Consider the following 113,790-nt stretch of genomic DNA (forward strand, 5'->3'; position numbering starts at 1 on the left):
TGGGCCTCTCATTGGGCGCGCATTCAGCTATAGTAGCGGCCTACGGCATTGGCATCGAGTCAGCTGACTCCTACAGCTTCTTGACGGAGCCTGTCCTGTATGGGGACCTCATCACCTTCATCCAGCCCAAGGTGGGTAGGTGAGCAGGCCCCTGCGGGCCCCTCATTGGGCCTCTCTGGAGTTCGCCGACACCACAGAACCAACACTATACCCTAGTGAGATTTGCCTGGCCCCGTGGATTCCCCCCAGACCTCACTGAGGTTCAGTGGGCCTCAAGGGGATCACACTAGACCTCCCCAGGGTTCACAGTGCCTCACAGGGTCCCCCTAGCCCTCTCAGGGTCATACTAACCCTCAGAGGGTCATACTGGGTCTCACAGGGTCTGCCTGGTGCTCACAGGGTCCCATTGGCCCTCAGAGGGTCCCACTGGCCCTCAGTGGATCCCACTAGCCCTCACAGGGTCCCACTGGCCCTCAGGGGGGTCCCACTGGACCTCCCCATGGCACGTCTGTGGAGGCCCTTCATCCTCCTGGGCTCCCCAGGACTGAGGAGCAGCTCTGTGGCCTCAGCCCTGGGCCAGCTGCCCAGGGAGGGGCAGAAGGCCCTGATGCCACTCCCCCACAGGTGGGCCTCCCGCAGCAGGCAGTCCAGCGCTGTGCGGCCCAGCTGGCCTCGGCCCTGGAGCACATTCACTCCCGCGGCCTGGTGTACCGGGATATCAAGCCGGAGAACGTGCTGGTGTGTGACCCAGCCTGCCGGCAGGTCAAGCTCACCGACTTTGGCCACACAAGGCCCCGGGGGACTCTGCTGCGCCTGGCAGGGCCACCCATCCCCTACACGGCCCCTGAGCTCTGCTGCCCCCCGCCCCTCCCCGAGGGCCTGCCCATCCAACCTGCCCTGGACGCTTGGGCGCTGGGGGTCCTGCTCTTCTGCCTCCTCACTGGCTACTTCCCCTGGGACCAGCCCCTGGCTGAGGCCGACCCCTTCTACGAGGACTTCCTCATGTGGCAGGCGTCCCGCCAACCCGAGGACCGTCCTCAGCCCTGGTTCGGCCTGACGCCTGTGGCAGACAGTCTCCTGTGGGGGCTGCTGGACCCTCACCCCCGGAAGAGGTGCTCTGTGAGCTCCATTCGGGGCTACCTAGGGCGTCCCTGGAGGCAGCGGAAGGAGGAAGCTGAAGAGGGGGAGGAGGGGGGCAAGGAGGAGGATGGAGAGTTGGGGGGACAGCCCGAGCCCACCTTGGCTGTGGAGACTCAGGAAGGGAACTGGGTGGGCCCTACCTCCTGAGGTCACCTCTGCCTTCTTGAGGGGGCTTTTTGGCTCCTCCTTTGCCCATTTTCTCCTTTATACCTTCCTTACTTCCCACAAGGGCATCCTGTGTCCCTCCCATGGCCTGGGGGGTGGGGGTCGGGCAGAGACCACTGCATGTCTCTTCTGCATCCTTGTCCTCCCCAGGGCTTTGGCACCTGCTGTTCGTCCCCTTGCCTGCAGTCTTGTGGCTCCCTCCTTTGCCTCCCGCACACCATGGATGCCTCCACGTCACCTGCTCTGTGAGGCCTGCCCTCAGCATGCATGAGGCCCCAAGCAAGTCCCCACTGCCCTCATGCTCCCGGTGCTAACCCCCCCCCCGCCCCCCGCCACCCGCGTGATGCTCCTCCCTTTCCAGCTGTCCTGGTAGGCCCCTATGGATCCTCCATGCACCCTGCTGTTGGGGTAGGGACCTGGTCTGTCCTGTGATGTGCCTTCCTGTAGCTGGAGCAGTCCTGACCCAAGGGAAGGAAGGGGCCAGGAAACATTTGCTCAATAAATGAACCCATCTGGTTTTGTGCTGCTGCCTCTGTGTCCCTGTCTGGCCTCCCTGGTGGGTTTCTTTCTCCTCAGCCTGTGTCTTCCGCCCACATGCCTGGCCGTCGCCCTCGTGATAATGTGCCCTCTCTTCTCTCACCCAACTTCATCTGGTACTTGGGCCTCCATGATGCAGCTGGTCTGCCAGCTTGGGGAAGAGGAGGACAGTGTACATGGGTGGACACTGGACAGCGTGCCGTCAGGAAGAGAGATGGAGCACGTGGCAGAAAATGGTCCCATGGTGTGGCCACACTGCATGCCAGAAGCTGGCCGCGGGGTGTTTGTGAGCATGTGCTGCTGGTTGTCAGGACGGTGTGAGCTCGTTTCCACATGGACCAGTGTGTGGGCAGAGGCACTGAGCATCAACGCTGTCCATGCATAGCAGCTTCGGCTGGACTGGAGTGTGAATTTCTACACTTTTGTGTGTCCATGAGTGTCTGAGCCCATGAGTATGCAGGAGTAAGGGTGCGTGGGGGAGAGATGGTGAAGGTGTGACTGTGTCTCACTGTGTGGATGACATGATTGTGTGTGTCTGAGTGTTGTGTGTAAGGGGACAGCATGGAAGTTTGCGGGCACCTTGCTCTGTGTGTGTGGACGTCAGGCCCGTGTTTGTGCGTCCAGGAGACCGTGAGTATGTGTGTGTAGCAGAAGGAGGAATGTCACCCAGGCGCCGCTGCCAGTCACCAGCTGGGCCCGTCTCTCCTTCACACCTTCCCCCCTCACCCTGGCCCCTTCTTGGCAGCTGCCCTGTTTGCAAACACTCTGTCTTCCTCTCCTCGCCTTCTTTGGCCACCAGCCCAGAGCAAGGCTACAACTCAGAGCTGGATCAAGTGTCACTCTCTCCCAGGCCCCTACCACCCCCTACAGTGCCCCTGCCGTGGCCTCCTGAGTGTTGCCTGGACTGGGGAGGGGGGGTGTTAACAGCATCTGTGCAGTGACCCCAAAGACCTTTGAATCTAGTTTCAATCCAGAGGACTAGGGACACTGGCCCCTGTCCTGGGCAATCCAGGTGAGCTTCCTGGAGTAGGGGGTCATTGTAGAGAACAATATAGGGAGGTAAGTGTGGGGAACATGATCAGAACTCCTGCCATCTTATCTGTGAATCTGAAATAGCCTGAGCCATAGGGCCAAGAATGTGTCCCCAAAAAGCTGGAGGCCGCCAGGGCAGGGTAGAGCTGAAAAGAGGGAAGTGTAGATGGGCAGGGGCAGGCAGGGGCAGAGGAGTCTGCAGAGGGTGTTAACTGGTGGCAGCAGCTGAGGATTAACTGGGAGGTGATAATGACCCAGTGAGGGGCCCCAGGGCAGCCAACAAAAGTTCCCAGGCAGGGCCTGAAGGGGGCAGGAGCAGTGCTAATTAAGTATTCATTACTTAATTAAAACTTAATACTAATCATAATACTTAACACCAACAAAGCACTTTGCTCCTTGAGCAGCCCCCCTGGCACACACATCTGCTCACTTCCTAGGATCCTCCTCATTTCATGGGTGGGGGCTGTGGGGGCCACAGGTGCTGCTTGGGCAGCCAAGGTAGTGCCTGATCTCCTACTGCGGGGTAGGGGCAGGAGCAGAGCTGGGATTCAAACCCAGATTGGGTCCTGCCCAGGCTCCATGCTATTTAACTTCAGGGTGTCCCACTGCCATCCATGGCCGAAGGGGTCTCACACGGGGGGTGGGGGTGCATGTGAGGGGATGCATATTAGTATACCCATGCGTGTGAGTGTGCAAGGCTGAGCGTGTGTGTGCATGAGGGGCTGTAAGGTGGCCATCCCCCCCCCCCCCCCGGGAAGACACAGGTGTTGGGGAAGGTAAACCAGGGAGACAAAAGAGGGGGATCTCAGAAGCCTCCAGACCCACTTAGGCATGCTAGTGAGGACATGGAGAGGCTGGGACCCTCCTTGTGCAGCACTGGGGGGCTGAGAATGAAATAAATGGTGCAGCCACCATGGGAGACAGGCTGGCGTTCTGTCAGAACGTTAGACACAGAATCACCACGTAGCCCAGCAATTCCGCTCCCAGGTTTGTGCCCACGAGCAGTGGAAGCAAGCATCCACAGATATTCATAGTGACATTACTCACAATAACCAACACATGGAGACAACCCAAATGTCCATCAGCAGCTGAGCAGGGAAACACAAGGCGGTCCATCCAGACTCTGGAATACTACTGGGCCACGGAAAGGAAGGAAACACTGACACATGGCACATGGCAAGTGGGCCTCCCAAACACCATGGGATGAGAGAGAAGCCAGTGGTGGAGGATGATCCATTGTAGGACTCCATTTTGGAAATATCCAGAACAGGCAAATCTACAGAGAAGGAAAGGCTACTGGCTGCTGGGGGTGGGGCTGTCGGGGAGAGCTGAGGAATGGCTGCTAAGGGGCCTGGCTTTCCTTCTTGGGTGTGGTGATGGTGGTAGAATTGCTCTAAAATTAGATTGTGGTGAGTGTTGCACAACTCTGTCAATATATTAAAAACCACTGAATTGTACATGGGAGAAGGGTGAATTTCATGGCATGTGGATTTCATCTCAATGAGGCTAAAAAGCCACAAAACAGACATTTCCAAGGTTCTCATGCCTTGATCAGTTTCTTTCCTTCTCTGGGCCTCTGAATTCCCAACCAGGAGAAAAGAGAAAACCCTGTCCTCCTTCTAATAGCTCTGAATTAATCACAAACCAAGCCCTAGATGCAAGACCCACTCCTTACTCCTCCCTCCGTTTTACAGAAAAGACCACTGAGGCCCCAGTGGGGAGGAACCTACTTTCTGAAGACCTGCAAGTCTAAAGATAGAAGAGTCTGAGTTCAAATGCAGCTCTGGCCTGATTCCAAAGTCTTTGCTTTTCTCCCCAGCCCAGTACCTCTAAAATGTACCTGGGCTGGTGGTCACCAAGGAAGCTCCGCTCCCCCAGCTGGGGAACCCCGAACTTGCAAGCAGTACCATATGGGGTTTCTTGTTCCCAAAAAAGTTTTTCCTTCATCTCTCCCTTTCTGCCATTTGTTATTGAATGCCATGCCCTGGCCTGGATCTAGAGCATAGAGCCTCTCACTGAGAGACCCTCACAGGGGATGAGGCCGGGCATCCAGCCACCAGAACTCACATCAGGGAAACGACATTTCATGAGCCTGGGCTCCAGGCACCCAGAACATGCTTCTATCCCATCGACTTCATGTAGAAAACACAGAATCAAAAATCACGAAGAGCGTCAGGACCTGTTAGGGCAGAGTGTTAAACTAACCCAGCTGCACCCACCCTGCCATCCTGCTTGCAGCGGGGAAGGAGCTTGCCCTGGGCCAGAGGGGGCCAGCCTGGCAAGGCCTCTACAAACAAGCAGTTCTGTGCTAGTACATAGATAAAGCAAATGGCTTGAGCAGCACTTCTCAGACGTGAACAGCAGCCAACCGTAAATCACCTGCTGCCTCGTTAAAACGCAGGTTTTGATGCTATGGGTCTGAGGCAGTGCTGGTGAGGCAGGGGTCGCAGTTGCTGGTACAAAGGACATAGAGTACTGCCCTGGCATCCTAGCAAAACTCTCATTAACGCTAACCATTTGTCCGCTGGATATTTTGGGGTTTTCTACATGGACAGTTGTATCACCCACAGGAAAAGACAGATCTGTGTCTTTCTTTCCACCCTTCCTGTGATTGAGGAAGTCCCCCCTTCCCCTACTCTGCTAGGAAGGTATGCGTGTGTGCACGCACGAGCATGTGTCAACCGTGGACGGGTGTTTAATTTTGTCAACTGTTTTTTCTGCTAGGCCTCTGCAGCTACTGTTCTGGGCTTGTTGCAAGCTGGCAGGCACAGGAGAGGGCTCAGCTGTCCCTCGGGAGGTATCTGGGTCAGGGCCAGCAGTAGGTGGGGGCTGGCCACCACCCTGGCCCTGGGCCCTGGGGCCAGATGTTTGGGCTTAGCTGCCTGGCCAAGCAGGGATAGAGTGACCGGATAATTAAGCACCGCTTCTTTGGGGCTGGCAGAAGGCAGCAGAGGGTGGAGGGACCTGGGGCCAGGGTGCCCAACAGCCATCCCCCCTCAACTCTGGCTCATAGATAGGGGTCTAGAGCCTAAACCCCCAGTGGGGCCCTCTGGGGGAGAACCAGAGTTGGGGTGCATCTGCTCCCAACTGCAAATGGGAAAGTAGAACTTTGGCCTACAGGTTGGTGTGCTGTCCTCTGAGCCCCTGACTGCCTAGGAGGGCAAGGGGCAGGCAGGCAGGGGCCCCCTCAGCCCTCCCCGTTTACCAGTCAGCAGTTTTTTTAAGTCTGGGGCTTAGTAAGACCCAGGGAACAGGATTCTGTGCGTGTTCCTTTGCCTGTTGGCGGAGGCAGACAGTCCATCTATCAGGACCCCCAGACATTATCCCTCCCTGCCCCCAACAAGTAACTGGACCCTGCTGGCCTTTGCAGGACTGCGGGGGCGCCAGCTCCATGACCTTCCAGGACCTCTGAGCCAGGCTTCAGACTGAGGAGAGGAGGAGGAGGGAACGGTCTCCTGTCTGAGGCCACAGTAATCGAAATTGGAGCTGGGGGCCTTCTAAGACGGCCCCCAGTTTACAGGCAGAGATCCAGAGAGGGGAAGGGGCCCACTCAAGGTCACTCAGAGAGGAGCCGTCATGGGAGTCTTAATGTAGAACCTCAGGGCAAGATCATATGCCTCATATTATTCTGGGTTTGAGTTCCCATGCTGCTGTGTGACCTTAGGCAAGGAACTTTCCCTCTCTGAGCTTCAAGGTCTTTTCTGAAATGGGAATCAAGTGCCCCCCTCAAAGGGCTGTAGAGAGGATGAGTGTTACCGTGTTAAGAGGCCACACTGGGTCAGGTGCAGGGAAGCAGTCAATAAGTGATCATGAATATTCTTGTTAACTGAGCACATGATCTGCTGAGCTCTGTCCTTCCCACACTATCTCATCTAATCCTCACAACTATCACCACCCCAGAGGCAGGCACTATTACTATCCCCATATACCTGGGGGGAGACTGAGGTTCAGGGAAAAGAAACAAACCACCAGAGTCCCACCGCCTGGACATGGTCTGGAGTCCAGGATAGTCTGACTTCTGAGCAAGATCACAGGGTACTGATCATGGCTCCACTACATGTTCCCTGGGTGACCTGGGACCTCAGTGTCCTGATCTGTAAAATGGAAATAAATACATAACAGCTATCACAGAACGAGCACTTATTGACAGCCAGGGTCTGTGCTAAGCTCTCTTACATGTGTATTAATTTATCAGTTAATCGGCACAGCGAACCGTGAAGTTTGTTCTTATGATCCCCTTTCAAGGCTGGAAAAACTCAGACCAAGCAGTTAAGTAACTGGCTCAGGTTCATGCCCGGCTCCAAAGCTCACCCCTTCTCTGCTGAGCTGTGGTAACAGTACCCTTCTCAGCAGGTGTTCATGAAGATAAAGTGACGTTGTGCACATAAAGCCTTTAAAACAGACCCTGACCCAGAAGTACCCCAAAACTCTTAGTCATTATTATTATTGTCACGTACTCATTCATTCAAAAGGTATTTATGGAGTGTGCACTCTGTGTCAGGCTCTGTTCTAAGAGCTGGGCAAATACCTGTGAACCAGGCAAAGACTTTTGCCATCACAGGGCTGCATAAATTCCTATGGTGGCATCATCTTCATTACCACCAACTCTATCATGGTCTTCATCACCATGATCATCACCACCATGCCTATGACCATGATTACCTTCATCATCAGCACTTCCATTGTCATCATCACCACTACCATCATAGTCAACATTACTTCCCTCACCAACATCATTGTCACCACTGTCATTACCATCATCACCATTATCATTGCCATTATTAAACTCACCATCATCATTCTCACAGCCATAACCACTATGACCATCATGATCATCACCCATATCACCAACACCATCACCATAAACATCATTGCCTTGCATGATGCCTGTGGTATTCACAAACCAAGATCAATCTTGTGACTCCATCTCTCTGGAGTTCCCCTAAATCCCCACAAATGTCATTGATATCTTGTTTTTAATTAGATACTTTGGTTTTAATTTTTTGGTTGGCTGTGTCTTAGCCCCTCAAATCCCATATAGGGTCACACATCTCCCCTCAGAGGCCTTTCTTCCTCTTCTGGGGTGGTGGTGGTTGGTGCAAATGTGTTAGGGGGCCAGGCCCTCTCAGCCAGTCTCTTTACAACCTCACCCAGTTGCCCTAGGCCCCGGGTGGCCTCCACCAGCTGGGTCAGCCCCAGTCCCAGGGCTTGGCGCTGTTGCTGCTCCTGCTCCAGGACCTGGGTAAGCCTCTGCAGCTGGCCACCCATGTCCCTCACAGCAGCCACCAGCTCTACCAGGGCAGGTGGCTCACAAGCCATGACCCTTAAAGGTGGTGTTGGAACCACACATGGGCCAAGGGGGTCTGGGCTCTGACCAGGGTTTGACCTTGGGGTGAGGTCGTCAGGAGGAGGTTGATCCGAGGGGTGGGCCATAGAAGATAGGTGGAGGTCAGAGGTCACTGTAGGGTCAGAGGCTGAGTGTGGGGTTTGGGGGGGGGGTGGGGTTGGTCTGGGGCTCTGTCTTCTTGGTGGTTTGAAGTCCTCAGTAGACAGTGTGTCCATGCTTAGAGCTGGAGAAGGCCTGGAGCGGCTGGACTCTGAGGTTAGAAAAGGTGCCAGGCTTGACATCTGGGATGTAGAAAGGTGAAGCGCCCCTGTGGAGGTCAACCAGGGGTGGAAGCTAGGCTTGACTGTTGGTGCTGGAGTGGGAGAGAAGAGTTCTGTTCCCAAGGAAGTTAGAGTGGACTTGATAGTGATCATAGGGGTTGAGGTAGGGTCAGCCGTCATGGCAGGGTGAGTAGAGGTGATAGAATGAGGGGTTGTAGCAGGGTAAGGGATTGTGAGAGGGTGAGGTGTTGTGGCCAGTTGAGCGGCGGTGGACTGAGGGGTTGTGGTGGGTTGAAGGGTTGTGGTGGGTTGTGGGGTTGTGGTGGGTTGAGGAGATGTGGTGGGTTGTGAGGTTGTGGTGGGTTGAGGAGATGTGGTGGGTTGTGGGATTGTGGTGGGTTGAGGAGATGTGGGTTGTGGGGTTATGGTAGGTTGAGGAAATATGGTGAATTGTGGGGTTGTGGTGGGTTGAGGGGGTGTAATAGAGTGAGGGGTCCTGGTGGAGTGAGGGATGGTAGTGTATTGAGAGGTGGAGGGGTGAGATTTCAAGGTAGAGTGAAGGGTGCCAGTGGGGTAGAGGCTTGTGGAGGGGTCTGGGGATCTGGAATGATCTGGAACTGTGTTGGGGTATGGAGCTGTGTCCAGGTTTGGGGTTTTGTCAGATTCTGGAGTCAGTTCTGAGGTAGTAAAAAGGTGGGTCACCACTGCTGGCACAGAGGGGCCAGAGGTCGATTCTTTGGGCAAGGTGGGTAGTGGGGTGGGTGAGAGATCTGGTGTCAGTGCTGGAATCACAGCGGCATCAGGGGTGGACAAAGTGAGACCAGGGGTTATTGAGGTAAGGTCAGAGTTCATCCGGGAGGCCAGGTCTGGTCTGGGTGACAAAGTGTCAGGAGGGTCAGAGGTCACCTTCCGTGTTGAAGCTGCCTGGGGAATGAGCGTTGGTACAGAGTCGGAGGTCACCGGTGGGTCGGGGGGCTCTGGGGAGGCTGAGGGAGCTGAGGAAGGAGCAGGGGGCGCTGTCCTGGCTGCTGTGGGACGCTGTGGCCGACGCTCTGGCCACAGTCTCCACAGTTTCCTCAGGGAACCTGGAGGAGGATGAGAGACAGATGTCGGAGGTCAGCTTGCCCCGCCTACCCCCACGGCCCGCCACGCCCTTCCAGGGAGGAAGCGACCAACAGGAGGCCGTAGAGCCTCATGACGCCACGGGTCGCCGGGAGACTTCGCCCCGCCCCAGCGCCCCACCTCCTCGCCTCCTATGATGTCTCCAGGCGCCACCTGGCGTTGTCCACTGAGGGCCAGGGAGGTGAGTGGTACTGCCAATGGCTGGAGGGGGTGCAAACGTGGGGGTGAGGGGGGAGTAGTGGAAGCGTGCGGGAAGATGCGGGAGTGTGAGGGACATAGAGGCTTACCTGGGGATGCAGGAGGGGCTGAGGGCAGGGGGGATGCGGGGGAGATGGAGGGATGAGGGGGATGCCAGAAGGTGCAGAGGCATGAGGGGGTTTAGGGAGGAGGGTTCTAAGCCTAATCTCAGGAGTCAAGATTTTTACGTCACATTTTTAAACAAAATTATTGCAAAAGATCCACTGTGAACAAAAAAGTAAAAAATTTACCCAAGACAGGATCTGAGTGGGCCAGGACTAGGGAAAGTCAAGTGCGGGAGATGGGATCTTGCCTTTAGTTATATTAAATGCTTGAGATTTAGTTCATTGTGAATGTTCTGCATTAATTTTTATTTTTTTAAAAATTTATTTATTCATGATAGACACAGAGAGAGAGAGAGAAAGAGAGAGAGAGAGAGAATGAGAGAGGCAGAGACACAGGAGGAGGGAGAAGCAGGCTCCATACCGGGAGCCTGTCACGGGAGTGATCCCGGGACTCCAGGATCACGCCCTGGGCCAAAGGCAGGTGCCAAACCACTGAGCCACCCAGGGATCCCCCTAATTTTTATTTTTAAAAGTATAAAGATATTATTATTTACCTTGATAACTGAATGTTTTGGCAGCCCCTTACATTTAGGGCCTGAGTAGAGTAAGAAGGCTCAACCCCTCCCTAGCCCAGCTTCTAGGTAAATGGGAATTTTATTCCTTTTTGTAGATAAGGGAAGCCAGGCCAGGCCAAGACAGTAGATAACTTGCCATAGGTCGCACAGAGAGAGTTTGAAAATTGTGGGGAGAAGGCCCGAAGCAAAGTCCTTTGCATTCAGTGTCTAGACCACTAAGTATCACTTTCTCAGTGATGGATATGATACACATGGCCACTGAGTACTTGAAATGTGGCTACTCCAACTAAGGAAATGAATGTTTCATCTTTCAAATTTTTGATTTATTTAGATTTTTAAGAAAAGATTTTATTTATTTGAGAGAGCAAGCAAGAGAGAGAACAAGCAGGAGGAGGGGCAGAGGGAGAAGCAGGCTCCCCATTGAGCAGGGAGCACTACCTAGGGCTCAGGGGCGCAATCCCAGGACCCTGGGATCATGACCTGAGCTGAAGGCAGACACTTAACTCACTGAGCCACTTAGGCACTCCTAGATTTTTTTTTTTTTTTTGAGAGAACAAGGGAGCAAGAGAGAGAGCATGAATGGGGGGAGGAGCAGAGGGAGAGGGAGAAACAGGGAGCCTGGAGGTTGGGCTCGATCTGATCCCCAGAGTCTCTGGGGTCATTACCTGAGCTGAAAGCAGACACTTAAGTGACTAAGCCACCCAGGTATTAGAATGTTTTATTCATTTAAAGTAAAAAAGCAACCTGTGAGGGGCCCCTGGGTGGCTCAGTGGTTGAGCATCTGCCTTTGGCTCCAGGGCATGATCCCGGGATCCTGGGATCGAGTACCACATCAGGCTTCCCGCAAGGAGCCTGCTCCTCCCTCTGCCTATGTCTCTGCCTCTCTGTGTCTCTCATGAATAAATAAAATATTGAGGAAAAAAAAGCCACCTGTGTTGATAACTACCACATTGAATAGTACAGCTCCAAAGAATTGAGGTTTTCTTCATAGGATTTTTGATGTGCATCCTGTTCTTGTCATTTGTTTATAGCATTGGAGAAGTGGTTCAGTTAAGGGCTTGGCCTCCAGCCAGGCTGCCTGGGCTTAAACCTCAGTTCTGTCACTTCCTAACGGGGTGACCATCAACAAGTTATTTAACTACCTTGAATCTCAGTTTGTGGATGACCAATGTGCCTCGCTTGCAGAGCTGTCATTATTCAGGGAGCTCCTGTGTGTACAGAGCACTTAGCACAGTGCCTAGCATGTAATAGGCATTTTTGTGATTAAAATTGTCATAATCATTGATGTCTGTACCTCAATTTCTCTCAACTAAGAAATGGGCATAATTTAGCACCTACATCATAGGGTTCTGTAGATGTTATGAAAGTTAAAGGGGTAACATGTAAAGTGCTCAGAATAGTACCCAACACATGGTATATTGCTCAGTAAATATTAACTGGTTTAGTTATTATTTTAAGAATCTCATCTTGCTTAGATATTGTAGGGGTTTACCTGCCTAGAGCACTATTTTTAATTTTTCAGACCCAAGGTGCAAAGACCTAAGCTAATCATGCTTTTCTGTACATTGTCAACAGTTCTATAATGTCTCTTTTTTCTTTTTCCTCCCTGATCTCCATCCCTCTCACTTCCTCCCACAGCCACCTCCATTAATGTATTTAACATATGTCCTTAAAGATTTGTATGTCCTTATACAATACCTTATACAATATAGAAAGCATATATGTATATATGTTAATATATTAAGTACATGTGTATTTTTGTTTGTGTTTTTTAGTTTCTGCAAATCACTGGAAATTTCACTGTCTTCCTCCATATTATTTTGTTTATAGCGACCCATGTTGCAGTCTGTAAGGCTAGTCATTGCTTTAGCTACTGCATCATGTGTACCCACTGCATTTCTCGTTACTCACTGTTGGGCACTTAACTTGCCTCCAACTCCCTGATATCACAACATTTCAAAGAATACCCTCATATGTTTTCTTTAGAACCCTGCTTAAGAATTTTCCTGGAATACAGGAGCTAGATTGATGGGTCATAATTTACAATCATATTTAATTTCACTAAATTGTCTTTATCACATAGCTCTATCCAGTAGGGATGTCTGTCTGCCCATATCCACTTCCTCATCCACACTTGCTATTACCTACCTTTCAAAATTTTCCATGCTTTCTAAAAAAAAAGAGAGAGAGAGAGATATCCCTGGGTGGCTCAGCGATTTGGCACCTGCCTTCAGCCCAGAGGGTGATCCTGGAGTCCCAGGATCAAGTCCCCGCATTGGGCTTCCTGCATGGAGCCTGCTTCTCCCTCTGCCTGTGTCTCTGCCTCTCTGTGTCTCTCATGAATAAATAAATAAAATTAAAAAAAACACACACAAGGGGATCCCTGGGTGGCTCAGTGGTTTAGCGCCTGCCATCCACTGCCCAGGGTGTGATCCTGGAGACCCGGGATGGAGTCCCACGTTGGGCTCCCTGCATGGAGCCTGCTTTTCCCTCTGTCTGCGTCCCTGCCTCTCTCTCTCTCTCTCTCTCTCTGTCTCTCATGAATAAATCAATAAAATCTTTTAAAAATTTTTTCCATGCTTGTCATCATTTTAATTTGAATTTCTGATTCCTTATGAGTGTGAATGTTTCTACATATACTTGGCCATTTAGGCTTTCTCTTCTGTGAATCACCTGCTCATAATTGTTACCCATTCTCTTCTAGGGTTTCCTGTCATTTTTTTTTTCATTGATTTGTCAGAGTGAATTGCATAATATAGGTCAGTGTTTCCCAACCTGAGCATTGTTGATATTTGGAGCTGGATGATTCTTGGCTGTGGGGGACTGTTCTGTGTATAGTAGTATATGTAACAACATCACTGGCCTCTACCAATTAAGTTCTAGTAGCCTCTCAAGCATCTAAGTCATGACAATCCCAAACATCTTCAGATATTGCCAATTAGGGCAGCCCGAGTGGCTCAGCAGTTTAGCGCCGCCTTCAGCCCAGGACCTGATCCTGGAGACCCAGGATCAAGTCCCACATCGAGTTCCCTGCATGGAGCCTGCTTCTCCCTCTGCCTGTGTCTCTGCCTCTCTCTCTCTGTGTCTCTCATGAATAAATAAATAAAATCTTAAAAAAAAAACTATTAAAAAAAAGATATTGCCAATTATTCCCAGTTGAAGGCCATTGATGTAGATAATAACCCCTTGTTTCAGGATATATTTCTGTTGGGTCTCTGGTGTAAGAGTGGGGTCACCACTGGGGAATTCAGAGTCCACTTCTCTACCCCACAACACAACCAACCTGGTAGCCTTGCCACAGCGACATGCCTCACCTGTGTCTCCAGAGATCTTTGGAGTTGAAGAGGGATGGCCTGGGCTCCGAGTGGTGCCAGTGGTAAGAGTGGGTCCAGGTATGCCTCCTGTGGGTGTCCCTTTGGGCAGAGCCCCTCCTGAAGATATATCCCACGTCCGGGAAGGCTCATAACTATCCTCATCACCTTGAGAGATACAGGGAGAACTGAGTCTTGCTTCCCTTGACTTTGAACCTCTGTTCTTCCTGGACCCCAACTCAGGCTTCATCCTGTCTCAACTGGACCACTACCCCAATCTCCTTTACCTCACAGCCACCCTGGTGACTCAGCTGAGATGCTCTCAACTACCAGTAATAGAAACTGGAACTAAACCAGTTTATAAACTAAGAAAAATGTCCTGAAGTCCCTGCCCCCACTCATTCCTTATTTTTCCCTAGAGAAAAAAAAAAAAAAAAAAAAACACCTATAATATCTTTATTAATGAACTACCAGGAACATTTCCATACTATTTCCCCCTGTTTTTTGGATTAATGCACTTGGATAATCTCTACATGATGACAATTTTATATAACATATAAGTGTATAATATACAGTGACCCTTGAATAGCATGGGTTTGAACTGAGCAGGACCACTTATATGTGGATTTTTCCCATAAATACAGTACAGTACTGTACTTTCTCCTCCTTTTAGCAAATTTTTTCCTCTAGCTTACTTTATTATAAAAATAGTATATTTTATATATGTGCATATATATATAAAACATACAAAGTATGTGTTGCTTATGTTATCAGTAAGGCTTCCAGTCAACAGTATGCTATTAGTAGTTAAGTTTTGAGGGAGTCAAAAGTTGTATGTAGATTTGACTGCATGGGGGTCACTGCCCCTAACTCCTATGTTTTTCAATGGTCAGCTAATATAATGGTCAGGTAATATAAAATATACCATTTTATAAATGTAAAATATACCATTTTATATATGGAGTATAGAAAAATTGAATTCATTCTTCTAACTTGGTGGATAAAAAAACTTATTTTAACAATAGCTTTGGGGGTGCCTCGGTGGCTCAGTTGGTTAAATGTCTGCCTTTGGCTCAGGTCGTGATCTCAGGGTCCTGGGATGGAGCCCTGCATTGGGCTCCCTGTTCAGTGAGGAGTCTGCTTCTCCCTCTCCCCTGTGCTCTTCCCCCCTCTCTCAAATAAATAAAATCTTTTTAAAAAATAAAAACCAATAAAAACAAACATAATAGCTTTGTTGTGTGCCTGGGTGGCTCAGTCGATTAAGCGTCTCTTAATTTCAGTTCATATCATGATCTCAGGGTCATGGGATCCAGTCCCACATGGTGCTCTGTGCTCAGCGAGTCTGCTAGAGCTTCTCCCTTCTCCCTCTGACCCTCCTCTTCACTGTGCATGCACACACACTCTCTCTCTCTTTCATAGGTAAATTAACAAATCTTTAAAAACACACACACAATAGCTTGGGACACCTGGGTGGCTTGGCTCAGTGATTGAGCATCTGCCTTCAGCTCAGGTTGTGATCTCAGGGTCCTGGGATCAAGTCCTACATCGGGCTCCCTGCATGGAGCCTGCTTCTCCCTCTGCCTGTGTCTCTCATGAATAAATAAATAAAATCTTTTTTAAAATTCATGCAATAGCTTTGTTGAGATATAATTCACATACCTTAAAGTGTATAATTCAATGGGTTTTAGTGTAGTCACAACGTTGTACAACCATAAAGTCCACATTCCTCATCTCCCTTCATTAACTGATCCCTGCCCACCTCTCTGGCACCACGTCTTATCATGCCACCTTCCACATGGTGTTGCTGCTCCCACTGGACCCCAAACCTTGAGGTGTTCACATCTTGCCTTTGTCCATGCTGTTACCTCCACCTGGAATCCCCTCTTCCACCATAAAGACATTTTCCCATTCTGCACATGAAACCCGGCAGGTTGGTGTCTGACACACTAGGCATGTTTGTCCTGGTCACATTGAGCTCTGTGGCTAGCTGTCCCAGTTGCAGAAATCCCTTGCTCTGTCACCTGCTAATATATTACATTCGAATAGAACAAGGGTCAATTTTCACCCTGATGCCCAGCATTGCAGATACTTCAGTCATGTCTCCCTATTATTAACCGTTCTTTTTTTTTTTTTTAATTTATTTATTCATGATAGTCACACGGAGAGAAAGAGAGAGGCAGAGACTCAGGCAGAGGGAGAAGCAGGCTCCATGCACCGGGAGCCCGATGTGGGATTCGATCCCAGGTCTCCAGGATCGCGCCCTGGGCCAAAGGCAGGCGCCAAACCGCTGCGCCACCCAGGGATCCCTATTAACCGTTCTTAAACAAATACTTTCCCTGTACCTTAAGAAGCTAACTATAGGGATCCCAGGGTGGCGCAGCGGTTTGGCGCCTGCCTTTGGCCCAGGGCGTGATCCTGGAGACCCGGGATCGAATCCCACATCGGGCTCCCGGTGCATGGAGCCTGCTTCTCCCTCTGCCTGAGTCTCTGCCTCTCTCTCTCTCTGTGTGTGTGACTATCATAAATAAATAAAAATTAAAAAAAAAAAAAGAAGCTAACTATGAGGGACGCCTGGGTGGTTCAGTGGTTGAGCATCCGCCTTCCGCTCATCACACGTGTGTGATCCTGGGATCTGGGGATTTAGTCCACATCCGGCTCCCTGCGGGGAGCCTGCTTCTCCCTCTGCCTATATCTCTGCACCTCTCTCTGTGTCTCTCATGAGCAAATAAACAAAATCTTAACAACAACAACAACAACAAGATAATTATGAAATCCTACCTGGTGGTCATACTCATTAAGAATTTTAAAAACCGGGCAGTTCCAGTGGCGTGGCGGTTTAGCGCTGCCTGCAGCCCAGGGCATAGAGGGGGAAAAAACTCCTCAGCGGTGAAGCTGTCTTTTCAAGATGCTGGGTTTTAGGAGGACTCCACTGAGGACACAATTTGAAGGTCTCTTGCTGCTACAAAGTCAGCCCACCAATTGCAGGCATACTCCTTGGGTCTCTGTGTTCTTGAAATGTGCTCTAAGATATGGCCACTGTTCATGGTCCACTAGCATGGGATCAATTTGATTCTTTTTTAAGATTTTATTTATTTATTCATGAGAGACAGAGAGAGAGAGAGAGGCAGAGACACAGGCAGAGCGAGAAGCAGGCTCCATGCAGGGAGCTCGATGTGGGACTTGATCCTGGGACCCTAGGATCATGCCCTGGGCCAAAGGCAGGTGCTGAACCGCTGAGCCACCCAGGGATTCCCTGATTTGATTTTTTTAAAAAGATTTTATTTATTTATTCATAGAGACAGACAGAAAGAGAGAGAGAGGCAGAGACACAGGCAGAGGGAGAAGCAGGCTCCATGCAGGGAGCCTGACGTGGGACTCGATCCCGGGTCTCTAGGATCATGACCTGGACCAAAGGCGGTGCTAAACCGCTAAGTCACCCGGGCTGCCTGATTTGATTTTTTTTAATTAAAATATGTGTTTTTTAATTTAAGAAGCGGTATTGCAGAGTTACAGGCCCTATGAGGCCCAATTGCATCCTTTCCCCAAAGGACTCTCTGATGCCATATTGTTTCCCTATACTTTAGCTTTCTACGTTGAAGACTGTGCACATCAACATACATATACTGCATATGTCTTTCTGCAGCTTGGTTTATAGGTGTGTCCCTTCCTGGCTGGCTGAACAAGTCACTGGACTATTCCATGACTCAGTTTCCTCACTTGTAAAATGGGTACCATGATGGTGTCTATCTACTCCATGGGGTCTCAGAGCCTGGCATGTGATAAGCTTACTCTTTGAATTAAATATATCTATCTCTAGTTCTTTTTAACTTTTGTACAATATTCTGTCATAAAGAATACACAGCTATTAATTCCTCTATGCCCCTGCTGTTAGGTGGTTAGGCTGTGGCCAATGTTTTGATGTTACAAATACAGCTGCAGTGAATTCCTGAAATCTGTGTCCTTAGGCTCATGAGTGAGAACTCCTCAATACCTAATTGTACAACTGTTGTGAAAGCAGATACATCCCCCTAGATATTGGCAAACTGTCCTCCTAAGTAGGTGCATATTCTCATGCCTACCTTTATCCCATACTCTTGGTGCTGTCAGACATTTTAATTTTTGGCTATCTCATGGGGGGGGTGTGTGGAAAAGCTGCCGTTTGGTAATTTTATGGGGAGAGAGTGAGTGGAGAAGCTGCTGTTTTGCTACAAATGACCAAAGTAAAACCCAGAGAGGGCAAGGAACTTTCCCAAAGTACACAGCCAAGGTGCAGTGTTAGGCTTCAGACCCAGGCAGGTCTACCTGGTCATAAATGGAGACCTTTTGGAGTACTTGGGTGGCTCAATGGTTGAGTATCTGCCTTCAGCTCAGGTAGTGATCTCAGTGTCTTGGGATGGAGTCCCACATCAAGCTCCCCGCAGGGAGACTGCTTCCCCCTATGCCTATGTATCTGCCTCTCTCTCTGTGTCTCTCATAAATAAATAAATAAAATCTTTTTATTTTTTTTAATTTTAAAATAGGGATCCCTGGGTGGCGCAGCGGTTTGGTGCCTGCCTTTGGCCCAGGGCGCGATCCTGGAGACCCGGTATCGAATCCCACGTCGGGCTCCCGGTGCATGGAGCCTGCTTCTCCCTCTTCCTATGTGTCTGCCTCTCTCTCTCTCTGTGTGACTATCATAAATAAATAAAAATTTAAAAAAAAAAAGACTCTCTTTAAAAAAAATTTTTTTTTAAATAGAGGATCCCTGGGTGGCTCAGCAGTTTAGCACCTGCCTTCAGCCCAGGGCATGATCCTGGGGTCCCAGGATCGAGTCCCACATCAGGCTTCCTGCATGGAGCATACTTCTCCCTCTGCCTGTGTCTTTGCCTCTCTCTGTGTGTGTCTCTCGTGAATAAATAAATTAAATCTTTAAAAAAAATTTTTTTTATTTATTTATTTTTATTTATTTTTTTATTTTATTTATGATAGGCACACAGTGAGAGAGAGAGAGAGGCAGAGACACAGGCAGAGGGAGAAGCAGGCTCCATGCACCGGGAGCCCGACGTGGGATTCGATCCCGGGTCTCCAGGATCGCGCCCTGGGCCAAAGGCAGGCGCTAAACCGCTGCGCCACCCAGGGATCCCTAAAAAAATTTTTAAAATACATAAATGGAGACTTCTTTCCCTTGGGGTACAGATTTCCCAAGTATTACCCCACTCCTTCCCTAGTGAGCTTTTATTTATTCTTCAGGATTTTATTCAAAGGCCACTCTTTTTCCCCCTCAATGAACTCATGCCCTGCTTTATGCTTCCTGAGTTCTTCAGAGCTAATTCTGTCATATGCTCCTTCCCTGTCTCCGTGGCTAGAGTGGTTAAGAGTGTAAATCCTGGAGTTTGAATCCAAGCTCTGCCCTTTGCTTTACTGACCTCTCTGTACCTCAGTTTTCTTATCTGTAGAATGGTGTTAAGGACAGTACTCATCTCATAAGGTGGAGGGGAAGTGAGTTAAACCATGTAATGCTGATAGATGGTGCCTGACACATGGAGGGTATTCAATGAATACAAGCCATTACTGTCAATATTATCATCCAACATCTAAATTTAATCCTGTATTTAATCTTGGCTCCTCTCCCCTCTGCATGACCTCATGTAACCATAACATACAGCAACAGCACAAATCCAAGAGTCATTCCATCTTCCAGGCTGGGTACAAGAGGGCCATTAGACATGGCTATCTGTCTGCATAGTCTCATCCATTCCCACAGCTGGGAATTCCATCCTGTCAAGTTATATCTTCAGCTCAGGCACTCCTCAGAGCTCCAGAATTGCTAATGTCTCCACTTGGGTATGTCAAACACGTCACCAATGGATCTAATATTCCCACTGTGGATCCTGTGCATCCAGCTGCAGTGTTCCCTGATCCAGTAAAAGGTAGGTCCCCATCTCCCACCTCCCTCTCTTCACATCCATCACTCAAATCCATCAGCTCAACTCACAGAATACAGCTACATAATCCACTTCTCTCTCAGTCTTCACTACCACCTGGGCAGAGACCATTATCATCTCCCCATAGACCTCTCAGGTCTCCCTGTATGCACTCTAGCTCCTCCATCCATTTCCCATGGGGCATTCTGAGTGACTGCTTTGAAAATGCACAAGTGACCATATCCTTCCTAGCTCAAAATGCTCCACCAAGGGCTTCTCACTGCATAGAGAATAAATAAATAGAATAAATAGAATAAAACTCAGAGTCTAGCCCTCTCCTATCACTCTCACTCTGCCGGGCTTCCTCTGCTTCAGCCATGCTGGCATCCTTGCCATTCTTTCAAAGTCTCACCACAGCGCCTTTGCATGTGCTGCTCCCTCTGCCTGGAAAGCACCTTTAGTTCTCTCGGAGCTCCCCATCACAGATCTCATCTCCTTCCCTCATTTCCATCAACCACTCCATTTCACCCCCACTGACCTGGCTGTTTCTTGACCCAGCTAAGCACACTTCCACCTCAAAGCCTTTGCATGCATTGTTCCCTTTGTATTAAACATTCTCCAATCAGATGTCTGTATGGCTTTCTCCCTTTCCTTCTGAAGGTCATCAATTAAAGGGCACTTTCTCAGTAGGGCATCCCTTTGCCATCCAATTCTAAATTGCAAATCTCAGCCTCCCTTTCCCTTGCTCATCACTGCTATGTTCCCAGGGGTTAGTATTCATACCTGCCACACAGCAGGTATTTGACACACAAGTTAATATCTGTGTCTCCAAATTCCAAGAAGCCTTGAGAAATGTTACTTCAATGAACTAGAAAGTGAAAATTCAACCTTTTAATCCTCTTGCTTCTCTAGCTATACATTCACTCAACAACTGTGTCAGTCTCTACTGAGTCTCTACAGCAGATTCGGTGGTAGACAGGATAATGCTCCCCCAAAAATGCCTGTGCCCTAATCCCCAGAACCTGTGAATATGTTGTTTTGAGGAGGTAAATGTGTGGTTATATTATGGTAGCAACAGAAACTGACACAGTTAAGTGCACGATGGAGCTAAGGGTCCAGTGAAATGACAATGTCCTAGACTACCGATGTCTTTCCTCAACTCTAGCCTTCACTCCTCTGAGAAAGCCCTTCCTCCTGGTGTCTGCCACTGGATAATACGACTTCCTCTGCAAAGCTTTTCCTAATTGCTCTATTAGAAATAACAACTCCTCCCCCTGGGATCCTGCAGATGCTGTTGTTCATTTACGGTAAGTAATTCTAACCACCAACGTTCTGTGGTTTTAAACTATTTCTCACACATTTTGTTCATGGGATTGGGACCTGAGGTCACCCATCTAGTTCTTTTTTCTTTTTCTTTAAGATTTTATTTATTTATTCATGAGGGACACAGAGTGAGAGAGAAAGAGGCAGACACACAGGCAGAAGGAGAAGCAGCCTCCATGCATGGAGCCTGATGTGGGATTCGATCCCAGGACTCCAGGATCACGCCCTGTGCCAAAAGCAAGCGCTAAGCCACCCAGAGATCCCACCCAGCTAGTTCTAATCTTGGTGGAGCCACAACTGGAAGCCGAGGAGTTGGACTGAGGAAATCACTGATAATTAGTTCAGTAATTCAGTTACCTTTCCCAATTCAACGAGCAAAATGTGTGTGAAATCATGTAAGCTAGCTCTCCATAGTGGCTCCTAAGTTGAAGTTCTGAGTCAAAATTTTCCCCCACCTGAAACACGGGCGTTAATAACAACCTATGTCTCCTGGTTGCTGGAATCCTGTATGCCCAGCCCAGAATAGGTGAGCTTTCCTGGACTGCTTTTCCAGTAGAAGAAGTGGGGCCCAAAGAAGTGGGGTCATTTTATTCAGAGTCACCTTGCAGTGAGGATAACAATTCACGTCTGACCTTTCTCTCACTCTCTATCTGGGCTCCTTATTACTGCATTTGAGACTATCCCGAGATTTCTCTTGTGTGGTTCGCAATTCTGCGCTTCTCTGAGCTCACGTAATGGCCTCCCATCATCCGCACCCCAGGAACTCCATGCCCAGCGTCTGACCGTTTCCGCCACGAGGGGGCGCTAGAGGATAGGCAGGGACCTGCACCGAGTTGCAGAGCGTGAAAGCTGTAGAACCCTGGCCACTATGCACCGGGGAGCAGCACTTTGGAAGAATGTGCAGGACGGGCCCTACCTCACACCCCATGTCCCCCAGTCTAAAGTGCTGCGGCCCCTCGGCCCGTTCCTCCCCTCCCTTTACCGCACCAGAAGCCCATCCTCACGGACAGTTCTGGAAGCCCACGGGTCCCTACACCGCGCTTTTATGAACGTGGGCGTGGTTCAACCGGCCAATCAGGAGGCGCAGCGCGCCTCTCCTGTCGCAAGGCCTGAGGCTGATCGGGCCGCTTCTCCCGAGGGCCGAGGGCCGGAGTGCGCGTGCACGCTGACCACCGGGAAAAGGCGGGAAGAGCCCAAGGGGCGGGAAGCCGCTCCTGAGGCTGTCGAGTCTTTCAGGAGATGAGCTGAGGGACGTGGGGCAACAGGTAGAAGTGGGCCCTTCAGGGGATGGGAGAGGGCAGTGAGGGGGAAAGCAGGTGTAGCAGGCGGGACGGAAAAGGCGGGGCCAGAAAGAGACAGTCGTGAGGAAAGGCAAGATTCCCCGTGCGAAGCACGTTGGGGTGACAAGGAGCACGAGCGGCGTGGGGTGGGGGTGGGGGGGCAGGCAGACAGCTGGGCACGGAGGGGGCCAACCTGAGAACCTGAGAACCAGTGGGTCGGGAGGGAGGAGGAGGCAGAGAGCCAGAGCAGGGGAGGGTAGAGGTGTCGACCGTGGGAAAATGAAAACGGGGACACTAGGAGGGTGTGTTGGATGCAAGCATACGAGGGCGAGGGTGACAGACAAGCGGGTCGTGAGAACAGGAAAGCCACGGAGACGTGAGGTGGGTGGGAGACGATCAAAGAGCCGCGCACGCGCGTGGGCACACGTGCGCATGCTCAGGGACACCGGGCCCGGAGACGCCGCAGAGACACCCGCGAGAGCACGCGCAGGGACGTGGAGCCGGGGAGACCCAGCAGGGGTACCCGTGAGAGCACGGGCATGCGCAGGGTTGCATGCGCAGGTTCACAGGGCCTGGGAAACCCTGTGGAGAAACACGCGAGAGCATGCAGGGGGACGCGGGAGCCGGGAGACACCCGCGAGAGCACGCGCATGCAACGTAGACAGACATGTGCAGGAACGCGGGGCCTGGAGACTGGAGAAGCCTGCAAGAGCACGCACGCACAGGGATGCAGGGCCGTGGAGACGCCGTGGGGAAGCCAGGGAGAGTAGGTAATGGAGCAGGGGGGTTGGGGCTCAGGGCCCGGGTGTGGCCACAGGGGTGCAAGGACACTTAAGCGGCTGCGAGATAGGGGCCAGGGCCTATCCGTATAGGCCTGGGGGAATGACATGGTGACCTGGGCCAGCTAAAGGGGTCTCGGGGTTCTGGATGGAGGGGCCCAGCCTTGGGTGATCACGGCTACTTTGCGGGAGGACTGTGGGTTGAGGCCATGCTGAGCCTGGTCTGACTCTCAGAGACACCCAGGGGTTTCCTCCTCAAGGCTCTTGAGGAGAGCTCAAGGATGGAACATATTAGCGTCTCTGGAGGTGACCTGTCCACAGTCTCCAGCACACAGGCCAGCTCACTTTGGGGTCTCAGGAAGGCCTGCCAGGAGGCTCACACAGGTTGGTGGGGGTCCCATCCTCACCCTGGCTGTGCACCTCACCTGTGTCCGGAAGACGCCTTGTCGCTGGGGAGGGGGCCCCTGGGCTCTTGGTGGAGCTCCAGGAGAGTGTGTGTCCAGGTACCCCTGCAGTGGTGGTCCCCTTGGCCAGGTCCTCTCCCGAGGTGGGATCCCAGGTCCAAGGGGGATAATCATCCTCATCTGCGTAGCCTGGGAGAAAGTGAATCCTGGGTTGATCCCCACCCTGTCTCAGGTCCATGCTGCCACTCCAAAGTACCCTTCCAGAATCTCCTGGAGTGATTCTAGGTCCCCCACCCCATCCCCAGTACCAGTGCAGGTGAGCCCCACGTCTTCTTCGTGGTCACAGTTGTGCTGGCCCCATGCCCCAGCCGGGCAGTCACTCAGCGAGGCCTCGATTCCCTTGCAGCCCACGTCATCCAGCCAGATGGGGCCAGTCCCGGGGCCGTAGTGGGTTTTGCCCACTCGCGGCCGGACCCTTCCACAGCCCAGCTCCCAGCAGGCCACGGTACTGTCCCGCAGGTCCCAGCTGTCATCGCACACTGTCCCCCAGCGCCCAGCATGCCACACTTCCAGCCGGCCAGCACACCGGTTGGGCCCGTCGGCCAGACGCACCCGGAATGGGCCTGCTGGTAGAAGACCCCAAGTCAGGAAGCGTAAAGAGGGGTCAGCCTCACCTCTTCATGTTCCCTCCACTCACCTGATCCCCCAGCAGTGCCCCCAGTGGGGGAGGGAGCTAGGTCTTTGGATGACTCTGGAGAACCTTGTGCAGGAGTCTCAGTAGATGGATCCATGGAATCCAGAGGGATTCGCTTCACCATAGCCTCAGAAGCCATTTCTTGGGGTCCTCGAGTGGTTGAAGTTGCCACAGTCTTAGAGGTCTGCTCTCGGGGGGTCCGGGGGGTCCGTGTTGCAGTAGTATGTGGGGTTATCCTGTGGGGGACCTCAGTGGTCAGCTTTGCAGTAGACTCAGAAACTGTTCTCCGGGAGGCCTCAGTGGTCAGGGTTGTAGTGGGCCATGAGGTCAGTTCTGGGGGCCTCTGGGTACCCAGGACCCTGGAGTGTTTAGTGGTTGGGATCACAGGGGGCTGAGTGGTTGGTCTCCTTGCATTTTTGGTCACCCACTTCTTAGTACTCTTGGGTGTTTTCCCTGGGGCCTTGGTAGTGGTTTTCTCAGGAACACTGGGGGTCAGCCTTGCAGGTGGCTTGGTGGCGAGCTCCCCAGGGAGCCAGGCATCCGGATCTCTACCCAGGCCAGGGATCCAGCTCCAACTGAAGGGGTCTGAGATAGAGTCCAGGCCAGAGGTTTCTGGAAGATGGGAGGAGAGGACAGGGAAGATGGCAGACATCCTAATGACAAGGTTGCCTGTTTAGATCCCTCCTTCTCTCTCATCTCTGCAAAATCACCAAGTTTCCACTCATTCATTCATTATTCATTTATTCATTCATGTCATCAACATTTATTGAGCATCTTCTATGACCCAGGTATTGTGCCAGACCCTGGCAATACTGTGGCCAGCCAAACCTGACACCACTTCCTGCCTCCTTGGCTTTCACAACTGTGATGTGACTGATGCTCTTTGCCCATCCCACATTGGACTTGTCCTCTTCATCTCACTGGCCACAATGGCGTCACTTCCTATAACTTCTGACGGTCTCTCCTTCTCCCTGTCCAGCTATCACCAATTACCAGAGTGGTACCAGGTCTGATGGGTCACTCCCCAGCTTAAGACCCTTTGGTGGTTCCCATGGCCTCAGGAGGAAGGGGAAAGGGCCTTAGCTTCAGTGACTCCATCATGTGGGCCACCACTGCGTCACATCTCTCTGATTAGCAACTGTTCCCAAAGAAAAGTTTGGCCCTTTGCCCCTGGCTCCTGGGGCTCCCCAGATAGTTGGTACCAACATTGTGACTTATGGACAGCCAGTGGGCAGGCAGCTGTAGCTCATAACCCAGCTCCTATAAAAACTCTGTGCACCAAGGCTAGGGGATCATCCCTGCTTGGCAGTACAGCATATGCGTTTTCACATGTTGCTGCTGGGAGATCTGAGTGCTCTCTGCATGGCTCCCCAAGAGAGAATGGCTGGAAGCTCCATGAAGTTCTCTCCTGAACCTGCCTCTGTGCCTCTTCTCTCAACTAGTTTTTAGGATGGCTGTTCCGATTTTTCTGAGTCTTTCTAGAAAATTATGGAACCTGAGGTTGGTCTTGGAGACCTTGCAAATGATAACATGTCACATAGGTTTGCAGTGATTTGTTGGTGCATCTCTTTCCATCCATGAGCTGTGAGCTTCCCAAGGCCCGGGACTGTGTTCATTGCATCCTCAGGCCCCAGCACCTGGCTCAGTGTCTGGCACTCCATAAATGTTAGCAAATGAATGACAAACACAACGCTTGTGCTTACTGCAGGTGGCCCCCACTTTGGCTTCTCACCATCTCCCCGTGCCCTTATCTTCACTTCCTTTATCTTGGGGAGGATAGATGAGAGGAGAAGAGAGAATCCCAACTCTGCCACTTATTTCTGTGTGAGCTTGGGCAAGTTACTTAACCTCTTTGTGCCTCAACTTCAGTAAAATGAACATAATGTCCACCAACATCCTTCTTGTGAGGCGTGAATGTCGTCACGTGTATGAAAACTGCTAGCCCAGGGCAGGGGCTTAGGAGATGTTAGTATGGATGTTAGGTCTCACTCCCTCTTCCAGGAAGGCCTCTAGGGCCAACAGGTGGTCAGGGTCTCCTTACCAGTGCAGGTGACTCCAACGTCTTCATTGTGAGCACAGTTGTGCTTCCCCCAGGGTGCAGCGGGGCAGTCCAAGAGTGAAGCCTCAGTCCCCAGGCACCCCACGTCGTCCAGCCAGATGGGGCCAGCCCCCCAGCCAAAGCGACCAGCTGCGGGGTCCTGCTGCCGAGCTCTGCCACACCCCAGCTCCCGGCAGACCACAGCTGAGTCCTGTAGGTCCCAGCTGTCGTCACACACCGTCCCCCAGCGCCCACTATGCCACACCTCCAGCCGGCCTGAACACCTGCTGGGCCCTGCCACCAGGCGAAGTTGGGGGGACCCTAGGGTGGAAGAGACCCAAAGAATTAGTCAGGAAGTCATTAGGTTCTCTGAGTCCCTCCACTTGCCTTGCATTCATCCACCCGTTTGTCCATCTGGCTTTCTCATATCCATCTGTCCTGGCAGCAGGCATTTACTGAGCACTGAGCGAGGCCTGTGCTATGCCGCTCTCTGCATTAGGCATGAGCCATAGTCTGGTGTGGTCTGGCTGCCTCGAAAAGTTAAACACGGAATTACTCTATGATGTGGAAATCCCACTCCTCAGGACATATGGCAAATAAAGTGAAAATAGCTATTCAGACAGACACTCGCACACAAATGTTCCTCACACTCTTCACAGTAGCTAAAGGGTTCCAGGGGGTGGGCAGCCTCAGTATCCGCACTGGATAGAGGGATAGCAAAATGAGGCATACGCGCATGATGAAACCCGAAGAAGGGAATTGTGCCACCTGCCGCGTGGATGAACCTAGAAGACACGTTAGCACAAATCTTGGGGGATTTCATTTGTAGGAGAGCCCTGGAGGAGTCAAATCCATAGAGACAGAAAGGACGGTGGGTGCCAGAGGCTGGAGGCGAGGGGGGGTCAGCCTGGGGTGACGACCAAGTTCTATAGGCAGGTGGTGGTGGCTGCCCTACCTCATGAGTGTATTTAATGTTACTGAACCGGACACTTACAAGCAGCTGAAATGGCCAATTTTACGTTGCGTACATGGTACCACAGTGAGCACAAAAGAGAACGTGGGCTCAGGGGCAAGGTACTTTCACTAGAGTCCTGACTCTGCCCGTGTTATAGTCCCGTGGCCTCCTCCATAACAGAGACCAGACAGCATCTGCGGCCCGCGGGGCCGGGAGCGTCACCTGAGGAAGACACACAGAGTGCCTGCAACAGTACTGGTCACACGTAAGCCAGCGGTGCTAGGAGACTTGGGAAAGGTGGGGAGCGAGGCCCCTGGTAAGAACAGGTTTCCCACCCGTGAGCGACAGCTGCATTAACAGTGTGTTTTCCTTGTCTACGTTCTGATGCTTTGCCATCTTGGGGCTTCACTGACCCTGGGGAGACTGCCCACCCTCCCCAGGGACAGCTCATTCCTAGAGGCAGGAAAACACCGGAGCGGGCCTTCTGTGTGCACACCAGCCAATCGCAGCCGCCCCCCCAACCTGCTCCGTGGGACTCACACTCGGGGCCCCTGTCTACCTGCCCTTAGCCCCCAGAGCCGGGCGCCCGACAACCAGGGGCAGCCCCTGAACCCCACAGCTCGCAGGCTGACCCTGAGCCTGCTACTTGACCTCACCTGCTCCTTCCCACAGAAGCAACAGTCAGGGCTCTGTCTGCGCCCCCCCACCCCCGCCCCCTGGCCAGCCCCCTGCTGCTTCCCCATGTGGCCCCTCAACTGTGTGAGATAGAAACACTGTCTCTTTCCAGTGGCAGTCCCATTTTGTCTGCAGGCCACACTGCACCTGAATGATATCAAGGCCCATGTTTTAAAAATGACAACTGTGTGGGATCCCTGGGTGGCGCAGCGGTTTGGCGCCTGCCTTTGGCCCAGGGCGCGATCCTGGAGACCCGGGATCAAATCCCACATCGGGCTCCTGGTGCATGGAGCCTGCTTCTCTCTCTGCCTGTGTCTCTGCCTCTCTCTCTCTCTGTCTGTGACTTAAATAAAAAAAAAAAAAAAAAAAAAAAAAAATGACAACTGTGGTTGATCCAGTCCTTTTGGTCTTTGTGAGGAGACAGCCTCCCCAAAACTACACATTTCACAATGGCAACAGCAGAGGATTTAACTGAGCACGGACCCTTCCAGGCGCAGGGCTCTGTTCTCTCCTCCACCCTTGTCTTGGCCCTTGCCCTGATGAGACAGTCTTTGAGCAGGGAGAAGGGGTGTCTGGGGGCTGGCTAAGGGGGAGGAAGCAGCAGGTAAATCCCCGTTTTCTTGGGGAGACAGAGACTCACCAGCTTCTGGTCCAGGCTCCCGAGGGGCAGTGGGGGAGGCGGGAGGAGGCGAGATGCCGGCGGTTCCTGGGGCCTGGCTCCCTGTGGGGCCTGGGGGCCGGGATGCTGCCTCCCTGGGCAAAGAGTGGTTGCTGTCCACTGCCGGGGCCGTGGGAGGGATGTATCCAATAGGCATACCTGGGGGTACGCAGGGACAGGGGAAGAGGTGACCACCACTGCCTCAGTAATGCCGGACAGCTCCCCACACCCTCATCCTGGGACTATGGATGCCAACTGAGGTCTCAGGCTGAGGACAAAGTGGGGCAAGTGGGCAGTCAGGACAGAGGGATGGAGTGGCACATGGGGCACACGTTGCAAAACCACACCAGCTCCCCACTTCTCATGCCTCCACTTGAGGCTCTAGAGCACCCACATCCCCAGCCTCTTCCTTTGTCCTCCTCACCATCACACACGGCCCCTGCGTCCTCCCGGTGGTGGCAGTCATGCTGGCCCCAGGGCCGCGCTGGGCAAAATCGCAGGGCCGTCTCGTTACCCCGACACCGGAGGTCGTCCAGGAGGATGGGCCCAGCCCCCTCCCCAAAGAAGGCGCCTCCGGGGGCAGCCAGTGCAGCCCCGCAGCCTAGCTCCCAGCAGGCCACAGAGGCGTCCCGCAGGTCCCAGGCATCGTCGCACACTGTCCCCCAGCGCCCGCCGTGCCACACCTCCAGGCGGCCCGCACACCCATGGGGACCATCAGCCAGGCGGAGCCGTGGGGCCGGGCCTGGATGTGGGGAGAAGAGGGGTAACAGACGGGGAGGCTGCGGTGTGTACTCCCTGTGCAGGAAGCTAGCACACATGCTCACATACTAAGCTGTCCACGGGGTCAGGCTTCGTGCCCATGATGACGCTGGACAGCAGACATTCCCCCTTCTGTTTGCTCTGAGATTGGAAGTCACTCACCAAGAGTCCATATGTCGTCTGTCCACCTCCCGAGGCCCCTGCCTCCCCAGTGGCGAGCTGTGGGGATACTGGCCCTGATCCTACTCCCCAGCTGCCTGCCTCAGGCCTGTATAGCAGGGCTTTCCCACCTCAGCACTCTGACATGGGGGGACAGGTCATTCCTTGCTGGGGGGAGCATCCTGTGACCAGAGGATGTCCAGCAGCATCCCTGGGCGCCACTCCCCATATGTGAGCCTCTACAGCGTGACAACCAGATTTTGCCCAATGTCCCCTGGGTAAAAGGGAATCCTAACCCCCTCTGTGGAGAACCACTAGTTTGCATACTAACTTCCTGTGGGTTTTAGAGTACATTTCTCTTTGGGGTGAGACTTGGGTCACCACTGGGGAGTAGAGAGGCCATTTTTCTACCCCCCAATATGAGGGGGGAGCAAAATCACCCGTCAGTGCTCTAGAGAAAAAAAATGACCAGAGAAGGGTCTGACCTGCCTGCGTTTGCATGTCCTCATTGTCGATGAGGAGCTCCCTTATGGGGTTGCTCTGGGAATTAAAGATGTTGTTAAGGCACCGAGCTCCCTCTACACCCTGGTACCTCAACAGGGTTCACTTCTTTTCCCCAGCAGCTTAGCCCTCTCTGGCACCTCAATTCATCTCCCATGACCTGGGCTCTGAAGGCCCCACTTCTGCCCCTACTTGCTGCCCACCCCAGGGCACATGGGGGAGCCACCCTCACTGTCCCTGGTCTGCTGCCCGGTGCCCCTGCCTTGTTGTCTCCACCTTTCCGCACCCTGTGCTTCAGATCCCCGGCAGGCACAGCACATCTGTCTGTGCAATGGGACAGGCCCGGCTGGCCCAGTTCTGGGTCCGGGGCTAAGTCTGCAACCTAGGTTATTAGGGTTACTTCTCTGAACCTTGTTTCCACACCTGTGAAGATGGGTGAGAACACCCACCCCAGTGGCCGTCCACATGGGGGTGAGGTTCAGAGACAGCAGGGGAGGTGCCCAGCACGCTGCTTGGCACAGAGCAGAGACCCAGGTGTCATTGTCCTCTTCCCCTTCACATGAGTCAGCTTAAGCCTATCCCACCCCCTGCCCCCCTGTCTGGTGTGCACCCCCTGTCTGCCTGCTGCCCTCATAATTTCTCACTTACAGCTGTGGGCTGCTACTGCTGCTGCCTTGTGCCTGCTGGGTCCGGCAGCAGACCCAGTCAGATCCATGAGAGTGAGGACTGGGTCTCAGGCTATGTCTGTGCCAAGCCAGAATGGTTCTTAAGAATTTGTGGAAGGTGGGGTGGCCCCAGTGGCACAGTGGTTTAGCGCCGCCTGCAGCCCAGGGCATGATCCTGGAGACCCAGGATCAAGTCCCACGTCAGGCTCCCTGCATGGAGACTGCTTCTCCCTCTGCCTGTGTCTCTGCCTCTCTTTTTCTCTCTCTGTTTCTATGAATAAATAAAATCTTAAAAAAAAAAAAAAAAGAATTTGTGGAAGGAAGGAGTGGGGGAGGAGGGAAAGGTAGGCCAGGAAGAGGACGGAGGATAGGAAAGGAGGAGGGAGGGAGGGAAGAACACAGGGAAAAGGTGGGGAGGGAGGGAGGGAGGGAAGAGGACAGAGGAGAGGGAAGCAGAGGGGAGGGGAGAGGAGAGAGGGAGGGAGGGAGGGAGGAAAGAAAAGAAGAACAAAGGAAGAAGAGGGAGGGGAGTCTGTAGGGCAGGTGTGGTGACTGCAGGGGTGCGAGGGGCAGGGCCACAGCACCAGCAGAGGGATCGGGAAGGTGGTGGACATACCTGTGCAGACCAGCCCTGCATCCTCGCTGTGGTCACAATTGCTCCGACCCCAAGGGCTTCGGGGACAGTCCCGCAGAGCTTGCTCTCCGCCTCCACAGCCCACATCATCCATCCACACAGGCCCTGAGCCTGGGCCGAATCTGGCGCCTCCAGGGGCAGCCAGCGCGCCCCCACAGCCCAGCTCCCGGCAGGCCACAGCGGCGTCCCTCAGGTCCCATCCGTCATCGCACACCGTCCCCCAGCGCCCACCGTGCCACACCTCCAGGCGACCGGAGCACCCGTGGGGGCCTGAGACAAGGCGCAGCCGCTCTGCAGGGGGAGTGGCGGGGGGTGGGGTGGGGTGGGAGTGAGTCGTGTGAGGCAGTTTGGGAAAAGCAGACTCAACACCCTTGGTTTTCCATCGGGAAAACTGATGCCCAGAGGGGGCAGTGGCCTGAGATCCACCTGCCCTAGAGAGGAGTGCCAGGATCCCCCCAGGGCAGGGTGTCCAGTCCAGGGAGGGGCTTCCTGGGTCCCCTGGTCAGTGGGGTGGGGGCACCCAGGAGCTGGGGCCTGTTTGAATCCCTGAGGGATGTCGTGCTTGCTAGAGTCCTGCCAGGGGCTGGTTAAGAGGAGGGCGGCTGGGGGTGCCTGGGTTGGTCCAGCCTGGGCCCAGGGTCTCACGCCGTCTAGGTCTGTGAAGGGAGGTGTGCAGGGAACATACCCTGTCGGGGGACTCCAGCAGTCAACAGAGGGGCCCTGGTGGACTTGGCTTGCTTGAGTGGCCGTGGGCTCTTCTTCCTGGAGCTGTTCTGTGGGGTCCCAGCTGGGCGGGGGCCTAGGAGGGAGAGCCGGGTCAGGAGCTGCTCATCCTCCCACCTGGGGGACCATGCCGAGCTGCCTGAGAGCCCCCAAGGATGTTTGGGGGACTGGGACGGCGGTTTCTCGAGGTGGTGAAGCCAGCACCACTGTCTGTTCTCTGGGGGACGTTAGTGCCAAAGACCCCTCTCCCTCAGCCAGAAGCAGGAGAGCGGGGCTGGGGTGGGCTCACCATGGGTCACAGGAGGCCCCTCAGAGCTAGGGCTCAGCTCCCCAGACAGCCCTGGCCAGGGGTCCCCCTCCAGGATCAATGGTGGGTCGTCCCCGTCCCTTGAGTTGGCCACACGCTGACCTGAGGGACACCACAGGAGCTGTGGGAGGGGGCAGGCCCCCAGTGGGGCAGGCACAGCCCCCCCAAGCCCCAGGTTGTGGCAAGGTGGGAGTCCTGGAGGGAGACACCTTCTTTGGAGTGGGCAACAGGGGGTTGGGGTGCTGGGAGTCCTAGGTCACATCTGGAGGAGTGCCCCACCACCACCACAAAGGGTCAAGGGCCTCTCACCTGCACAGACGACGCCCGCATCCTCCTCATGGGAGCAAATGTGGGCCTTCCAGCCCCGGTGGGGGCAGAGCTCCAGCTGCCCCTCACTGCCCCGGCAGGCCAGCTCGCTCAGCCACACGGGCCCCGCGCCCTCCCCAAAGAAGGCACCTCCGGGGGCGGCCAGTGCACCCCCACAGCCCAGCTCCCGGCAGGCCACGGCAGCGTCCCGCAGGTCCCATCCGTCATCGCACACTGTCCCCCAGCGCCCGCCGTGCCACACCTCCAGGCGGCCTGCACACCCATGGGGACCATCGGCCAGACGCAGCCGCTCTGGGTGGAGGGGGGGGAACGACAGAGGAAAGGCTATGACATCTGGGAGGCCCAGGGCCCCAGGCAGGGTGTGGTAGGAGGCCAGCCGCCCTGGCTGCTGATGGGGGTCCCGACTTCTGGGTCCCCAGGAGAGCTCTGGCCTCCGTAGGAAGTAGGAGGTTGGTTGGCCAGCAGTTCTGAGGGGGAGAGTGCCCGAGGTCATAAGTGCATGGGCAGCGGCAGGACAGGGGTGGGTTGGCGCTGGACAAGGCCAGACAGAGGTGCTCGGGGCCACTTACCCACAGCCTGGATCCCCATCAGAGCCACTGGAAGGGAGGTTGGAGGTAGGGTAGAGTGAGGGCAGGCTGGAAAGGGTGCTTTCTCTAGGGCAGGCCCCTTGTCTTACATACCCCTTGCGCACGCGCGCGCACACACACACACAGCTGCACACCTCTAAACCAAAAACCCCACTGCTGGGAGGCAGGACTCTGGGCAAGATTCAGGTCCCTGAGACAGGCGGGGCCCCACATGCCTCTGGTCAGGGCTGGGAGCCAGGCCCTTTGTGCTCCCCAGAGACCCAGTCAGGGTCAAATGGTGTGTGACCCCCCCCCCAGTCAGGGCTGGTTGGGGTGGAGGGACGGGTAGGTCCCTGGGGTCCTCAGAGGGTGGGACTGGGTGTGCAGAAGGCTGGGTCCCTTGGGGAACCAGACGAGGACCAGATGTCCCTTATCCCAAGCACCAGGGACACGGCCCCGGAAGTCTGCGTTGCTTAAGTATATGGGGTCAGAGGTCCCCAAGTCCCCAAGGAGAAGGGGTCACTCACCAAGGAGGCAGGCCAAGACCCTCATGTTTGCAGAGTCCAGGGCAGGGACGGGGTGAAAGGGGACGCAAGCAGGAGAGGGGAGGAGGCTGTGGCCACCGATACCGCTACCGCCACCGGCACCGGAGGGAGGGAGGGAAGGAGGGAGGGAGGGAAGCGCCTGCCAGAGGAGCCCTGGACCGGGGAGGAGCAGGCAGTGGCCGGACGCTCTGCCAGAAGGAAGAGAGGCTGCCTGCCGAGGAGGCAGCAGGGGACAGGAGTGGGGGCAGGGAGGGGGCTGGCCGGCTGATGAGATCTGGGGAGGAGGGGGGTGGTGGCGGAGGGGAGGGAGGGTGTCCAACTGCAAACTCCCACAGGGAGCCAGGGAGCCTCCAGGCTGGTCGCCCTGCTGTGCTTAGAGATGCATAGGGTAGGGCGGGCTGGAGGCTGCTGGGACCCACAGGGGCATGCACAAGCACCCACCCGTCTGCCTCTTGTCCAGCCAGGGAACATGGCGACACCGGGGTAGAGCAGACTGAGAGATGGGGTTTGGGGACCTGGTGCAGCTGGGGCTCACAGTTCAGCAGCAAGAGGGCTCAGAGCCAGAAACCAGGAAGGACTTCCTGGATTGGGAAGGAAGACTGAGGAAGCCCTATGGGTTCCCCCTGGTGGGGTTGAATGCAAAACCTTGAGTCCCCCGTCTGAGGGAGCAGTGGCTGAACCCTGGGGAAACTGGGGTGGAAGGGGCCAGCAGGACTAAGGGCTGAGTCTTGGTTGAGGGAGGGGGACTACACACACACACACACACACACACACACACACACACACACGCACACACACACACACCCTGCCCCCGCCCCCCACTCGGCACCAGGCAGCTGTGAGGCGGAAAAAATTCGGTAATGGGGAGCATGAGTCAGAGGGCTGGCAGGGAGTGGGGCTGCCGTGAGCTCATTGCCTCCCCTTCTCCCTGTCCAGCACCCCCAGCAACAATTAACGTCAAGTCAGGGAAAAGGAGAAGCCAGACAGTGGGGAGGCTAGTCAGAGACAGACTGGAAAAGGCATCAGAGAGAGAGAGAGAGACGGACGTGCAGCAGTTTCAGGCTTTATTAACAATCGGGTGTAAAAAACCAGATGGGTTTGGCTGGCGCCCCTCTCAGCTCACCTTCTGGGGAGGGGCCTGGCATGGGCAGCCCTGTGCCCTCCATCCTTGCCAGGGCCTTGCTCTGGTCAGACTCCCTTCCCCTGTAAGGGCTCTGCTCATCCCCTCTGTGCAGACATCAAGCCCCTCCCCGTTCCCAGGAGGGCCTCGTCCCCATTTGGGGTGCCCCTGACCGCAGGTCCTAACCCATGGGGGTGGGCACACTTGCGGGCCTCCTGTCCTCCTCCCGACTGATCTCGCCCAGGCCTGTAGCATAAATTGTGCAACCTTGGCAGACGGACAGAGGAGACTTCTCAGTGCAGACAAAATCCGGGTCAGGGGGCTGGACAGGTTGACCTCTGCGAAAAGTTCAAGCCTACAGAGAGCCGTCAGCCTGCAGTGGAGTGTCCTGCCTTATGCAGGCCTGGGGACTCAACCCGCACACAGTAGCTGCTCATTAAGTGCTCTCCCTTCCTCCAGGGTCCAGAGTCCTCACAGGTCCTTGCTGAATTCCCGCACAAGTGTGTAGCCCATGCAGCCCCAGCTCCCTTCAGCCTGGTAGCCACAGCCCTCCAGCATCCCTGCCACGCCCCACGCTGCCACCGCCACAGGGACCACAAGCCTGGCCCGGGGCTCTCCCATGCCTCCTGCCCAGGCTCGCGCCCGGGATTCGGCAAAGGCCAGCAGCCGCCGGCCTACACCTCGGCGGCGGTGCCAGCGAGACACAGAGAGGCGGGTGACCCGGGCCCCATCCCCAGCACTGGACCCTGGGGCCAGGGCCAGGACGCCACACACATCACCCGAGCTGCGCACTGCCACCCAGGGGCCCCCCAGGCCGCCCGGTGGAGGCAGTGAGCCCCATCGGGCCCGCAGGCCAAGCTTCATGGCTGCCACAGCCAGGAACACAGGCAGGAGGAGGGCCAGGGCGAAGGAGGCCAGGACGAAGCGCAGACCACTGCTGGCTGCAGCCAGGAGGAGCAGGGCTGGTGGCCGTGTTAGGGCATGGAGGGCCACACGGTTCTCTGTGTCCTTCACACCAGCCTGTGGGCAGAAGTTGCTGTCAGAGCCAGGGTCCTGGGCCATACATCGGGCTGTTGGGCATCCGGGAGGAGTGGGGTGGGCTGTGCCCGGGAAAGGGGCGGAGGAGTGGGAGCTCCCAAATGAGAAGGCATTGTGATGGGGCCAAGGAACAGCAGGGAATAGGATTGCATCTGCCCTACCACCCTGGGCCTTGAGCAAGTGAGTGAGTTAGGAGCTGTGGGGGACACTGAGGCCACAGGGCAGAGGACTGCCCCAGTTCAGAGCAGGAGCAAGCTCCGGGCAGCAAGAGGTGGGCTCAGGAGGGGCCAGGCTGAGGCCCAAGGGATCTTTCTGCTTTGAAGAGTGTTGAGGAGGAGGCTGGGCTTTGGCTGGAGTCTGCAAACTATGGAGGGAGCTGGGACCATGCTCTTCCACCGCCCTCCATCTATTAAAACTTAAAAATAGGGATCCCTGGGTGGTGCAGCGTTTGGCGCCTGCCTTTGGCCCAGGGCCCGATCCTGGAGACCCGGGATCGAATCCCACGTCAGGCTCCCGGTGCATGGAGCCTGCTTCTCCCTCTGCCTGTGTCTCTGCGCCTCTCTCTCTCTCTCTCTCTCTCTCTCTCTCTGTGTGACTATCATAAATAAATAAAAATGTAAAAAAAAATTTTTTTAAACTTAAAAATAAAATCTCTAAACCCAAAGTAGGGCTTGAACTCATGACCCTGAGGTCAAGACCCAACCAGTCAGGCACCCCTAAAACCTCTGCGGAACCGGAAAGGAAAGGGACCGAGCCAGAAGGAAAAGAACGGGTCCCAGGAGTCCGGGCTGGCTCTGGCAAGTGGCTGAAGCCACGCACAAGGCACCCCGCGCGCTCTCACCTTCAGCATCTCCAGCACCAAGGGTTTCTCATCTTCCCTCATCTCCCGCACTGACAGGTGGTTGGGGGCCATGGCCGCCGCCAGGCTCCCGCGCCCCCAAAGGGCGCAGGCGTGCACCTGGTGAAAACAAGCAGGCCGGCGTCAGGGAGGCGCCCCAGACAGGGAGGACCAGCAGCAACGGGACCCTGACCGGGACCCTGGAGGCTGGGGCTCCCCAGGCGAGGTCCAGCACCCTGCCACCCGGGGCTCCCTCCCAGGCTCCCGGACGGCCCTGGGGAGTCAGCGGGACACCCCCAGCAGCCAGCGCCTGGACCACGCTCCCTGCCCCGCAGGCGTCCCCGACCCGCGCCGCAGGAGCAGGCACCGCGAGAACCTCGGCAGGCCGCTTCGGGCCTTCCACCAGGTGCGGGGGCTGCAGGGTAGTGAAGGGGGTCGCTTGCGGAAGTGACGTCACACCGCGCATGGAGGGGCGGGGTGTGCAGCCTGCCTTAGCAACAGTTGCCAAGCGTCCCGGCTGGGGCAGGTGGCGGGGCCCGGGCGCGCGCCGCGGAGAGGCCCGGAGCTGGGAGCAGCGACCCCCTAGGGCTGGGGTCGGAGCGCAGACCCGTACTCACCCGGCCCGCACAGGAGGAGCGCACGTTCGCTACCTGACCTTCGCCGGTTGCTAAGCAAGCGGAGAGGCGGGGGTGCGCGGCGACGGGAGCGGGCCGGCTCTCATTGGCTCCGGGGCCTTCGCGGGAGGGGCCGCACTCTGGACTCGCTCCTCGTAACCTCCCGGCCCCAGGAACCTCCGCTGCTGCGAACTACCTGTGCTCTCCGGGACCTCCGGGAGGATTCCCACGCGCCCATTTTTCAGATGCGGGGAGGGATGGGGTGACTTACAGCGAACACGTGACAAAACCACAATTCTAGATCCCAACTCCTCCCCACGATAGGGACCGCTGCATCCCTTTGTAAAATGACAAAAAGAACCGCACTTAGAAGCGGCTGGCCAAAAATCTCCAAGTGAGTCACCTGCGAGCCAGGAAGCAAGAGATACAAGACCCTCAAGGTCCCAAGCGGTGGCTATGGCCATGACATTCCCCCCACCCCAACCAGCCCCCAAGAACATAAAATACGGGAGAGAAGTTTCCAGTCTTTATTAGCAAGCCCAGCCTGCAGCTCCCCTCCCTCTAGCCCAGCCCAGCCCAGCGAGTTGGGGTCTCTGTGTAGGGCACACTTAAGTCCCAGTGGTTCTCCTCAAAATGTATGCACCAGCTGGACTGCGGGCAGAGTCTGGACAATCTGGATGGAGGGTAGGCCCTGTGGGGTCATACCTCCAGGTGCAGCGCCAGTGGGTACCACTTGTACCATCTGGGAGGTGGGAGCTGTGGAGATGCCCACTGGGGCAGAGGCTTGGCCAGGTTGGGGGGGGGCCAGCAGCTGCAGTGTGGCAGCACCTCCCCCACCGCTGCTATTGTCCAGCAGTTCAGTGGCAGGTGCACTGCGGATGATGAGCAGCTTCTGTCCTGGAGGGCCAGGGGCTGGAGGCTCGGCCAGCCCAGGAGGGAGGGTCTCTACCTCCTGCACACACAGCTGGGTCTGTTCCCCATCTGCCCCACTCAGCACCAGGACACTCTGCAACCCCTCGTCTGTCTGCAGTGTCTCAAACAGCACATCCTGGACAACACCAGCACTGGCCTCACCATCACCTGGCTCCCCAGAGCCTGGACCTGCCAGCAACTCCTCAGCTGTTCCACTCTGAACCACCAGCAGATTGGGGGCCTCAGGAGTCACAGCTCCCCCGCTGGGATTGGAGAGCTGGCCTGCCACAGGCTGGAGCTGGACTGTGGTCACTTCCTGAGCCGGCTGGAGCTGGACTGTGGTCACCTCCTGGGTGGGCTGGAGCTGGACCGTGGTCACCTCGGGGGCTGGCCGGAGGGGCTGGAGCTGGACCCCGCTCACTTCCTGTGCCCCTGCCTCCCCACCCCCTACATTCTGCAGAACAATGAGGCTCTGCCCTCCCCCACTGGCCCCTGCGTTGCCCCCTCCCTGGACCCCCAACCCCCCAGGACCCGGCAGCCATACTACTCCAGGCCCCTGACCAGATTTCCCTGCTGCACGTGTGCCCTGCCTTCCGCGGCGGCCCCCAGCACCAGTACCGGAGGAGGGCAGCAGGATGAGCTTGGGGGGAGGAGGTGGGGGCGCAGGTGTAGGGGGTTGGACGCTGCTAGGGATGAGCTGGAGGCCCTGGGCCGTCTGCACCAGGAGAAAAGTCTGGGAGTTGGGGGCTGCCTGGCCCGGGGGTGGGGCCGCAGCCGGGCCCCCTGCCACCTCGAGGGAGAGTGTGGCCTGGAGATGGGGGAGCACATGGACATCTTGGGTGGTGGATGGGGCTGGGGCCGCCACCAGCGGGGCAGGGGGCTGGGAGCTGGTGGCGGGGGCTGCGGGGCCGGCAGCTGCGGGGGCCGGGGCATGCGTCCTCAGGTGCCGCTGCAGGTAGGCTGCCATGACGAAGCTGCGGCCGCAGATGGGGCAGGCAAAGGGGCGCTCCGCCGAGTGGGTGCGCTGGTGCAGCAGCAGGTTGGACGAGTGCGTGAAGGTCTTGGGGCAGAGTGGGCAGCGGAAGGGCCGCTCGCCCGTGTGTACACGCTGGTGCTGCCGCAGGTTGGAGGTCTGCGCGAAGCTCTTGCCACACACGCCACAGGCGTGGGGCCGCTCACCAGTGTGCACGTGGCGATGGCGCCGCAGGCACGACGTGTTCCGGAAGGCCTTGCCACACTCCCCGCAGGCGTATGGCCGCTCGCCCGAGTGCAGCCGCAGGTGGTACTGGTAGTGTGAGGACCACTTGAAGGTGAGCCCACACTGGCTGCACGTGAAGGCCCGCAGGCCCGTGTGCACACGCTGGTGGATGGCCAGCAGGGACGAGCGCTTGAAGGCCTTGCCGCACTCGCCACACTGGTAGGGCCGCTCGCCCGTGTGGTCCCGCAGGTGGTAGCGCAGCCCCGAGGAGCCCTTGAAGGCCTTGCCGCACTCTGCACACTTGTAGGGCCGCTCGGTACAGGCTGGCGTGGGCGCGGGCGGGGCGGGGGCTGCTGGGGCCAGCGGCTCCTGGGGACAGGTGACCTCGGCGGCCTCGGCCTGAGGGGGCGGGCGTCCAGCCGCCGCCTCTTCCACATGGCACTGCTGGTGCGCCAGGAGGCTGGCCAGCTGCGGGAAGGCGCCGTCACAGCTGCCACAGCGGAACGCCTGCCCGCCGGCCACCCCGTGGCTGTGCTGGTGGCGGGAGAGGCCGGCCACTGTCCGGAAGGACTTCCCGCATGGGAGGCAGGCAAAGCCCGGGGGGTTGGCCGAGGGCGGGGGCAGTGGTGGGGGGGCTGGTGGGGACTGGGGAGGCGGTGGGGCGGGGTCTGCCTTGGGGGTGGTCGTGGCCTGTGCGTCCTGGGGAGGGGTGGCTGCCTCTGGCCCGGGGCAGGGCTGGTGCTCCAGGAGCAGCTCCTCACTACCAAAGCCCAGCTCACAGCCCTCACAGCGGTACACCAGCTCCACCGTGGTTTCCGCCGCCGCCAGAAAAAGCTCAGGCACCACGGGTGGGGGCGCAGGCGGCGGTGGGGGCACAGGTGCATGCAGGTAGGCGTCAGACATCAAGACCTTGGCGTTGGGCTCATCCTGCGGTGGGGCAGGGGCACTGGCGGCTGCGCTGTGGGTGCGCTGGTGCAGCAGCAGGTTGGATGAGTGCGTGAAGGTCTTGGGGCAGATGGGGCAGCGGAAGGGCCGCTCGCCCGTGTGCACGCGCTGGTGCTGCCGCAGGTTGGTGCTCTGGGTGAAGCTCTTGCCGCACACACTGCAGGTGTAGGGCCGCTCGCCCGTGTGCACGTGGCGGTGGCGCCGCAGGCTGGACGAGTTCTTGAAGGCCTTGGGGCAGTCGGGGCATGGGTAGGGCCGCTCACCCGTGTGCTGCCGCAGGTGGTACTGGTAGTGTGAGGACCACTTGAAGGCCAGGCCACACTGGCCGCATGTGAAGGCCCGCAGGCCCGTGTGCACGCTACGGTGGATCTGCAGTAGCGACGAGCGCTTGAATGCCTTGGGGCAGTCAGGGCACTGGTAGGGCCGCTCGCCTGTGTGGCCCCGCTGGTGGTAGAGCAGGGCCGAGGAGCCCTTGAAGGCCTTGGGGCAGTCAGGGCACTTGTAGGGTCGCTCGCCTGTGTGTGTGCGCTGGTGGTGGAGGAGCCGGGAAGACCACCGGAAAGACTTGCCACACTCCCCACACTCGTACTGGGCGGTCGGTGCAGGGGCTGCGGGGCCAGGCTTCTCCCCAGGCCCCTCGGCGGTAGAGGCGGGGGCCATGTCTGCGTGGGAGCCAACCATCACACCTGGCGGGGGAGGCTGGGTCAGGGCAAGGCAGGAGCTCACCCCACCTCCACCCAAACAACCCGTCTTCTCAACCTGGACCTACACGTTGGCCCCGGAAGAAGCAGAGGATATCTCCCCAGCCCACCCATGGGACAGAGAGCCTCCATTAGCATCAGGGCCCCCCAGTGGTCAAGTCTGCCCCAGCCAAGGCTGTGGGTGCTGGAACTGAAGCTGCTGGCAAGCTAGGATGAGCGCTCACCACCCATAGGATGCTGGCCATCCCCTCTAGGAGGCTGGACAACTCTGAGAAGCCCATGCGTGATCTTCAGGAGGCCAAGCACTTCCCTTAGGACCAAGCTCTCTTTTTCTCTCTACAGACAGGTACTGTCCTGGAAAAGGCCTGGTGTGTCTCTAGCACCCTGCCTTCTGACTTTTGACCCCTCTTCCTGGAAAGACCTCTGCCTCCATCCTGCCTCAACACAGTTCCTGCTGCCACCATAACTAAAGCCCTGTGCGCATCCCACTCTCCACCCCCCATCCTGGCTGCCTACTTCCTCTTGTGCATTAATCAAATATCCCTCAACTCGACTAGACCCATAAAGGCTCTGTACCCTCCACCCCATCCACATCCTTACTTCCTGCCTGACTTCAGTCTCCCTTTTTAAAATATCTTTTTTTTTTTGAAGATTTTATTTCTTAAGTAATCTCCAGGTGCAGTGTGGGGTTCGAACTCACAACTTGGAGATCAAGAGTTGCACGCTCTACCCCTGGTTTGTCTACCCCTGGTTTTGCACTAACACCCATGCCTCCCATGGTTCCCTGCATTGCCCAGACTGCATTTCTCTAGTTCATTCAGCACATACACATACCCACCCAACAGGTGGTACTGAGCATGTTTCTGTGATCTTGCCATCAATTTTGTCACTGAGAACGTAAAAGCAATCAGAAGACAATGTTCCCATGTTTCAACTAAAATAGCAGTAATTCTCAATGGGAGCAGTTGCACTCCCATCCCCGGGGACATCTGGCAATGCCTGGAGACTGTCATCCAGTGGAGGGGCCGATGCTCCTGGCATCTAGTGGGGGGAGACCAGGGATGCTGCTTGATACCCTACAGTGCACAGGGACAGCCCTCCACAGCACAGAATGATCCAGTCCAAAACACCAGTGTGCTGAGGTTGAGGATCCCTACACGGCCTCCCTCCCCACTGCCTGCTTCTGACTCTGATTCCCACCTACTTTTCCTCATCTACTAGACTGTTCCCATCAGCTTACCCACAAGCTCTAGCTACCATCTTTAACCAACAAAACCCTTCACCCCACCACCCCTCCAGCTATGGCCTTATTTCTTTCCACCCCCTTTGCAACAAAGCAACTCAAAAGTGCTGTCAATACATGCTTTCTTCCATCTCAAACCCTGACACTCAGATCCTCCTCCCCAACTCCACTCCTGGACTGGCTGGTGCTAAACTGCACAGTCTCTGCTCAATCCCCAAGGGGTCCCTCCCTCCTGAAGCCACTCTCCTCCCTTCTGGGCACTGGTTCCTTCTTCCTGACTTGCAAATGTAGGGGAGCTCAGGGCTCGGCCAACCCTTGGTCCTCTTCCTCATCCACACTCTCTTCCAGGATCTGTCTATAAACAGGATGGTTCCAAAATGGATCTCTACTTGACACGCTCTCCTCTAAACTCCAGAGCCCTGCTACCATATGTCATATGGATGGATAACAGCTAGCTCAAGCTTAACATGCCACCAGTCTAACTCAGAGGAGTTTTTTTTTTTTCCACTCCTGCTCGCTCCCTGTTTCACTGACATTTTCCTCCATCCCTAAAAACCCGCTCTGTTCTTCCTCAGCATCCCCTCTTCCTCTCACCACCTATGACCAATCCATCATCCAGTTCCCTTGTTCCAGCAGGAATGTGTCTGGAATCTGGCCACTTCTCTCCAAATCTCCCACTGCCACCTTTGCACAGGGCCATCCTCCTAACACAGATCTCCACGTTTCCACCCCTACTCTTCCTACTCCCAGGATGCGCCCAACACAGCACCTGCGGGGTAGACAAGACCACGCTCTTACAAGAGCCTGCAGAATTTCCACGCCGGTGGCCTCCTCCACCTCCCCGCCCCCGCCCGCCTCCCTGTAGCCTCTCAGACTCTCACGCCATCCTGTCACCACCTGAAGCCCTCAGCAGGCCCCTGCCAAGCATCTCGCTGATCTGTTACCTGGGGGAGGCATTCCTTGCACCGGCCCTAATCTACAACCCCTTCCAACACTCCCCATCCTCTACAGCATGTATCACCTTCTGACCGGCTTTCAATCAGGGTTTCCCAACCTCAGCACTGTTGAGATGCAAGCTGACCTCTGCCAAGGCGCCCGTCCGGAGCACTGGGAGGTGTTCAGCAGCACCTGTAGCCTCCACCCACTGAATTTAGTGGCATCTTAACCACTGTCGCACTCCAGCGCCTAAAACAACGTGTAGCTCAAAGCGAGCACTGAGAAAACATATCCTGAATGGGAAAAGCCGGGGCACCCCCTTTTGGACAGCTCTAAAGATTCCCTGTAGCCAGATGAGCAGCCTCTTAACGTGTAATCAAGTCCTTCTAGGAGAAACTGCCCGTGCCTTCCGGAAGGCCGAGCAAGCCTTAAACTGTGACATCGGCCCTCTGCATGGGTCGGACCCATCCTGCCCGGGAGAGCACCCGGTCCAAAGGCAGGACCACACCCTTCCATCAGACCCGACTTCCCCTTTAAGGGGCTGCTCCTGCTGCACACCAGCGTCCACCTTTGTTGAGTTCAGCTAGTGTCTGCCTGGAAACCACCAGGCCTCAGGAGCTAGTCCTTCAATGTCGGGGGCCCCGTCCGTGACCTTTCACAAGACAATCCGTCCTTAAGAGGATGAAAATCGGGAAAGCTGCAGGGAACCGCAGAACCAGACCCGCTCCTCTAAAAGCAACCCCTTGCCCTTTAAGAGGGCGGAGCCGGCCCAGAGAACAAAAGTCGGAGGTGAATTAGCGCCCTTCCCTTTAAGGCATCTCTTCCGGTTTCACGTTCGCCGTTTCCCCAGCGTCCCCGCCCTCCGGTCCCTCTCCCCACCCCCACCCCTCCGGTCTCTCACCTGCGGCCCCGATCGGGGGAGTGAGCGGGGAAGACCTAGGGCCTCCCCGCGGGGGCCGACGGGAAGACGGGGCCCCGGCAGCGGCAGGACAGGAGTGGGGGCCTGGGAGGGGGGAGGGGGCGCGCTCCCTCCCAACAGCCCCCGGCACGAGGCACCCAACCTTTATCGGCAGCCTCTCGCGCACACAAACCCCAACGTCGCCGTCGGCGCGTCACGACGCCACGTGCGCCGAGGCCCCGCCCCGCCCCTCCCGTTGGCTTTTAGCGGTTGCTCGCTACCCGCCGCAAGCGGCGCACGGCATCGTGGGAGTTGTAGTTCTTCCTCGACCCTGGCCGCTGGGTCTTTTCTGGGTAGCGGAAGTCAGCGCCAGGCCAGGGGAGGCCGCACCCAAACACGAGGTCGCGTGGTCTCATTTTTACTATCGATTCGTAGACTCCCTCCCCAGCAGGGCGATTTCCGAACGGGCCTAGCCAACCAGGGGGTGTGGTTTCCCTGGCCTGGCCCCCACACCCAGGCCCTGGGTCTCTGAACTCCCCGCTGGGGAAACAGGCTCCTGGTGCTTCCTGGCCTCAGAGGCCCCACGTGCTCGCGGCTCCCGGGCTTCTGTGCGGGAACGTGGGCCCAATTGTGCCTTCTTCGTGGCCTGGAGCTGTCCCGGACCCCCTCCCTCCTTTCCACGTGACCCCAGGACGACTTCAGCCTCTGAGCCTTACTGACCAATGCAGGTCACCCAACACCGTTGTTCAACCATGGCACTAGTCACATTTGGGCCACATGGTTTTTGATTGTGAGGGCCACCCTGTGCATTTTAGGGTGCCAAGCAGCATTCCTTGTCCCTGCCTCCACCTCCACCACACACACATCCCCTGGTGGAGAGCGCCCTGCTCCAAGGCATTCCCCCTAAGCCTGAGGGCTGCTTATCAGACCAGAAGGCCCTTCTGTTCCTACCGCATACCTTCTCAGCTCCGAGCTATTGAGGAATAAAGAGGGGAAGGCCCCAGGGGTAAAGTTAGGAGGCCCTGCCCTGGGGTCTGTCCCCACCTGCTTCTAGAGCTCCCCAGCACACCAGACTGAGCCCCATACAGTTGGCCCCCAGATGGAGGAAGGACTCCACACTAAGTCCAGGTGTAGATGTGGAATGTAATGCCCAGCTGGCTACGGGGAGACTCCAGGCCCACCTTCATCTCAAGGGTCCCTGCAATAATGAAAGGACCTCTTGGTACCAACACAACCCTAGCCAACCAACACCCCCCGCCCCCAGTCAGGAGATATAATAAGGGAGGCGAGAGAGGCAGAGCCCCAGCACCTGCCCTTATTGGCCATCCCCTACTCTGGAGCCAGAAAATAAAGGTTTTGAACTCAATGGCCTGAAGCAACTGGTTGTGAAGATTTAACTGGCTTTTTCAAAATAGTAGTAGCTGGACACCTCATGTAGGACCCTGTACAAGGGACATCGTGGGGTCCTTGTACAGACAAGCAAACTGGGAATCCAGATGCCAAAGACACAGATAAGATCACAGGAAATCACCAGAGGTGCCCCAACCAGGCCTTATGGTGTCCAGACCCTCAGTCCCTTTTTTTTTTTTTTTAAGATTTTATTTATGCATGAGAGACATAGACACAGGCAGAGGGAGAAGCCGACTCCATGCAGGGAGCCCGATGTGGGACTTGATCCTGGGTCTGAGGGTGGCGCTGCGCCACCAGGGCTGCCCTAGACCCTCTGTCCTGATCCAGGCCCCTCCCAGGTCTTGTCGAGCTGGGGACATAGCAATAGGGTGTGAAGGCAACAAAAGTCCTGTCCCAGGGAGTTTATAAAATCTACAGTGGGTAAGGGATGACAATAAATAAGTAATAAATAAACAAGTCATAAATAGTGTGTGTCCTATTCTACGTGCTGCTAAGAAAAATAAAGCAGGAGCGGTGGATATGGGTGAGTGAAGGCCTCCAGGAGTTTAAATGTGGAACCTAGCAAACACCATTCAAAGCCCCTGGCATTCTTGTTTCTGGCCAACACCCTGCCCCAGGTGCTTTTCAACCCCCTTAACTAGATCACGCATCTTATCCAGCTGCAGGGCCTCTGAGACCGTCTCCCACTTTGCCAGCCGGATAAACCATTCATCCTGGAGGACAGAGCTGGGAGTGGGGATTGCAAGCTTTGAAGGTGACCAAAACCTACCTGACCCTTTCCAGGGACCAGGCTGTTATTCATGCCCCAAAGGCCCTGTGTGCACTAGAGAGGAGAGGATTAGGGACTGGGGTGAAAAGTGGCCCTGGAGCACCTGTCTACACATAGCAGGAGGTATCTGAACCACGGACAGGACTCCCAGGGACAGACAAAAAATAAAATTACTTTTTTCATCTAAGTGCAGGAAAGAGAGCAGAGATGCACTTTAAGCAAGATAGGGGTGGGCAGGAGCCCAGTGGGGGATGGCCTATGCCTCCCACAGGGTAAGAATATTCCCTTCTGACATCTCTTGGGGCTCCTATGGGGTGCTCAGCCAGCCCTGCCCCAGTGGGCCTCTTCCCAGGGAAGGAGTGTTATTCCCACTTCACTGGAGAGTAAATAGAGGCCCTCTGAATTCTCTTGGCCAAGCACAGAACCAGGCAGTGATGTAACATCCTGAACTGGGACATGATTCTTGTAACCTGGAAGTGATTTAACCAGGACTGTCTCCAGTCCCAGAGTCCACCCCCATCCAAGGCCTATCTAGCAGGTAGGTCCCCATGGTCCTGCATGGTCACAGCCCAGCACACAAGAGCCAGAGGAAACTCCCTGGTTGGTCGCACCGGGTCACAGTTCCATCTGTACAGGGAAAACACATCCCTCTGTTAAGTACAAAAGTGTGAACAGGGACAGATACACACCAAATACCCTTCCCAGGAGTGGCTACCATGTTCCATGATGATCCCCAATGACTCACACCTTTGTACACCAAGTACATTTTTTTTAAAGATTTTATTTATTTATTCATGACAGACACACACACAGAGAGAGGCAGAGGCACAGGCAGAGGGAGAAACAGGCTCCATGCAGGGAGTCTGACGTGGGACTCGATCCCGGGTCTCCAGGATCACGCCCCGGGCTGAAGGTGGCACTAAACCACTGAGCCACCCGGGCTGCCCCCAAGTACATTTTCTTCAGGTGGCCTGTGGACACACTAGACGTCACTCCTGTGATAGATTATGTGATATGGTGAAGGTGAAGGGATTTTGGCAAGTCCAATGAAGGCTCCCCATCAGTTAATCAAAAGGAAATGTAATGGTTAATTTTATGTGTCAACCTGACCAAGCCACAGGAAGCCCAGGTATCTCATTAAACTCGATTTTTGGGCACATCTGTGAAGGTGTTTCTGGAAGAAATAAGCATTTGCATCAGTAGACTGAGTAAAGCCAATGGACCTCCCCAGGGTGGGTGGCCATCACCCAATCCATGGAGGGCCTGGCTAGAACAAAAAGGTGGAGGTAGGTGGGATTCCCTCTCTACCTGACTGAACTGGAACCTTGATCTTTGCCTGCTCACGGTGCTCCTGGTTCTCAGGCCTTCAGACCTGGACTAGAATCCATACCATTGGCTCTCTGGTTCTTAGGCTTTGGAACTACACTGCTGGCTTTCCTGAGCCTCCAACATGGAGATGACAGATCATGGGACTTCACAGCCTCCATGATCGCACACGCCAATGTTATAGTATATCTCTTTATATACATAATGTATGATACATAACATCTCTCTCTGTCTCTGTCTCTATATATAGACAGAATTGGCACAGATATAGATCCTATTGGTTCTGTTTCCCTAAGAGCCCAGAAAGGACAAGAGAAAGGTTGTCCTGGGTGGGCCTGGTATAATCAGGCAAGGTCTTTAAAATTGGGTCTAGAGGTCAGAGATGTGAAACATCAATGATTCTCCTGCTGGTCTTACAGCTGCCTGCTTCCATGAGTTCTACAAATGCTAGTCAATGAATTCCTCCATGTGAGCCCAGAAGAGGCCCCCAACCTCAGATGAGACTGTAGGCCCAGCCTACACCTTGATCACAGCCTCATGAAGCCCTGATCAGAGGACCCAGTAAGCCACAGTGCCTGGACTCCTGACCTATGGGAACTCTGAGAAACTTAGAGTACACTGTTTTAAGCCATGGTATTCGTGATTATTTGTTACACAGCATAGATAACTAATACACTTCTTGTGTTAGTTTGCTGGGCTGCCCTAACAAGCTCCCACAGCCTGGGTGGCTTAAACAACAGAAATTTATTTTCTTACATTTCTAAAGACTAGAAGTCCAAGATCAAGGTGTTGGCAGGGTGGGTTTCTTGTGAGGCCTATCTCCTTGGCTTGCAGACATCTGTCTCTCCCTGTGTCTTCACATGGGCTTCCCTGAACCTTACCATGTCCAAATATCCTCTTCTTTTAAGGACACCAGGCATCTTGGATTCAGCACAAATACATAACCTCATTTTAATTTAATTACCTCTTTAAAGACCTGACATCTGAATATAGTCACATTTTGAGGTATGGGGGTTAGGATGAGTGGGGTTAGGATGAGTTTGGGGAGACACAATTTAGTCTACAACAGGGTGGGAAACAGATGTGACAGGGTTGGCCTCTCTGAGCTCTCAGGACCACCAGGTACCAAACATCTGCAAATTTTCATAATACATTGTAAGAGAAAGTCCCTCTGGGACTAGGTAGAAAGAGCAGATGAGCAGGACAGGAGCAGGGAGGGACAAGGTTTTTCTGGGCTCCCAAGCCTGATCCTGATACCTCAGTTCCCCCCTCGTATATTGGAGGGGATGTAGGACCAGGGTCTCCATATTCTAGCTGCACCAAGGCCAGCGAAGGAAATTTGGGGTAGGGCCCTGAGGTCAAGGTACTACCTCTGCTTTAAACCCTGCATGGCAAAAAAAAACAAACAACAACAACAAAAACCCTGCATGGCTCCTCATTAACTCTTGCCTTTACAACCCAACTCCTGCCGCCTGAAAAGCCCTGAGGGTCTGGCCCTCATCTGCTTCTCTGACTTTACCTCCTCCTAGTTCCCTCTGCCTGGGAAGCTCCTGGCTAATGCCTCTTCCACTCAGGTTGCAGGACAGTAGTCACCTTCTCAGAGATAGCTTCTCCATCTGAAGCAGCACCCCTCCCCCATCCAACCTCCAGCTTACTGTCCAGCACATCCTGGACGGGTCTTTTCTTGTTTGGGGACAGACGGGGCTTGTCTTGCTCACTGCTACATCTTCAGCCTATGGTAGGCACTCAATAAATGTTAATTAAATAACTAAACATCAGAGCACCTGGGTGGCTCAGTGGTTGAGCATCTGCCTTTGGCTCAGGTCATGATCCCAGGATCGAGTCCCGCCACAAGCTCCCCGCAGGGAGCCTGCTTCTCCCTTTGCCTGTGTCTCTGCCTCTCTCTGTGTGTCTCTCGTGAATAAATAAATAAAATATTTAAAACACACAAATAAATAACTAAACGTCTCCCACCACCAAACGACATGGGCTAGGACGAGGGAAGGGGAGCCAGCCTGTGAGTGTCTTCTATACCGGGAAGGCCAGGTCCTCACCGAGCATCAGAGGAAGCCAGCCCCCAGCTGTGGGTGAAGCTCCTCTGTGACCGGACAAGAGGTGAGGGCACGGGCCCCAGCACAGCCTCCCCGCACAGCCTGGGATGTCGGCGCCCCCTGGCGGAGCAGCCCCAGCCCGGAGCCGGAAGGGCCGCGGCGGAAGGTGTGGAGGTGTGTTCCCCACTCCACCAGGCGGGGGCCGGAGCTGGCTAGCAGACGCTGCCCCTGGCTGCTGATGGCACGGGTGCAAGCCCGCTCCTGGGGCGGGGCTAGCCAAGGTCACACCGCCCTTGAGCCCGGCCCTGACCTCCCGTTCTCCAGAGACCTGGCTCCGCTCCCCCCATCCCACCCCGCCCCTCGCCCAGGGACCCTGCACCTTCCCCGCTGGGCCTGAAAGCACCAGGACAGGACAGCTTCCAGGCTGTCACACAACCCCACACGCATGCCCAGGATGTGCACACATGTGTGAACATGCACACACAGGACTTGTCCAGGCCGAGAGACAGAGACACACTCAGACTCAGAGACCCTGGAGAGGCTCAGAGACAGAAATGGTCAGAGAAGCTGAGAAGCACAGCGATGGTGAGAGTTGTGGTCAGAGACACGGAGGAGAGGAGAGTACACCCAGTAGAGCCAGGAGGGCTGCAGACAGTACAGACTGGCCGAGGGGCAACATGCAGATCAAGTGGGACCTGGAGACCCTGGGAGGCATCCAAGACGGATGGCGGCCCGTGGTGTCCCTGACATGGTCCCCTGACTCGCGAGGCCCCCGAGCACACTGTCATGAAGGGGACAGCCGTCAGTGTGCCGGAGCCGAGGCTAGCCTCACCGTGGCTGCCACAGCGCGCTGGCGGGCACCTTGGCCCTGGCATCACCACAGGCTGCCTGCTGCTAGCACTGCCCTGTCACCACTCAGGCTGGTGGCCTAGTGGCCCCATCGCGAGCCCTGGGCCCAGCCAGGCCTCCACTCCTATACTCTGGGCTGCTGCCCCTGTGCTGACCCTATCTGCAAAGCCATGGTGTTGGGGCCTATGCTGACTCAAGTTCAAATCCCAGCTCTGCGACTTACTTGCAGCATGACCTTGGAGAGGTCATGGCAGTTCTGGAAGCTGGACAAGGTACAGGGCGGTGTGGAGTGGGGCGGGGGTGGGGTGGGTGGATTCTCTCCTGGAGCCTCCAGAAGGAGCCCTTCCTTGCCTTCAGTTCTTAAGGCCCATCTTGGACTTCTGACCCCTAGAACTGCAAGAGAATAAACATAGGTGGTTTTAAGGAACTAGGTTTGTGGTAATGTGTACCCCTGGACACTCACCACCCCCCATGCAAACCGCCAACACAGCCCCCTCAGAGCAAACGTGGAGACACCTGTCCTACACCAGCCCAGACCAGGGCCCCCCACTCTGGCCAGTGCCCTGCCAGAAACAAGGGGACCCCACTCCCACCCCAGGAGCCAGCCTGCCCACCCCGCCATGCCCAGCCTGTTCTCTGCCCACCCCAAATACCACAGGGCCCCCCAGCTCCCCCTTAAGATGCCTTAAGGGAAACCACACCCATGCTTTCCTTCCCCTCCCAGTGCCACAGGCAAGCTGTGCCAGAGATGGTCCCACGTGTCATCCACTTAAGCAACCAGGCCGGCGGGCACGTGTCACCTCCCCCCTCCCTCACTCATTGCTGCTCTGGCAGAAATGAAGGGTTTGGGGCTCAACCCCCTCACACAGAAGCCAACCCTTCCTGTAGACAGGCAGGCCCCCTCTGTGCGCCCATTTCCCCAGGATGCCAGGCCTGGAGGCAGGCAGGTCTGGGGGTGAGTGGGCAGATGCTGGGTGTCTGCCCCACAGCAGGAGGCTCCCAACACCCCTCCCAGCCTGCACCCAAGCCTCCCGCCATCCCTTCCCCTCGACTCCAATTAAAGGGTCCTCAACGCTAATCGATGCGGTTGACTCAGCCCCTGGCCTCACCTCCCTAACAAGGCCTTTGTCTGCTTAATTGGCTATCTCCAGGCGCTATTGCTATTCCTGTTCCCCCACCATGCTGCCCTATCCTCATATCCCAGGCCCAGCTATGTGCTAATTGGGCCCCCGGGGGGCACACATAAAGCCCACCCTTGCCTTCCTATATCAGCCCCCACCCACGGGTTCCTAAAGCTCAGCCTCCAGCCTCCAGGAGGTAGGGATGGGGCACGGGAGGGAAGATTTGCCCTAATTTCCTGGGCTGTGACTCTTCCAACCAGAGCAGTGCCCCCACCCCGTCCGCCCCCCCCCAGCCCCTCCTAAAGGCCCTCTCTTCTCCTGCCTGCTGTCTGCCTCCCCAGCACTCAGCTCCCAGCCCTGGCTGCTCCTCTCTCCCCAGATTCGGGAGCTGCTTTCTGACCAGCAAGAATATTGTGGAGAAGCTACCCTAGATCAGCCCTGCCATGCACCCTGGGGCCCCTACAGCCTCTGGAGTCTCTGAGCCCAGCCCTCGAGAACTGTGTGCCTTCGTGAGCGGGGCAGCCAGCCACATGCTGCGTGCCCTGCACCCTCGGCAGACTCGGCCCCCCAAAAGGAGGCCCAACCACAGGAGGTTTCTGCACAACCAGATCTGCAGGTGAGGGGCAATAGAAGATGGGAGGTGGGCAGAGGGGCGTGGGGAGGGGCCAGACACCTCAGAGCGTGGGAGACTAGGCCCAGACAGAACAGAGAGAAGGGGACTCCAGGGCAGGATACAATCAACACTTAAGATGCATTTATTGAGCATTAACTGTGTGCCAGGCCCCCAAGATCCACTGGTACAAGGCAGACAGAATCTGCCTTCATAGAGCTTGTGTTCCCACAGGAAGGTGGCCGATCAGAGATTGTGATGCTGAGTGAAAGAAGCCAGACACAGAAAGCCATATACTGCATGATTCCATTTGTGTGAAAGCCAGAAAGCAGGGTAGTGGTGCCAGGGAAGGCAAGAGGGGATGGCGAGTGATTGTCAGTGGGCTCAGGGTTGCTTTCTGGGGTGATGAAAAGTTCTGGAACTAATTAGCAGTGCTAGTTGCACATTGTGAATGCACTGGATTGCACACTTTATTATTTTTATTTTATTTATTTATTCATGAGAGACACAAAGAAAGGCAGAGACACAGGCAGAGGGAGAAATAGACTCCGCACAGGGAGCCCGATGCGGAACTCGATCCCGGGACTCCAGGATCATGCCCTGAGCCAAAGGCAGATGCTCAACCGCTGAGCCACTCAGGCGTCCCTGGATTGCACACTTTAAAGTGACTCGTTTGGGACTCCTGGGTGGCTCAGTGGTTGAGCGTCTACCTTTGGCTCAGGGCATGATCCCAGAGTCCCAGGATCAAGTCCCACATCGGGCTCCCTGAATGGAGCCTGCTTCTCCCTCTGCCTCTCCGCCCCGCCCCCCGCCCCCCCCCCCGCCATCTCTCACGAATAAATACATAAGTAAATCTTTAAAAAAATAAAGTCACTTGTTTTAAGTTATGTGAATTTTATCTCGATTTTTAGAAATTATATGGCTTGTTATGAGGTGATAAATACTATGGAGGGCATGCTGGGTGAGGACTGGCATTTTAGGTAAGGTGTCAGGGAAGGCTTTACTGAGAAGGTGACAATTGAACTAAGACCTGACTGAGGCCAGGGAACAAGACTGTGATGTCTGAGGGAAGAGCATTCCAGGCAAGGCACAGCAAGTGCAAAGGCCCTGAGGCAGGAACATCCCTGGAATGTTTGAGCACCAGTGAGGCTGGAGCTGAGTGAAAGGGGAGGGAATAGGGTTCTAAAGAAACAGGAGCTCCCCATTTAGCACCACACCATTCAGCCCCTGGGTTGAATGTTCCCTTAGCAAAGCAATGTCCTTCCCTGTCTCTGGGAATGTAGATGGAGACCTGAGCTCCTTCATGTCTGTGCTCATGCCTGTCCTTCCTCTCAACCCCACCCAGCCCCATCCAGCCTTGCCCTGTGTGCTCTTCCCTCACTCTGTGACAGGAACCATTTTTTGAGCACTTGGGTGTGCCAGGCACACCATACTAAGAGTTTGACATGCAATATATCACTTAATCCTCTCAGTAAATCTGCACAGTATGTTGTCTTTGTCCCTACGCTACAGACAAGGAGGCTCAGAGATTCAATGCCTTATCCAAACCACACAGCTAAACAATGGATACAACCCAGGCCTTCTGAGTCTAGAGCTCATGCTCTGTACAACTTTGCTGTCCTGGCTGGATACAGAGTCACAGGGACTTGATGATGGTGGTGGTGGTGGTGGTGGTGGTGGTGATGGTGTTGGTAGAATGATGGTGACGGTAATGGTGGAATGGTGGTGGTAGTTATGATGGTGATAGTGGGATGGTGATAATGGTGATGATGGTGGTGGTGATGGTGATGATAATGGTGATGTTGATTGTGATAATGATGGTGGTGATGGTGGTGATGGTGATGATGGTGATGGTGAGATGGGGTGGTGATGGTGATTGTGGTATGGTGGTGATGGTGGTGATGATAATGGTGGTGATGATGGTGATGGTGATAATGGTGGTGATGATGGTGATGGTAGCTAACAAGCGCCTGGCACTTAATATGTGCCACATATTAAGTGCCAGACGCTTGTTCTGAGCACTTTAGTATTAATTTGTAATACTCATTCACAATGAATATGAACTCATTAATCCCCCATAGTAACCCTAGGAAGTAGTTGCTATTATAATTCTCATTTTTCAGATGACAAACTGAGGCACAGATAGATAAAGTGACTTGCCCAAGGACCTGCTCTTCTGGAAGTAGGTTGTTCCTTCCAGCCAGCCCAGAGCCTTGCTCCAGGAGGTCTTGGAATCAAATTTGAATATACAGGGGCCTGGTGCAGCCTAACTCCTGCCTCCACACAGCAAGCCACCTTGTACCAGGAAGCCCAGCCCCAGCCACACTCAGAATGTTCACCGCCACCACCCTACACACCCATTATTGAAGAGGAAATCACATCTCTCCTCAAATAGGGTCCAGCCCTGTGTCCCAGAGCTAGCCTTCTCATACCTCTTCAGACCCCCTCAGCAATCACTTCAGGATCCCTCCCCATCTCCAGCCTCCATGTGGAGTCCCTGCGTGCCTCCAGTCTGGACCCTATGCTAATGCCAGCCTCTTACCTCCTAAGTTCTCTGCCCACCTTCCCCCATTCAGCCTCCCTTTCCCCCAGGGTCAAGGCCAACTTCTGTCCTATTGCACCCCAGACATTCCCACCCCCATGCCTGGCTCTGCCACATGCTCCCTGGAGACCCAGGCTGACCAGACCACCCACGAGCTCCTCATGGGCAGCCCAGGCAGCTCTGGAGCATATTCCCCTGGGCACCCAGCCTCAACCTGAGAAAATTCAGGTCACAGGCAAACTATCCTCAGCACCTTCCCACCTACACCCTCCTCCTCCTCCCTCCAGGTCCCCTCAGGCCCTGCTCCCTCAGGAGCCTCTTCCCACCCATGTGTATGGATTTTTCACTTCTTTTATTGTGAAGAATTTCCAACCTACAGAGAAGTCAAGACAGTTGTCAGATGCAGCAGTTTTCAAAAAAGTGGTTCCCAGACCAGCAGCATCAGCACCTCAGCATGGTGTGGGCATGTGCTGGAGGTGCAGATTCTTGGACACCACCCTAGACCTGCGGAACCCAAATTTGGCTCAGGGGCCCAAGGACCTGTCTCCACAAGCCCTCCAGGTGTTCTGTTGTGCACTCAAGTTTGAGAACTGCTAGCCCAAAGATCACTCATGTACCATCACTTAGACTTTACTGCCTATAACAGCCTATTTTCTTCATCTATATTCTTAAAACACAAATGTCATGACTCTTCAGCCCTAAATGTCATTTACAGTAGTTTGTTTGAGTCAACCCCCTCTCTTGCTCTCTCCCCACCCCCATTCTCTGCCATTTAACCTGACATCCTGGGCAGCCCAGGTGGCTCAGCACTGAAGCCCAGTGCCGCCTTCAGCCCAGGGGCGTGATCCTGGAGTCCCGGGATCCAGTCCCACGTCAGGCTCCCTACATGGAGCCTGCTTCTCCCTCTGCTTGTGTCTCTGCCTCTCTCTCTCTCTCTGTGTGTCTCTCATGAATAAATAAATAAAATCTTAAAAAAAAAATAACCTGACATCCCATTTCTGAACATTTTTCCTGGGGACTCAGAGCAATAACTATCCTCCTTGGCATCAAAGACAGTTCTGGAATGGCAGCTCTCACTAATTTATTTATGAGCCTATTTTCTTTTTTTTTAATTATTTTTCTTATTGGAGTTCAATTTTCCAACATACCATATCACCCAGTGCTCATCCCATCAAGTGGCCCCCTCAGTGCCCATCACCCAGTCACCTCATCCCCCCTGCCCACCTCCCTTTCCACTACCCCTTGTTCTTTTCCCAGAGTTAGGTGTCTCTCATCTTCTGTCACCCTCACTGATATTTCCCACTCTATGAGCCTATTTTCTTGTGGTAAAATATACATAACATAAAACTCATCATTCTGAATATTTTAAAATGTAGAATTCATTGGCATTTCATATATTCATAATATTTGGCAACCAGTTACCTCAAGCTGGTTCCTGAACATTTTCATCACCCCCAAAGGAGATCCAATGCTCATTGCTAATCACTTCCCATTCCCCTTCCCCAGCACCTCACGGACACCAATCTACTTTCTGTCTCTAGGGACTTGCCTGTTCTGACCATTTCATGTAAACAGAACGATGCAACACCAGATACATGTTTAAGTAAAACCTTTTCTCGAAGTTTAACAACCACAAGAGATGCAAACATTATTGGCATACAGCTTGATGAATTGTCCCAAAGGGAACCCAACCCCCTAGTATAAGCAACACTCAGATCCAGGAACAGGGGTCATGTGAGTTTTAGGGGGCATAACTGAGCCCATCACAGTTTGTGAGATCCATTCATATGGTTCTCGAGATGTAAGAATGCTAGCAGGGAGGCCAGTGCAGTGGCTGTTGTGGCCACCCACAGGGCCAGGGACTCCAACCAAGGACTGGTAGAGTTGCAGAGGTGGGTAGATTCAAGAGCTCCATGGGAAGAGGAGTCCAAAGGGCATCACTGTTGCACATGCACCCCCAGCCCACGGGGTGCCTTTGTGTGGAAACACTTTTCAAGGCACTTTTCCTTCAGACTTTTTTTTTACTTTTATATATGTTGGGATGTGGCCACAAAAACTCTAAATGTCAAAAATGTGCATTTTGCTGAGCTAGATGTGAGGCCTTGTGCAATTCACAACCTCCGCAGCGGTTCAAAGCTCCCCTATGAACAGGGTTAGGAAAACTGAATTGTCAGACTCAAGAAAGCAGACCCAGATGGCACAGAGAAGGAAAATGGATGGGAGAAGAGAAAAAACCAGTCCTGGGATGGCAGGAGGGGAATGCTTCAAGGCCACCCAGTAATGCTTGTGTCTTTGCAGGCAGTTTGCCAAGATTGAAGCTGCCACCCAACGCCTGGCCCTCTCCATCTTGTCCCAGGAGGCACCTCCCCAGAGACCACCACACAGAAGGCCACCCTTGCCACCTCCGTCCCCCTTCCTGGGGGTGGCCTGTGCTGTGGCCCCCACTGAAGTGCCTTCTGCTGGTCCCAGCCTGAGCCTCGCTGCCCTGGATGCCTCCACCCTCGACCTCTTTGATGACATTGCACTCAACCCAGAGTGTCCCTCAGCGCCATCTGAGTTGTCCCACTGTGCTTGGGGCCAGCCAGACCTGAGGCAGTCTTCACATTTCTATAATCCCATACCCCCTGCCTCGAATGGCCTGGGGGGAGTGGATGGGCCCTGGGCTCCTGAGGGGGACTGGGTGGGCAGGTGGGAGTTGCCTTGTGCCTGCCATTCTCAGGGAATCCCTGAGGGCTGGGGGACCTGCTACCCATGATGCTCAAACACAACCTAACCCAGCTGCCCCTGCCCCCAGACAAATCAAAGGCCACCCTCCCAATAGCTTAGCAGCCACCCCTAGAAGCCCCCAGTCCTGTCCACTCCCCTCTTGGCAGCCCCTGGGAACATGAACCAAACCTGGACCCCCCACTTCAGACCATAGCCTCTCCAGTCTTCTTCCCAGCCCAAGTTCCGCACTTCTGCCTCTGCCAGGAGTGCCTCCTTGCAGTCTCCCTCCCCCACTTCACCCCAGCTCCACCTCCTCAGCATTTGCCACTCCAGCTTCCTCTCACCTGGGTCATTTCTGCCTAAAGCCTGGTCTGGTCTCATCTATTCCCAAATAATGTACGGAGCACCTACTACGTGTCAGGTTCTGTCTAGGCACCGAGGATTCAGCAGTGAATAAACAGACAAGATGTGTGCATTTAAGAGTGTGGGGGATGGGTACCGGTGTGTGTGGGGGGTTGACAATTAGTACATTTGTACATTTTTTTCATTTGTACATTTTTAAAGTGCAAGGTAAATTTCCAATTTCAGATTGGAATTAATGCTGTGAAGAAAATAAAACAGAGACTCGGGGATCCCCGGTGGCTCAGCGGTTTAGCGCCGCCTTCAGCCCAGGGCGTGATCCTGGATACCCGGGATCCAGTCCCACATCAGGCTCCCTGCATGGAGCCTGCTTCTCCCTCTGCCTGTGTCTCTGCCAATCTCTCTCTCCCTCTCTCTCTCTCTCTCTGTGTGTGTGTTTCTCATGAATAAATAAATAATATCTTTAAAAATATGTATCCTTAAAAAAAACAGAGACTCTACTGAGTGGCCGTTTAACATCAGGTGGCCAGGGAAAGCCTTGCATGACAAGGAGCTGTTGAAGCAAAAGTCTGGGGCTCCAGGCTGAGGAAACGGCACGTGCAAAGACCCTGAGGTGGCTGGAGCAGCGTGAGCAGGGCAAGTGGTAAGAGATGAGGTTAGAGGCTGACAAAAGCAGACAGGAATTGGGAGCAGTTTGGATTTTATTCCAAGATTGATGGGGAAGTTCTCAGCCCCATTTCCAAGCAGAGTCTAAATATTTCAAACAGCACGCAAAACACACACACACACACACACACACACACACACACACACACCACCCGAGGAGGCAGGTGCTGCACAGATGGGGCAACTGAGGCTGAGCGGGGTTGGGAGGATTTAAGTCCCCTTCCTGGAAAGTGCTTGGGCTTGGGTCTCGTGATAAATTTCTGTCTCCAGGCCACAAGGGCCAGCGTTCGAACCCCGAGTCTGCCTCTGCCCTGGGTACGCCCCCTCCTCTCTTTCTCGGCCTCATGGTCTCATCTCTACAATGAGGGTGGCCGGGACCCAACCTACCCGCCTGGAGGTCTCCGCACCCAGGGCGCCGCTCCGCCCCAGGCCCGCCACTCACACCCTTTCTGGCTCTCCATTGGTCAGACTCGCCGCCTTCCCGCCCCTCCCTCCGATGGGCCAATCACGTTCTCAGCACTGAAGGCGGGCCGGGCACCGCCCCTTCACGGAGGGCGAAGCAACTTCGCCTGTGGATTGGCCGGCTGCGGGGGCGGAGCAGAACCTGTTAAGCGCTGATTGGACGGTTCGGCCCCGGTGGGCGGACGCGGACGCCTGGGGGTGGGCCACGTGTCTCGACCCAGCAAATACTGTGACCCAGCCTTGGAACCCCGCGGGAGGACGTGAGCGGCGTTAAGTGCGGCTCCGTGAGGTGAGTGTCCCCTTGGTCTCTCCAGCGGAGAAGTGGGCCGGGCTGGAAGCCAGCGCCTTCCCGGTAAGCCCCCCCCACACCCCAGCGCTGCAGGGGGACCGACCTTCCTGCCTGCAAGTGGGGAAACTGAGGCTTAGCAGGCCGTCCAGGCCGAGGTGGCACAGCCAAGGGAAGGGCTCCTGCCCAACCCCTGAAGAATGGCCTGGCCAGAGACCCGAACCCGCCCACGGATCACGGCCGCCCTCTCTGCATCCCTGGCCTAGTTCTGCATCATCCCTGTGGAGTGGATGAGTTTGACCCCGATTTTCAGGCTCATACGGAACATGAAACTTGCCGAGGGTCGCACAACCTGCAGGGCTGCCCACCCCTCAGGTGCTAAGCAGCACCCCTCTTCCCCTTCTGCTGCCCCTCCTCTGCCGTGGCCTCAGACTCCCTCCACCCAGAACTCAGTTCTGTACCTTCTCACCACTCCCCCCAAGGCACCCCTAAATCAATCACCAACCCAGACCTCCTCACATGTGCACACGTGCATACACACACACACACACACACACACACACACGCACACCTCTCCAGGCCCCCTACTTAGTCCCTGGGACCTGCCACCCGTGCACCAGAAACCTAAAGATCTTCCTCTTCCCCACCTTCCACCACAGCCCTTTGCACCTGCCCCCTGAGCCTCTCCTCGCCGCTTGACCTGGAGCCCAGGCCTCACCCTTGCCCACTCGGACCCCAGCCCTGGTTTTCTTCCTGGCCTCCACCTCCAGTGCAGCCCCACAAAGGCCCCCATTTTATCTGATAATTTGAAAACTTTTTATAGAAGTATACTGCATATGCAGGAGAACCATAAAAATCACAAATGGGTAGCTCAAGTAACTTTTCACATAGCAAACACTTTGGTGTAAACAGAATGCAAATGCAGGGATCCCTGGGTGGCGCAGCGGTTTAGCGTCTGCCTTTGGCCCAGGGCGCGATCCTGGAGACCCGGGATCGAATCCCACGTCGGGCTCCCGGTGCATGGAGCCTGCTTCTCCCTCTGCCTGTGTCTCTGCCTCTCTCTCTCTCTCTGTGACTATCATAAGTAAATAAATAAAAAAATTTAAAAAAAAAAAAAAAGAATGCAAATGCAGAAGCAGAACATTTCCCCCATCCCAGAAGCCCACCCTCCCGGGATCCCTTCTTCACTGCCACCCAAGGATAACCATTCATTCATAGTTTGACTGCCACAGATTGGATTTGCTGGGTTCCCACCTTATATAAGTATCTCACTATATTGTAGTTAATACGGACCAGACCATCACATGTTGTCCAAAATTCAAAAGGAATAGAACAGTACACAGTGAAAATAAAATTTCCTTCATACCTGGCCCCTCAGTGACCTGCTCTCCTGTCTGAAGTACCTGCTCTATCTGTGCCTACCAAAGACAGCAAATAGAGAGAGGAGCGGTACACTGGCTCACTCTCATCTGATTGGGGCACAGATGGAACCGCTGCTATATGCACTTTTCTGCTTCATTTCACTGCTAACATTTCTTAATTGCGTTCCATACTGTTACCTAAACAGCTTCTTGTCATTTTTCCTGGCTGCAAAGAATTCCATGGTGTAGGTATACCATAACTTATGTAACCAGTACCCCAACTGTAGATGTTTATGTTTATTTCTAGTCCTTTGCTCCGTGGAAGAGTCCCAGGATGAGTGAGCTGGAAGTCCGGTGGTGAATAACCTCGTGTCATCTCACATGTGTGTTTGCAGGGCAAATACTTAGGAGTGAGTTTTCTGGGTCACAGGGTTCATATAACTCTAATTTTGAGAGATGTGGCCACACATGCTTCCCTAAGGGTTGTTGCAATCTACTCCCCGACCACTGTGAAGGGGAGAGGAGATCCTTGTTGCTCCACACATGGGTCATAGGCTTTCAGCCAATAGAGCCCTGATGTGACCCTGCCCCTCCCTCTCCTGAAGACTTAAAAGATGGAAGTGAGAAGAGCACCCTAGCTGGAGGGATCCATCCTGCCAAAGGTTTTCAGGTGCAACCTGATTGGCCAAGGCTGGAATGGCCCCAGCACCTTGAGGGAAACTTATATTTTAGTCCTGAGGTCAGAGAAGCTTGCAGTGGGTGTGGGCCGAGACAGGGAAGTAACAGAATCTGCTTTGTGTTTTCAGAAAGATCTCTCTCTCTCTCTCTCCTTCTATCTCTCTCCCTCTACCTCCTTGGGGTGAATTTTGTACCCTGCCAAGATAGATCAGGTTCCCTAGAAATCCCAGCACCAATCACAGATGTAATTATGTGATTAACTGATTCAGCGTGTTTTTTTGTTTTTTTTGTTTTTTTGTTTGTAGGAGCTTCCATTCCATTTTGGTTTTAAATAAAATTCCCATAGCATAAAACGTCCCGTTATGACCATCCATTAGTTTTTACATTTTAGATATGTTGCCCATAGAAAATGTTTCGTACAGAAGATGTGCTCATTTGAAAGAATCAGCATAAACACTGTGTGCTCCTCACCCAACCTCCAGACCTCCCCCCGTGTTAACCCTTTGGGTCTTCAAGGTCTCCTGTGTCGCAGCTAAATTAACAAGTGAATGAGTGAGCACTCAGGGGATGGGAGCTGCTTGCAGAAGCCAGGCCAGAACTGGAAGCAATACTGAGGACCTAAGGACTCAAGCCTCCGGGGCCGAGGGCTGGGGACATGCTGAGACTCAGAGGCAGGGCCCCAGGTTGCTGGAGATGGAGGCACTCTGACTGGGAGGCTTGCTGTCTTCTAGTCCTGCAGGACCTTGAGCAAGTCGTGGGCCTTCTGGGTCTTAGCTGCCTCGCACCCTCCCGCCCCCCATAAAAGTGGCTCTGCCAGCCCAGCCCCTTCTTTTCTTTTTTTTTTTTTTTAAGATTTTATTTATTTATTCATGAGACACACACACACACAGAGGCAGAGACACAGGCAGAGGGAGAAGCAGGCTCCATGCAGGGACCCCGACGTAGGACTCCATCCTGGGTCTCCAGGATCATGCCCTAGGCCAAAGGTGGAGCTAAATCGCTGAGCCACCCGGGCTGCCCTCTTTTTTTTTTTTTTTTTAAACAGGGCTAAAGTACACATAATGAAATTTACCATTTCAACCATTTTTAAGCATACCATTAAGTGGCCATTACATACATTCATGATATTGCCCAACCGTGGTCACCATCTAGTTCCAGAATGTGTTCATCACCCCAGATGGAACCTCTGCATGCATTAAGGGGTCAGTCCTTGTTGCACCCGGGCCCTGCCGCCCTGCCCCCCTGCCCCAGCAGCCAGGCTGCTTCCTGCCTCTGGACTCAAACCCTATAAATGCGCTCCCACAGCGTATGGCCTTCAGTGGCTGGCCTCTCTGACTGAGCACAATGTTTTTGAGGCTCATCTGTGATGTAGCTTTTAGCAGTGCTTCATTCCCTTCTACGGATGGGTTATATTCCCCTGTGCAGGGACACCTGCCTCTTTGTCTGGGACCCACAGGGACACGCCCCTGTGCTTTATACACACAGGTAAACTGACTTTCAAAGGCTGAGTGGGGGGAACAGAGGTGAAGGTGCTCAGAGCACTGTCACTTCACCCAGAGCCCTTGGGTCCTGAAATGTGGCAGGAGAGAGGGTGACCTTGAGGAAGGAAAATGTTCCCCAGGGCTCTGGGAGAGGGAAGATGGGAGCACCAGAGTGGTCAAGGTCAGAGAAGGCTTTCTGGGAAATGACCTCCCAGTAGAGTAGGACACAGTAATGAAGAAATGGATTCCAGGCCTGGAGAACTGCACGCACGAAGGCCTGCAGGTGGGAGGACACCGGTTTCCCAAGCACTGTGTGGGGTCCCCCTGGATAGGCAGAAAAAGCCCCCTGCCCTCAGCACCTCTGCCCATCTCCAGGACATGGCAACTATGAGGTCCAACCTGGGCCGAGTCCTCCCTGGATCATCCATCCTGTTCCTGTGTGACATGCAGGAGAAGTTCCGCCATATCGCATACTTTCCCCAGATTGTCTCTGTGGCTGCCCGCATGCTCAAGGTATGCCCCTCCTCCCTCAGACCCAGGAGTCCAAGCCCCCAGCCCCTCCTCCCTCAGACCCAGGAGTCCAGGCCCCAGCCCCTCCTCCTTCAGACCCCAGAGTCCAGGCCCCCAGCCCCATCCTCCCTCAGACCCAGATTCTGACCCCACAAACCACCCCCCTCAGGCTCAGGCCTTTGTCCCCCTTCCATGGCACAGGTGGCCAGGCTGCTGGAGGTACCAGCTGTGCTGACAGAGCAGTACCCAGAAGGCCTGGGCCCCACAGTCCCTGAGCTGGGGGCTCAAGGCCTGCGGCCAGTGGCCAAAACTTGCTTCAGCATGGTGCCTGCAGTGCAAAAGGAGCTGGAATCACGGCCCCAGCTGTGTTCTGTGCTCCTCTGTGGCATTGAGACACAGGCCTGCATCCTGGTGAGACCCCCACCTCTCCCCATCCTTCCCTGACCCCGAATCCTGTATCCTGGTAGGACCCCATTCCTGACCTGGGACCTTCATCCTTACTCAGGACCCCTGTCTACCTGGTGCTTCCATCCTCCCTAGGATCCTCTTGTAACTCAGGGGCCTCCTTACCTGACCTGAGCCCCTGTCCTCCCCATCCCAGCTCCCCAGTCCCTCACCCCATACCTGTTCTTGTCTGGGGTTGGCCTTGACATTTCTATGCCCCTAGAACACCACCTTGGACCTCTTGGACCGGGGGCTGCAGGTCCATGTGGTGGTGGATGGCTGCTCTTCTCGCAGGTGAGAGGGTCCTATCCTGCTGAGGGTGGGTGCATGTGAGGTACAGTTGGGGTGCCCATGAAGAACCAGGGAGTAGGATCCCTGATGAGTTGGCCAGGTATCTGTGTGTCCAGGCCGAGGCATTGACAACCACCTCCCCCCCACAGCCAGGTGGACAGGCTGGTGGCCCTGGCCCGGATGCGACAAAGTGGCGCCTTCCTCTCCACCAGCGAAGGGCTGATTCTGCAGCTTGTGGGTGATGCCGCCCACCCCCAGTTTAAGGAGGTACTGGCCCCCCACGCCCCACCCGACCTCCCTTGCTCCCTTTCCAGCAACCACCACATACTGATTGACAGAATACATCTGGGAACACAGCAGGCTGCCACCTCCAGGCAGGCTAAGTTTTAAGTTCCATGAAAGAAGCTGTCTGATGGCCAGGAGGACAAGAGAGAAAGAGAAAGCCGGGCAGGGGGATGGGACTGGGAGGGCTGGGGCACAGAAAAGGGGTGTTGGTGGGGTGCTATGGGAGGCCTCCCAGGCTGACAGGCAAGTCTGGCAGAGGCCTGTAGATGGCAGCCCTGTGACCCTGCTCTCTGCCTCTTCCTCCAGTCTCTGCACCACCACCTGTGGCTTTCCAAGTACCCAGGTCTCACTGGGTAGCCCCAGCTCATTCCCACCACGGGCCGTTAGTTAGGGCAGCAGGATGTGCCCAGCCCTCTGAGGTCTGCCCCCCTCCCCCATCAGTTCAGTTCTGTTGAGCATTTATTAAGCACCTGTTATGGGCTAGGCACTGTGGCAAGTCCATGGGCAACAGCAAAAGACAATCTGTATTCGGTTACACACTGTAGCCAGAAGCTGCAAGGGAATGTTCAGAGTGTGTGAGAGATAATTTGGAGGCTCACAGCACAGAGGTCCTGCCCCAGCGGTGGCCTTGAAGTAGGACGGGCAGCCAGACATCCAAAAAGCGTTCCTGGCAGAAGGAACAGCTAGGGCAGAGGCCTGGAGGTGGGGCTGAACTTGACTTATTCTGAGAACCAGAGCAGGGCATGCTGAGCCCTCGGTGAGTGTGGGAGGAGGGGAGGCAGAGGAGCTAGAGCCCTGTCTTCTCAAAGATTTGGGTTTGGTCCTGGGTGGCCCATGGATATGGGCGGGTGGCAGGAAGAAGGGAGACCAGAGTGGAGGCAGTGGGGGTGCACTTTGCTTATTTTTTGGGAGCCGAGCACAGTGGGGCCTGCTGACAGTGTGGGGCTTTGGGAGAAGGCAGCCCCAGAGAGGGGGCTGGAACATCGGTGCTCCCGTGGTCTACTGACTGGGGGTTGGCCATCAGTGTGAGAGGTCAGGTGTTAACCCATGTCTAAGAGGCAGTTAGATCAATGAGTCGAGTTGAGGGGGATGGGAAAGGTGAGAATACTTAAGTAGGAGCTGGTACAGACAAGAAGCTCCAGGACAGGGCCTTCATGGTAAGCCAGCCAAGTGGACCAAGATGGCAGGTGATCAGGGGCTCACCCAGACGGCCATAGCGAAAGGGAGGCCCAAGGAGAAGTTTTGAGAAGAGGGAGTGGTTGGCTTGACCAGTTGCTGCTAAGAGGGCAGAGCAGATGAAAATGGAGAAATGCCCCTTAGAATCTGTCCTGGAGATGGGCCCTCTTGACCCTTCTGAACCCTCCTCTTCCGCCTACAGATTCAGAAGATCATCAAGGAGCCCGCCCCTGACAGCGGGCTGCTGGGCCTCTTCCAAGGCCAGAACCCCCTCTTCCGCTGAACTCCTCACCCTGAAGGCCACCTCCTGCCATCGGGACCTTCATGGAATCAGTTGGCCCCCATCCTTGGCCCCCAAGAGTGGTGCAGTCCACCGGGAGCACCACCCCCTCGGGAGGGGAGGTGGAATGCTCCCTTGCCATTGGGCCAAAGCGCCGGAAATGCAAATAAAGCTCCTGGAAGCTGGGTGGCAGTTGGCTGAGCAGAGCTGGGGGCGGGGCTCGGCCCCGGGCCACTTCACGAGGCGGGAGGGGTGGGGGGTGGAGTGTTACGGGGGAGGGGGCGGGGGGGGGAGGACCCGGACTCGCAGAATAAACATTGATGTGGCTGTGGACCGAACCATTCTTGGGTTTGGGGGGTGTCCCGGGGGCGGGTGAGGGCCGCGGGTCGGAGGAAGAGGGGTCCCCGAAGGTGGGGAGGGGGCGGTGCCTCTTCTCCGCTCCCCAGGGGCGCGAGGCACAGGTTGACTGGCGGGCCACATCTGCACCGAAGCCGGCGCGCATCTGCAGCTGCATGGACCGGAGCAGCCGCCGGGCCGCACGCCCAGCACGCCGCCGGCCGCCCCCCACCGGCGCGCACACGCCCAGCCGCTTGGCTCACAGACACACGCTTGCTCTGTCTCCCCGGCCGGGCCGGCCCCCCACGCCGCCGCCACCCCCGACTCCCCAAGGGTCCCGCATCCGGAAAGTGAGGTGAGCGCGACCGCACCCCGTTGCGGAGGGGGATACTGGGGGACTGGGGACCTGAGGATGGGAGAAAGGAAGAGACAGGCATGCGGATGAACGGACGAATGGTTGGGAAGGACAGCCGGCTTCATCTGAGTGGCTCTTGCCCCCCTAAGACGCAAGAGCCTGGGGACCCACACGGGGGTTCCCAGAATTCTGCAGCCCCTGTGAAGACCCGGGAGCCAGGACCCTGCGGAGCTCCCCGTCAAGGCCACTCAGCCTCTTAAGATTTGCGGTCCTTGCCCTCCCCCAACCTAGGGGACCTAAGAAGACCACCTCTGAATCCCCCAGAGACCCAGGCGTCAGAGCTCTCATGTAGTCCGCCCCCACTGGGGAATCTGCATCTCCCACCCCCACCCCCGCCAATCCTGGAATCCCAGACCCCTCCCAGAAGGCCCAGTCCCCGGAACCCGGCTTCAGAGCGCTCAGCACCCCCTATCCCCAGGGACCTAGGAGTCCCATCCTCCCCCCTCCTGCAGGAGCCCGCGGGACCGGGCGTCAGCGCCCCCAGCCCCCGCCTTCCGGATCCAGGTGTCCCCCCTCCTCACCCCCCAGCCTGATGCTTCGCGTCTCGGAGGCCGCGCTCGCGTTGCCATGGCAACAGGAGTCTATTTTGTGCTGGGAACACACAGCTCCCACTGCAGCGCCCCCCCATCCCGCCCCTCCAACCAGGGCCTGAGAGTAGGGGGACTGGGGGGAGATACAGAGACACTCAGGCAGAGATCTGTAGATAGCAGACCTGGGAAATAGACATACAGACAAAGAGTCAGAGAGGTAGGAGAGATGGGGATTTGGGGAGTGGAGGGAACACAGGCAGGATGTAGAGACGGAGACATACGGGGCAAAGGGAAGAAGGGAAATGTTGGCACCCAGAAAACTGAGACTCAGAGAACGGGACAGCCCTGGGTGGGGAGGGGAGCAGAGACTGGGGGACGCAGAGAAGTGATGAGACATGGAGAGAGACACAGGCTAAGAGGACCGTGACCCAGAGCAGATCCCGTTAGAGATGAGAGGCCTCCTCCGGGAGGAGGAGTGGACCCGAAGATGCAGAGGACCCCCCCGCCCTTAGTCAGAGAGGCACGGGAGACCGTAAGACCTGGGGAGGGGGCGGGGCGCAGGGACCTAGTCCCTGGGCCGCCTGGGGGGGGAGGGTCCTTGTCCCTGTGTTCCCGCCCCCATCCGGACCCCTCCCCTTCTCCAAGAGCCTGCTCCACCAGCCAGGTAAACCTACATCCTCTCCTCCTCTTGCCTGCTTTCCACATCCCTACCTCAAACCAACCCCTCAACCCCAGATATTCCTAGGATCCACTCCCTTTGCATGCCACCTGGACCCCACCTGTTCCCAGCCTCTGTCTCTGTCTCTCTGTCTCTGTCTCTCTACCCACCATGCACTCTCAGCCCCCCTCTGCCACCACCTGCAAATACCCCTCCAAGCCCCAGTTCCGGAGGTCGATCTTCTGACTCTTTCTGGGTCTTAGCCCTCTGTGAGTTTCCATCTCCTCTCTCTCTCCCTCTCTCTCAGCTTCTTGATCTCAGCTCCAGCTCTCTGCCCCACTCTCTCTGTGTCACTCTTTCCCTCTCCTTGAGTCTCTCTCCTTGAGTCTCTCTCCTCTCTCTGGGCCTCCTCTCCCCTCCCCCCCCACCAGCCTCCCAAGACCCTCTCCCTGTCCCTCCTCCTCTGTCCTGCTCCATCTCTCATTCTCTTCTCCTTACATCTCAGGAGGCTGCTCACCTGGCCCCACCCAGCCAACCTCACCCTGGCCCCTGGCCCCCACCAGCAGGGTCTGGAGGGGACACTGGGGCAGGATGTGGAGTGCGGGGCACGGTGTTATGCAGGTGCTGTGAGGTCCCCAGGAACCCAGGGACCTGGCAGGCCTGCTCTGGAAACCCCTCTCACGTTGAATCCCCTGATCTCTGCCTGTGTGTCTCTCAGGTCCTAGGCAGGGCAGGGGCACAGCCAGACCTCCAGCCCTGAGCTGCTGAGCATGCCTGGTGCAGGAAGGGAGGAGACTGGGGTGAAGGGCCCCCTCTTCTCCAGCTGTGGGGGAGGAAAGTGCCTGTGTGTAAGGGGGTGCGGGAGGGCTGTGTCTGTGTGTGTGGGGTGTCACATGGATGCTTCCAGATTTCACCACTTGGTGAGGGTGTGTGTGCACATGTATGTGTGCACCCACGAGGTTGCATGACTGTGGGCTGTGATGTATATGATTGTGTGTCCGTGTAGAGCTGGCTTGGGCAGGTCTCTGGTTGTATACTGGAGCTATCTGTAGTCCCGGTGTGTCACAATGTCTGAGATTCTGTTTGGGTCTTGTGTACTGTATGTGGAAATGCCCAGAAACGCATAGCTGTGTGTCCACATGGAGGTGTGTGTGTCTGTGTGCTGTGAAGAGGCTACAGGTGTGCCACCAGGATGACATTGGGTGTCCTTGTGTCTGGCACACTGTGTGGGTGTCCTGTGTCCTCTGTCATTGTGTGTATATGTTGTGTGTCTATGTGCTGTTTTGTGTGAGGTAAGGGCAGAATCGGTCCCCCTGTATACTTGTGTCTGGACAGGCCACTGTGTCCCTCAGCGTGTGTCTACTTCCCTTCAGGAGGTGTAAGGCAGGGGCAGGAGGCTATGGGTCCCTCCACTGGTAGAGGTGCCGGGTGTGTGTGTGCATTGTGTCTGGGTGCATTGCAGTTTTGAGCAGATGTATGCTACAGCCCCCCACCCCCACTCCCAGGGTTGTCAATGGCCTGGGGTTGTGTCTCCCTGGGCATGTATGTGCAGTTGGAGGGGACAATAAGACTCTGTTAGCAGAGGGAAGAATTGTGCCCATGAAGCTCAGCCGGAGGCTTGGCACAGAATAGGGACTGAGTGGGCAAACTGCTAGTCCATACAGCGCCTTTATGGCAATGAGACAAAGGTAACCCCCTGGCCCAACGTAGCTCCCCTGCATCTATGGTTTGGCAGGCAGATGGCAACCTTGTGTGAGTTCTAAAGGATGCCCCTTCCCCCAGATGGATGCAGTCCCACCAGTACGCCTTAAGGAGTGGAGCCTGGCTGGATTCCAGCCTCTCAACCAGATCTCCTTGTGCAGTGCACAACCTGCCCTACCATGTGTGGCAGCTCTCAATGAATGAAAAAATCCACATCACTGCATGCATGTGGATTCACTGATGAAAGGTGTGTGTCTGTGTGCATGTCAACCCACATTTCCCTGCATGGGATAGTTTCTACAGGTGACAGTGCCCTGAGACCTGAGTTCAGAGCCCAGCTCCAATGCTTGGGCACTGTAATGTTTAGGCAAACAATGGAACCACAGTGTTTTCATCTGAAGTGTGTGTATGTGTGTGAGAGAGACACAGAGAGAAGACCCACATCTCACACTTCCTTTCAACATTCATCCATGCAATAAATATTTATAGGACACCTCCTGTGGCAGGCACGGATGCCAGGTGCTGTGGACACCATGGGAAACAAGCTGGACAAAACTGTCTGTTTTTACAGAGTTTATAGTCTACTAGGGGAGCTAAGTAACCACACATACAATGTGGCAAAGTAGAGATGGGACCTAGGAAAAGACAAGGGTGAGGCCCAGGGCGGCCAGGGGTGCTGTTTTAGGACAGGACAGGGAAGGCTCAGTGAGATGACCTGTGAGGGTCACCTGAAGGAAGGAAGGGGGAACCAGACCATATTCACAACAAGGGGAGGTGCCAGGTAAAAGGAACAACAGAGGCAAAGGCAGGAAGAAGGGACCCTCTTGGCCATGGGACCTGGAAAGGCATGAAGGAACCGGGAAGGGAGAAGGCTTTCCGTGTCGTTCTAGGTGTGTCAGGCAGCCAGCAGGTGATTTCAACAGGGGATGGCTTGATGCCATCTGACCTATGGTTTGTTTCTTAAAATTGTGGCAAAATATGGGATGCCTGAGTGGCTCAGCAGTTGAGTGTCTGCCTTTGGCTCAGGGCATGATCCTGGAGTTCTGGGATCGAGTTCCACAACGGGCTCTCTGCCTGCTTCTTTCTCTGCCTATGTCTCTGCCTTCTCTGTGTCTCTCATGAATAAATAAATAAAATCTTTAAAAACATTGTGGCAAAATACACCTAACTTAAAATGTACTATTTTAGCTATTTTTAAACCTTTTTTAAGTGTACGGTTTGGTGATACTTAGGACATCTGTGGTGTTGTGCAACCATCACCGCTATTTTTTTTTAAAGATTTTATTTATTTATTCATGATAGACACACAGAGAGAGACAGAGACGCAGGCAGAGGGAGAAGCAGGCTCCATGCAGGGAGCCCGATGTGGGACTCGATCCCGGGTCTCCAGGATCACGCCCCGGGCGAAGACAGGCGCTTAAACCACTGAGCCACCCAGGCTGCCCCCATCACCGCTATCTAATGCAGGATACTTTCATCACCCCCAAAGCAGTCACCCCCCATTCTTCCCCTCCCCCAGCTCCAGGCAACCAGTGACAGTTGTCTGGCTTTATAGATCTGACCACTGTGGATACTTCATATAAATGGGATCATTCAGTAGATCACCTTCTGTGTCTGGCTTCCCTGACCTATCAGTTCTTCATTCCTCCTTAAAGCTGAATAAGATTTTGTCTGAATAGACCACGTTGTGTTTATCTGTTCCTCTGTTGGGGGGGATGGGGGGGCACTTTGGCGATGTTATGAATGCTTGTGTATAAGTTTTCATGTGAACATATGTTCCAGTTCTTTGGGGGGCAGACACCTAGGAGTGGAATTGCCAGCTCATGTGATAACTCTGTTTACCTTTTGAGGAACCACCAAACGACTGTCCACAGTATGGGCTAAACCGCTTCTTTTTTTTTTTTTTTCTAAAGATTTTGTTTATTTATTTATTTTTAAAGATTTTATTTATTTATTCATGAGAGACACAGAGAGGCAGGCAGAGACATAGGCAGAGGAAGAAGCAGGTTCCATGCAGGGAGCCCGACGTGGGACTCTATCCTGGGTCTCCAGGGTCATGCCCTGGGCCGAAGGCAGAGGCTTAATGGACCGAGCCACTCAGGTGCCCATGGGCTAAGCCGCTCATAAGATGCCTATTAAACACCAAGTCGGATGTTGTAGCCTGGAGTGCAGGGCTGCAGCTGGAGCTAAAAGGCAACTTGAGGGGCAGCCCAGGTGGCTCAGCAGTTTAGCGCCTGCCTTCGGCCCAGGGCTTGATCCTGGAGACCTGGGATCGAGTCCTGCATCGGGTTCCCTGCATGGAGCCTGCTTCTCCCTCTGCCCCTCTCTCTCTCACTCTGTGTCTCTCATGAATAAATAAAATCTTTAAAAAAATAAAAGGCAACTTGAGGTCGCAGGCCAGAGAGGGGCCAGCTGGCTGAGGAGCAGGGAGCCTGAGCTCTCCCCATCCCAGCCCCTACAACTTCTGGTGGTAACAGTGTGGTCTCCAGATACACACACCCTCCATGGAAAGGAGCAAATAAAAGTTATACCTCTTGATACTTGTTCCACCAGTTCTATCCTCCCTCCCATCCCCTCATGCTGCTTTCATATAGCCATGACTTCCTTCAAGATTTCTTAATATTTATTCACAACAGTGTTAAACATGCACCACCCTGGCTTGATCTGTGCACTTGCCCTCCCCGCTGCCAGGACGAAAGTCCCATAGAGGCAAAGACCCCAAACCCCAGGGCTCAGTCACCGACCGCTCCATCCTCATGGCTCAGTTCCTGCAGCCTTGGCATCTGCGCTGCTGCACCGCTTCTGGTAGACACCGCTGGACTGGCCGGCCCCTTCAGGTCCCTCCCTCTGCCACCTGCCCCAGGGTCCTGCTGGGGTCCCACGCTGCCCACCACCCTCCGCCCACCGCCAGCAGCGGCTGCAGCCAACACTTGCCCAGCACGTGTGCACAGTCTGCCGCTCAGCAACAGGCCAGGTTGCTCCAGGCTCCTGGAAGAGGCTAACCCCGCTCATCCTCATCGCCACCCCCTGATAACCATCCTTACCCCCACTTTACACATGGGGAAACTGAGGCATGAGAAACCTAGATGAGAGCCTATGCAGTCAGGCAGCTGGCACACGGTGGAGCTCTGTCACCCTGCCTGTCTTGCTGTGGGCTGAGACACTTCAGACCTGCCCCTGTGAGAATGTGTGTGTGTGTTCCTTATGTGTGCATCTGTGTGTCTATGTGTGTGAGAGAGAGACAGAGACAGAGAGGGCGGAGGGGACAGAAGGGGAGAGGGACAGAGGCAGAAGCTTGAGACCCATGGACTATCAGACCTAAATAAAAGAGAAATCAGTCTTTGGGACCACTGAGGACCTGGCAGGTCCCAGCCAGCAGTTCTCACCTGTGCCCCCAGGGGGACATCTGGCAATGCCTGGGGATATGTTACGCTGTCACCATGTAAAGAATGGGAATTCTGGCACCGGGTGGCTGCACACAGGACCGGTGCAACCAGAGTAGTGCCCGGGAGAGAAGCCCTGCACTACCTAGTTCCACGGCCTGGGCTGTCAGCTTAAGTTCTCAACTCCCAATCTCTCTCTCCCACCCCACCGCCCACACCTCCCTCTCCCCTTCCCCATCTCCCTCGCTCCTCCCCTGTCGCCCACCCCACATCTGCCTCCATTCCTTCCCCCATCTCTCTGACCCACCACCCCTCCTCCCTGCCCCTCCACCCCTACGCTCCCACGTCCGCAGTTCTCACCGCCCTCCTTTACGCCGCCTCCTCACATCACATCTTGGCTCTGGTTTGTCCATCCTTTACTTGTGCTCACCCCTCTGATATCTCCGCCGACCTTCCCAACCTTTCCTGCCGCATTAATCGCACACCTTGATCGGTTCCGCGTCTGCCGTCATCATGTCCATCCTCCCCGGCGGCGTCCCGGCTCATTTCCGTCTCCCCCGCGCATCCCGTCCCCTGCCCTGTGGGACTGCTGACTTTGGGCCCGTGCCTCTCCCCCTCCATGCATCTCTTCGGGCTCCCGGTGCTCGTTTTTCCCCACCCTTCTATCTTCCCTCGGCTCGCCCTCCTCTTCCCGTCCGGCCACCCATGCCCACGTTTCTGCACCTCCAGCCATCTCTCTCTCACGCACCGCCCCCCGCCCCGGCCTTGCTTCTCCCCGCAGCCTGACGGCTCGGTCTGACCTGCGCGCCCCATGCCGTCCCTCCTGCTCCTCGGGACACTCCTGCTCCTGGCCTCGACCGCCCGCCCGGCCGGGGCGCGCCCGTCCAACGCCACAAGCGCCGAGCCCCCGGGCCCGCTGCCCGCCCTGCTGGCGCACCTGCGGCGCCTGACCGGGGCGCTGACGGGTGGTGGGGGCGCGGCGGGCCCGGGCGCCAACGGCACCAGGACCAGCGCCCAGAGCGGGACAGGCGCGGCGGCCCGGGCGCCCCCTCCCGCCGAGCTCTGCCACGGCTACTACGATGTCATGGGCCAGTACGACGCCACCTTCAACTGCAGCACGGGCTCCTACCGCTTCTGCTGTGGGACCTGCCACTACCGCTTCTGCTGCGAGCACCGCCACATGCGCCTGGCGCAGGCCTCCTGCTCCAACTACGACACGCCGCGCTGGGCCACCACGCCACCGCCGCTGGCCGGGGGCGTCGGGGGTGCTGGGGGCGCGGGCGGGGGGCCCGGGCCCGGCCAGGCTGGGTGGCTAGAAGGGGGGCGGGCGGGGGGGGCGGGGGGGCGCGGGGGCGAGGGCCCCGGGGGCAGCACGGCCTACGTGGTGTGCGGGGTCATCAGCTTCGCCCTGGCGGTGGGCGTCGGCGCCAAAGTGGCCTTCAGCAAGGCGTCCCGAGCGCCCAGGGCGCATCGGGAGATCAACGTGCCCAGGTATGTGAGCGCCGGGGCCCTGGCGGGTGGGGCCTGGGGACCGGGCCTGGGCAGTGGGAGGTGGGGCCATCTGGTGAGGGCGTGGCTACGGGGTGCGGGCTTGTTCCCAGACGCAGCTGGCAGCCCAGTGAGCCTGGGAGCCAAAGCCTAGGGAGTCGGGCGGGCCCTAAGAATAGATGCGACAGCACGGGCCTGGCTGCTGAGTGACGGGTGAGGCGCAGGCCTTCATTCACCAAATTATTTCTTGAGCACTTTCTGTGGGTCAGGAGCTAGGGATACAGCAGTTATAAAACAAGGTCCCTTTAAAAAAAGGGGGGTGGGGATCCCTGGGTGGCTCAGCGGTTTAGCGCCAGCCTTTGGCCCAGGGAGCGATCCTGGAGTCCCCGGATCGAGTCCCCGGATTGAGTCCCGGGATCGAGTCCCATGTCGGGCTCCCAGCATGGAGCCTGTTTTTCCCTCTGCCTGTGTCTCTGCCTCTCTCTCTCTCTCTCTATGCCTATCATAAATAAATAAATAAATAAATAAATAAATAAATAAATAAATAAATAAATAAATAAATCTTAAAAAAAAAAACAGGGTCCCTGCTCTGCTGGGTAAATCCGACTTCCAACCCCCGGGCTGCTGCCTGCGGTCTGTGTGACCCAGGGCCTGTTCCTTGGTTTGCTTGCCTGTACGATGGAGCTAATAATTGTTCCCCATGCATTCAGACTGTAATGTCGAGTCTTGGCACACGGTAAACCCTCAATAAATGCTGGCTACCGTTATCTTTAAATGTTGGTGGTGGAGAGAGTAAGCAAGCAACCACATAGGCAATATAATGTTAGGTATTGATAACCACTGTGAAGAAAATAAAACAGCATAACAGGTAGAGAGTGGGGGCTGATGGTGTTTGATGTGAAGTGGTCAGGAAAGGCCCCTCGAGCAGAGACGGGAAGGGAAGGAGCAAGCCAGACAGGTATCTGTGTGAAAGGCATTCCAGGCAGAGGGAACAGCACGCAGAAGAACACCATGCGAGTACTTGCAGTACAATGAAGGGGGGAGCAAGGTGGGAAAAGAAGCCTGCGCTCTCCCTCTCCTTGCCCGCACCCCTGTCCCCAGGCCGCTGACCTTTGCTCTGCCACCCCTAGGGCTCTGGTGGACATTCTGAGGCATCAGGCGGGGCCTGGGACCCGCCCAGACCGGGCACGAAGCAGCTCCTTGACGCCGGGGGTCGGGGGCCCCGACAGCATACCCCCGAGAACGCCCAAGAACCTCTACAACACGGTGAAGCCCTCCAATCTCGGTGAGTGGGACCTGGGAGTCCGGGCTGCCCCTGCGGCCTCTGACCACGCCCACCAACCCTGCGGCTCCGCCCTCTCAGAATAGCCCCACCTCCTGCTGCCCAGGCCCCGCCCCCACCCCACCCTCCCGCCTCTGCCTGCTCTGAACCATTCCCGCCCAGACTCGTCACAGGGCCATGCTGAGGGGCACCACAGCGAGTCACGCCCCTCCCTGCCCTCCTGTGAACCCCCTGGCTGGGTGCTGTGGATGCCACGGTGATGTAAATTTAGGCATTCTCAGCTCCTGCACTTGAGAAAGTGTCAGAGCTCCCAACAGCCAAGCTCACAAGAAGTCCCTAAGAGTTGAATTAGAATGTGTCCAGACAGCCTGGATTTGAGTCCTAGTTCTGCCACTGCTGACCTGGGGCCTCAGGGTCCTCGCCCATAAAGCCAGAAGCAAAACAGCACTCACCTCACAGAGTTATTGTGAAGGTCAAATGCTGGAATGCTGAGAGCAATGACTCCCACAGACAAAGCACCATATAAATACTAGTGCCATATAAAACATAAATCTTATATTTTATGACGGGTTCATCAAGGCAGAAGTCCAGGGAGCTATAACAGGTTTGAGGAGGAGAAAGACTTCCCCCAGGAAATGCTGTTTGAGCAGTGGCCTGGAGGGTGAGGGGTTTCCTTGGGCCAACAGAGCTCTGGGCGGCTGAAGCAGTTTGTGAGGCCAGTGAGAGGGTGGGCAGATGCCTCAAGAAGGGCTTGAGCACAAGGCTGGGCTGAGGAGCTCTGCCTTTGTCCTGACAGCAATGGGGAGCCATGGAGGAATTTAGACCAAGGGAGCAACGACGTCAGGAGTGAGTGGAAGAGTGACTTTTCTGGAACCCATGTGAAGGGGGAGAGATGAGAGGAAGGCCAGATGGTAATCTTGGCTGTACAGGACAAGGCCTGAACTGGGGTCAGAAACGGAGGGGAAGAGATGGATCTGAATAGTAGTACTAAGGAAGAGACATTTGAGGTGGATCTTGAGGGATGAGTAGGAGTTCTTGAGGCAAAGGAGGGGAAGAAGGAATTCAAGGCTGAGAGAATAGCATAACAGCATATGCAATGTCCCTGTGGCAAGGCACCAGTGGGGGCCAAGTAAGCCTAAAACACCTATCCTGGCTTAGATTTTTGTCCTGTGGGTGATAGCCAGACATGAAAAGCATTTGCAGCAGCAGGGGAGCAGGGGCGGAGGCAAGTGTGGGTACCAGGAGAATTATCGTGGGGTGGGGGGGGCTGATCTTTAAGATCTTGACTAAGGGGCTGGCCACATGGCCAGAAGGCTGAATGGTGCAAGAGGGGGAGACAGGCCAGAGCAGAGATTCAGGAGGTAGGAGGGATCAGAGTGGAAACCCTTCCACAAGAGCAGGACAGCAGCTCCAGCTGGGGGCGGGCAACAGCAGTGACACCATTCCCCTCTTGGTCTCCACAGATAGTATGCACAACTACCTACACCTCAACGTCAACAGCCCCAAGCACCATGCTGCCACGATGGGTATGGACCAGGGCTGGTGGTGGGGAGGACAGGGCTTCTTTCCTTCCCTGCGTTGTATTGATCCTGAGCTGGGGGCCCAGGACAGAGCAGGCCTGAGGCCCTGTGAGCCCTGACCTCCCAGGTTGGCCAGGTAACCACAATAGCCTCAGTTTCCAGTTTGGACCCCAGAGGTGGTCATCTTTCTCCCATCTGGGTTGGTGGGAAGATGCATGGAATGGACTGCCCCTCCATTCTGGGTCCAGGCACCCGATGGGAGCTGAGCAAGGGGCAGTTGCCTCTCTTCCCATGACGTGACCCGCCTCCCCAGCAATGAGCCTGTCTCCTGAGGTGGGGAAATGAGTACAGACAGGTATCCTGGCCTGCTGGCGCTCTGAGGGGCCAGGACCCCGGGCTTCCACTCCCTGAGGGCTTGGGGCTGGAACTGCCAGGTCTGAGGGAGGAGGGGCTGGACTGACCCCTGCCCTGCCCCTCTTGCCCCAGACTGGCGTGCTGCTCCACCGCCCAGCCCCTCCTTGCACTACTCCACCCTCTCCTGCTCCCGGTCCTTCCACAATCTCTCACACCTGCCCCCATCCTATGAGGCCGCTGTGAAATCCGAGCTGAACCGCTACTCATCCCTCAAGAGACTGGGTGAGTCCCAGGAAGGGAAGGGGCACAGGTAATGGGGTGGGGTGGGGTATAGGGACAGGGTCTGAGTTCAGAACCATGGAGACTGGCCCAACTGATTAAAAATGCAGATTCATGGCCTCCTAAGATCTGTTGTATTCATCAGGACCCGTATTTACAATGAACAGAAATACAACTTAAGGAAAAAAAAAAAAAAAAGGACACCTGGGTGATTTAGTGGTTGAGCATCTATCTGCCTTCAGCTCAGGTCATGATCCTCAGGGAACTGGGATTGAGTCCCACATCAGGTTTCCCACAGGGAGCCTGCTTCTCCCTCTACCTATGTCTCTGCCTCTCTCTGTCTCTCATTAATAAATAAATAAAATCTTTTTAAAAAATGCTCTTTAGGGGCTCCTGGGTGGCTTAGTCAGTTAAGTGTCTGCCTTTGATTCAGGTCATAATCCCAAGGTCCTGGGATCCAGTCCCACATTGGGCTCCCTGTTCAGTGGGGAGTCTGCTTCTCCCTCTGCCTCTGCCACTCCCCCTGCTTGTGCTTGCTCTCTCTCTCTCTGTCAAATAAATCTTTTTGTTAAAAGATTTTATTTATTTATCCATGAGAGAGAGAGAGAGAGAGAGAGAGAGGCAGAGACACAGGCAGAGGGAGAAGCAGGCACAATGCAGGGAGCCCGATGTGGGACTCAATCCCGGATCTTGGGATCATGCCCTGAGCCAAAGGCAGATGCTCAACTGCTGAGCCACACAGCCGTCCCTCTGGCAAATAAATTTTTAAAATATTTTTTTAAATGCTTTTTATATTATGACCCATGAGACGCATGTGTGTATGTATCTTTTTTAATTAAAGGAAAACTTTAAAACTTATTATGAGCATTTTCAAACATACCCAACATTAGAGGAAATTGTAAAATGAATCCCCATGTTCCCATCACTCAGCCTCATTTTGTTAAATCTATACTCCCTTCACCCCAGTTTTTGGTGGATTCTTTCTTTCTTTTTTTTTTTTTTTTTTTTACTTTTTAAAAAAGATTTATTTATTTTTAGAGAGAGAGGGAGAGTGGGGAGGGGTAGAGGGAGGGAGGATAGAGAATCTCAAGCAGACTCTTGGCTCAGAGTGGAGCCAACGTGGTCCCATGACCCTCAGATCACGACCTGAGCAGAAGCCAAGATTTGGACATTCAGGCCACCCCTTTGATGGATTATTTTAAAACAAACCCTAGGTATTGTCACTGCATCCATTAATATTTCAATAACACAAACAAAACTGAAATAAAAAACTTTATGAACTAGTACTCACCCGTATTCCCCTATTATATGGATGCTTTCTTTTTTACATAACTTTTAAAAATCTTTTTCCCCACCACCATCTCCTTAATCTTTTTTATTTTTATTTTTATTTTTTTTAATTTTTATTTTTTTAATATTTTATTTATTCACGAGAGACACAGAGAAAGAGAGAGAGGCAGAGACACAGGCAAAGGGAAAATCAGGCTCCATGCAGGGAGCCTGACCTGGGACTCGATCCGGGTCTCCAGGATCACACCCTGGGCTGTAGGTGGCGCTAAACCGCTGAGCCACCCAGGCTGCCTGCCTTAATCTTTTTTTTTTTTTTTTTAATTTAAGTAATCTCTGCACCTAATGTGGTGCTCAAACTAATGGCCTAGAGATGAAGACTCAGATGCTTAGCTAGCAAGGCGCTCCTATGTGGATGCTTTCTGATAATTTTTTATTCTATTGCATTTCAAAATGCCAGTCACCATCCACAACACTGACTCCATAATCCATGAGTAGGTCACCTCTCTAAATTGGAAAAAAAGGAAGTCCCCCTCATCTACCGGCCCACCATTGTGTGGGAGGCCTAGGAATCTGCATTTTGGTTACATAGCTAGCCTGATGGTTTTGACTGACCAAAGTTTGGGACGCAGTCACCCGTGCCTGGGCTACTGACCAGGACATTCCGGTGATGCCTGGGGTCGTCGTGCGCATGGGAGGTACGGAAGCCAGGGGATGGGAGAGGTTCTAGGCTGGCTGGGGACTTACCTCTATAGCTTTGTCCCCTCTTCCCCCAGCTGAGAAGGATCTGGATGAAGCCTACCTGAAGCGCCGGCACCTGGCGGAAATGCCCCGCGGGACACTGCCCCTGCATGCCCTTCGGCGACCCGGCACGGGGGGCGGCTACCGCATGGATGCCTGGGGCGGCCCAGAAGAGCTGGGCCTGGCGCCCGCGCCCAACCCGCGGCGAGTCATGTCCCAGGAGCACCTGCTGGGCGACGGAGGCCGGGCGCGCTACGAATTCACCCTGCCGCGCGCGCGCCTGGTGTCGCAGGAGCACCTGCTCCTGTCGTCGCCCGAGGCCCTGCGCCAGAGCCGGGAGCATCTGCTGTCCCCCCCTCGGAGCCCCGCGCTGCCCCCAGAGCCTGCCGCCCGCGCCAGCCTGGCCGCGTCCCACTCCAACTTGCTGCTAGGACCCGGGGGCCCCCCCACGCCGCTGCACGGGCTGCCCCCACCGCCCGGCCTGCACGCGCACCACCACCGAGGCCTGCACGGCTCCCCGCAGCCGGCCTGGATGTCGGACGCCGGTGGGGGAGGGGGCACGCTGGCGCGCAGGCCGCCCTTCCAGCGCCAGGGCACGCTGGAGCAACTGCAGTTCATCCCCGGCCACCACCTTCCGCAACACCTGCGCACCGCCAGCAAGAATGAGGTGACTGTCTGAAGCCAGGCCCAGGGAAGCTTGGGGGGCTGAGGCCTCGCCGGGCCCCCATCCCAGACTGAATCCCCCAACACACTCCAGGGGCCTAGGACCCAGGATCAGCCTGTGGGCAGGGGGCTGCCCCCAAGGACACTGCTGTGGATGAAATCATCACTGGAGACCAAATCTCCTTCTGGGATGTCATGGTAGATAAGATCCCTCCTCCTATGTCGCTGTTTGAGGCAAGGCCTCTTTCCCATGACGTTATCACAGAGGAAGAGCCCTGCCTGTGAGGTCATCACTAGTGAAAATGTCTGTGTTCTGTGATGTCATCACAGGGACAAAACCTTCCCATGAATCTATCAGAGAGGAATAGGCCTGCCCCTGAGGCCATCACTAGAGGCCATGTCTATGTTCCATGAAGTCATCACAGACTTTCTCCCTGTGATGTCACAGCAGAAGACAATGCCTTGTCCTGTGACATCATCCTGAGAGACAAAGATTCCTTCCTGTGAATGTCCTTGCAGAGACGAGTCTCACCCTTATGATGTCATCTCCGGCACCAAAGGCCTCTTTTGACATCATTATCAGGAAAATATTTTCTTCCAGAGAAGATGTCTTTGTCTATAGGGTTGTCACTACAGACAAAGCCATCTTCCTGGGATACATCGCAGGGGAAACGCCTTGCCAACTGTGTCCTCCCTATACATAAGACCTTTCCAGGACACTGTCACAGGGACTCTGCCTCCTTCCTGTGATGCCATCTCCAGAGAAGGTGCCTTGCCCTATGACATGATCAGAGGGACTGTGCCTCTTCCCATGATGTCATCACCAGGGATGACAGCCCACTTCTGGGACACCTCCAGGATGAGGCCCCTTCTGCAATATTGCCACTGGACTCTGCCTGCTCCGGGGTGATGCTGTAAGACTCCTCCACTGCTGCTGCCGTATCATGAGCAGGCAGGGTCTGCCCAGAATCCATGGCCACCCTGGAGTCACCAGAGAAAGTGCTCTGACCTGAGAAGTTGTCTGAGGGGTGTCATTACTGGGGACACAGCCCCATCTGGAGAGGTCTCCACCAGAGATGATGGTCTGACTGTAGGTTGTTGGCAGTGGGCCCCAACTGAGGTTCTGTCTCAATGCTGTGATGTTGTCACCATAGACACTGCCCAGAGTTTCTGCCTTGTCCTGCCGTGACTTAACTTGGTCACTCCTTTCCCTGACACCAGGGACATGCCCTGCAGGATCCCCACCAGATCCTTCCTCTAAAGAGTGGTTGGGCCTCAGATCCCACCCCTGTGCAGTGATGTCACCTCCTGTGTGTGACTCCTGGAGGACAGGACTCCCAGACTGCCTTCTGCTCCACTCTGGCCCACCAACCTCCCAGAGTCCTGGGACTTATAGTGGCCCAAAGGCTGGTGTCACTTCTTTCTGCCATAACTAGAGACATCATCACCTCTGTCAACAAGCTCCTAGCTTCCTGTTGGGGGTGAGGTGGGATGGGGCTGGATGGGGTGTGCCCACTATTGATTTTGCTGATGATATCATCAGTACCATAAGACTTTCACCACTCATGATGGCATTGTACCTGGGGTCAAATGCTAACCATGCCTGATGATGACATCATTTCCCAGGATTCCCTATGACCTATAGTGTCCTCATCTCCCAGGATCTACCACAACCATTGTATCATCATCCTCTAGGATCCACCATGACATATTATGTCATTACCTTCCAGAATCCTCTATGGCTGATGGTAACATCTTCTATCAGGATCCACTAATACTGATGATGCCACCATTTCCCATAGTCCCCAATAATTGTGGTGTCATCACCTCTTAGGATCCACTTCAATCATAACTTCATCACCTCCCAGGATCCACTTCAACCATGGTGTCATCACCTCCCAGGATCCACTTCAATAATGATGTCATCCCCTCCCAGGATCCACTTCAACCATGATAGCATCACTTCCCAGGATCCACTTTAACCATGATGTCATCACCTCCCAGGATCCTCTTCCACCATTATGTCATCACCTCCCAGGATCCACTTCAACCATGGTCTCATCACTTCCCAGGACCCACTTCAACCATGGTGTCATCATCTACCAGGATCCACCATAACCATAGCATCATCATTTCCTAGGACCCATGACATCAAAATATGTCATCATTTACTACTAGGATCCACTTCAACCTTGCATCATCATCTTGATGGCCAAGTACTACAATGACTGTATTTTGAATGTTTTCTGGGGTCCCATGGCACCTATAATTTCTCTTAAGGGGAACTAGCACAATACACACCATTTTCCCACTCCGTATAAATGGAATAGGGTGGGGACCCATCTGATGACATCATCTTTAGTTTGCCCCTTCTTAATGATGTCACTGCCTCCCTCCTGACTTGAGCTGATGCCTTCATCAACCCCACCACAGACCTGGTCTTGGCCAGACCCCATCATCCCTCTGGTGAGGGCACCCAGGCCTCTCCTGATAACGCACAGCCCTTCACCCAACCATCTGATCGGTGACAGGGTCAACACAGAAAACTTCTCATCGTGGGTGAGGAGGGCAGGGTCGGGGGGGAGCTTTACAGTCCTCTGGTGATATCACTGCCCCTATTACCTGGACCCCCACCCAAAACAGCACACCACTGGCTCGGGCCAAACTCTCCTCAGAGACCGCATGGGCTGGGTGGACAGCTGCTGACCTCCCTGGGGCCTTCAGTCACATCTTCCGCTGGCCTGGTCCTGGAGCAGACACATCTGGAGGACCATGGCCACTGCCAGCGCCACGGGGGGCGGTGCTCTGCATCATTTCAAGATGGTGGAGAACCAGGTTCTCTCCTTATCTCCCCCTCACACACCAGGGAGCCTCCAGGGGTTTTGGGGATTCCTCAACACCCAATGCACAATTTGCCCTAATTCTCTTTGTATATAGCCATGTTGCTGGGGGGCGGCCATTCCCCCACTCTTAAAGGGCTACACACCCCCTCCCCAGCCCCCAAGGCAAGGTGAGGGGGCCTCTTCTCCCTCCTCTGGGCCGTCCCCCTCCCTCCTCTGCCTTCCCCCACCCCAAATACCGGCACCTCAGCTCATCCTTACTCAACAGGAGCCTGGGGCAGATGACTAGCCCTCAGTTCTCACCACATGAAGAAAATGGGGAGCTAGCCCACCCTACCTGGGCCCCAGTGCCAATTTTTCCACTCCATGCTTTTAGCTGCTCCTGTGGGTTCGCCCTCGTCCCTCCCAGGGCTTCCCTGTGCCCTGTGCCCCTCAGCCGACTGTGACATCCCCAGAGAGGAGCCAGCTTGAGCGCCTGCCCTATTTCAGACCCCCTTCCCTCTGCTCTCCATCCCCATTGAGCACTCAGCTTTCTCCAGCCCCTGCAATATAGGAGTGTGGGGCCTTTCAGCTTTTGTATGCCCCCCTCGAAGCACTGTCTCCTGGCCTAGATTCCAGGTATCTTGTTCCCCTCACCCCACTCACTCTGCCACAGGCTGCCTGACATTGAGGCCTTGGCCTCTGATCTCAAATAAGCCATAGTGGGGAGAGGTCTCAAGGGGCTGAGGAAGCAGGCTCATCCTGCCTGATCCACCTCCATGCTTCCAGAGCTGGGACCTAGCCATCTGAGTCTTCCACCTCCTGAAAATGCACATGCGCACACTCACACACATTCTCCCCCACCCCAACTTGCAGGGGAGGAGTGGAGGAGGGGTGCAGAGAGGAGATAAACAGTTCTGGACCAGAAGACTCTCCACAGCTTCTTTATCCCTCCCCCTCATTGCTCAACACCAGACCCTGCCCCCAGTCCCTTGGTGAGGACAGTGGCCAAATGGCAACTTGTTTTTTTTTTTTTTTTTTTTTGAATAAACAGATGTTTCCTGAGCCTGGGTCTCAAGGTTTACTATCGGGAAGAAATGGGTTTCCACCTCTGTGTTTATGTCACCGGGGAGTCCCCTGCGTGGATGAGGTGGGGAGAGGCATCTAGGAATGAGTCTGTCACCACACTAGGGGGCAGGGACAGAGGGTGGCTGCATGGTGCCTTTATGTCCCTGGCATCTTCCTAAGAAAGCCTCTTCCCTCCATGCATTTAAGCATTTGTTTGCACTTACTTCTATTTGAGTCCTTTGGTGGAGTATCATTGAGGTGCTGTGCCGTGTTTGCTGGAGCTGCTGTGACAAGCAGCTAAAGCAACAGAAATGTGCCACCTGCTAGTTCTGGAGGGTTGGCTCCTTCTGAGGCCAGGCAGAACTGGTGCTGTGCCTCTCTCCTGGCATGAGTGGTCTGCTGGCAGTGCCTGGCATTCCTCGACACACATCACCTTCCCTCTCTACCTGTCTGTCTACAAAGCTCCCTATTTTGTAAGGACACCAGTTGTCAGTGACTTCTTCTAAACTCAGTCATCTGAACAGACCCTATTCCCAAGTAAGATCACGTTCACAGATCCTGGAGGTTAGGACTTCAATAGTTCTTTGAGGGGACACAATTCCAGCCATTGGGGTGGGGTGATGCCATGACACCGTCCATTCAAACACCAGTTTTTAGGAGAAACAGGAAGCATTTTCCCCAGTACATTAAGATATTTGCGTAATGATGATAAGAGCTGCCCCATCCCCATATTCATGTTTGACTATAAGCCACAGTGGGGAGAGGAGGTGCCTCCAAAGCTTGGCTTTATGAACTTTAGGACACATCTCCCCTAGGGGCACCTGAGTGTTTGTTGAGAATTGTTGATTTGCATCTTGCATTGAAAAGCTCATTTACACAATCTTCTGGCTGTGGGTTGTGTGTACACCGCACTTCAGAATTGATTTTATCATTAAGAAAATCCCTTCCTGGGGTGCTTGGCTGGCTCAGTTGGTGGAGCATGAGATTCCTGATCTCAGGGTTGTGAGTTTGAGCCCCACATTGGGTGTAAAGAATAATATCTTTAAAAAAAGAGAGAAACGCCTTCCTCTATGATGCATTTAAGTGTTTCCCAAATTTTAAATTTTACTCTATCAATCAGGGTTCTCCAGAAAAACAGAGCCAATAGGATGTGAGTGTATGTGTGTGTAGATTCATTTTAAGGAACTGCCTCACAATTGTGGGGGGCTGGCAAATCCAAAGTCTGTGAGGCAGGTCAAGAGGCTGGAAATTCAGGCCAGCTTTCTGTGTTACAGCCTTGAGACAAAATTCCTTCTCTAAGTTACTTCAGGTTTTGGTCTTAAGGCCTTCAACTGATTGGACGAGGCCCACCCATGTGATCTAGAATAAACTCCTTTAATTGAAGTCAACAGGTAGAATTAATCACATCTACAAGGGGCTCCTGGGTAGCTCAGTTGGTTAAGCATTGGACTCTTGATTTTAGCTCAAGACATGATCTCATGGGTCTTGAGATCAAGCCCCACATCAGGCTCCACACTCAGTGGTGTGTCATCTTGAGATTCTCTCCCTCTTCCCCTCTCCATGCTCAGATAAATTAAAAAAAAATCACATCTACAAAATACCTCACAGCAACATCTGGACTGGTGTTTGACACAACAGGTAGGAACACCACACCCTTCTTGTGGGGAGGTGCCCACTACTAGGTTGCTGGAGGAAGAAGTGTGATCTGTGTTTGAAAGAGCCTCATCCCCCTTCAGTATGGTTAAGTGTTCACCACTGGCCAGATCGCACTTACTCAGGGTCACTTGCTTGGTTAGAGATTAGCAGGGCAGTAGGGGATGCGTGTGGTGTATTCAAGTACTGCTGTTATGTTCACTTTTTTTTTTTTTTTTTTTTTAAGATTTTACTTCTTCATGAGAGACATAGAGAGAGAGAGAGGCAGAGACACAGGCAGAGGGAGAAGCAGGCTCCATGCAGGGAGCCTGACGTGGGACTCGATCCCAAGACTCCTGAATCATGCCCTGGGCCGAAGGCAGGCACTAAACCGCTGAGCCACCCAGGGATCCCTGTTGTTTGTTTTTAAAGATTTTATTTATATATTCATGAGAGACACAGAGACATAGGCAGAGGAGAAGCAGGCTCCCTGCAAGGAGCCCAATGTGGGACTCAATCCTGAATCCCGGGGTCACGACCTGAGCCAAAGGCAGACACTCAATCACTAAGCCACTTAGGCATTCCTGTTATGTTCACTTGTAAAGTGTCCCCAGTGGTGATTATAAGGGTTGACTGCATATTCTCAGGAATCACCTTTAAACAAAAAAAAAAAAAGATTTTATTCATGAGAGATACACAGAGAGAGAGGCAGAACACAGGCAGAGGGAGAAGCAGGCTCCATGGAGCGAATCGGACATGGGACTTGATTTTGGGTCTCCAGGATCACACCCTGGGCCGAAGGCAGTGCTAAACCACTGAGCCACCTGGGCTGCCCATGGAATCATATCTTTTCATTAGTGTTTTTGTCTGCAGATAATTAGGGGTGGGCCATGCTGTGCACCTGAGCCTGGGTTTACCAAGCACTCACAGATTCTCCTCCTAGATGCACAGAGGGCCCATACTTCCCTGCCCCCTTGAGCTCAGATGTGCCCTTGTGACCTGTGTGGAGTGGGAACCGAAGTACCTTTCCAGGTAGACACTTCTGAGAGCCAGTGTGCAGATGGATCCTCCTGGGGAAAACCCTGCTATGCTCACTGGCATTCTCTCAGGTAGTACCTGCTTTGCCGGCCTGGGCCCAGAATAAGAGTGATGCCAGATAGGGACTCCAGCCAAGCTTCAAAAGGTATGTGGTGTGAGGGAGGAGTAACCCTGTTCCTTTAACAACTGGGCCTTTGAGGCTACTCATTACTGCAGCATAGTGGGGCCTATTCTGGCTCGTATGGTTTGCCTGTGGAAGGGAAAATGGACATCTAGAGTTCGTCAACATAAATTCTTTTGTGCTTCTGAATTTTTGTGTCAGTGTACCACCTATTTTTTAAAAATCAGTTTGAGGGCAGCCCCCGTGGCGCAGCGGTTTAGCACTGCCTGCAGCCCAGGGCATGATCCTGGCGACTCCTGGAGAGCCTGGATCGAGTCCCACATCAGGCTCTCTGTATGATGCCTGCTTCTCCCTCTGCCTGTGTCTCTGCCTCTCTCTCTGTGTCTCTATGAATAAATAAATAAAATCTTTTTAAAAAATATTTAAAAATAAATAAATAAAAAATAAAAATCAGTTTGAACTTAAATGTAAGGGGTGCAGGCTTAGACTGGCATTCCCCTCACTGGGCACAGGCCCAGGAGTATGCCAGGCTTGTCCCTTGGCCCTACAGGGTGACCAGCTTCCCACTCAGAGTTGGAATGCCAGGGCTTGAAGGCATGCATTTTCCATTGAACACGGCCTGTATGTCAGTCCCCTACTTCATCTGTGTTCCACCAGGAAGAGAGCAATCTGATCCACATACTTGCTGTGCAAGTCAAGGATCAGAGTTGACATGAGCATTCCTGCCTGTGCGGCCTAACATGCTTAATCTGCAACTCCAACCAGTCAGTCAACACAGCCCCTCTGCAGCTATTCTTAACCTGTTTGACGGGGAAGGTTTGCGTGCTTCTGAATTCTACACCAGATGTCTGCATATGCTACTCCCTCTGCATCTTTTCACTTTGTGCTTTGAATCATTTCAAACTTGCAGAACAGTTACAAGAGCTTCTGTATACCCTTGGCCAATTCACTGGTTGTTAACATTCCAACACACTGTTTTAGGATTTCCTTTCCCTATAAAGATTCTTTTTTTTTCCCCTCCAGAGGCATTTGAGAGTAAGCAGCATACGTCAGACCCCTTGATCCCCAAAGGGACATTTCTTTTTTTCTTTCTTTCTTTCTTTCTTTTTCTTTTTTTTTTTTTTTTTTTTTTTTTTTTTTGCCAAAGGGACATTTCTGAAGAACAAGGACATCCTCTCACACATCCACAGTACAATGATCCAGTCCAGGCACTTAACACTGATAGAATCCATGTTTGACAAATGATAATTTTCTAATTTTACCATTCCTCTTGCATTGGCCAGCATTTGTGTGTGATCTTTTCAGGGAAAAGGATTCAGGACCTTCATCAGGCTGTGAGACACCAGTGATTCCAACAACAAATTCACCATAATGTTTAACTGCGGCAGAGTATTGCATAGCCTGTCGACTCATGGAAGTGGCATATCCCAGTGCCTATCCATACACGTTCCAGTTTTCACCATTTTTCATTATTATAAACAACACCCTGAGGGACATCTTTTTTTTTTAATTAATTTATTTATTTATGATAGTCACAGAGAGAGAGAGAGAAGCAGACACACAGGCAGAGGGAGAAGCAGGCTCCATGCACCGGGAGCCTGACATGGGATTCGATCCCGGGTCTCCAGGATCGCGCCCTGGGCCAAAGGCAGGCGCCAAACCGCTGCGCCACCCAGGGATCCCATCTTTTTTTTTTTTTAATTTTTATTTATTTATGATAGTCACACAGAGAGAGAGAGAGGCAGAGACAGAGGCAGAGAGAGAGAAGCAGGCTCCATGCACCGGGAGCCTGACATGGGATTCGATCCCAGGTCTCCAGGATCGCGCCCTGGGCCAAAGGCACATCTTTTGTGTATCACTTGGTGCATTCACTCCTTTTTCCCTGGAATGAGCTCCCAGGACAGGAATGTCCGAGTTGGAAGGCAGTGTGTTTTAAAGATTTGCTACTAAGGGGCACCTGGGGGTCTCAGTCTGTTAAGCATCCAACTCTTGGCTTTGGATCAGGTCATGATCTCGTGGTCTTGAGATCCAGCCTTGTGTCGGGCTTGGCACTCAGCCGAAAGTCTGCTTGGGATTCTCTCTCCCTCCGCCCCTTCCCCCATCTCAAATAAAATAAATAAAATCTTAATAAACAAATAAAGGTTTGCTACTCAAATGCCAAGCTGCAACCTCAAGAGCCCTGTCAGTCCACGTGTGTGAGAACTCCAGCCTGCTCCCATCCTCACTGGCACTGACCTGTTTAATCTGGGTGTGCATCAGAGTCTACGGGCTTTGCAGCCATTAAAGGAAGCCCCCAGGGCCGTAAAGTGTGTTTGTATCCTTTGTAGAGACTGCCCTGCTTTCTAGGACTGAGCCTGCAGGGGGCCGGGCATGCATTTTATTACCAGCGCATCCATCACTAGAGGGACAACCTGATCCATCTCAGGCGAATTCACTAATCAATGAAGGGCCCTCCCACCCAGGAGAGCTCCAACTTCTGCTCTCCGGACAAAAAGGGAACACGGCTCTTGTTAATCACCTACAGACTATGAGCTTGGAGATTTTGAGGCCACCAAGGGCAGACACAAAGGGCGGCCTCGGAGATGAAGATGGAGGCCCTTACACACGGGAAGATGCTCAGCCACGAGGGGAGGAAAGGAAGTGCTCAGAAAAGAGAAAGCACCTGGTTTGCCCATGGTGCTTTTGCAGACTGCAATATTCAGGCTCATTCCCGCATCAAGACAGTGACGTCAGTTGCATCCCTGCCTGGAACGGTTTCCTCCAGATCTCCACAAAACGTGCTCCCTCGCATCCTTTAAATCTTTGCTCCAATTCATCCTTCTGGATGAAAGTCTACCCTGACCACCCTGCATCAGATTCCCTCCTCTATGCTCCTGACACTCCTTACCCTGCTCTAAGCTTTCTGGTAACTAGTGTCATTTTGCACTACCAACTTTTCTTACAAACTAGACCGAGACGTTCCCAGGTTCAGCACCAGGAGTCCTGCAGCTGGGGCAAACCAGGACAGCTGACCACCCTGGCTTCTGTGCTTACTCGTTTACCATCTCTCTCCTGACTACATGAAAGCCCCACAAAGCCACTGTTTGGTTTCCTGTCTTGGTCATGGATACAGCCCAAGCACCTGGAACAGCACGTGGCAAACAGCTGGCACAAAAAAACACAAAATAAAAACAAAACTCAAAACAAACACTTGTTGAATGGACGGGTCCTGATTGGGGGGTAGGGGTGTCCAAACAGAGGCCACTCGACAGAACTGCAAACACATATGCTCTTTCTGCAATCCCACTCTAGGGACTTCTCCAGAAAAGCTCAGGACTGTGCCCACAGATCAACGCTGAGGTGTGTTCACAACAGCTTCTAGCCACAGATTGAACCCAGCGTGAATGCCCACTGGCCAAAGAATCCTAGAACCTTTCCTTTCTGGAGCAGTGCAAGCAGAAAGTCTCCACACACCAATGGTGTGGGATGTGGGGATCCACCCCAGCCCAAACCACAGCCCCCAGCTGCTAGGTCTCCTGCCTCCACTCCCAACCACACAGCACCGGAGCTAGTGTCACTTTGAATACCAAACCCCCTTACTCAGACTCCTCACTGGTTCCCTAGGGCTCTGAGGAGCATGGCCTGACGCCCTGAGGAGCCCAGCCCCTTCTCCCACCTCCATCCACACCCCATCTACACACTTTACCCATTTAAAGCACACAATTCAATGGTTTTTCATCTACTAAGAGAGTTGTGCAAGCATCACAATCTTAGCTTTTCAGCAGCCAAAAAAGAAAATCTGCACCAATGAGCTACCCCCACCTGGCTCAGGCAATCACTGTATGGATAGATTTGATGATTCTGGGCACTTCATGTCAATGGGATCATAAAATACATTGTCCTGGGGCACCTGTGTGGCTCAGTGGGTTAACCAACTGCTTCAGCTCAGGTCATGATCCTGGGCTCCTGGGATCAAGCCCCACGTTGGGTTCCCTGCCCAGTGGGGAGCCTGCTTCTCCCTCTCCCTCTGCCCCTCCACCCTGTTCATACTCTCTCTCTCAAATAAATAAAATATTTTAAAAATAGACATAAAATATGTGGTCCTTTGTAACTGGCTGCTTCCCCTCAACATACTGTTTCTGAGTCTTCCTCCATTTTGTAGCTTTCGTAAGAACTGCATTCCTGGGATCCCTGGGTGGCGCAGCGGTTTGGCGCCTGCCTTTGGCCCAGGGCGCGATCCTGGAGACCCGGGATGGAGTCCCACGTCGGGCTCCTGGTGCATGGAGCCTGCTTCTCCCTCTGCCTGAGTCTCTGCCTCTCTCTCTCTCTGTGTGACTATCATAAATAAATAAAAATTTAAAAAAAAAAAAAAGAAAGAACTGCTTTCCTTCCTGCCACCGTATGACATCCCATGGTGTGGTGATACTGCAGCAGATCTGTCCATTCATCAGCCGGTGAGCTTCTAGGCTGTTCCCACCTTCCAGTGATCATGAATAATGCTGCTATGAACATCTGCCTATGACTTTTTATGTGCACATGTTTTTATTTCTCTGGGGTAACACTAGGGATGAGAATTGCCAGGTCACATGGTACCTGATGGGTGAACGTTTGAGGAAGTGCAAGAATGTTTTCCAAAGCAGTGGTACCATCTTCTGTTCCCACCAGTTGTTTGTAAGAGTTCCGTTTTCTCCACATCCTCTCCAACACTCGCTATTATCTGACTTTTTTATAATAACCAGCCTGGTGGTATGAAGTGGGATCTCATCGTGGTTTTAATTTGCATTTCCCTGATGGTTAATGATGTTGAGCATTTTGTCACATGTTTACTGGCCATCTACAGATCTTCTTTCATTGCTACCACCCTTCCTTCTCAGGATTACTGTGACACCCTCCTCCTGCTGCCTGGCCTCTGCCCTCACCACCCCTCTTCTCTATCCAGCAGTCCAGGTATCTGGAAAGATCAGAGTCAGACCACAGCACTCCTCTGCTCAAAGCCCTGAAGTGGCTCCCTATTCCCTCAGAGAAAAGGCCAGAGTTCTAACCATGGCTTCAAAGGCCCTGCGTAATACCCCTACCTTGACCGCACACACTTCAGCCCTCCACTCCCTACCTGTTCCACCCACGTTGGCCTCCCTGCAGTCCCTCCAATGTGCTGATCCTGTGGTCCAGCAGTTCCCACTGCCTGGAATGCTCTTCCTCTGACAAGTGCATCACTCACTTCCTGCCTTCCTTCAGATTCCAATTGGAATGACACCTGCTTGATGAGGCCTACCCTGGCCGCCTGGCTTGAAATTCACCATGGTGCCCATATTACCTCTCTCCTCTATGTCTTCTTGCTCCCTTCCACGTATCCTAAGTTCTACTTATTTGTGGGATTTTTTTTTTTAAGATTTATTCATGAGGGGGATTCCTGGGTGGTGCAGCGGTTTGGCGCCTGCCTTTGGCCCAGGGCGCGATCCTGGAGACCGGGGATTGAGTCCCACATCGGACTCCCGGTGCATGGAGCCTGCTTCTCCCTCTGCCTGAGTCTCTGCCTCTCTCTCTCTCTCTCTCTCTCTCTGTGACTATCATAAATAAATAAAAATTTATTTTAAAAAAAGATTTATTCATAAGAGACACACAGAGAGAGACAGAGACTTAGGCAGAGGGAGAGGCAGGCTCCACACAAGGTGCCCGATGTGGGACTTGATCCTGTGACCCCAGGATCACGTCCTGAACCAAAGGCAGATGCTCAACTGCTGAGCCACCCAGGCGTCCTGTGGGATTGTTTTATGTCTGCCTTCCCCTGCTACAGGGCAAACAGGTACCCCATGCACCCAGAATGTTGCCCCACACACAGGAGGTGCCCAGTAAATACCTACTGAATGAATGAACACCTTCGATCTGTCAGGCACTCTCTGCTAGGGGCTCAGCAGAGTCCCTGTTCTCCTGGGGCTGATCCACTCAGAGGTAACATGATAAACATGTAAGCAATCAAGAAATGACAAATTCTAACAGACCAAGATCAAAGAGGCTGAAGGGAACAAGTATGGGAGTGAGAGGGAGGGAAGATGAGAGGAGCCAAGGCCCTGAGAAAAGAGAAGGAGGAGACTCATGTCCATGTGTGCTCAGGTGAGACAGCCTGGCTGATACTGGAACCAACAGAAAGGCAGCCCAGGGGGCCGTGGGGACAGAGTATGCTTATAGCAGTTTGGAGGTTAGTCAAAACATAGTGGGCAGAGGATGGTGCGTGTCGGGATTCGGATTCCCAGGCTTGGTAAACACTGACCTAAGTATGACTGGAACATGGCCACCCCCCTTGGTCTGCAGGTTGGCTCGGCAGAACTGAGTAGTGGGTCTGGTGTGCTGACCCACACGTCAAGGTGGCTGTTCAGGGCATAGGTGGTCCTTCCCTCTCCCCCACACCAGGTCCTGCTGACTTGCACTGAGCCCCGTCACTGCTCGCGACCCCATGTGCCTCCACCTGCATGGCTGCCAGGGCCTTCTCTTGGGTCTCTCTATTCCTGCCCATGGGCCAGATGGAGATGTGCTCTGCTCAGAGCCTCCAGCAGTTCCTCCTTGACTGAAGGAAAGAACACTGCTTACTGCGGCCTGAACTTGTGATCTCACTGCTTCTGCCCTAGGCACCCTCCACTCGCCAAGCTCGCTTACCCAGCCTGCCAGCTCCCTGGTGGTGCCTGAAACTCAACGGCTGTGATCCTCTTTCCAGGACCTTGTGCCTACGGTTCCCTCTCACTGAGTGCTCTTCCCATAGACCTTCCCATTGCCCAAAGCACTCCTCCACCCCGTTCTGTGCCCCTGGCCCTGATGTACCCTTCTGCAGTCTATCACCCTCCAACAGGACAGCGTATTCTTGTCTGACTTTCCCAGGAGGATGGAAGCCTGATGACAGCAGGGCTTTCTTCCCTTTACTATGCCGATTCTCAAAGCATCCTGCCTGCACAGCCCCAGTGCTCGAGTCCAGAGTGGAATCCTACTGCTATCCATTGGACAGGGTTGTCAACAGCAAGTGTGACCATGACTGGGCTCACCAGGCTCGCTGAGGAAGAACAATGTCGGTCCCACACTGTTATCCTCTTTGCCGTGGCCTTCCGATGACTACCTCCTCAGCCTTGTCCCTGCTGCTGGGTTGTGGTGGGGGGCGGGGGGAGGGGAGAGCTGAGAACCCCTTCCTTCTGTGTCCTTGTGAACTCCTCAGGGGGAGTCCCCTGTACCCAGCATACTGAGACTGACGTTCAGTGCCTGGCCAATCCTCCACAACTGTGGGGGTCCTGTTCCCGGAGACTGGGCCCCACACATGAGAGTACTGGTGGTGCCAGGGGTCTTCCCATTCCCATCAGGGTCAGCACAGGCCTGCAGAGTGGACACCGAGGCCCGTCGGGGACACTGCATCCCCAGGGCAGGCGTGCAGGGCAGAGGCCCAGCGCCCCTCACTGTCAGGGCCGTGCCTCGACCTCCCTCCTGCACGTCACGAAGGGCCCCAGCGGCCGTCTCCCACGTGGGGGTTAACAGAAACCCGACGTCCTGACTGACGCCCGGCACGATTGCCGGGCCACCAGCGGTTCAGCCCTCGCGGCAGCGCAGCCGGCTCTTTCGCGCCACGGAACGCACCACGCGGGTCACCCGGCACTACCCGCACAAAATGGCGCCGCGCAGAAAACTGTAGCTGGCAGAGGAGCCGGCCGGGGTCCGCGCGTACCTCATTTGCATATACAAAACTGACGGATTTCACTGGCTGCGAGCGGCTTGGCCTTCACTGGGAAGAGCCCCATTGGCTATCCTCCACCCCTCCCCGTCCCCTGGCTCCGCCTTCTCCGCCAGGGTCTGCCGCGTACGAGCCTCGTGACGCCATTCCACGATTGCGCGTCCCTATTGGCCAGGGAGCCTTCCATCATCCGTTTAACCCCCCCTAGTCCCGCCCATCCTCGCCCCGCCCCGGCTCCGCGGCCGACCGTTAGCCGCGTGCGCGATTTCCTGGGCGTCAGTGCACGCGCGCGCACGCCGGGCCAGGGAGGTGTCTCATTCAAACGATCCAATCAGCGGGCGCGTTCCCCCTCGCGTCTTCTGCTCCTCCATCATCCCGCCGCATTGCCCCCATTCTCCAGGGACCCCATTACGACCCCCGCGCGTCCCCATTGGCCGGCCCGCCGCGTGCCCCCCTCCCCAACTTCTCCTGAGTCTTCTTGCAGCTTACGGGAAGGGAGCGAGAGCCTCGAACGCCTAGGGCCGTGCGCGGTGACATCACGGGTCAAGGCGCGGCACTCCGGGACCGTGGGGGGGTGTGGCCTACAGGCGGCTATAAAAGGGCGGCGTTGCGCGCGCGGCCGGCTCAGTGCGGCCGGGTACTTGGGGCAGGCGGAGTTCTAGGCGCGCTGCGCGGCGGCCGTCGGAAACAGCCGGGAGCGGAGCGGGGCCGCCGGGGCCTCTCCAGGGCCACAGCGGCAGCAGTTGGGCCCCCCGCCCCAGCCGGCGGCCCGGAGAGAGCAGGAAAGGGGCCGGGGGGACCCGCCCCCGGCCAGCCACAGTCATGGTGAGCGCGGAGGCCAGGCCCGGGTTAGGCGGTCGGGGGGCCCCCGCTGGAGGAGGAGGCGGGGTCTCAGGAGCCTCTCGCGGACCGTGTGTATTGGGGGGTGTCCCGGGCCTGAGATGGGTCACAGGCCTTCCTGGAGGCGGGCAGGAGTGGAGGCTGGGCGTCTCGCAGGTTCCCCGAGGGGAAGGCCGGGCTGAGCCCCGGAGAGGGCTCTCGGGCTTTGTGGCTGGGCCGTGGGGGTTCCGGGAGCAAGGTATTCGTCTCCAGCCCTGACTGAAGGTTTCTTCAAGGTTAGGTAGGGGAGGGGGCCGGGGTAGGCCTCGGGCACAGCCGGGATCTTTTTTGGAGGGGGGATACCGGACCCACCCGCAAGCCCCTTGAAAGACCGCCCCCATTTTTGGCGAGAGGCCAGCCTGGGACGACCCTAGAAGCGTACTGGGTGGGGTGTCTGGGGCTGCCGGGTCAACACCAGGATGGCCCTAGCATCCTATCTGCGGGAGGCCCTGGCTCTGCCGGTTGCTCACTCCTTTTTCTCTATGTCCAGAACTCCAATGTGGAGAACCTGCCCCCCCACATCATTCGCTTGGTGTATAAGGAGGTGACAACGCTGACTGCTGACCCGCCTGATGGCATCAAGGTCTTTCCCAACGAGGAAGACCTCACTGACCTGCAGGTCACCATCGAGGGCCCTGGTGAGTGTGGGACTGGAAGGAGGATGGGTGTGCTTATAGATATCTCCCCATCAGTACAAGAGTAGGTCAGAAAGGCAGACAAATAGCGTATGATTTCGCTTATACGTGGAACCTAAAAACCAGAACTAGAACAAGAATAGGAACCCCCTGTTATAAGTTGGCTCTGCCAGGTGCTGGAGATACAGTGGTGGGCTGCACAGAGACACACAAATAACAGAGCATTGCGTATATTTTTCCTGCAGGGAGTGAGAGCATTTAATGGGCACCTTACTGGGGTTTGTCAGATAGGGGTTCTCTGGGACCTGGAGGGTGGGCCCCCAAGACAGGGGAGGGAAGCAAGCCAGATGCAGTGTCACAGGAGGGAACAGTAATAACCAAGTGATCGCACGTGACTGTGGAACCGTGCAGGGATGTAGTGAGCTGTTGTCACAAAGTAAGCTGAGAGGCGGCATGAGCATGTGGTGGAGGACCTTGTGATGGAGAACCTGGTCAGGAGCGGGATGTGGTGAGGGCGTCATTGCTCCCAGATAGGGGAGGGCCTGAGGCAGGTGCCCTGGATACTTGGTAGGAACAGGAAGAAGAGACCGATGAACGTTTAGGGCTTGCAGGAGTCTGGAAGGAGTTCAGAAAGGAAGCCATTGGCGGATTTAAAGCACAGGTGATGACTGCAGTGTTCAGTTGAGAGGAGGGGAGGACAGGTTCAGGAGGAGACCAGGAGGTCAGCTGCCCAGGCTACCACGGTGCAGGGTATTGTGGGGGGACCAGGGCGTGAGGAACAACATGGGTCCAGAACCATTCACTGAGGTGGGCAGGCGGGAAGACCCGAAGTGACAGAACAGTCCCATCACTTGCCTACAGGCCTCCCAAGGAGATGGAAGGCAAGTGAGTGGGAATCTTGGGAAGGGTACATGACCAGGACACTTGGGAGAGAAGAGGCATCCAGGGGTGGCTATGGGGCCCCTGGGAACCTCGCTTCTGGTGGAGGAGGTATCAAGGCACTGGCCTCACAGAGAGTCCTGAGCCTCCTGACTGAATCCCCTCTCCCTCCCTCCAGAGGGGACCCCTTATGCCGGAGGCCTGTTCCGCATGAAACTCCTGCTGGGGAAGGACTTTCCTGCCTCCCCACCCAAGGGCTACTTCCTGACCAAGATTTTCCACCCCAATGTGGGCGCCAACGGTGAGATCTGCGTCAACGTGCTCAAGAGGGACTGGACAGCTGAGCTGGGCATCCGGCATGTCCTGCTGGTGAGTTCTGAGATGGCCCAGGCCTCCTCCCTCCTGGATGTCCCAGTGATGTCAGAGCCATGGTGCATTGTTTCTTGTAGTAAAACTAACTCTGAAGTAGTTGGGAGTTTCCATATAAAAAATCCAGATTTCCAGCTGGAAAGTTCTGGGAGGATTGGCAGTGCTTTACCCAGGACACTAAGTATGGTTGTATAGGTGGTGCAGTACCTGGGGTACCTTTGCTGTAGAACAAGCAATGGGTTTGTATAATAGGATACTTTCTGATAGTACAAGTCAAGCATTTGGTTAGGGGTGTTGGGCTTTTTCCTAATCTATAACTTATGATATAAAATTCAACATTCTAAGTATACAGTTGTTGGGTATATAGTAATCACAAAACTTGTGCAACCGTCACTGCTATAGTTCTAGAATATTTTCATAAACTTCTGTTTCTCAAACAGCAGTGATTTGTACCACCAGGGACGTTTTGCATTGTTAGGAGAGGTTTGTAATTGTATCTAGCAGGGGCCAACCAGGGGTGCTGCTCCACAGCCCCAACAGAGCAGTATCAGCCAAGCCAAGATGGAGACACCCATGATCCCCAAAGGCCACTCCCCACCCCACTAAAGCTGAAGAGATGTTTTTTAGGGGCACCTGACAGGCTCAGTCGGAAGAGTATGCAACTCTTGATCTTGGGGCCTGGGATCGGGAGTTCAAACCCCATGTTAGGTGGAGAGCTTACTTAAAAAAAAAAAAAAAAAAAAGTAATTTTGTTTTTAATGGAATTGCTGATGAGCCCCAGTGGCAGATGGTGGGGGATGGGGAAACTGAGTTTCCTTCAGGGCACTTGGGGAGAATTGAGCTCCTAGGTAAACATCTTTTTCTCCCTGGAGTGTCAGCCATGGCTGCCAGGGATCCTGGAGTAGAGCTCACAGAGTCACTCTGTGTCCCCAGGTGACCCCAGGGAGCCACAGTGCGGAGCCTGGGTTGGTGCTCACCCGGGAGTGAGCTGCGAGAGGGGCCTCTGGCTGTGGGTTCAGTGGTCAGGATTTGGCTGTGGTCCTAGGTCCCTGATGACCATTGGTGATGTTTGCTGGGTCTGGTGCTTTGTCACAGCAGCAAGGGGGAGCAGCTCTCACTGGCCTCAATCGCAGGTGACAAAGGTCTTGTCACCTGGTTGAGGCTAGGTGTGTTTTGGGCTTCACAGGCTCCTTTTCCCAGTGGCTGAAGGTAGAGGTGGAATGGACACCATGGTGACCCTGGTGGAGGGGCCACAGCTGGTGTGGCCATGTCTACCTGCAGGGTGTCCCTGTGCTTGCAGCTTCAGCCTACTCCTCGGTTAAAGGGGGCTCATGAAGGGTATTGGGACTGGCTCCCTTCCTTGGCCTCCCTCTGGGTGCTCCTCAAGGATAGTCCTTCTTTATTGACATCCTGGTGCCTTTCTCGGCTATGATCCAGGCAGCTGGAGTCTAGCTGTGCACTTGGGATCCTGGTAGATCCAGTGGTGACCACCCTGAGTTTGTCTTGGGACTCCAGAGCCCAACATTGTCCTAAATTGTCTTAAATTGTTCCCGAGCAACCTCAGTCAAGTTCCTTCTGTGGCCTGTGCAGGGGAGGACACAAGTGGGGGCTGGGCCAGAGCCTACTTGGGGACTGGTGTTGAGAACAGGGAACAGCCACTCTGGGTGTCTGGCCCTGACCTGGCCCATCTCCCCACAGACCATCAAGTGCCTGCTGATCCACCCCAACCCCGAGTCGGCCCTCAATGAGGAGGCAGGCCGCCTGCTCTTGGAGAACTACGAGGAGTATGCCGCCCGCGCCCGCCTGCTCACAGAGATCCATGGGGGTGCCAGCGGGTCCAGCAGCGGGAGCACCGAGGCGGGCAGGGCCCTGGCCAGTGGGGGTGCCACCCCCTCCACTGACCCCATGGCCCCGGGGGGCCCAGGTGGAGCCGATGGCCCCATGGCCAAGAAGCATGCGGGTGAGCGGGATAAGAAGCTGGCAGCCAAGAAAAAGACGGACAAGAAGCGGGCACTGCGGCGGCTGTAGTGGGTTTTTCTCCCGGTTCTACCCACCCCTGACCCCAACCCCCAACTCTGTCTCTAAGTTATTTAAATTATGGCTGGGGTGGGGGAGGGTGTGGGGGCACTGGGACCTGGATTTGTTTTTCTAAATAAAGTTGGAAAAGCACCTGCTCTGCCTTGCAGACATCCCAGGACCACTGCCTCTGCCACACTGGGGCACCGCCCCACCCCTGCCCTTCAAGCTAGGCACAGGGCTGCAGCGTAGAGCCTATTGGAAGTCTGCAGCCAGCTCTGTCCAGCTGCGGCACTGCGGGGAGGGGTCCCATGTCCCACCTGAAAGCTGGGGAGCTGGGCCTGCTCTTGATCACACCTGTCCTTGTTCTTTCCTGAAGTCGGTGTGTGGCTTGGCTGTGTCCCTGCCTAGGACAGCCAGGTGACAGGTGTGGACCTAGCTGGTTGCACCTATCACCTGATCAGCTAAGGGTGACAAAGCACGTTCCATGTGTATTTCTGCATAAGTAGCCTCAAGTCCCAGGCCTGAAATGACACCCATCCAGTCACTCTGCTGCTCTGCAGTGTGGGCACAGCAAGCACAAGTCCTAAGGTCTTCAAGCTTATGGTGGGTTTCCGTCCCACCCACTTGGAGGAGCTCAGAAGCTGTCCTCTGCTCTTGGAAGCTCCCTGGGTCATTCCCCCATGGCCCTTCTCAGCCTCAGGTGTCCCACTTGAGGGCCAGGTCCTTCTGAGAGGCTCCACTGATTGGGTGTGGCCACCCAGGTAGTCCTGTTTAACCCCCCAGTGACCTGATCATGGACAGATTCTGCCGCCACCCCCCCTCCCACACACACACCAGGGAAGGGGCAGGTTAGCTTCGTGTACACGGAAAGTGTGTCTCGGACTTTTGTTGGGCCAGACGTGAAGACCACAAAACCTGAGTGGTAGGAGGGGTGGAATGGGGTCTGGGCACGTTGTAACCTTTATGAAGGGACAGACTAGAGGCAGCCAGCTGGCTTTTTTTTTTTTTTAAGATTTTATTTATGAGAGACACACATAGAGGCAGAGACATAGGCAGAGGGAGAAGCAGGCTCCACGCAGGAAGCCCGATGTGGGACTCGATCTGGGACTCCAGGACCACAACCTGAGCCGAAGGCAGTACTGAACTGCTGAGCCACCCAGGCTGCCCAGCCAGCTGGCTTTAAATTGACTTGTCCCACTAAGAAAAATTATAGTCTTCTCAAAAAATGCTAATGGAAAGAGGAGGGAAAGCATGTCTACATAAAGACTTGTACATGAACTTTCAGAGTTGCTTCCTTAGTAATTGGTGAAAAATGCAAACAGCCCAAATGCTCAACAGATTAACACAGAGAAATCATGAGTTCATAGAAGGAAATCCTATTCAGCAAAATATTCATGCCAAAAATGGCATGGATGAATCTCAGAAATACTCTTTGCTAAGTGAGCTGTATACAGAAGTATACGAAATACCTGGTTCCACTTAGATGAAATTCCAGAACAGGCAGTGTGACTCAGGGGCCAAAAGCCTGGCATTGGCCATCTGGGATGAGGCACGGGAGCTTTCTGGAGTGATAAGAACACTCTAGATCTTAAGAGTATACTGGTGGTCACATGGGTGCATAAATTTGTAATTTCAGCAAAATTACACTGAAAATGGGTGTATTTCTGTGTAAATTATATCAGTGAACTGAAGTTAAAAAGTCAACTCATTTACCTAGAATGGAAGATTAAGTCAGTGGGACAAGATAATTTGAAGACCTACAACCAAAAAGCACTCATCCAATGTATATAGAGTCCCTACAAATCAATAAGAAACACAAAAGTGGGCAAAAGCACTTAAACGCTTCACAAAAGCAGAAATCCAAATGACTGCCAAACATAAAAAGATACTCCTCTCTAGTTAGGTGAGAAAATTCAGTGTAAGCCAAAGCTGATAGCACTACACTCTCAGGAAACGTTGTCAAAGTCTGACAACACCAAGTGCTGACGAGGTTGTAGAATTAGAGACCCCTTCATATGCCCCTGGCAGGAGCACATAATACCAAAACACACCCAGAAACTTCATAGGTGGAAAGCAAGCACACATTTCTTAATACTAAGCATTCTTGCACATATACCGCAGGCTTTAAACATTTGTCCCAATTTCAAGCAGTATAAAGATTGTATATTCAAGAAACAATGCACAGAACAAAAATGGGAACTAATACTGCTTCTAGCAGCATGGAGAAATCACAAATGTCATGATCAACCAAACCAGCAAGTCACAAGATTCCCCACAGTTCAGATGCCTGTTCGCACAATTCCAAAGTAGGCAAAAAGGAGTTGTTCTGCTAAACATACCTATGTAGGTGGTAGAATTGTAAAAATGTAAAAGCAGGATTGTTTCCATAAAGCTGGAGATTCTGATTACTTAAGGCCAGGGAGGAACACAGGAAGGCTTTTGAGGAGCTGGTAGTCCTGTTTCTTGGTGCTTAAGTGATCTCTACACCCAGCACGAGGTTTACAGTCAACCCCAAGATCAAGAGTTGCATGCTCCATGGACCCAGCCAGCCAGGCACCCATGTATTGCAGAATTTTTAAAACCTAAAGAAACTCATATGTGAACGGGCTGATCTCCAAACTTGATTAAGTGAACAAAAGGTAACATGCAAACAGTGCATATACTACCATTTCTGTTAATTTTTAAAATTTTATTTTAGGGACACCTGGTGGCTCAGTGGTTGAGCATCTGCCTTTGGCTCAGGGTGTGATCCTGGCATCCGGGATAAAGTCCCACATCGGGCTCCTTGCAGGGAGCCTGCTTCTCCCTCTGCCTATGTCTCTGCCTCTCTGTGTCTCTCATGAATAAATAAATAAATCTTTAAAATATGTATTTATTTATTTTATTTGAGAGAAAGAGTGTGAAGAGGGGCAGTGGAGAGGGAGAGAATCCTCAAGTCCCCCAGGGAGGGAGGGGGGAGGCCCGATCCCACAACTCATAAGATCATGACCTAAGCTGAAACCAAAAGCTGGATGCTTAACCAACTGAGCCACCCAGGTGCCCCCCTCTGTTAATTTTTAATTAAAAAAAAAAAATAGGTATGTGTTACTTGCATATGAACTTAATGCCTCTAGAAGGTCACATTGGAACCTTGAGGGTATCTTGTGAGTGTTACTCTTTCAAAAAGCAAAAATCTTTTTTTTTTTTTTTTTTAGATTTTATTTATTTATTCATGAGAGACACAGAGAGAAAGAGACATACACAGAGGGAGAAGCAGGCTCCCCGCGGAAAGCCCAGTGTGGGACTCGATCCCAGGACCCCGGGATCACAACCTGAGCCGAAGGCAGATGCCCTATCACTGACCCACCCAGGTGTACTTTTTTTTTTTTAAGTATTTATTTATTTATTCATGAGAGACACAGAAAGAGAGAAGCAGAGACACAGGCAGAGGGAAAAGCAGGCTCCATGCAGGGAACCCGACATGGGACTTGATCCCAGGTCTCCAGGATCACACCCTGGGCCGAAGGTGGTGGTAAACCGCTGAGCCACCTGGCCTGCCCCCCCTCCTTTTTTTTTTTTTTAAGATTTTATTTATTTATTCAAGAGAGAGAGCACAAACAGGGAGAGAGGGAGAAGCAGACTCCCCATTGAGCAGGGAGCCTGACGTGGGACTCCATCCCAGGACCCTAGGAACATGACATGAGCCAAGTGCAGACACTTAACCAATACTGAGCCACCCAGGCACCCTAAAAAGCAAATTCTTTTTTTATTTTTTTAATAAAAGTTTCTACAAAGAAACAGCTCCCCCACCACTATTCCTGTCTCCTGAACACCCAGTTCTCTTTATCACCAACAACCAGTGTTACCAGGTTCTTGTATATTTTTCCAGAGAAATTCTACATGAATTCAAGCAAATTTAAATATATATTCTGTTAAGCCCATCCCCTTTTATCTTCACACAGCACACGGTGTCCTATACACAGCATGCTTCTCCTTGGTTTTTCTTTTTTTTTTTTTTTTTTTATTTATGATAGGCACACAGTGAGAGAGAGAGAGGCAGAGACACAGGCAGAGGGAGAAGCAGGCTCCATGCACCGGGAGCCCGATGTGGGATTCGATCCCGGGTCTCCAGGATCGCGCCCTGGGCCAAAGGCAGGCGCCAAACCGCTGCGCCACCCAGGGATCCCCTCCTTGGTTTTTCTAGGATTCTTTTTGAGAGAAAGAGAGAGCAGGGAGAGAGGCACAGAGAGAGAGAGAGAGAATCCCAAGCAGTAGTCTTGGAAGTCTGAAACAACTCAGCCCCACCCAGGTGCCTTAGCACCTTGCTTTTTCTTGCTTGCTTGCTTTTTTTTTTTTTTTTTTCTTTTTTAGATTTATTTATTCATGAGAGACAGAGACACAGGCAGAAGAAGCAGGCTCCCTATGGGGAGCTTGATACGGGACTCAATCCCAGGACCCCGGGATCACGACCTGAGCCAAAGGCAGATGCTCAACCACTGAACCACCCACGTGCTCCTGCACCTTGCTATTTTGACTAAACTGGAAATCGTGGAAGTCTGTCCATGGCAGCACTTCCCTGCTCCTAAATGCCTAGGGTTCCATCTTATATATGTGCCATAATTTACATCACACGTCCTGCTCTGATTGACCAACAACGTTGGAACTAATACTCTTTGGACATTGGCCATGTGGCACATAAGGGAATATATCTTCAGAGCAAATCTTATAAGTGACATTACTGTGCCAAAGAGTAAATTCATTTGTAATTTGTACAGATGTTGCCAAATTGTTCCCCATGGGCTTTGTACCAGTTTACCCTGTCAGCAACGCAAGTGTGCCCATTCGCCTGTGCACTCACTAGCACTTTGAATTTTACCCAACATTTGCATTTTTCAGTCTGAGAGTTATGAAGTTTCTTAGAATCTTTAATAGGGGGATCCCTGGGTGGCGCAGCGGTTTGGCGCCTGCCTTTGGCCCAGAGCACGATCCTGGAGACCCGGAATCGAGTCCCACGTCGGGCTCCCGGTGCAGGGAGCCTGCTTCTCCTTCTGCCTGTGTCTCTGCCTCGCTCTCTCTCTCTCTCTCTCTCTGTGTGTCTTATGAATAAATAAATAAAATCTTTAAAAAAAAAAAAGAATCTTTAATAGGGGCAGCCCTGGTAGCACAGCGGTTAAGCACTGCCTGCAGCCCAGGGTGTAATCCTGGAGACCCGGGATGGAGTCCCATGTCAGGCTCCCTGCATGGAGACTGCTTCTCCCTCTGCCTGTGTCTCTGCCTCTCTGTCTCTCATGATAAATAAATAAAATCTTAAAAAAAAAAAAAAGAATTTTTTAATAAGCAGGCACCTGAGTGGTTCAGTTGGTTAAGTGTCTGCCTTCAGCTTGGGTCATGCTCTCAGGGGCTCCCTGCTCAGCAGGAAGTCTGCTCCTTCTGCCCCTCCTCCCGACTTGTGCTCACTCTCTCTCAAACAAATAAATAAATAAGTAAATAAAGTCTTTTTATTTTATTTTTTTTTTAAAGATTTTATTTATTTATTCATGATAGTCACAGAGAGAGAGAGAGAGGCAGAGACACAGGCAGAGGGAGAAGCAGGCTCCATGCACAGGGAGCCCGACGTGGGATTCGATCCCGGGTCTCCAGGATCGCGCCCTGGGCCAAAGGCAGGCGCCAAACTGCTGTGCCACCCAGGGATCCCAAATAAAGTCTTTTTTAAAAAAATGTATAACAGGCTTTTTTTTTTTTTAGAACAGTTCTGGATTTATGGAAAAATTATGAAGACAATACAGTATTCCCTCTAACTGCCTTTTCCCCATAAATACCGTAGATAGATGCTAAAACAAATATACTGGTTTTGCTGGAAGAGAGCCCAGGGCCAGGGGTGAACACACAGTAGGGACTGAGTCAGCACGCTGCTCAAACCCACATATACACATGGCAGGTAGATATTTGTGAACAGTTTCCAAGAAAAAGATAAACAGGGACACCTGGGTGGCTCAGTGGTTGAGTGTCTGCCTTCAGCTCAGGGCAGGATCCCAGAGTCCTGGGATAGAGTCCCACATCACGCTACCTCGGGGAGCCTCTTCTCCCTCTGCCTATGTCTGTGTCTCTTCTGAATAAATAAATAGAATCTTAAAAAAAAAAAAAAAAAAAAAAAAAAAAAAGTCTTTTTCTAAGAAAATAAAACAAAACAAAACAAAAAAACAAAAAATAGGTTGCGGAACTAAGGGCTGGGATCCTGGAGCCCCTCTCCACCCGGGTACTCTCCTTCCATTTGCACATCTCCAAACCTCATGCACGAACCATTCTCATAACAAAAGACTTTACTTTTTTTTTTTTTTTAAGATTTATTTATTTATTCATGAGAGACAGGGAGAGAGCAGAGACATAGGCAGGGAGAGAAGAAGGCTCCATGCAGGGAGCCCAATGTGGGACTTGATCCCACGCCTCCAGGATCAGGCCCTGGGGGAAGGCAGATGCTCAGCTGCTGAGCCACCCAGGCGTCCCATCATAACAAAAGACTTTCAAAGAATAGATGATTTTATTCTAGCAAATGACAAGAGAAACAAAAGGAATGCAACATAATTGCTGGTCAGCCTGGATCAGAAATGCTGCAGAGAATGCCATCTCACACACACACACACACACACACACACACAAAGTCCAAGGCTGTTCACAGAAGCGTGAAACCATGGGTTTATTGGGGTATATGGATTTAGCATAGATGTTCAAAGTGCTCTGGAAGATAAGGTATTAACACTCCTCCCAGGATGCCTGAGTGGCTCAGCTGTTTAAGCATCTCCCTTTGGCTCAGGGCGTGATCCTAGGGTCCTGGGATCGAATCCCACATCGGGCTCCCTGCATGGAGCCTGCTTCTCCTTCTGCCTCTCTATCTCTGTGTCTCTTATAAAAAAATAAATAATTAAAAACAAACAAACATAAAAAAATAAAAATAAAAAATAAAAACAAAGTGCTCTGGAAAACAGGAGCATCATTTTGCTTGCAGGCAAAGAGTTACAGACCTGGAAAGACATTTCTGATGGTTTGAGTCCATCTGGTCAAAATAACATTTTAGGGACACCTGGGTGGCTCAGCAGTTGAGTGTCTGCCTTCAGCTCAGGGTGTGATCCCGGGATCCGGGATCGAGTCCCACATCAGGCTCCTTGTGGGGAGCCTGCTTCTCCCTCTGCCTATGTCTCTGCCTCTCTGTGTGTGTCTCTCATAAATAAATAAATAAAATCTTTTTTTCTTAAGATTTTATTTATTTATTCATAGACACAGAGAGAGAGGGGCAGAGACACAGAGGGAGAAGCAGGCTCCATGCAGGGAGCCCGATGTGGGACTCGATCCCGGGTCTCCAGGATCACACCTCAGGCTGCAGGCGGCGCCAAACCGCTGCGCCACTGGGGCTGCCCAATAAACAAAATCTTAAAAGAAAATTTATTTGTTCATTCATTCATGCAATGAAATGGTGGGCCTGATCAAAATGTAAACAGAACTTGAGAAATTCCTCCACCCCTTCTGAAAATCCCCTAGACCAGCCTATAAAAAACCCAGCTGTAACCCACTTCGGGGTCCAAGTCCCTGCTCTCTGTGTCGGGTATACTTGGACCCAAGCTGGAGCTTGTAAATAAACCCTCGTGCGCCTGCATCCCTGTTGGCTCCTTGGTCGTTTCCTGGATTCGCAATCTTGGGCACAACATTTGGGGGCTCCTCCGGGATCCAAGAAACCTCCAGGACCCCACCCGGAGGGTTTCACGAGTGGTTAAGGCCGTGATCTTCAGGGACAAACCGGGCGGCCACTCTGACCAGGTGCCCAACATCCTGGTCTGGCAGGACATGATCAAGAATTCCTCTCCTTGGCTAAAACCATTTTTATCCCCCAAAGTGCACAACTCAACTGAAGGTAAGGAGAGACTCCAGGTCCACTGCCAGACTCTAGGGGCAGGTCTCCAGGCTGCCGCGCGCAAGCCTACCAATCTGGCCCAGGTATGGTTATGTAAGACAGGGTAAGGATGAGAGTCCAGCAGCCTTCTTAGAATACTAGGAGAGAAGAGCTGCAGGACTTATAGTAGCAAAAAGAGTCTAGCAACAAACCAAACTAAGTGATCGGCAGACCTGAAACCTAGCCAAGATCCTGCTGGCCACAACCATGGACGACCCACAGGAAAGACGGAGGCACCTCAAGAAGCTGGCTTCAAGGACAGGTAAGGAGGATGGCCCTGGTCCCCGTCGGGAGCACAAGCTGAACAAAAACCAATGTGCTTATTACAAAGAAGAGGGCCACTGGGTGAAAGGCTGTCTTAACAAAAGACCAAAGGCCCCTGCCAAGATCTTGGAGATGGAGGACCTGGACGACTAGGGGAGTCCGGGTTCGGCACCCCTCCCTGAGCCCAGGGTAACTCTGAGGGGAGGGACAACCTGTTGAATTCCTTGTGGACACTGGGGCACAACATTCGGTTTTATTACAACCCCAAGGGAAATTAGCAAACAAGACTTCATGGGTGCAAGTGGCCACAGGCACCAAATAGTACTCATGGACTACCCGAAGAACTGTGGATCTCGGCATGGGCCGGGTATTCCATTCCTTCATGGTCATCCCTGAGTGTCCCTACCTGTTGTTAGGTCAGGATTTGCTCACCAAGATGGGGGCACAAATTTGTTTCCACCCCAAAGGGGCAAAGTCCTAAACAAGGAGGGGCACCCTATTCAGGTGCTTGTCCTGAGTTTAGAAGATGGATATTGTCTCCACCAAACGCCGCCAGCCCCAATGACTGACATTGACAGTTGGCTGTGGGAATTTCCCCAAGCGTGGGCAGAAACTGGGGGAATTGGGCTGGCCCGGCACTGACCGGCCATATACATAGAACTAAAGCCGGGGGCAGACCCTGTCAAGGTCCGCCAATACCCCATGCCTCTCGTAGCGTGTAGGGGAATCACACCCCACATACGTCGACTACCGGACTCGGGCATACTGAGGCCTTGCCAATCGGCATGGAACACTCCCTTGCTGCCGGTTCAGAAACCGCACTCTAACAATAACAGGCCAGTCCAGGACTTAAGGGAAGTCAACCGGCAAGTAGAGGATATGCACCCTATGGTCCTAAACCCATACACCCTCCTCTATTTAAAAGATGCCTTTTTCAGCCTACCTTTAGCATCCAAGAGCCAAGACCTCTTCGCCTTTGAATTGACGGACCCTGAGAAAGGCGTCAATGGCCAGCTCACCTGGACTCGACTACCACGAGGATTCAAAAATTCACCGACCATCTTCGATGAGACCTTACACGAAGACTTGGGTGAGTTCCATTCAGAGCACCCTCATTTGATATCCTGTTGGCAGCGGAGGACCAGGACACATGCCTGCGAAGCACCAGGGACTTGCTCCAAACCACAGCGGCTCTAGGATACCAGGCCTCAGCTAAAGCCCAGATCTGCAGAGCAGAGGTGAGCTACCTTGGGTACAAATTAAAGGATGGACAAAGATGGTTGATGGATGCACGGAAGGAAACCGTCTTAAGGATCCCACAGCCGCAAACTGTCCACCGGGATGGACAGAGGCATTTCCCACCAAACATGCAGCACTGACCGTGACCAAGAAACTGCTGGAAGACATCTTACCGAGGTATGGCTTTCCTGTTAAGACTGGATCAGACAGGGCAGCCCGGGTGGTGCAGCGGTTTAGCGCCACCTGCGGCCCAGGGCGTTATCTTGGAGACCCTGGATCGAGTTCCACGTCGGGATTTCTGCGTGGAGCCTGCTTCTCCCTCTGCCTGTGTCTCTGCCTCTCTCTCTGTGTCTCTATGAATAAATAAATAAAATCTTAAAAAAAAAAAAAAAAGACTGGATCAGACAACGGCCCAGGATTCTTCTCTAAGGTAACACGGGGAGTGGCCCTAGTACTTGGGGCAGATTGGAAATTACATTGTGCATATAGGCCCCAGAGCTCAGGACAGGTAGAGAGGATGAACAGCACATTAAAGGAGACCTTAACTGAATTAGCCCTGGAGACTGGCGGGGACTGGGTGACTCTCCCCCCCTTAGCCCTATATAGGGTGAGGAACTCCCCATATAAGATGGGACTGACTCCCTACGAGGCCATGTTCGGTCTTCCTCCGCCTGTTATCCCCATTTAGCAGCAGGTCTCCAAGGTGAACAGCCTCTGGCATGTTGGAACGTGGAGAAGGGTTCCATGTGAACAGCATTTGAACATGGGTCAGTCAGTCCTGAGAGATGGGCGAGCGCCATTTGAAGGGACGGGCGATGGCCTCCATTGCCCTCAGTGGATCGAAAGGAAGTGGGGCTCAGATCCCCGAATCCGGAGTGGCGGAGATGGGCACCACAAGGCGTCCAGTGCAGTAACGCAACCAATCCCAGAGAAGCTGGCGGGAGCCCCGGGGAGAAGGGCAGGGCGCCCTGGCTCACTCGGAGAGAGGGCCCGGACCTTGGAAGTGTCGCGGTTCCGGCGGCATCCGGGGAGCTCTCGCTGGCCCTTGAGAATCCCGGGGAGAGGGTGTAAATCTTGCCCCCCGCCATACCCATATCCAAACCTGAGGTGCTTGCTGAGTTTGGTCACCAACTCCTTTTCTCCCTCCAAATGTTACAACGAACCCATGAGCAGGTGTGGCCTAGGCTGAGGGCCCTCTACGAGACTGGGCCACCCCCGGGTCCCCATCGATACCGGCCGGGTGACTGGGTGTGCATGTGGAGATACAACACCAGACACTTCAACCCCGCTGGAAGGGACCCTACCTCGTGATCCTGACCACTCCCACTGCTCTCAAGGTCGGCGGGATTACTCCCTGGGTCCACTACACCCACCTCCGGCCAGCTGACCCACACGCTGTTCCCAAGGACTTTGTTCCAGAATGGAAAGGCCAACCGGACAAAGACAATCCCCTAAAGCTAAGACTGTGCCGTTCTCACTTACCCCACTAATGTTGCTTCCCCATTAGCCATTTAAAAATGTGCACCCAATTCAGCCTTGCTTTTAAAGTATTTTAAGAGTTTAAAAAAAAAAAAAAAAAAAAAAAAGGAAATGGTGGGCCTTTTCCCCAGATTTCTGCATACTGCATTTCAATTGGGTCAGGAAGTTGGGTCTTGTGCTGTGCTCATGTCACAGACAATGGAAAGAGAGCACAAGAAATTTGCGTAGCCAGGGATGGCACATGCAAGCTTATTTAAATATAGAGACCTCGTGCAGGTAGAAATATAATCCAAGCCAGCCCCTGCCGTGAGCAGAGCATGTCTCAGCCCCAAGTCCCTGGTGCTGAGTGACCTTGTGTGTGGCAGCTTCCAAGGGTGTGTGTTCTACACTCAGTTTTGAAACCATTCCCACTGGAGGCACAGCAGCACCGAAAACCACAATCTCTGCTTCATGGAGCCCTTGAAATGATTCCATTTCACATATGGGGTAACTGAGGCACCAAGAGCCTAGGTGACTCACCCAAATGCCCATAGCTAGGAGAGTTGGCCAAGCTGCCTTCACACAAAGGCTGCCTGAGTCCCAAGGCTGCCCTGGTCACTAGCCTGGTCAGGGGAGGTAGGTGGCAGGATGAGCGAGTGGGGTGGTCTGTCTCAGCTTGTCAACCCACTGTTTCTGAGATGTCAGTTGCCAGTCTTGGGGTTCCTTTGCATGTGAGTCACTTTTCTCTTGCTGCTTTCCAGATTTTCTGTGTCTTTGGCTTTCAGCATTATTACTATGATGTGTCTGGGTACTTGAGGTTTACTTTGTTTTGAGAGAGAATAGTGTGCAAGTGGAAGGTAGGAGTGGAGAGGGAGAGGATCCCAAGCAGGCTCCACACCCATCACGGAACATGAGTGGGGCTCGATCTCAAGACCCCCAGATCCTAAGCGGAGCCAAAATCAGGAGTCAGATGCTGAACTGACTGAGCCACCTAGACACCCCTGAGGTTTACTTTTTACCTCATTTTTATTTTCCTTGTTTACCTATTTTCCAATTTCCATGTGAACACACATCCCTTGTGAGAAAAAAGTTAGAATAGATGGGCCCCATGCAAATCACACCTCCCCAGTTTGTCTCATTTCTCAGAAGGGAGATGGGAATCCAAGTCCTGGGGAGGGTACTGTGTCTGAGTGCACACAGCACAGCTCAGCAGCACAGCTCCTGCAGCAGAGACCCAGGGCAGAGAACTGCTCCCCACCTCCTCCCTTCTGGTTCTACCCCAGCAGCATCCACATCCCTGATGTGGCCTTCCCAGCCCAGCCACCCCTGATGAGACCCCTAAGCCCACGTCATAGACCAGGAGACTGAGGTCAGGAGAGGCCACACAAGGAGGGAGGACTCAAATGCTTATCCTGAAGATGCAGGAAACTAGCACAGCTCCCCTGGGCTGAGGGCTCCAAGGTGGTCGGGGAAACATGCCACCTGACCATGAACAGAGAAGTGGGTGAGCAAAAGAGCTCACAGTCGTGGGAGCCTCAGACCTCATGTCTTCAACAACCAGTATTTATTGAGCATCTTCAAATCCTGGGGCCCCAGGCCAAGTCCTGGCTCACCAGCACAGGGCACACTTACTAGATGGCCATTAGTGCTATGGACAAAAATAATCTCAGGGTAAAAAAAAAAAAAAAAAAAATAATAATAATAATAAACCCAGGGTGGAGGAAGGGTTTCAATTTCTAATGGACCAGACAGTAAAGAACTCACTTTTAGGGGACATTGAGCAGGGTGAGGCTGCGTGTCTCACTGCTGGGAAACACCTTCCAGGGGAGGAATTCAAGTACAGATGCCCCAAGGCAGACCTGCCTAGTGGAGGGAGGTGATGTGGAGGCAGCCTTGGCCAGAGGCCTTTCACTGGGTGTGGATGGGAACTGTGGGAGGGCTCTGGTAGGGATGAGGCCCTAGGACTTAGTTCCATCTGGGCTGAGAGCAGACCCAAGTGGGGCAAGGGTAGAGGATACTGCAGGAGTCCAAGCAAGACAGAGGTTTCAACAGGAAAGGGTCACGTTCACACCTGAGGACCAAGGAAAGCTGCAGAGGGAGGCAGGAGCCTCTGGATATCTCCGTGTTGGGGCATGCAAAGGCAGTCTCCTGACCTGAAACGGGGCCTCTGGAAGATGCTCTTGGCCAGAGCTCTGGAGTGGGGACGGGGAGAGGTTTCAGGATGTGGTCTCCAGAACAGCACACAGTAGGTACACAGGAAACAGGTCAGGGTTCCAACAGGAGCCTCAGTGTCTACATCTGCAAAGTGGGAGGGACACCTGCTTTGTGAAGTATCTGGGGTAGCTGGAAAGGGAAATGACAAGTATGAACCTAAGCACTTACAGATCTGAATACAAAGTCCAGGTTCTAGGGCACCGGGCGGGGGGGCGGGGGGGGGACTGTCCAGCACTTGCCTTTTGCTCTGGCCAGGATCTTGGGGTCCCAGAATCAAGCCCCACATCCAGTTCCTTGCTCTGTAGGGAACCTGCTTTTTCCTCTCTGCTTGTGTTCTAAGAACATCTTTAATAATGCCTAAGTCTGGTTTCCCACAGTACTTATCTCCTAGAGGACAGAACAGCACTGAGCACCTGCCATGTGCAAGCCCTCTTCTCAAGTCTTTGCTTTTGGGATGCGAGGGGCGGGGTGGGGTGGGGGTGCTCAGCTGTTTAGCTCCCTGCATGGAGCCTGCTTGTGTCTCCGCCTCGCTGTCTCATGAATAAAATCTTAAAAAAAAAAAAAAAAAAAAAGCCTTTGCTTTCCTTAACCCACTGAATTCTGATGAGGCAGAGGTCCTCACTTGCCCACAGGTACACAGCTAGAGGCTGAGGCGAGGGCAGGATGGGGTGGGGGTAGTCTATGAGTCCTTCCCCAGGAGCCATCACCAGTAGTTCTAGAACAGTGGGAGGGAAGCAAGCAGAACTGGAGAACTCATTGTGGCCCCTCAGGATGAGAGACAAGGGTAGCCTGGGGAGGCCTATCCTGATGGGCTAGTGTGACTGGGGCCAAAAGCAGGGGTGCTCACACTCTGTCTAGCAGGGGGTGCAATGGGTGGCTGCCCAGGTTCCTGGCAAGGGACAGGTAGTTTAATGTCACTTGCAGCCATGGGCAGCCCAGGGACTGTGAGGACCCTGAAGCTGCACCTATGCCCAAGACCCACAGCTTCCACTTCACACAGGGAGAGGTGAATATGCTCCTGCCCTGCTTCCTGCCGTCAGGGGCCCACAGCCCAGGCCTTGAAGTCCTAGATGGTACCCTGACACCAACAGGAAGTAGGCTGACCATTGGCCTGGATCCTC

The 113,790-nt window shown here is 54.1% G+C and overlaps 8 protein-coding genes across 38 annotated transcripts in view; 5 read left to right on the forward strand and 3 right to left on the reverse strand.

Annotated features, from left to right (window-relative positions):
• The window catches only part of SBK2 (SH3 domain binding kinase family member 2), a 10,701-nt gene extending 9,102 nt beyond the window's left edge, over positions 1 to 1,599 (forward strand). For all 4 annotated transcript variants that reach the window (XM_038527735.1, XM_038527736.1, XM_038527737.1 and 1 more), the window contains 2 exons: positions 1 to 131; positions 625 to 1,599. The exon at positions 1 to 131 is cut by the window's left edge and continues 72 nt beyond it. In XM_038527735.1, coding sequence (XP_038383663.1) covers positions 1 to 131; positions 625 to 1,287 — 794 coding nt within the window. In that variant the 3' untranslated portion in view covers positions 1,288 to 1,599. The remainder of the gene's footprint in view (positions 132 to 624) is intronic.
• Positions 1,600 to 7,307: 5,708 nt separating this feature from the next.
• Positions 7,308 to 33,957, reverse strand: SSC5D (scavenger receptor cysteine rich family member with 5 domains). 12 transcript variants are annotated; one of them, XM_038527725.1, is made up of 15 exons: positions 33,669 to 33,957; positions 33,145 to 33,171; positions 32,558 to 32,866; positions 32,231 to 32,350; positions 31,904 to 32,017; positions 31,201 to 31,509; positions 28,925 to 29,242; positions 28,483 to 28,659; positions 26,216 to 26,533; positions 24,178 to 24,786; positions 23,789 to 24,106; positions 23,502 to 23,669; positions 13,795 to 13,959; positions 9,388 to 9,566; positions 8,342 to 8,528 (listed from the first exon to the last, which is right to left on the reverse strand). In XM_038527725.1, exons 1-15 carry the CDS (start codon positions 33,691 to 33,693, stop codon positions 8,478 to 8,480), a joined length of 3,207 nt encoding a protein of 1,068 aa, XP_038383653.1. In that variant the 5' UTR covers positions 33,694 to 33,957; the 3' UTR covers positions 8,342 to 8,477. The 12 variants fall into 12 exon arrangements, with proteins under 12 accessions (XP_038383646.1, XP_038383643.1, XP_038383645.1 ...); XM_038527726.1 differs by having other exon boundaries at positions 8,400 to 8,573; XM_038527715.1 differs by having other exon boundaries at positions 7,313 to 9,566; positions 33,669 to 33,934.
• Positions 33,958 to 34,733: 776 nt separating this feature from the next.
• Positions 34,734 to 37,652, reverse strand: NAT14 (N-acetyltransferase 14 (putative)). Of its 4 annotated transcripts, none has more exons than XM_038527743.1 (3): positions 37,300 to 37,652; positions 36,686 to 36,802; positions 34,734 to 35,826 (listed from the first exon to the last, which is right to left on the reverse strand). In XM_038527743.1, exons 2-3 carry the CDS (start codon positions 36,755 to 36,757, stop codon positions 35,278 to 35,280), a joined length of 621 nt encoding a protein of 206 aa, XP_038383671.1. In that variant the 5' UTR covers positions 36,758 to 36,802; positions 37,300 to 37,652; the 3' UTR covers positions 34,734 to 35,277. The 4 variants fall into 4 exon arrangements, with proteins under 4 accessions (XP_038383671.1, XP_038383670.1, XP_038383669.1 ...); XM_038527742.1 differs by lacking the exon at positions 37,300 to 37,652 and adding an exon at positions 37,059 to 37,196; XM_038527741.1 differs by lacking the exon at positions 37,300 to 37,652 and adding an exon at positions 37,050 to 37,145.
• Positions 37,653 to 37,809: 157 nt separating this feature from the next.
• Positions 37,810 to 44,327, reverse strand: ZNF628 (zinc finger protein 628). Of its 7 annotated transcripts, none has more exons than XM_038527733.1 (2): positions 44,293 to 44,327; positions 37,810 to 41,037 (listed from the first exon to the last, which is right to left on the reverse strand). In XM_038527733.1, the coding sequence occupies exon 2, from the start codon at positions 41,030 to 41,032 to the stop codon at positions 37,925 to 37,927; it is 3,108 nt and encodes a 1,035-aa protein (XP_038383661.1). In that variant the 5' UTR covers positions 41,033 to 41,037; positions 44,293 to 44,327; the 3' UTR covers positions 37,810 to 37,924. The 7 variants fall into 7 exon arrangements, with proteins under 7 accessions (XP_038383661.1, XP_038383662.1, XP_038383659.1 ...); XM_038527734.1 differs by lacking the exon at positions 44,293 to 44,327 and adding an exon at positions 44,133 to 44,286; XM_038527731.1 differs by lacking the exon at positions 44,293 to 44,327 and adding an exon at positions 43,377 to 44,065.
• A 5,584-nt stretch (positions 44,328 to 49,911) lies between these two features.
• Positions 49,912 to 58,089, forward strand: C1H19orf85 (chromosome 1 C19orf85 homolog). Of its 2 annotated transcripts, none has more exons than XM_038525634.1 (3): positions 49,912 to 50,806; positions 52,035 to 52,271; positions 57,106 to 58,089. In XM_038525634.1, the coding sequence occupies exons 2-3, from the start codon at positions 52,099 to 52,101 to the stop codon at positions 57,560 to 57,562; spliced, it is 630 nt and encodes a 209-aa protein (XP_038381562.1). In that variant the 5' UTR covers positions 49,912 to 50,806; positions 52,035 to 52,098; the 3' UTR covers positions 57,563 to 58,089. The 2 variants fall into 2 exon arrangements, with proteins under 2 accessions (XP_038381562.1, XP_038381561.1); XM_038525633.1 differs by lacking the exon at positions 49,912 to 50,806 and adding an exon at positions 51,336 to 51,489.
• Positions 58,090 to 59,132: 1,043 nt separating this feature from the next.
• On the forward strand, positions 59,133 to 65,979 carry ISOC2 (isochorismatase domain containing 2). Of its 7 annotated transcripts, none has more exons than XM_038527748.1 (7): positions 59,227 to 59,290; positions 60,956 to 61,031; positions 63,183 to 63,320; positions 63,519 to 63,728; positions 63,985 to 64,055; positions 64,202 to 64,319; positions 65,716 to 65,979. In XM_038527748.1, exons 3-7 carry the CDS (start codon positions 63,186 to 63,188, stop codon positions 65,794 to 65,796), a joined length of 615 nt encoding a protein of 204 aa, XP_038383676.1. In that variant the 5' UTR covers positions 59,227 to 59,290; positions 60,956 to 61,031; positions 63,183 to 63,185; the 3' UTR covers positions 65,797 to 65,979. The 7 variants fall into 7 exon arrangements, with proteins under 7 accessions (XP_038383678.1, XP_038383672.1, XP_038383674.1 ...); XM_038527745.1 differs by having other exon boundaries at positions 59,239 to 59,290; positions 60,956 to 61,058; XM_038527749.1 differs by lacking the exon at positions 59,227 to 59,290 and adding an exon at positions 59,318 to 59,353.
• A 376-nt stretch (positions 65,980 to 66,355) lies between these two features.
• Positions 66,356 to 84,301, forward strand: SHISA7 (shisa family member 7). The gene is made up of 6 exons (XM_038527751.1): positions 66,356 to 66,484; positions 73,598 to 74,307; positions 75,435 to 75,589; positions 77,050 to 77,112; positions 77,593 to 77,742; positions 79,803 to 84,301. The coding sequence occupies exons 2-6, from the start codon at positions 73,628 to 73,630 to the stop codon at positions 80,444 to 80,446; spliced, it is 1,692 nt and encodes a 563-aa protein (XP_038383679.1). The 5' UTR covers positions 66,356 to 66,484; positions 73,598 to 73,627; the 3' UTR covers positions 80,447 to 84,301.
• Positions 84,302 to 95,443: 11,142 nt separating this feature from the next.
• On the forward strand, positions 95,444 to 99,739 carry UBE2S (ubiquitin conjugating enzyme E2 S). Its single transcript, NM_001286964.1, has 4 exons — positions 95,444 to 95,617; positions 96,162 to 96,309; positions 97,364 to 97,554; positions 99,253 to 99,739. The coding sequence occupies exons 1-4, from the start codon at positions 95,615 to 95,617 to the stop codon at positions 99,580 to 99,582; spliced, it is 672 nt and encodes a 223-aa protein (NP_001273893.1). The 5' UTR covers positions 95,444 to 95,614; the 3' UTR covers positions 99,583 to 99,739.
• Positions 99,740 to 113,790: the final 14,051 nt, after the last annotated feature.

This window comes from Canis lupus, chromosome 1 (assembly GCF_011100685.1).
Source record: "Canis lupus familiaris isolate Mischka breed German Shepherd chromosome 1, alternate assembly UU_Cfam_GSD_1.0, whole genome shotgun sequence".
Taxonomy (NCBI): Eukaryota; Metazoa; Chordata; class Mammalia; order Carnivora; family Canidae; genus Canis; species Canis lupus.

What these genes read in the sequence shown, in the direction of transcription:
- SSC5D (XM_038527715.1), bottom strand. Translation starts at nt 33,693, where the DNA reads ATGAGGGTCTTGGCCTGCCTCCTTG. An exon ending in GATGGGGATCCAGGCTGTGG is followed by an intron (nt 32,867 to 33,144) that starts GTAAGTGGCCCC and finishes CCCTCCACCCAG; the next exon opens with AGCGGCTGCGTCTGGCCGAT. An exon ending in CGTGGGGCTCACCTGCACTG is followed by an intron (nt 23,670 to 23,788) that starts GTACTGGGGATG and finishes ACTTTCTCCCAG; the next exon opens with GCTACGCAGATGAGGATGAT.
- NAT14 (XM_038527742.1), bottom strand. Translation starts at nt 37,148, where the DNA reads ATGCGCGGTGTGACGTCACTTCCGCAAGCGACCCCCTTCACTACCCTG. An exon ending in GCCCGAAGCGGCCTGCCGAG is followed by an intron (nt 36,803 to 37,058) that starts GTTCTCGCGGTG and finishes TGTTTTCACCAG; the next exon opens with GTGCACGCCTGCGCCCTTTG. An exon ending in TGGTGCTGGAGATGCTGAAG is followed by an intron (nt 35,827 to 36,685) that starts GTGAGAGCGCGC and finishes TTCTGCCCACAG; the next exon opens with GCTGGTGTGAAGGACACAGA.
- ZNF628 (XM_038527728.1), bottom strand. Translation starts at nt 42,065, where the DNA reads ATGACAGTCTCCAGGCATTGCCAGATGTCCCCGGGGATGGGAGTGCAA. An exon ending in TGCTCAGTACCACCTGTTGG is followed by an intron (nt 41,038 to 41,890) that starts GTGGGTATGTGT and finishes CTCCCCCGCCAG; the next exon opens with GTGTGATGGTTGGCTCCCAC.
- C1H19orf85 (XM_038525634.1), top strand. Translation starts at nt 52,099, where the DNA reads ATGCACCCTGGGGCCCCTACAGCCTCTGGAGTCTCTGAGCCCAGCCCT. An exon ending in CTGCACAACCAGATCTGCAG is followed by an intron (nt 52,272 to 57,105) that starts GTGAGGGGCAAT and finishes GTGTCTTTGCAG; the next exon opens with GCAGTTTGCCAAGATTGAAG.
- ISOC2 (XM_038527744.1), top strand. Translation starts at nt 63,186, where the DNA reads ATGGCAACTATGAGGTCCAACCTGGGCCGAGTCCTCCCTGGATCATCC. An exon ending in AGACACAGGCCTGCATCCTG is followed by an intron (nt 63,729 to 63,984) that starts GTGAGACCCCCA and finishes CTATGCCCCTAG; the next exon opens with AACACCACCTTGGACCTCTT. An exon ending in GATGGCTGCTCTTCTCGCAG is followed by an intron (nt 64,056 to 64,201) that starts GTGAGAGGGTCC and finishes TCCCCCCCACAG; the next exon opens with CCAGGTGGACAGGCTGGTGG.
- SHISA7 (XM_038527751.1), top strand. Translation starts at nt 73,628, where the DNA reads ATGCCGTCCCTCCTGCTCCTCGGGACACTCCTGCTCCTGGCCTCGACC. An exon ending in CGGGAGATCAACGTGCCCAG is followed by an intron (nt 74,308 to 75,434) that starts GTATGTGAGCGC and finishes TGCCACCCCTAG; the next exon opens with GGCTCTGGTGGACATTCTGA. An exon ending in GGTGAAGCCCTCCAATCTCG is followed by an intron (nt 75,590 to 77,049) that starts GTGAGTGGGACC and finishes TGGTCTCCACAG; the next exon opens with ATAGTATGCACAACTACCTA.
- UBE2S (NM_001286964.1), top strand. An exon ending in GGTCACCATCGAGGGCCCTG is followed by an intron (nt 96,310 to 97,363) that starts GTGAGTGTGGGA and finishes CCCTCCCTCCAG; the next exon opens with AGGGGACCCCTTATGCCGGA. An exon ending in GCATCCGGCATGTCCTGCTG is followed by an intron (nt 97,555 to 99,252) that starts GTGAGTTCTGAG and finishes ATCTCCCCACAG; the next exon opens with ACCATCAAGTGCCTGCTGAT.